Source organism: Hemiscyllium ocellatum, chromosome 15 (assembly GCF_020745735.1).
Source record: "Hemiscyllium ocellatum isolate sHemOce1 chromosome 15, sHemOce1.pat.X.cur, whole genome shotgun sequence".
NCBI lineage: Eukaryota > Metazoa > Chordata > Chondrichthyes > Orectolobiformes > Hemiscylliidae > Hemiscyllium > Hemiscyllium ocellatum.
In genome coordinates, this window is record NC_083415.1 from 9,910,620 (window position 1) to 10,043,668 (window position 133,049).

General features: G+C 42.2%; 5 protein-coding genes across 7 annotated transcripts; 3 read left to right on the top strand and 2 right to left on the bottom strand.

The window, feature by feature from the left end:
• Positions 1–6,781: 6,781 nt before the first annotated feature.
• snrpb (small nuclear ribonucleoprotein polypeptides B and B1) lies at positions 6,782–16,343 on the top strand. The gene is made up of 7 exons (XM_060836265.1): positions 6,782–6,922; positions 8,940–9,091; positions 11,205–11,316; positions 12,462–12,614; positions 14,400–14,529; positions 15,447–15,569; positions 16,090–16,343. The coding sequence occupies exons 1-7, from the start codon at positions 6,920–6,922 to the stop codon at positions 16,125–16,127; spliced, it is 711 nt and encodes a 236-aa protein (XP_060692248.1). The 5' UTR covers positions 6,782–6,919; the 3' UTR covers positions 16,128–16,343.
• Positions 16,344–18,486: 2,143 nt separating this feature from the next.
• ddx27 (DEAD (Asp-Glu-Ala-Asp) box polypeptide 27) lies at positions 18,487–65,471 on the bottom strand. The gene is made up of 21 exons (XM_060836263.1): positions 65,169–65,471; positions 59,958–60,101; positions 59,450–59,509; positions 57,914–58,118; positions 57,747–57,796; positions 56,482–56,568; positions 56,181–56,286; positions 52,290–52,463; positions 50,844–50,994; positions 49,438–49,537; positions 47,050–47,191; positions 40,440–40,593; positions 39,672–39,753; positions 38,707–38,884; positions 36,250–36,356; positions 30,925–31,021; positions 30,218–30,312; positions 27,063–27,186; positions 26,821–26,917; positions 26,110–26,184; positions 18,487–18,956 (listed from the first exon to the last, which is right to left on the bottom strand). Exons 1-21 carry the CDS (start codon positions 65,442–65,444, stop codon positions 18,941–18,943), a joined length of 2,520 nt encoding a protein of 839 aa, XP_060692246.1. The 5' UTR covers positions 65,445–65,471; the 3' UTR covers positions 18,487–18,940.
• A 4,575-nt stretch (positions 65,472–70,046) lies between these two features.
• pdrg1 (p53 and DNA-damage regulated 1) lies at positions 70,047–93,226 on the bottom strand. Its single transcript, XM_060836271.1, has 5 exons — positions 93,098–93,226; positions 82,021–82,096; positions 73,751–73,825; positions 71,996–72,076; positions 70,047–70,494 (listed from the first exon to the last, which is right to left on the bottom strand). The coding sequence occupies exons 1-5, from the start codon at positions 93,179–93,181 to the stop codon at positions 70,412–70,414; spliced, it is 399 nt and encodes a 132-aa protein (XP_060692254.1). The 5' UTR covers positions 93,182–93,226; the 3' UTR covers positions 70,047–70,411.
• Positions 93,227–95,600: 2,374 nt separating this feature from the next.
• On the top strand, positions 95,601–111,592 carry LOC132822883 (tubulin beta chain-like). The gene is made up of 4 exons (XM_060836268.1): positions 95,601–95,895; positions 97,519–97,627; positions 99,501–99,611; positions 109,638–111,592. Exons 1-4 carry the CDS (start codon positions 95,839–95,841, stop codon positions 110,699–110,701), a joined length of 1,341 nt encoding a protein of 446 aa, XP_060692251.1. The 5' UTR covers positions 95,601–95,838; the 3' UTR covers positions 110,702–111,592.
• An 8,853-nt stretch (positions 111,593–120,445) lies between these two features.
• On the top strand, positions 120,446–130,040 carry LOC132822698 (acyl-coenzyme A diphosphatase NUDT19-like). Of its 3 annotated transcripts, none has more exons than XM_060835962.1 (3): positions 120,446–120,478; positions 125,561–125,665; positions 128,838–130,040. In XM_060835962.1, the coding sequence occupies exon 3, from the start codon at positions 128,843–128,845 to the stop codon at positions 130,028–130,030; it is 1,188 nt and encodes a 395-aa protein (XP_060691945.1). In that variant the 5' UTR covers positions 120,446–120,478; positions 125,561–125,665; positions 128,838–128,842; the 3' UTR covers positions 130,031–130,040. The 3 variants fall into 3 exon arrangements, with proteins under 3 accessions (XP_060691945.1, XP_060691944.1, XP_060691943.1); XM_060835961.1 differs by lacking the exon at positions 120,446–120,478 and adding an exon at positions 120,583–120,609; XM_060835960.1 differs by lacking the exons at positions 120,446–120,478; positions 125,561–125,665 and adding an exon at positions 127,642–127,687.
• Positions 130,041–133,049: the final 3,009 nt, after the last annotated feature.

A 133,049-nucleotide genomic window follows, 5' to 3' on the forward strand; every position in this document is an offset into this window, starting at 1 on the left:
CAACCATACAAAAGCAAATCCTAAATTCCATTCAAAATAGTAAACTAGTTGTATCAAATAGCCACAATCTCTGTGCTTATATTTGATTGAGACCTATTTAAAACAAAACTGCCTGACTTGTCCACTTCAAAACTAATACAGGCTGTGCATTCCAACATTGAAGAGATTTTTTTTGGAATCAAATAGTTATCAAAACTCTATGTAGTTTCATGTTCTTGTTTTTTTTAGGTTTATTTAGGCTTCTGTCGATTGCTTCAGCATATTTTGAATGGAATTTAGGATTTGCTTTTGTATGGTTGATATGAGAAAATCACCTCAGTCAGAAAGTTGATGGGAAAAGGGCAGTGAAATTTGTAGGATGATAGCAACCTCAAATGCAACATCGAACATAGAACAGTACAGCACAGAACAGGCCCTTCAGCCCACGATGTTGTGCCAACCACTGATCCTCATGTATGCACCCTCAAATTTCTGTGACCATATGCATGTCCAGTAGTCTCTTAAATGTCCCCAATGACCTCACTTCCATAACTGCTGCTGGCAACACATTCCATGCTCTCACAACTCTCTGTGTAAAGAACCCGCCTCTGACATCCCCTCTATACTTTCCACCAAACAGCTTAAAACTATGACCCCTCGTGTTAGCCAGAGACTATTTCCGAGGGTAGAAATGACTATCGACTCTATGTCTCTCATTATCTTGCATACCTCAATTAGGTCTCCTCTCTTCCTCCTTTTCTCCAATGAAAAAAGTCCGAGCTCAGTCAATCTCTCTTCATAAGATAAGCCCTCCAGTCCAGGCAGCATCCTGGTAAACCTCCTCTGAACCCTCTCCAAAGCATCGATATCTTTTCTATAATAGGGCGACCAGAACTGGATGCAGTATTCTAAGTGCGGTCTAACCAAAGTTTTATAGAGCTGCAACAAGATCTCACGACTCTTAAATTCAATCCTCATGTTAATGAAAGCCAAAACACCATATGCTTCCTTAACAACCCTGTCCACTTGGGTGGCCATTTTAAGGGATCTATGTACCTGCACATCAAGATCCCTCTGTTCCTCCACACTGCCAAGAATCCTATCCTTAATCCTGTACTCAGCTTTCAAATTCGACCTTCCAAAATGCATCACCTCGCATTTATCCAGGTTGAACTCCCGCAACGTATTAAGACTTTCAGAAATGTTAGCTTCTGCTTGTTCTCAACTAGAATTTTGACTCTTTCAGTATAGAATATAACATTTCAATCGCACTTAATTTGAATTGATTATAAAACTTAACTCAGCCCTTGTGTGTGACAGAAGTTGATTTCAAATAAACATTTCATTGATTGCTCATGTCAGCAGGACTTCTGACTAGAGGAGTTCTGATGGTGGCAGTGTTGGCTACAATGCAGCCAACGAATCTTCACATGGACTGTTGTTTCAACTTTTTGATTTTATACTCTTGGGGATTTAGGGTTGACTTTTGTTGGCATTCTTGCTGCTTTTTTTTTGTGCGCATTTGAGTCTGATTTTGTCAAGTGCATTCCACAGGCCATAGGTGCACTTCTGTGGGAGAGACAACAAACCAGGATGTTGTGCACGCATGGCAGGATTACTAGCAGCACCAGGTAGATTGAATGAATGTGCACTGCTGTGTTCTTGCTGGTGTGGATCACTACAAGGGCAATGCCATGGTCAAGATTGGAGACATTAAAGTATAAACTGTGTTGAGCTGCATTAACTATTGTTGGGAACGACCCTAAATATCATTATTCTAGATAGCAACCGTGTGATAACCTTGTTTATATAACAATATTTAGCCTGAATAACACCTATCATTAACCATGACTCCCTTCAAAGCCATTAATTTAAATACTTAATTAGATGCATTTGATTAATTTGTTTTAACAAATTAACACAATACTGTATTATGTTAATTTGTTCTGTAATATTTTGTATTTTATTTGAACTAATTCTAGAATTTATCTCAATTCAGTGATGACGTTGATTTCAAATATACTTTTGATTGTTCATATAACAGTTCTAAATCCTGCATGTTGATAATTTCCAGGACTTAGAATTGTAAATTAGAATAAAGAATTATGAAACAAGATAGCATCAAACTATGAATGTTACCGGCAAGATTGGTATTTTTGCTACCTGTCTCTGAATATACTTGAGAATGAGGTGGTAACTACTGTCTTGAACTGCTAATGTTCAGTTGAACAAGATAAATCCACAAAACGTTTTCTAGGGAAATCCAAGGATTTGACCGTTAACTTAAGGATTGCCACTCTGAAGCAATGTTATCTCTAGTACGAGATGTTAATTGAGTCCTAGCTTCTCATCCAAGTGTTTGTCAAGGATGTAACATGGCATATATGAAAAGGGAAGTTCTCCCAGTATCTACCTCAACATTTATCTCCCATTAGAAGAATGGGAGGTGATCTCATTGAAACATATAGCATTCTCAAGGGGTTTGACAGGGCAAATGTTGAGAAGTCTAGGACCACACAGTATAGTCTCAGGATAAAGAAGCACCAATTTATAGAAACCCTAGAGTATGGACGCAGGTCATCTGGCCCCACAGAGTCCACACTGACCTTCCAAAGAGCATCCCACCAGACCAACAACTTACCCTATCCCTGTAACCCTGCATTTCCCATTGCTAACCTAGCCTGCACATCTCCTGGACACCCTGAAGGAAACCCACGCAGGCATAGGGAGAATGTGCAAACTCCACACAGACAGTTTCCTGAGGGTGGTATTGAACCCAGGTCCCTTTGCTGTGATGCAGCAGAGCTAACTGCTGAGACAATCTGCTGCCCCTTAAGACTGAGATGAAGTTTCTTATCAAAGGTTTGAGAGTCTTTGGAACTCCTTGCCACAGAGAGCTATGGTGGTACAGTCCTTGTGTACCTCAAACCCATGGATAACCTCACGATGATGCACTTCTCTAGCTTCCAACCAAAATATATTAAAACAGCAGCTCCTACAGACAAGCCCAACACATACACAGGATCTGTTCAGATGAGGAGGAACGCGAAGTACACCTGAAGGTCCAGATGGACACCCTCATTAGAACAGGATACGATGCTCAACTCATTAATCGTCAGTTCTCACGTGCCACAGCGAGAAACTGTAATGACCTCCTCAGGAGACAGACACGGGATGCAACCAATAGAGTACCCTTTGTTGTCCAGTGCTTCCTGGGAGCTGAGAAACTGGACCATGTTCTTTGCAGCCTGGAACACATTATCAATGAGGATGAGCACCTCACCAAGACTTTCCCTACACCTCCACTTCTCGCCTTTAAACAACCACCAAACTGTAAACAGACCATTGTTCGCAGCAAACTGCTCAGCCTTTAGGACAATATCAACTACAACACCATACAATCCTGTCATGGCAAGACATGTCAGAGTGTCATCATGGATACCACCATTACACGTGGCAGGTACTCATGTGACTTCGCCAAAGTTGCCTATCTCAAGGATGCCCTCAGGCACAGTACATTGGCAAGTTGAAGCAGATGCTACAATAACGGATAAATGGATACTGTGCAACAATTGCCAGACAGGGACATCCCTCCCAGTCGGGGAACACTTCAGCGGTCAGGGACATTTGGCCTCAGATCTTCAGGTGAACATCCTCCCAGGCGGACTTTGGGATACGCAACAACGCAGAGTGGCCAAGTAGAGGCTGATAGCCAAGTTTGGTACCTATGAGGATGGCCTCAGCCAGGACCCTGAGTTCATGTCACACTACGGGTGAAAGTGAGAACTGCAGATGCTGGAGATCAGAGTCAAGAGTGTGGTGAAGGGCTTATGCCTGAAACATCAACTGTCCTGCTCCTCAGATGCTGCCTGACCTGCTGTGCTCCTTCAGCATGACACTCTCCACATTACATGTGACCCCACTACACTATACACTCACACACAAACATTCTTACATATTCACACACTCACGCAGACTCTCTCACCCACACACACAAATATATGCCCCACACTCTCACCCATGCACACACCCCCTCACAAGATACTCGATCACACTCATGCAATACTCTACCAAGCACACACACACGCAAACACACACTCTGTCATGCGCACTCACACACTCTCTCTCTCACATGCATGCACTCACACACACATATAAGCCTATGGGTGAATTTGCATTTGTAGAATTGTGTTTGCAAATACATTATGCTTTGCTCAAAAAGCACACAATCTGCCAGCAGCCAATGCAGGCAGTCAATTCATGTAACATTTTATAAATTCCTACTTTGGAAATAGAACCAGTCTTACTCAAGATTGGGAAACAGATTCTAACCTCACGCCTTTAATACATTGTCTGAGCTATCACCTTTTTCTAATAAACCTTAAGTTAACTCAAGAACGTGACTTGAAAGAAGTTGTGGGATTTATTAATGAACTGAAACCTGCTACCCATTCTAAAAGATGAAAGACTTAACAGCATTCTAGGTTTGTTCAATATATAATTTCAGTTGCATGACACTGTGATCTTTTGCTAGAAGTTCTATGTCTTATGATCCTGCTCCACAACTACCCGACGAAGGAGCAGCGCTCTGAAAGCTAGTACTTCCAAATAAACCTGTTGGATTATAACCTGGTGTTGTGTGATTTTTAACTTTGTCCACCCCAGTCTAACACCAGCACCTCCTCATCGAGTATATTTATGGCTGAGTTAGATTCTTGATCAGTAGGGTTATGGGGAAAGTGTAGGGAAGTAGACATGAGCCATGTCCGATCAGCCATGATCCTACTGAATAGCAGAGAAGGCTTGAGAAGCCGAATGGCCCACTCCTGTTCCTATTTCTTATGGTCTTCAAGATAGACAACAGATAGGCAAGATAATCAAGAGATAGGCAATGAATACCCTTGCTATTGATGTCTGGATTGAATCATTTCTAGCCATTGCTTTGCCTTGTGAGAGCTCACTGTTTGTAAATTGGTTGTTCTTCGTTGGTTGTAAAGTGCATTGAGAAGTCCTGAGGATGTGAGAGTGATGCATGGAAACAAGACTTTCCTCCTTTCACTAAAAGATCTGATGGCCCTATAAGGAAGATCTTCAAGCAGTTAGTTGTGTGAAGACAGTGAAAAACCTAATTGCGAACAAATTCCATATTAAGATCCCCATCCCCTCGACCCTCATTCATTTGGCCGTACTGGTCCTCACCCTTAACAATTTCTCCTTCGAATCCTCCTACTTCCTCCAGACCAACGAGGTAGCCATGGGCACCCGTATGGGTCCCAGCAATGCCTGTCTCTTTGTTGGCTATGTAGAACAGTCCATCTTCCGTAATTACACCGGCACCACTCCCCACCTCTTCCTCCGCTACATTGATAACTGCATTGGTGCCACCTCGTGCTCCCTCAAGGAGGTTGAGCAATTCATCAACTTCACCAATACATTCCACCCTGACCTTGAATTTACCTGGACCATCTCTAACACCTCCCTCCCCTTCCTGGAGCTCTCCATCTCCATTCATGATGACTGACTTGACACCATTTTTTACAAATCCACCAACTTCCACAGCTATCTGGATTACATCTCTTCCCACCCTACCTCCTGCAAAAATGCCATCCCGTATTCCCAATTCCTCTGCCTCTGCCGTATTTGCTCCCAGGAGGACCAGTTCCACTACAGAACACACCAGAAGGCCTCCTTCTTTAGAGACCGCAATTTCCCTTCCTATGTGGTTAAAGATGCCCTCCAACACATCCCGTCCACATCACGCACCTCCGCCCTCAGACCCCATCCCTCCAACTGTAACAAGGGCAGAACACCCCTGGTCCTCCTCGCTGACCTACCACCCTACCAACCTTCGCATAAACCAAATTATCTGCTGACATTTCTGCCACCTCCAAACGGACCCCACCACCAGGGATATATTTCCCTCCCCACCCCTTTCCGCCTTCGGCAAAGACTGTTCCCTTTGTGATTACCTGGTCAGGTCTACACCCCCCTACAACCCACCCTCCCATCCTAGCACCTTCCCCTGCCACCGCAATTGCAAAACCTGTGCCCACACCTCCTCCCTCACCTCCATCCAAAGCCCTAAAGGAGCCTTCCACATCCATCAAAGTTTTACCTGCACATACACCAATATCACTTATTATATCCATTGCTCCCAGTGCGGTCTCCTCAACATTGGGGAGACTGGACGTCTCCTAGCAGAGTGCTTTAGGGAACATCTCCGGGACACCCGCACCAATCAACCGCACTGCCCTGTGGCCCAACATTTCAACTCCCCCTCCCACTCAACCGAGGGCATGGAGGTCCTGGGCCTCCTTCACCACCAGACGCCTGGAGGAAGAACGCCTCATCTTCCACCTCGGAACACCTCAACTCCAGGGCATCAATGTGGACTTCAACAGTTTCCTTGTTTCCCCTTTCCCCACCTCACCCCAGTCCCAAACTTCCAGCTCAGCACTATCACCATGACCTATCCTACCTGCCTATCTCCTTTTCCAACTATCCACTCCACCCTCCTCCCTGACCTATCACCTTCATCCCCTCCCTCACTCATTGTACTCTATGCTTCTTTCTCCCCACCCTCCTCTCATTTATCTCTCCACCCTTCAGGCTCTCTGCCTTTATTCCTGATGATGGGCTTTTGCCCGAAACGTCGATTTTAACTGCTCATCGGATGCTGCCTGAACTGCTGTGCTTTCCCAGCACCACTCTAATCCAGAATGTGGTTTAGATGACCCAGCCATCAGGTCACCTCTCTGGGTCCTCCCGGCTAGTTCCGCCAGTATCCCAGGATGCTCAGCGCGGAGTAGCCGGCGGGCGGGAGGAGGGCGCTGCGTATTTCCCAGACTGCTGCGCGCGCCTCTTCTACCTGCCGTTTCTCGCAGGAATTTTTGTTTTCTTCTACCATCCGTCGGGTTGTGCGCCCATCCCGCCCGCAATCATGGTAAGAAGGCTCGATACCCTAACTCGGGACCCCGATGAATTATGCCGTTGGTATATTGCGCCGCGAACTGGCTGAGATGGCCGTTGGGCTGAGGCTCTGACGAGCTATTCCCCACTCCAGACTGCGGCCTGGCAGTCGGGCTTCGGCAGTAACAGTGAGGGAGAGCCGCATTAAATCGTTCAGGCCCAGATTTACACTCGTAGAGCCGTAGTCTTCGTACTCGGCACTCTATGTACGAAATGGCGGTCTCAAAACCAGCATAAATCCCCAAGTGCCACCATAAATCCTTGTTCAGTGCCCCCCCCCCCAAATTCAGCCTAGGGTTAGTTTCCCATCGTTTAGACTTGGTTTAGATAACCACTTTCACAACGGTGACTAAGAGGAGGGAAAAGAAATGAATGGGGAACAGATAGTGTGAAAAAGGGAAAACCTTCCAATCCAAACTTCTCCCTTCCTCAGTCCAGTTTCTGTCTGGTGAAGGCTCTCTGTTGAGATGCTGCTCAGCCGTGTTTTGGGATCAGGTTGATCTGTTCTGTCCAGGATTTTTCCCTCCTTTGCCAGATATAAACTGCTGATTATGATCTGCGGAGCGGGGGGTGGTGTTTCTTAACGAGCTGAAAAGAGAGAGATGTTTTTGTTTTAGTACAACCATTACTAAACATAGGGCAATGCAGAGTGTATATCAACTTAAGCAGCCAATTTGTACAGCAAGTTCCCACAACTGTCAGTGTGATGATCTGGTTATCTGTTTATTTCAGTGTTGACCTTAATGCTTGCATATTGACCAAGGTATGATGTAGGAGAAAGTGAGGTCTGCAGATGCTGGAGATCAGAGCTGAAAATGTGTTGCTGGTTAAAGCACAGCAGGTCAGGCAGCATCCAAGGAGCAGGAAATTAGACGTTTCGGGCCAGAGCCTGATGAACCAGGCTTTAACCAGCAACACATTTTCAGCAAGGTATGATGTATTACAAAATAGTGTTGAGATTGTCAACTACCACCAGGGCAGGTGGATTTTAGTTTAATGTCTCATCTGAAGGTGAAAATTTTGTTATAGATGAAACATTAAATTAACAGCACTGGGTAGCAAAAACAGTTTGTCTGATGGGAGCCCGGAAGTAGAGACTAATACAGTCAAGTAATATAAGATAGTTTGTAAAATATACATTTTGAGACAAATCTTTTTTAAAATTGTCTACTGTTTTTACACTGTATTTTGAAGGTGTGCAGTCTTTCCTGTGCATGTTTCACTTTTTTTTGGAACAGTTTAGAATCTGGTGTAACTGGAATGGAAGCTGATGTTTTATTTTCCTCAATCCAGAGTCAGGATCTGGATGAGGAAATCTCACTCTGCTATGCATCATAGAGAGGGTAGATGTAAATTCCAGATTTATGCTGCATAAATCTGCATTGATTTTTGTGCAGTTTGTTTGTACCAAATTTATGATTTGACTCAGTTAATTTTAATCCTTGTACTTAGTATATGGGAATCTTTCTTTTTGCTGTGTTGATTAGACCTCAGTCTGATGAAATGTCAATATGCCAACTCACTGTTCCACTTAATCCTTCAATGTGTCCTTCCAATAGTAAGGACAGGGATTCTATTGTCAAAATGAGGAACATAAATGCTTGAAATACTACAACTTGACAGGTACCATCTTTACTGAAGTAACATGATCCATTGAACATGAGATCAGATGAATTAGCCTTCTCTATGCAATCTGTAGTGTAAAAGTTTAAGCTGAAGCCAGCTGGGAAGGCAACAGGTTTTTTTTTGACTGTTAGTTTGAGTATTTGATGGTTTCCATTTCCTTGTTTTTAGGCACCCTGATTTACATCTCTGGTTTATGTTGGTCAGCTAGGGAACTGTAGGAAATAAATCAGTATGTTAGTCTCCCAACTCTGCTAACATGCTGTTAAATAAGTAATACTTGGTGTACTTGCAAGTCAAAATGTGATGAGATTGACTGGGTTGAAGTTTAGTTGGAGCATTTGGACTCATTGCTGTGTTTTCCTCAGACGGTGGGTAAAAGCAGTAAGATGCTTCAGCACATTGACTACAGAATGAGATGTATCCTTCAAGATGGGCGCATCTTCATTGGAACCTTCAAGGCGTTTGATAAACACATGAACCTCATCCTATGTGACTGTGATGAATTCAGGAAGATCAAGTAAGATCACTCTGTAAATTGTTACTCATGACAAATCTAATTTATGTGGTCTGGTATCATCATCATTAAGTATGTTCTGTGAGGAACCCTTGTTATATAAAAATGGAAAACTACATGCTCTAAATCAGAAACAAAAACAGAAATCGCTCAAAGCTGAGCAGGTTTGGCAGCATCTTTGGAGAGAAATCAGAGTTAACATTTCTAATTGAGTGCCCTTCCTTCAGAACGAATGATGAGTCACCCGACCTGAAATGTTGACTTACTTTTCTCTCCTCAGATGTTGCTAGACCTGCTGAGCTTTTCTAGCAACTTCTGTTTTTGATTGCCATCACCAAGCTACATAAAAACCAGACAGTCTTCATTTACTGAAACCATACCTCATGAGTTTGCAGCTTTCAAGCTCTGGGCCAATCTTGAGAGCTTTGTTTACAAGAAAACAGCTGAGAACGTTACCTCAGATACTGCAGAATTCATTCTAATTTTTACTTTTTTTTTGGAAGAAAGTAATATTCTCCACCATAACTTATGTAGTATATAATTTTAGCATCTGCTACTACATTTTTGTTCCCTAATCCTTTCGTTGCATTTACCTATTTGCAGTTACTCTTTGCAGTAAACTGATGCACTGTTATTTCATTTGTACTTTAATAACTCTGATATTTTTTGTGGTTGGTTAGCCTGCCTGCAATTACTTTGCAGAGTTGGAAATAAAGAATGGGCCTTTGTGTATGAGGTACTAATGGGTACCACGCAACATAGGCCAATGAGTTTTGAAATAAAAGGACATTAGTGCCTGCTTTTTTATTACTTATCATCTGAGATAAATGTCAGTATGTCTTGCAGAGCATTTCTCAAGGCACTTAGAAAATTCCAGGTGCCTTTTGAGGATGTCTGTCAAATAGCGTCTTAATGCAGGCAATCTAGCTTGGAATGATATGTTTGTGTATAACTTCATGAATAATTGACACCTAGAACAGTGCCTTCAGTATTGGTTGTTAGCAAGTGTTTTGAACACTTAATGGAAAAGTTTATTGCCAATTTTAGTGCAGCACATGAGCAATGTTTGTTACCTGTGGACAACTCAGAATGGTCTTCAACTGCTCCTTAATTGCACCTGTGTGGAATGTGTGTTGATAACTCTGATATTTTTTGTGGTTGGTTAGCCTGCCTGCAATTACTTTGCAGAGTTGGAAATAAAGAATGGGCCTTTGTGTATGAGGTACTAATGGGTACCACGCAACATAGGCCAATGAGTCAGTAGTTTGAGTGCAATAGCAGCAACTTCACTTTGTAAACTCAATGTCTACATGTAATAAAGGACTGTCTCATTTTTGTACAGCAGGGTAGGCAGTATTCAGTATCAACATAAGCCATAAGGGGCGGCACGGTGGCACAGTGGTTAGCACTGCTGCCTCACAGCGCCAGAGACCTGGGTTCAATTCCTGACTCAGGCGACTGACTGTGTGGAGTTTGCACGTTCTCCCCGTGTCTGCGTGGGTTTCCTCCGGGAGCTCCGGTTTCCTCCCACAGTCCAAAGATGTGCGGGTCAGGCGAATTGACTATGCTAAATGTAGGGGTATGGGTGGGTTTCGCTTCAGCGGGTCGGTGTGGACTTGTTGGGCCGAAGGGCCTGTTTCCACACTGTAAGTAATCTAATCTAAGTAATCTAATCTAATAAGACCATGAGAAGTAGGAACGGGAATGGGCCATTGGGCTTCTTGAGCTTGTTCCAACATGGAATGGGATCATGGCTGATGCAACATTCCTTGCTTCCACTTTCCTGCCCTTCCACATAACTCTTGGTTATTCTACCAGTCAAGAATCCATCTATCTCAGCCTTAAATATAGACAAGTACTGTATCTCCACAGCTCCCTGGGACAAGGGCTTCCAAAAGCGCTCAGAAGAAATCCCTCCTAATCTGTTAATTGGTGCATCTTTATTCTGAGAATGTCTTCTCTGGTTCTAGGTTCTCCCATGAGGGAGCAGTCTGAAGTGATTGAATAGAATTGGATGCTTTTCTTTGATATAGCTGGTTGTAAAATGTTAAGGGTACCGTACAACGACTCAGTAGCTGGTTATGAAAATGTAACTTCTTTTTGTTTTTCCACAAAGGCCAAAGAACTCCAAGCAGCCAGAGCGGGAGGAGAAACGTGTTCTTGGATTGGTCTTGCTTCGAGGTGAAACCCTGGTTTCTATGACTGTGGAAGGACCTCCTCCCAAAGATGTGAGTATCCAGAATCCACTGAGTTCCTGGGAAATGGGTGGTTCTTATGTGAAGGGAACTTTTTGAAAGTCCCTTAGAAGAAACTGTTCAATTTAGTATCTGTAGGATTTGGTTTTCAATTTCCCTCTTTCCCCCCCCCCCCACCACCACCACCTCATTTCAGTTCAGTATTGAAGTTGAATGAATGGATTAGTCATTGAAGCAGAGATGTATTTTAAAGGAATAATGTGAAGTGGGTGGAAAAATAAAACTTGGGCAAAAATGACCCAGTGGTTGCTGGCATAGCTGAACTTGGCCAACTGTCTAAATGTGATTCTACATAAAGCTGTTTTACTTTTCGAATGTGATGGCAGCTAAACACTTGGATGATTACCTGAAAGAGAGTTCCAGTAACTTACTGATTGCAATCTTGCATTGGTTAGTCACAACAATATTTGAGCAAATATTTGGATATACTGTGGTGTGACTATTGAATGCAAACTAAACAAAGCTGAACCTATTATCTTAACAAATAGTGATTCTGTAATCTGTTGGTTTACAAGAATTGGTTTGTGGATGGTGTTTATAACTTCAAATCTTGAAGGTCTTCCCTGTGGGAGTTATTAATGTGCTAATCTGCTATAGGCTGAAATGATGGATGTCAGTCTTTGGGTGCTACTTATTAAAGCATTAATCTGGCTATTTGCATCTAAGTTAGTGATACAAATCGATTTTATTTGAGTTTAAGGTGACAAAATAAAAGCAGTGAAGTCTCCACTGCAAGTGAGATTAAAGAATTCTATTAACTCTTGTCTTGGTTATCATTAGTTCTGAGTAGTGTTGTTGTTTCAGAAAGGCAGTGGCAGTTTATGGTGAGTGCCAGGGAGATTGCAGCAGGTGATTGTGGTGGATGCTGGTGCATAGGGGGTAAATTGGGAGACAACAGTTACTGGTCAGACCATAAAGCACAAATATTTGACAGTTTGTGGTGATATATTCTTTATCCTGCCCTTTTGGCCAGAATGTCTGTGTGACCTAAGGAGATCTGGTGAGAAAAGGAGGCCATAACATTGTCATTCTGATTTGTTGGTATGTTAGTTTTGGATTTTGGTTCTTTAATTGCTGTGCAGAATTCTTGAATCACTTGCTATCCCTTTTTATTACAGACTGGAATTGCACGTGTGCCTCTTGCTGGTGCAGCTGGAGGTCCTGGTATTGGCCGGGCAGCAGGTCGTGGTGTTCCTGCTGGAGCACCGATGCCCCAGGCCCCAGCTGGGTTATCAGGTCCTGTCCGGGGAGTTGGAGGCCCATCTCAGCAGGTGAAAGTTTTCCTATTTGTTAATTGTGTTGCAAGAGTGCATTAACCCAAGCTGCTTCACTTTAAATGTGTCCAGGATTTTATCTATGATTTACATAATGCTGTTTAGAGTTATACAGCGTGGAAGCAGGCCCTTCAGCCTAACTTGTCCATGCTGATCAAGTTTCCTAAACTGAACTACTCCCATTTGTCTACGTTTGGTCCATATCCCTCTAAACCCTTTCTATCCATGTACCTGTCCAAATGTCGTCTTAAATGTTGACATTGTACCTGTTTTCACAACTTTCTCTGGCAGCTCATTCATAAATGGACCACCTTCTGTGAAATAATTACCCTCAAGTCCCTTTTTAAATCTTTTCCCTCGCACCTTAAACCTGTGCCCTCTAGTTTTGGACTCCTCTAACCTCAGGAAAAAACAAATTCATCTTAAATTCATGAGGGGCATAAACCTCTAAAGGGTCATCAATCGGCCCCCCCGTGCTCCCAGAAAAAAGGCACAGCCTCTCCTTATAATTCAAATCTTCCAGACTTCGTAACATAATTGTAAATCTTTTGTACCCTTTCCAGTTTCATAATATCTTCCCATAGCAGGATTGTATGCCAATGTCGCCTTAACAAAGAACTGTGCAGCTGTAACATGACATCCCAACTGTTGTGCTCAGTGCTCTGACCAAGGCAAGCTTGCTAAACACCACCTTCACTGTCCTGTCTATCTATGATATGACACCTTAAAGGAACTATATATCTGCACCCCACTCCGAGGGCCCTGCCATTACTGTAAGTCATGTCCTGGTTTGTCTAACCAAAATGCAACCCCTCAATTTACTACTAAACTCCAGGCAACTTGCAGTAACTGGCTGATGTTTCATTTGTAGAATTCCCTCACTCGCACATCTGCCCTGATTTCTGTCTTTTGAGAAGCTACAACCACCGTTCCCTTCCTTTCTGTTTACATTCATAGAATCCCTATAGTGTGGAAACAGGCCCTTTGGCCCAACATGTCAACACCAACCCTCTGAAGAGTAACCCACCCAGATCCATTTTTTCTACATTTGCCCCTGACTAATGCACCAAACCTACATACCATGCGCAATTTAGCATAGCTAGTTCACCCATCCAGCACATCTTTGCACTGTGAGAGGAAACCCGCGCAAACATGGAGAATGTGCAAACTCCACATGGCCGTCTGAAGCTGGAATAGAACCCTGGCCCTGATGCTGTGTGGCAGCAGTGCTAACCACTGAGCCGCCGTGCCACCCTATCCTGTGACTGTTGTATCATTTTGCAGTCCTGCACATTAAACGGGATGTTGCTTATGTAAGTGCTGTTGGTTCCCTGTGTCACACTCACAGTTGCTGCAATCTCTCATTTCCACAGTTGGTGAGAGCATTTGTTGGGACTGTGCATGTTTTCCTCTGCATTAATGGTACTGCAGTTCACCTATAGATAGAAGTTCGCAATCTCAAAATTAGTTTGAGCATGATGCTCAAATGCCACAGATTTAACACAGGCTCCCCAGGTTCCATGTTTGAGTACATGCATAAGTTGATTTGAACACAAATCCGAAAACCATGTAGGACAATATAAAATAGCTATTTTATAAGTATGAGGACATGTTCACCTGTCAGATGTTTAAAGTAGCATTGATACTCACCTGAGTGGGATCTTATTCATAAGTATGAGCATTTGTCAGTCAATGCTTGTAAATTGGGGACTGCCTGTATAAAGTACGTACTTCTGTTAAGAGCCATGTTTTACTGTTGCTGTTCATGATGTTTGTAAATAGGTGATGACACCCCAGGCACGTGGAACTGTTGCAGCAGCTGCCGTTACATCCAGTATCGCAGCAGCACCTCAACAATATGCACCAGGCCGTGGTGGACCCCCACCAATGGGGCGTGGAGCACCCCCACCAGGTGAGAACTTGATCAGTAGCATCAGTCTGCAATGGTGGACAGTGAACTGAGGTGGACTGAGGTCTGCTGGAGAGAGATACATGGAGGCTACTTGGTTATGGTTTTTAAAAAAGCATTTTTCATGACAGCCAGATGCCTCAAGTGCTTTCTAGTTAATGAGGTTTTTTATATAGAAGTATAATCACTATACTGTAGAACATGGCAACTAATGAAGGCTCAGCAAGCTCCCACAAGCATCACTAGTAGTGTTTATTGTAGAATGTACAGTTAGTCTACATGGGGGTTTGTTATCAACATTCCTGTTCCTTTAGTTCTGACTTTTTTTATTCCCATACTCTTTGATATGGCAGGGGGTATAATTGAGCAGCGAGGGAGCTGTGTTTTACAGGAGAGGCATCGAGTCTTCAGTGTGTACAGTGTCAGAACCACCTGAGTAGCAATTCAGTATGTTGATGTTTGAAGCAATAAATCTACATTTCATTGAAGGACTGTTAAAGTCTGATACTTAACAATTTATTATACATGATTAGTTCTGTTCACTTGCTTGAGGTGGACAGTGTGAAAAGTGAAACTTTGATCATGCATTTAAGAAACTGCATTTTTAGCTAAAGGTTCTTGGGCAGTCTTAAAGGGATCAAGGATGACTTGCTTCCACTGTAGTTTAATGGGTGTTCTGTCCTGAGTTGGCCATGTTTCCCAAACTATGTAATTGGTTTCAGTGCCTGATATAGGGTTGCTGCTAAATTTGCACTATCGGGCAGGGTTATGCTTTGTTACCTCTGATTGCTGATGTCAAACTGTATGTAGTCCCTGTTCATGTGGTGCAGTGATGCAGTTATTTCAGCTTAGAAAAGAGTGGCTCCTAACAATTTGCAAATTGTGCTGTAGTAATGAAAATGGTTTTAATGTGTTTGTAGGTATGATGGGTCCTCCTCCTGGTATGAGGCCACCTATGGGGCCACCAATGGGAATGCCTCCTGGAAGAGGAACACCAATGGGAATGCCGCCAGGAATGAGACCGCCACCACCAGGAATGCGAGGTGCGTTTGAGCTAAATGAGCATTGAACCAATGGTTGGAATCTTAGTTTATTTGCTTTTATCATGAGGTACAAATGTCTTCAAGGAGATAAAATTCCACGATGGTAGCAGGTGAAATTGAGCTCATATGTGGACTGATACAGAAAATGATAGCACAAACTGAGTTTTTCATTAAATAACCAAGCAGATTCAGGAAGGAGCCTGTTACTCTAACTTGGTCAGGCATGTACATGATATTTGTTCTCATCATATGTAGTTCACTGACATGCAACAATCCAGTCGGCACAAGAAAGGAGCTAGTCATCATTGAGTGGAAGAGAGATGATGAGTGGGGGAGTAAAGATGGTTGGGTAAAGCTATATTCTGTCAAATGAGAAAGGTAGGACGAACAAATCTACAACTTCCTAGATGACAAAGGTGATAGAAATTAGGAAAAAAGTGAAAGTGTCTTTACAACAGGTGTCAAACAGAGTAAAGTGGTTAATACCAAAGGTGTATCTAATGTACAGTTTCCTTTTCAGGTCCTCCTCCACCTGGCATGCGACCACCAAGACCGTGAGAATAAAACCATCAATGTTCAGGCTGATCAACTACATGGGAATATTTGACTGCTGTATTGGAGTTGTAATCCGAGCAGAGAATTTCCAAATCTTGCCATTCATAATGGCTAGTGGTTGCAATGCAACTGCTGAAACTTCTGGGACTTTCTGTAAACGTGATGTTTCCTTTTTATTGTAATATTTGACATTTTTATTAAAATGTTTTAGTAAAATGAGTTTTGATGTAATGGTCCTTGAAAACGAGTGACCGTTTCTTTGTGGAACAAATGACATCTATTTCTGAATTTTCAGAACATTTCAGAGGTTGACATTTCAAAATTGCAGTGAATAGTTTGAAGGGCCTTCAGCCTTGCCTCCTGACTGGTTCACATCTTTTTTGGAGATTTTGTTCCTCCTGCATGTTACTGTGCTTCCTTAAGAAAAAAAACTTGTTACTCTTCACTTTAGCTTGTCTCAAACGTGGAGTCTTTGGGCTGGGGAAAGAGCAGCATGGTGGCTCAGTGGTTAGCACTACTACCTCGCAGTGCCAGAGACCCAGGTTTGATTCCCACCATGGCCCAATGTCTGTGTGGAGTTTGCACATTCTCCCTGGGGGTTTCCTCCCACAATCCAAAGATGTGCAGATGTGTGAATTGGCCATGCTAAATTGCCAAGTGTTAGGTGCATTAATCAGGGGTAAATATAGGGTAGGGGAATGGGTCACGTTTTGGAGGGTCAATTGCCACACGGTAGGGAATCTCTTCTAATCTAAAGAAGTGACACTTTTCCACAAAACTGGTAAATGTTTGCAGCAAACAGGAAACAATTTGATTTGAGATCTCGTAGGTATATCATGCACAGTCTCGACTTTGTTTTGAGGAAGGAATCCCTTGCAAGTCTTTTAGACTTTACATTTTTCCTATTCCTATTCTTTCTGCACTCTTTTTAAAAAATGTTTTAAACAAGGATGACAATTCAAGACTATTAGCTGACACTAGTTGTCGTTAGTACTTGGCAGTAAGGACGTTAGAGGATTGTAGTAAAACTACGTTTCACAACTTCCTTTTAAGAACAGAGGTCAGTAATTCAGGATATTTTGAGCAGGGTTTTAGAACCATTGTGACATTCATTAGTTAAGTATAAAAGTGCCTGTTTGTAAAGTGAGTAGGTAAACAAACAAATTTAAATGTAGGTCAAAATGAGGAAGAACAGATCTTAACTTTTTTTTTGGACTGCCACAACTAATTCATCTAAATCACATATACACTTAAACTATGTCCCTGTGAACTGATTACTAAATGTGTTGGGCCACATCAAGACAGTTGTTTCCTGACTGGTGAGGGAGTTAGGAATCTCCAATACCCAAATTTTTTCATGGCAAGGCTTCTGATCAAAATTTAAAATAGAACAGATCTATTCAACTTTTTTTCTGCAAGTTAAGTTTTCAGTTTTTGAGGTGTGCATTTGTGGTCTGTAAAAAGCTGTAGTAATACACGTATAAAATGACAAACAATCGCTGTTAACTTGAGGATTCACATGTGAAGGTGACTGTAGCAAAAAACTGTCCATCTTGGGAACATCATGCAAAATTAACATTGTTACAAGTTTTGGTGCAAAAGTGAATGTTTTATTACAACTCCATATACAGCATACATGAAGACAATCCAATATTTGAGAATATACAAAATCAATCCAAGAATGATGGCCATTCTTCCGCTGTACCTGAATTATGGCAATTTTCATTCACCTGAAAATTGCCATAATGCCTAGTTTTAAAATTAACAAATGGAGATGTTTTATATAATGCAAGACATTGGTCAAGGACATTCCTGCCCAAGGAACAGTTTCACCAACTGAACCATCCCATGTAGTTTTGTTGTCATGGGTAATGGGAACTGTACTGCTGCTTGGGTGATCAGAAGTTGCTTTGAAACCAAGCCAAATCCTCTCCTCAACCATCATCTATATGCAACCCCTGGAAAGCATCACTAACAATGGAGAGGATGACTGATCAATTGCCTCTTTCCTAACCTTGGTCGAAAATTCAGTAAGCCAAACACCTGCTCTCCTATGTCTTTTGGATCAAAATTAAGATTAAGTAGCGGCCATATTTTTGTGATAATGAAAATTTGGGTAAAGTTGCAGCAGAATTCTTGTGTCAGTGAAAATGGATAATTAAAGACTAGGTCATTATTGAAGAGAACTTGAGTTAATTTGCTGAGTTTGCTTTAGATAAATCTGCAGGATACAGTGATACTGTTCGCCGAGCTGGGAATTTGTGTTGCAGATGTTTCGTCCCCTGTCCAGGTGACATCCTCAGTGCTTGGGAGCCTCCTGTGAAGTGCTTCTGTGATCTTTTCTCCAGCACTTATAGTGGTATACCAGTATAAATGCCGGAGAAAAGATTACTGAAGCGCTTCACAGGAGGATCCCAAACACTGAGGATGTCACGAGGACAGGGGATGGAACATCTGCAACACAAATTCCCAGTTTGGCAAACAGAACCACGACAACGAGCACCCAAGCTAAAAATCTTCGCACAAGCTTTGAATACAGTGATAATTATGTGAAATGGTGTTTCTCAGTTATGCATCGAGTCCAACCTACACACAGTACTGAACCCAAAGCAAACACTATTGGTATTTTAGTGAAGGGTGCAAAAATCACAATTCCAACAGGGGTTAAAGGCAAGTGCAATGATTGCTTTTGGTTTTAAAATAGCGATTCTTCCAGATGTGGTACAGACTCACTAATAAATATGGCCCATTTCTGAAAGATGTTCACTCTCGCAATGCATTTTCCAAAACCTTGTTAGTAGCTTCATTGTCATGGTTCATCTCCTCTTGTACCTGAAACACATCACATATACAATCAACATTATGCTGCTTTAACATGCTATCAGTTAACAGTTAAGACCTGAAGAGCTAGATAACAGCAAAACAGGTAATTAGGCAGAAGAATCACATTAAATGCTGGACTTCACACAAGCCAATCAATCAGTTTTGAAAAAACTGAAAATGGTATATGTAGGAGCATACATTTGTTCTTGGTAGATCAGGATAACACCATGTAACAAGACAATATTAACTATTCCACCCAAGGATGACAGGAACCAACCAGATAGGTGAAGGGTCATGTGTTGGGCCACATCAAGGGCAGTTAGTTTCCTGACAAATGAGTGAGGCAGTTAGGAATCTCCAATACTAATTTTCATGGTAAGTCTTCTGATCAAAACTTAAAATTGATGAACAGATCTATTGAATTTTTTTTCTGAAAGTTATAATGGTGGGTTTTCAGTTTTTGAGGTGTGCATTTGTGGTCTGTATACAGCTATAGTAGTGCAATTAAACAAATGGGCAAGTGGTCAGCTGTAATGGCAGCCATGAACAAATTATGAAGTCATAGACCCTTCAATCCAACTCATCCATGCTGACCAGATATTCTAAACTAGTCTCATTTGCCAGCACTTGGCCCATATTCCTCTGGACCCTTTCTATTCATATACCCATTCAGATGCCTTTTAAATATTGTAATTGCAGCAGCCTCTACCAACTCCTCTGGCAGCTCATTCCACACACATACCACCCTCTGCGTGAAACAACTGCTCTTTAGGACCTATTTAAATTTTTCCTCTTACCCTAAACCTATGTCCTCTAGTTCTAGATTCCCCCATAGCAGGAAAGAGACCTTGTCTAATTACCCTATCCCATGTCCCTCATGATTTTATAAACCTCCATAGATTACCCCTCAGCCACAGACACTCCAGTGAAAATTGCCACAGCCTCTTTGGCCTCCCTATAGCTCCAATCCTAGTAACGTCCTTGTAAATCTTTTCTGGACCCTTTCAAGTTTCACAAACATCCTTCTTATAGTAGGGAGTCCAGAATTGCACACAATATTCCAAAAGTGGCCTAATCAATGTCCTGTACAGCTGCAACATGACCTACCAACTCTGATACTCAGTGTTCTACTAAAGGAAAGCACACCAAATGCCATCTTCACTATCCTATATAACTGTGACTCCACTTTCAAGGAACTATGAACCTGCACTCCAAGGTCTCTTTGTTCAACAACACACCTCAGGACCTAACCAATAGCTAAGTACTGTCCTAAATTGCTTTTCCAAAATGCAGCACCTCCAAATTAAACTCCATCTGCCACTCCTCAGCCCATTGACTCATCTGATCAAGAATCCATTGTACTCTGAGGTAACCTGTTTTGCTGTCTACTACACCTCCAGTGTTGGTGTCATCTGCAAAAACAAATTGGGTAACATTCCCAGAGTTCCCAAGGCAAATCAGCTGAAACTGCAGGAAACAATGACTTATCCATCAGAAGACTATCAATATACCAGGAAATTCTTAAGGAAAAGTGGCCAGAAAAGAAATCTCTAATTGTTGCTTTTGACATTTCACCTGTATGCAAGGAGAGATAGGGAAAAATAAATCTAGGTCACAATAAAAATAATCTGCCTGGTCCATTTACCTAACCAGATTCCTTTAAATTGATAACAGGTCAGCTACCTTCGACTACCCCATCCCGGAAGGCGCGCTAGGTTACTTGGGTAAGGTTTTTTTTTCTCCCCTTATTTAAACGCGCAGGCGAGTCACCCGAGGCACTACACGAGTAGTGCCTCCCACCCTTCCACCTCCTCTAACCTAATAATAAGACCAATTGTGACTAGCGGGTAAGTGCTGCATTTTCCTTGTTTGTTTCTTTAGATTTAGTTGGTTTTGTTGTTTTTTTTAAGGAAAGCTTACTTTTAGAGGGATGGCAGTGCAGAGAGGGCAATGTTCCTCTTGCAACATGTATGAGGTGAGGGAAGCCATTAGCGTCCCTGCTGAGTACACTTGCAAGAAGTGCACCCATCTCCAGCTCCTCCAAACCCGTGTTAGGGAACTGGAGCTGGAGTTGGATGAACTGCGGATCATTCGGGAGGCAGAGGAGGTCATAGATCGGAGCTTTAGGCAAGTAGTTACTCCGAAAGTTCAAGATAGATGGGTGACAGTGAGGGGGAGTGGGAGGAGGAAGCCAGTGCAGGGACCCCCTGCGGTCATTCCCCTCAAGAACAAGTATACCGTTTTGGATACTTGTGGGGGGGATGACTTACCAGGGGCAAGCAACGAGGTTCAGGCCTCTGGCACGGAGCCTGGCCCCGTTGCTCAGAAGGGTAGGGTGGAGAAAGGTAGAGCAATAGTTCTTGGGGACTCGATAGTGAGGGGTACAGACAGACGGTTTTGTGGGGGCGACAGGGACTCACGTTTGGTATGTTGCCTCCCAGGTGCAAGGGTACGTGATGTCGCTGATCGTGTTTTCCGGGTCCTTAAGGGGGAGGGGGAGCAGCCCCAGATCGTGGTCCACGTTGGCACCAACGATATAGGTAGGAAGAAGGGTGAGGATGTCAGACAGGCTTTCAGGGAGCTAGGTTGGAAGCTCAGAGTTAGAACAAACAGAGTTGTAGTCTCTGGTTTGTTACCCGTGCCACGTGATAGAGAGTCGAGGAATAGGGAGAGAGAGCAGTTAAATGCGTGGCTACAGGGATGGTGCAGGAGGGAGGGATTCCGGTTTCTGGACAACTGGGGTCCTTTCTGGGGAAGGTGGGACCTCTATAAAAAGGATGGGCTACACCTGAACCTGAGGGGCACCAGTATCCTTGGGGGGAGGTTTGCTAGTGCTCTTTGGGAGGGTTTAAACTAACTCCGTGGGGGCATGGGAACCAGGACTGTAGCTTTAGGGTACAGGACCTTGAGTGTAGGGAGGTTAGGAATAATGCAGTGATCTCTAAGGAGGGTGCCTGTAACCAGAAGGGTGGATTGAAGTGTGTATACTTCAATGCCAGAAGTATAAGGAATAAGGTAGGTGAACTTGCAGCATGGGTTGGTACCTGGGACTTCGATGTTGTGGCCATTACAGAGACGTGGGTAGAACAGGGACAAGAATGGCTGTTGCACGTTCCAGGGTTCAAATGTTTTAGTAGGATCAGACATGGGGGTAAAAAAGGGGGAGGCGTGGCATTACTTGTCAAAGATAGTATCACAGCAGTGGAATGGACGATGGAAGTGGACTTGCCATCTGAGGTAGTTTGGGCTGAGGTTAGAAATAGGAAAGGTGAGGTCACCCTGTTAGGTGTTTTCTACAGGCCTCCTAATAGTCCTAGACAAGTAGAGGATAATATTGCGAGGATGATTCAGGAAAAGAGTGAAGGTAGCAGGGTGGTTGTTATGGGGGACTTTAACTTCCCAGATATTGACTGGGAGAGCTATAGCTCGAGTTCATTAGATGGGTCGGTGTTTGTACAATGTGTGCAGGAGGGTTTCCTGACACAATATGTCGACAGGCCAACAAGAGGGGAGGCTATATTGGATTTGGTTCTAGGTAATGAACCAGGTCAGGTGTTAGACTTGGAGGTAGGTGAGCACTTCGGGGACAGTGACCACAACTCGGTGACTTTTACTTTAGTAATGGAGAGGGATAATCGTGCGCCGCAGGGCAAGAGTTATAGCTGGGGGCAGGGAAATTATGATGCAGTGAGGCATGACTTAGGATGTGTGGATTGGAAAAACAGGCTTCAAGAGAAGAACACTAATGAGATGTGGGGATCGTTCAAGGAGCAGCTACTGCGTGTCCTCGATAGGTATGTACCAGTCAGGCATGGTGTAAAGGGCCTTGTGAGGCAGCCGTGGTTTAGTAAGGAATTGGAGTCCCTTGTGAAAGGGAAGAAGGCGGCATATGTAAAGATGAGGCGTGAAGGTTCAGTAGGGGCGATTGAGAGTTATAAGGTAGCCAGGAAGGAGCTAAAGAGGGAGCTAAGAGAAGCGAGAAGGGGACATGAAAAGTCTTTAGCTGGTAGGATTAGGGAAAACCCAAAGGCTTTCTATAGGTATGTCAAGAATAAAAGGATGACTAGGGTAGGTATCGGTCCAGTCAAGGATAGTAGTGGGAAGTTGTGTGTGGAGGCGGAGGAGATTGGAGAGACATTAAATCAGTACTTTTCATCAGTATTCACTCAGGAACAGGACACTGTTGCTGATGTGAATATGGAATCACAAATAATTAGAATGGATGCCCTGGAAATATGCAGGGAAGAGTTTTTGGGAATATTGGAAAGGATGAATATAGATAAGTCTCCTGGGCCTGATGGCATTTACACCAGGATCCTATGGGAAGCTCGGGAGGAGATAGCAGAGCCATTGGCCTGGATTTTTATGTCGTCATTGTCAACGGGAATAGTACCAGAGGACTGGAGGATAGCGAATGTGGTCCCATTGTTCAAGAAAGGGAGTAGGGATAGCCCTAGTAACTATAGGCCAGTGAGTCTGACTTCAGTGGTGGGCAAAGTCTTAGAGAGAATGGTAAGGGATAAGATTTATGAACATCTGGGTAGGAATAACGTGATCAGGGATAGCCAGCATGGTTTTGTGAAGGGCAGGTCGTGCCTCACAAACCTTATTGAGTTCTTTGAGAAGGTGACTAAGGAAGTGGACGAGGGTAAAGCAGTAGATGTTGTGTATATGGATTTTAGTAAGGCGTTCGATAAGGTTCCCCATGGTAGGCTAATGCTAAAACTACGGAGGTATGGCATTGAGGATACATTAGAGGTTTGGATTAGAAATTGGCTGGCTGGAAGGAGACAGAGGGTAGTAGTTGATGGATTATGTTCATCTTGGAGTGCAGTTACTAGCGGTGTACCACAAGGATCTGTTTTGGGACCATTGCTTTTCGTTATTTTTATAAATGATCTAGAGGAAGGACTTGAAAGCTGGGTAAGCAAGTTTGCGGATGACACAAAAGTCGGTGGAGTTGTGGATAGTGAGGAAGGAAGTGGTAGGTTACAGCGGGATATAGATAAGTTGCAGAGCTGGGCGGAAATGTGGCAAATGGAATTCAATGTAGCTAAGTGCGAAGTCGTTCACTTTGGTAGGAATAACAAGATGATGGATTACTGGGCTAATGGTAGGCTACTTGGTAGTGTGGATGAGCAGAGGGATCTTGGTGTCCATGTACACAGATCTCTGAAAGTTGCCACCCAGGTAAATAGTGCTGTGAGGAAGGCATATGGTGTACTGGGCTTTATTGGCAGAGGAATTGAGTTCCGGAGTCCTGAGGTCATGTTGCAGTTGTATAAGACTCTGGTGAGGCCTCATCTGGAGTATTGTGTGCAGTTTTGGTCGCCATACTATAGGAAGGATGTGGAAGCTTTAGAACGAGTGCAGAGGAGGTTTACCAGGATGTTGCCTGGAATGGTAGGAAAATCTTATGAGGAAAGGCTGAGGCACTTGGGGCTGTTCTCATTGGAGAAGAGAAGGTTTAGGGGAGATCTGATAGAAGTGTATAAGATGATTAGGGGTTTAGATAGGGTAGATACTAAGAACCTTTTACCGCTAATGGAGTCAGGTGTTACTAGGGGACATAGCTTTAAATTAAGGGGTGGTAGGTATAGGACAGATGTTAGGGGTAGATTCTTCACACAGCGGGTTGTGAGTTCATGGAATGCCCTGCCCGTATCAGTGGTGAACTCTCCTTCTTTATGGTCATTTAAGCGGGCATTGGATAGGCATTTGGAAGTTATTGGGCTAGTATAGGTGAGGTAGGATTCGGTCGGCGCAACATCGAGGGCCGAAGGGCCTGTACTGCGCTGTACCCTTCTATGTTCCATCCCATTAAAATTTGCACTGTGTGTGACTCTTTCACGCCAGTCCCTTCAGCTGAGGTACCAGAGACTGATGATTAACACTGACAAAAACATGGTCAAGAGCTGAGCAGAAAATTGCATAATTTAAGAAGAGTGATTTTGCTGTATCACAGCACCAGGGACCCAGGTTCGATTCCACCATTGGGGCGACTGCCTGTGTTGAGTTTGCACTTTCTCCCAGTGTCTGCTCGAGTTTCCTCTAGGTGTTCCAGTTTTCTCCCAAAGTCCAAAGATGTGCAGGTGAAGTGGACTAGTCATGCTAAATTGCCCATAGTGTCCAGGGATGTACAGGTGAGGTAGATTAGCCAAGGGAACTACACAGTTACAGGGAAAGTGTAGGGGGGTGGGTCTGGGTGGGATGCTTTTCGGAGGGTTGGTGTGGACTGATGGGTGAACTGGCCAGTTTCTTCACTGTAGGGATTCTATGATTCTAAACTGTCTGCATCACCCAATGCTCAATTACATCATTAATAAGTTACTATCACAAAATCAACTAGGAGAAAGTGAGGACTGCAGACGCTGGAGATCAGAGCTGAAAAATGTGTTGAAGCCTGAAGAAGGGCTTATGCCCGAAACATTGATTCTCCTGCTCCTTGGATGCTGCCTGACCTGCTGCGCTTTTCCAGCAACACATTTTTCAGCACTTACCACAAAATCAAACAGAATAAAAAGTACAGGTTTCCTTTGGGTTAATGGATCTCAGCTAGGGCACTGAAATTAGTTTTGAACACAGTGGAGCAAATGGGATGGATTAGGAGAGAATTTAAAAATCAAAGTTGCAATTACATAGCGCCTCCACAACCAAAGAATGTTCCAAAACAGTTATCAGTCAATAAAATACTTCTAAACAGTTTACACTTTTGCAATGTCGCAGAACAAATTAGCCACAGCTCTTACTCCAGATCAAAGATACAATTTTGTGGACATTGAACCACACCTGAAAGACCAACCTTGGATGATGGACCAGAGGTCTGTTTGTGCCTGTGGAACTGCATCAAAGCCAACTCGACTTGGCGCATTCAGGAGAGGACAGAAACATCGAGAATAATGCTCGCTTTTAAAATAAATCCAAACAACTCTGAGAACTTGGGGGATTTCTCAATTTGATGAGCATAATGAGAGACTGATACGTTTTCATGTTGAAGGACAAGAACAATTACAGCACATAATTCAACTTAATCATCATTCGTGATTTGGGCTGTGGAACCACTGGTTTTGTGACCATAACTATACATGCAGTGGTAGCCCTTTTCCAATCCGCTGGAGGAGTAGCCAATAAGAAATATTTGTTTTACAGCAGAACCATTTACCTGGACTTGGATTTAAAGGAACCGCCTTTTTTGTGTTGCTTTATCCCCAGCCTCTTTCGATCCTCAAAGGATGGCCTGCAGAGAAACCAATATTATATCAATAATTCTTTTGATATGCTGCAGAAAATGTTTTTTTTAAAACCATTTACACAAGAGATCCCTTTCAAAGGGTATGTAAAGGTCAGCCTGCCTTTGACTGCTCTGTCTGGTCAGATTCAACAGTTTATTTAGTTCTTTCACATGTCTCACTTTGGTAAGATACAAAGGGTGGTGGCAACAACAGTTACACCATCAGGAGAAAAGATTTGCAAAATGTAAAAACAAAGTTGTGCACATCATTCAATACAACTCAGGTAGAGTTAACTCAGCTATACATTCAAGATAGCTTTTCAGAATATCTATTCACAAGGAAACCTCCCTTTTACCCAAGAATATCCACAACAGCAGTGCTGACTTCTGCCCTTACTATATATAAAAGGCACCTCTCATCTACGCAGCACATCTTGCTATCCGATGAAGGTTCTCTACTGTCCAACTCGGCTCCATTGTCCTCTGAAGCTCTGGCCACCTGAGTGATTCCACAAAGGTGGGGAACCCTCCCCTTCCCGTCCAACTACATGCAGCTGTTCCACTCCCAAACACAATATTCATACACATTGTTCAGTGCTGGTCCCCATTCACCCATCAGATCAATAATTTAATGCTACTCACCCAGCTCTGTACTGTTTAAGGGCCTTTTGACTTGTGTTTGTTAATTCTTCATCAAACACAGATTTCTTTGATTTGTTTCTTCTGTTCTTTTTACCCTCTGAAGATAACAAAAATGTGCTCAATATATAAATACATTTTAAACTGCATCATTCAGTAGAAACAATTTCTACAGCAAAAGTGTTGTTGCATCAGAAATACACTGGACTCTGGTTTCACCCACACCAGTGAGACTGTTCATGTACCTGCTGTGGACTTTGGTTCATCCTCAGGCATCACTCTCGCTCTCTTTGGCTTACGGCCTCGCTTAGCAACACGTTCTGCGTACATCTGCGATTTCGTGATTTCAAACTGTGTCCTCTCTTCTGCCTGAAGTAAATGAGAAGACATTACCAAACCTACTGTAATAGACCACAACCTCCCACACGGCAATCACCTGAAGCCAGTGTTTTTCAGGTACCAAAGGTCACTGAGTAATGAGATAGGTTGATTGTCTCTATCTCCTAAACAGAGCATCCCTGACATCACCAATGCCATGACAGGGATGTATCAAGCTGACCTCAAGCATTTCCACAAACAAAGAGGGAGAGAAATTTTGAAAATCCACCAACGATCAGTCAAATGGCACTGTGCAGAGTTTTCTGATCTAATAGAAGACAGTGAGGTCTGCAGATACTGGAGATCAGAATGGAGTATGCGCTGCTGGAAAAGCACAGCAGGTCAGGCACCATCCGAGGAGCCGCAGAATCTATGTTTCGCGCCGGAGCCCTTCATCAGGAATGAGGCTGGGAGTCTCGGGGCTGGAGAGATAAATAGATGGGGGGTGGGGGGGGGGTGGGGGGGGGTGGGGAGGTAGCTAAGAGTGCAATAGGTGGATGGAAGTGGGGTTGTGGACCTGACCAGGTAGTCACGGAGGGAACGGTCTTTGTGGAAAGCAGATAGAATTGGGGAGGGAAATATATCCCTGATGGCGGAAATGTTGGTGGATGATGCGATTTATGTGGAGGTTTGTGGGGTGGAAGGTGAGGTTCCTTAACAACCCACCCTCCCCTTCTGGCACTTTCCCCTGCCAGTGCAGAAACTGCAAAACCTGCGCCCACACCTCCCCCCTCACCTCCATCCAAGGCCCCAAAGGAGCCTTCCACATCCATCAAAGTTTCACCTGCACATCCACCAATGTCACTTATCATATCCGTTGCTCCTGATGTGGGAGACTGGATGCCTTCCCGCAGAGCGCTTCAGGGAACATCTCTGGGACACCCGCACCAATCAACCCCACCACACTGTGGCTGAACATTTCAACTCCCCCTTCCACTCTGCAGAGGACATGCAGGTCCTGGGCCTCCTCAGGTCACCACTCCCTCCCTACCCGATGCCTGGAGGAAGAACGCTTTATCTTCCATCTCGGAACACTTCAACCCCAGGGCATCAATGTGGACTTCACTAGTTTCCTCATTTCCCTCCCCCACCCCCCCTCCCCCTTTACCCCAGTTGCAACTTTCTAGCTCAGCACCACCCTCATGATCTGTCCCACCTGTCAATCTTCCTTCCCACCTATCCGCTCTACCCTCCTCTCCGACCTCTCACCTTTACCCCTTCCACCATCCACCTATTGCACTACCAGCTACCTTCTATACCCCTCCTATTTATCTCTCCAGCCCCGAGGCTCCCAGCCTCATTCCTGATGATGGGCTCCGGCCTGAAACATCAATTTCCCTGCTCCAGATGCTGCCTGACCTGCTGTGTTTTTCCAGCAACACTGACTTGATCTAGTAGGCTACTCTTCTTCACTATCTCCAATGAGTTTCGCATTGGGAATAACCCTGAGATTAATACCCAAGCTCATTGCACTGATAGTCCTGACAAGAATCGATAGACAGTGCTCGCCACGTGCATTAATACCAGGTTCTCTTTACTAACCCGTTTTTTCATTTTTTTCCATTCCTTCATTCAACTGTAGTTCTGTATTATCCAAATACAGAACGGTGGCACAGTGGTTAGCACTGCTGCCTCACAGCACCAGAGACCCGGGTTCAATTCCCGTCTCAGGCGACTGACTGTGTGGAGTTTGCACATTCTCCCTGTGTCTGCATGGGATTCCTCCGGGTGCTCCGGTTTCCTCCCACAGTCCAAAGATGTGCAGGTTAGGTGGATTGGCCATGCTAAATTGCCCGTAGTGTTAGGTAAAGGGGTAAATGTAGGGGAATGTGTGGGTTGCGCTTCGGTGGGTCAGTGTGGACTTGTTGGGCTGAAGGGGCTTGTTTCCACACTGTAAATTTAAAAACAACCCTTTCAAACCCACATTTCCACACCTTATCAGCATACAGAACAATACAATCCCCATCAGGTTTTCACGAAACATTACCTGTTAAGTACCTTTTAACTGGGCCATTATCCCTTTAAGAAACTGACAAATCTGTGCTTGCATGAAACTGCATGAATGAACGAACGAAACTCATACTGACAAATAGTAAATAAATCTCACCACACAGCTGAAGCCATCAATTTACTATCCTTTATTCTCCTATTACAATCTCTAACTTATTTGGAGCATATAGGCCTACTTTTTTTTATACAAACACTACTAATTAAAAGACAAAAGAACTAATAGCTCTAATTATGCAAGCAGCCTGGACAGAAGGAGCAGCCAGCACATTCTTAACCCATTTCCTATCTCCCAGGATAGAAACCCTTCAAACTGCTGTTTACTATAGTAATGATATATAAGAACAGCGTATAAAGGGGCTCTTGTAAGAACTGTACTTCAGGGTTCATTTGCTGCCTCGACCTTGAGCTGTGATTGCTGAATACTGGAGGCTATTTTTGCCACTCACTGATTTCGGTCGTTATTTGAACACAAACCCACAACACTAATCAGGAACAAAAACTTGGCTTATTGTGCTTCTAACCTCCCTAACTGAAAGACATGGGAGATCAACTGTATTTTATTACACTGTCCTGGTTGAGATTAGACACCTCAGCAGAGATCTGGGGTTAAGCCTGAGATGTGCTAGATTGCCTAGTTTATTTCCACATTTACTCTCAGTCAGCCGTGAGGAAGCTGTGAACTTCCGTACTCCTTATCTGCCCGTAAGAGGCAGGAGCAGAATTAGGCCATTCAGCCCATCAAGTATGAACCATCATTCAATGGGATTGTGGCTGATCTGACCATCCTCTTTCCTGCCTTATCCTCATAACCCTCAATTTCTTTACTAATAAAAAAAACCTGTTGAGATCAGTCTCTAATACAGATATCAATCCAAGCTCATTACTCCTTTACAGTAAAGAATTTCACAGCCTAACTACCCAGAGAGACAATATTCATGAGTTATCATCAGGGATAATGCTCCAAAATAATTCAGGGGTTGATTAAATCCACAAAACACTAAATGGTACTTACAGTCATCTCTCCTCTCTTCTTAATACTTTCCATGAGCAACTTTCTCTTCTTTTTGCCTCTTAAGGCAATGTCGAATTCCTGAAGAGCCTTTGCCACTGCATTTAAAACAAAGGTTGACCATATTTATCATGTGCAATATTTCTGTCAGGTTTTACATGACTAATATCTCCGTTCACATTTAATGGGAACTGGTTGTGTAAGCACTGAAAGATGTAATTACACTTCCCTCCAGAGATAACATTCCTACACCATGCCAGAATGTTTTCAGCCTGATGAGTTCCTTTTTATGCATTCATGGGATGTGGGCATCACTGGTTAGGCCAGAATTTATTACCCACCCCTAATCGGGAAGGGAGCAGTTAAGGGTGAACCACATTGCTGCGTGCCCTGGAAATATACACAGGTCAGACCACATTTTCTCCCCTAAAGGACATTACTGAAGCTGATGGCGTCTTCCAACAATCGACAATGGTTTCATGACCATCGTTAGTTTCTCAATTCCAGATAGTTATTACGTGGGCTTTAACCAATTGAAATAGATAGGTTAAGACTTTTGTTAGAATTGTAGATTGTCAGCCAAATGAGTTTAGCATTAATCTTATGATCATTTTCCCTTTATATCATATCATAAGTAGTCACTATAAAAACTATACATTCCATGCTGTGTCATCTAATAGGGCTGCTACACTCTACAGAATGAAGCTCACTTTTCTCTTTCTTCCGTTCCTCTCTGGTTTGAAACCAGGTACGCTCTGGTCTTGTCTCGTTGCTGTCCTTCTGTAACTTGTTTTTGGCAGTGTTAATCTGCAACAACAAATACGCATCGCTTTGAGATAGAAAACACCCTACAGGCAAAGTGATCCAACGATGGCTACCAAGTTAAGGTTTGCATTCAATCAAAGGAAAAATGGGTTATGAAGTTGCTGGGAAAAAAGACATAGGCTATCATCGTCTAAAAATAGGTGGCGATCACCTTCACGGAATTGGGACTGGTTCTGGTGGATTGAAAGGCAAATGTAATCTCGCTATTTAGGAAGAGAAAGAGAGGAGACAGGAAACGAGACGTGCTAGCTCAACATCAGCAGCGAGGAAATGCTAGAATATTTTGTAAAAACTGTGATAACCCGACATTTGAAAAGTTTTGGTAAGATTAGGCAGTCAGCATAGATTTTTTCTTAAAACAGGGAAATCATATTTGATAACCCTGTTAGATTACTTGAAGGGTGCTATAGCAGACTAGATAAGGGGAGACCAGAGACTGAGGTGTTCAGAATTTGAGAAGAGCCCATACAAGAGATCAGCAAATAAAATTACAGCGCTTGGAATTGGAGATAATATACTGGTATGAATTTAGAATTGGTTAATGAACAGAAATCAAAGTACAAACGAACCTCGATTATCTGAATACCAATTATCCGAAAATTGGATTATCCGAAGGAGATCTCAAGGTCCCAATGGAAACATGACATCAAAGACATGTTTTCAACAGTGACCGCATCTTTTGTTTACAGTCTCCAAATGACTGACTGCCTGCCCTCTGATTCTCACTGCACTTTCCTTGGAGTTCTACACAGAAGTGGGTGGCACGGTAGCACAGTGGTTAGTGCTGCTGCTTCACAGCGCCAGAGACCCGGGTTCAATTCCCGCCTCAGGCAACTCTGTGTGTGGAGTTTGCACATTCTCCCTGTGTCTGTGTGGGTTTCCTTCGGGTGCTCCGGTTTCCTCCCACAGTCCAAAAATGTGCAGGTTAGGTGAATTGGCCATGCCAAATTGCCCGTAGTGTTAGGTGAAGGGTTAAATGTAGGAGAATGGGTCTGGGTGAGTTACGCTTCGGCGGGTAGGTGTGGACTTGTTGGGCCGAAAGGTCTGTTTCCACACACTAAGTAATCTAATCTAATCTAACTCAGGTGTACCCTAAACCCCACTTCCCGAGATAATCTCTCCAACATTGTCCTGCCCTGTAATGGGCAATGGTGGAACCTGTCAAAAAGATGCAGTAAAAAGTTGTGTATGTGGCTGTGCGTGTGCACTATTTGGAAACTTAACTCACAAAGGCAACTGCAACAGTCTTACTGTTAGTGTCCAGTCCCCCAGTCCCTGGGGGCTGGCGGGGGGGAATGGCGTTGCACAGGGGAAGGGGGCGGGGGGGGCGGTGTCGCACAGGGGAAGGGGGCGGGGGCGCAATGTCGCACGGGGAAGGGGGCGGTGTCACACGGGGAAGGGGATGGTGTCACACGGAGCTGGGGGGGGGCGGGGGGGAGAGAATGGTGTTGCATGGGGCTGGGGGTGTAGGCAATGTTGCACCGGGAAGGAGGCGGGATGGCGGTGTCGCACGGGGCTGGAGTGGGGGAGGGGTTGTGTTGGACGGTACCGTGGGTGAGGGAGGGTGGTGTTGTTCAGGACTGGGGGCGAGGTGGGTGGTGGTGTTGGACATTGCTGGGGACAGGAGGGTGTTGTTGTTCAGAGTTGGGGGTGGCGTTGGACAGGGTTGGGAGCGGGGTGGGGAGGTGTTGGACACAGTGGGGATGGTGTTGGACAGGGTTTGGAGGTGAGGGGGGGCTGAGGGGAGTGTTGGATGATGCCGGGGGGGGTGCGTGGTGCTGCTGTTCAGGGTTGTGGGTGCTGTTGGGGACGGAGGCGGTGTTGGGCGGGGTGGTGTGGGGTTGGTGTTGGATGGGGCTTGGATGCGAGGGGGGCTAGTGTTGGGGGCGGGGGTGTGTGGTGCTGGACCGTGTTGGGGACGTGGACAGGGGGTGGATGTGGTGTTGAACGGTGCTGGGGGGTGGGGGCAGGGCGGTGTTGGACTATGCCAGGGGCAGGGCGGGGGACGGGCAGATGGTGTTGTACAGGGTTGGGGGCGGAGGGGTGGTGTTGGACGGTTCTACAGGCAGGGGACAGTGCCGGGCGGGGGGTGGTATTGTACAGGGTTGGGGACAGGGGGATGTTGTTGGACAGTGTCAGGGGCGAGGGGTGCAGTGTTGGATGGGGTTGGGGGCAAAGGGGGATGGGCAGTGTTGGACGGTGCTAGGGGTGGGGGACAGTGTTGGACCGGATTGGGGGAGGAGAGGGGGCCTCACGCACTGTGCTGCTGCAGTCTCCTGAACAGGGAGCACATTTTAAAAACCGAGCCCCAAATGAAAGGCATTCAATCGATTAACCAAATAATCAATTATCCAAATGAAATAGTGCCTGCCCATCATGTTCGGATAATCGAGGTTCCCCTGTACAAGAACAATCCAATTGTTCTAAGAGGGGCAGGTTATGACTAGTGGAGTTACACAGGATCAGCACTTGACCCCAGCTAGTCACAATTAAAAAAATATTTCATGGGACATTAATAGAGTCATACAGCATGGAAACAGACCCCTTCATCCTGACCAGATTTCCTCAACGAATCTAGCCCCACTTGTTTGTGTTTGGTCCCTATCTGTCTAATCTCTCCTCTCCTATTTACCTGTCCAAATGTCTTTTAAATGCAGCAATTGTACTTGTATCTGCCACTTCTCTAGCACCACCCTCTGCGTGCAAAGCTGCCCCTCAGGTTCCTTTAAATATTTCCCCTCTCACCTTAAACCTATGCCTTCAGTTTTGGAATCCCCAACCTTGGGGGAAAAGACCTCAGCTATTCTAAGCATACCCCTCATGATTTAGTGAACCTCTATAAGGTCAGTCCTCAGCCTCCAATGTTCCAGGTAAAAAAAGTCCAGGCTGATCCAGCAACTCCTAACTCAAATCCTCCAGTCTCAAAGTTCCTTGTAAATCAATCTTGCATGGTTTCCAGTTTAATAACATCCTCCTATAACAGGGCAACAGGACTGTATATGCAGTCTCCAAATGTTGTCTTACAAATGTCTTGTCCAGCTGTAACATGACAGCCCAACTCCTGTACTCAGTACTCTGACCAATGAAGGTAAACATATCAAATGCCTTCTTCACCAGCCTGTCTACCTGCAACTCTTCTTTCAAGGAACTATGCACCTGCTACCCTAGGTCACTTTGTTTGACAATACTCCCCAGGGCCCTACGAATAACTCAAGTCTTTCTCTGGTTTGTCATATCAAAATGTAACACTAATCTAAATTAAACTTCATCTGCCATTCCTCGGCCTACTGGTCCAGTTGACCAAGATTCCATTGTTCTCTTACATAACCTTCTTCACTCTTCACCATACCATCAACCTTGGCATCATCTGCAAACTTACTAACCATGCTTCCTACATGCTCATCCAAATCATTTACATAAATGACAAACAACAGTGCCCCAACACAGATCCTTGCGAAGCACCGCTGGTCACAGACCTCCAGTCAGAACTACACCCTCTACCACTTACCATCAAGCCAATTTTGTATCCAATTGGCTAGCTCACAGTGGATTCCACATAATCTAACCTTGATAACCAGTCTCCCATGTGGAATTTTGTTGAAGGCCTTGATAAAGCCCACGTATACAAGTCTACCACTCTGTCTTCATCTATCTTCTTGGCCACCTCTTCAAAACTCAATCAAGTTTGTGAAACATGATCTGGTAAGGCCAGCATTCATTGCCCATCCCTAATGACCCAGAGGGCAAGTTAATAGTCAACTACATTGCTATGGGTCTGGAGTCACATGTGGGACCAGGTAAGGATGGCAGTGTCTGTCCCTGAAGCACATTAGTGAACCAGATGGGTTTTTAAATGACAGTCGACAGTGCTTTCATGGTCAGCATCAGACTAACTTTATTTGTAAATTGCAGATTTTTATTGAACTCAAATTCTATCATCTGCTATAGTTGGACTTGAACTCGACAGGGTAGACTCAGGAAACGTGTTGTCTACGGCTGGCGGTCCTAGAATCAGGGAATGTCATCTCAAAAAGAGAGACAGACTATTTAGGACTGAAGAAAGGGAGAACACAGATGCTGGAAAGTCAGAATCGAAAAAGGGTGGCGCTGGAAAAGCACAGCAGGTCGGGCAGCATCCGAGGAGCTGGGGAGTCGATGTTTCGGGCATAAGCTCTTCATCAGGAATCCTATTAGACTTCTTCATTCATGCAGTACAGACCAATATTGAATTTGTCTCCCTAATTGTTTGCTGTGCCTGCATGTTAGCTTCCAGTGACTCATGATCAAAATTACATGCGTCCTTTTTGACATCAACACTCCCAATCTCTCACTATTTAGGAAATTCCCTTAATTTCTGTTTTCCGTACCAAAGATAACTCCATTTTGTCCACACTACATAGATTGATTTGTAGGTCTTAAAGACATCGTGAGATAGCAGGACAGTGTGGGGAAATGGCATTGAGGTAGATCAGCCATGATTTCATGGAATAGTGAAAGTGGCTAGAGGGGCTGAATGGCCTACTCCTTCTAAACAGGTAGACCAGGTTCAACAAGTGCTTGCTGATTGCAGAGAAGCAGATCATTTCCTCACAGTGTAGTTTATCATAAAACATTGCAATAACTAGACTAACCTACTCCACAACAGTTCACCAGTAATGTAAGGGGAATAAAAAATCTATGACAGAAACTCTCCACCTGTTGATACATTTCTTGACATTAAATCGCAACAGGTTAAAAAAAAATCTTTTGGCAATGACCCCCTTTAGCCCAGTATATCAGATTGTGAATCAGAACCGGAGGCAGATATTAGCACACGCACAGCTTGCAGTTACTTAACATTTGTGATATACAGAACAACCTTGATTTTCCAAATGAGACGGGCGGGGAGTATTTTGTTCAGATAACTGATTATTCAGATAACGAATAATGTTTTTATGGGATCTTGCGATCTTGTTTGGATAATCCGAAATTCAGATATTTGATATTTCAGATAACTGAAGTTGTTCTGTATATAATTTTAAAAAGCTAACATTTTAATAAATTATTGTCAACTCTGGCAGAGGCCGCCACTTACTAAAAGACTGTGATGAATGTTCCCAGTATTTGATCACCTGCTGGCCCACCCTTAACACTTGGTTGGTCATGTAAACCACGTGAAAAAGGGAGGGGAGGGGGGTCAGTCTAGTCCTTAAAGTTTACATGCAACATACCTGAGCCTCCGATCGCTGAAGCATCTTCTCCTCCTTTTCTAGCTGCAGCACAGCATAGATTTCCTTTTCCAGTTTCTCAATCTTGTCCCTGAACTTCAACACCACCTCTGTGAAGAGAGTGACCAGGGAATCAGCATGAGATTACATTTACGAAAGGTCACATACATGTCACAGGGGCTCTGGTGCCACGCCCCCTGCCTGGAGGTGCCGCACTGTTGGGTTACAGTACATTCAGGGTCAATAGCCCTCCTGCATCATGCCAAGTAGCAATTTCACAGTTATGAGCCTAGACAATGAATAATAGAAGGCTTTTTAACTATGGAATGCTGCCCTCACCTAAAGCCCACATCTTTCTTCAAACGCCAGGGCATCAGACAAACTGGAGTAAACTCTATATAAAAACTATGGTCAACAGTGCCAATATTCTTTACTTGCTTCAACAACATGTAACTGACAGTGAAGATGCTCACAAGGAGTTACAGAATGCTGGGGAACTGTTGCAATATGAAAGGGCAGTCACGTGAGAGTCTGTTTCACACGTGATTCCCATTTAAACAGAAGGACATGTGGTGTAACAGTTGGATTCTTATTAAGGGTGCAGATGACAAGTCTTGTTTTTTTGCATGTTGTGCTCAAACTGCTTTCTCTCCCTCACAAATTTAATTTTAAAAAAAGGCCATTCAGCCCACTGTGGTTGATGCTGCTGGGATAGTGTCATAGAGATGTACAGCATGGAAACAGACCCTTCAGTCCAATCCATCCATGCCAACCAGATATCCCAACCCAATCTAGTCCCACCTGCCAGCATCCGGCCCATATCCCTCCAAACCCTTCCTATTCATAAACCCATCCAAATGCCTCTTAAATGTTGCAATTGTACCAGCCTCCACCACTTCGACCCATCTTCTGCTGCAGGCACAACACTTTGCAAAACAACATTGATACAAGGACCAACCACACTGCAGCACCTAGTCCTAATGATTAGACAGCGAGGGTCAGCAGGTTATTTTAAGAGAACATCAGATCCAAATCCATTTCTTATCAAACATGCCACTGCAAACACAGCTTTCCAGCAGAAGTAATTTGATGATGATCAGGAGCCATACAGCACCTAACAAATACAAGCGGGAAATCCAGAGGCTATGGGGCAGCAACCACAAGACCTGAAAGAGTTCATAAATTGTTTTAAAATCTATACTTGTTTCATATTTAAAATGGACTTTGGTGCACTAAAACATGATTGCTGTTGATCCCATGATGCAAATAGACTACAAATCTGGCAAATTCCAACTAGGAGAGGAGAGAATTTATACCATCCTCTTAGAACCTCAGGCTCTTGCATTGTATGAACACTGCAGTCAAACTAACACAAACGAATGGTAAACACTGCATCTTCCCCAGCAGAACTGGGAACAAAGAACAGCTATCAAATCTCATGACACCTAAAGTAGCAGCATTGGCAGCATCTATCTCATACAACTAACAATGGGCTTTGAATAGGGCCACACAAACTCAACCTCATTAACCTTAGGAAGCTGCTAACAATCCCATTTATGGCCAAGATGAATACTGGATCCATGGCCAGAGGGTTAGAAACCAATTGTTAAATTAAAACTGACTCCTTAATGGGCCCATCACATGTCCAAAACTCCTCTTGTCTTTGAAAAAGCTTTAATACATTTCTGAATCCTTTCCTGGTAAAAATCTAGTATTCTGCCAAAATTATAATCCAAGAATGTCACTAATGATATAGAAATATAGAAAAGGAGTAGGCTATTTAGCCATTCAAGTGTGTTGTCGTTCAATATTAGTCGCCCTGCTATAGGAAGGATAACATTAAATTGGAGAGAGGGTTCAGAAAGGATTTACAAGTATGTTGCTGGGACTGGAGGGTTAGAGTTATAAGGAGAGCCTGAGACTTTTTTCACTGGAGCATAGGAATCATAGAGTCCAACAGCACAGAAACAGTCCCTTCAGTCCAATCAGTCCATGCTGACCATAATCCTAAACTAAACTAGTTCTAACTGTCTGTACCTGGCCCACATCCCCCAAACATTTCTTATTCATGTACTTATCCAAATGTCTTTTAAATGTTGTAACTGTACCTGCACCCAGCAGTTCCTCTGACAGTTCATTCCACATACAAACCATTCTGTGGAATAAAAAAGCCCCCATGTCTTATTTAAATCTTTTCCCTCACACCTTAAAAATATGCCTCCTACTCTTGAAATCAAGATTAAATCATGCGTTTGATTTACTCTAATGAAAGATTTTGCAGGTTATTTAAAAATTGGACTCCACAAAGGGATTAGGAGAATTACACCACAGTCCATTTCAAAAAGGGGAAAAACACAAGATCATATATGCTTACAGATAGAAAAAGAGAAACAAAGAATTTAAATGATCTCTCTTGCATCTGCAACACTTTTCAAGAACAATTTCTCTATCATCTCTCACCTTGTGGGATGACCCGAGCCTTCACTTCAGATTTGGCTTTCCTCACAATCTCTTTCAACATTTTCCTTTCCGTTTCACCAGCGAGGGAAATGGATCGTCCACTGCGGCCTGCTCGCGCCGTACGGCCTACTCTGTGCACGTAGTGCTTAATAGTATTGGGCATTGTGAAGTTTATTACCTAGCTCAGAACAACAAAGACACAGTTCCCATCACCAAGCAACACATAACAGCATTCAACTTACTTAATCATTTTGACCTTATCAATCGAACTCTAGAACAATTTTTAAACCCTAAAAGTAAACACACAGAACTGCAGATGCTGGAAATCTGAAACAGAAACAGAGAGTGGTAGGGAAACACAGCAGGGCTTTAGCTACAGATGCTGCCAGACCTGATGTGTTTCTCCATCACTCTTATTTTTCAAAAACTCATTATGTGGAAAAAAAATCACAGTTACGGTGTTGTCACTATCAGAACTTCACCATCCACCCAAACAACATTGTTTTGGGTGGGTTCCAGACCATAACTGAAGTCCTGATGTGATCAGTCCTGTCACAAAGATGAGCCAACTCCTTCTGAATAGACTTTAGACCTTTTAAGATGAACTGCAGTTTTTAATGATACTCGCAATGGGTGCACAATTGTCCTCTTATCTAACATATGGTTGGTGATTCCAATACTAACCAAGGCCACAGGAGGACAGAGTGCCAATTGCTAAAAGGGACAAAATACAGAGTTGCCTGTTTAAAAGGAAAGACCTAATCGCAGCTCACTTGACTGTTAAGAATTTGACCCCGAACTGCTGAGAACAGACCCAACTATTATCAACTGTTACTATAACAGTGCTTTTAGGAAACCAATCCAAGAATAGTATGTGCACAGAATACATTAACAGTAACTATCCATTTTAGAAGCTGATAAAGCTCCCCGTCATTTAATTCCTAGACAATTATTGAGTCACTCACCGTTTTGACCCCATCAATGTCCAGCCCTCTAGCAGCAACATCAGTAGCCACAAGAATATCGATCTGCTCATCTTTAAAGCGCCTGTCACCATGGGTACAAAAGCAAGAGATCGGTCAGTAACGGCCTGACATTCAGTGTCACATTTCTGCAGTGGAACACCCTCTAGAGAGTGACCACGTTTATCAAGAGGTCAGATAAAAAAAGCTCTTTGGGAATGGAATAACAATTTATATTTACTCTCACACTCACAGATGGAAACATTCTACATGCAGAAGTATAGAAATCAAGGGTGAGAAAACTATATCACACTGAATAGCTGTATAGCTCTGTCTTCACCCATACAGGAACATTTTTCAATAAGGACCAAGAGATTACAATCAAGAATGGAAGCATAGAAGAGTCCTTCCTAGTCCCAAATCCCTGAAGTAATCTCCATTTCTGGAACTGTTGGTTTGATTAAGATCAGCAGAGATCTTAATTCACAATTCACCCAAAAGTGCATATCTCGTCACTGTGAGTTAGAAGAGTATTCTAAGCCCAGGGCGTCAAGGGAAACCCCGATCCTGTCTGCATCTAATATTCAGGCACCATATATTTCTCAAGAGGAGGGAACCCGGGCTGATTTGTGCCCACTTTCCAAGGCCCACAGAGGTCAGGCTTGCTCGGCATTTTGATTCTGCGTTGACTTCCCATAACGTTCATTGCCTTTACGGAGTGTTAAAAATTGTGTGTCTTGTATCACCTCAACAGTCAGTTGCTCCCCTTACCTAAGGGCCTCCAGTCGCTGTGTTTGAGAGAGATCCCCATGCAGCTCACCAACCTTCAGCCCCATCAGTCCCAGCAGGATGTGCATTCGATGGGCCTGCTTTTTAGTCTGTGTGAACAGCATGACGTGATCCTGAAATGTACGAGTCAGAAGAGCTAAAAGGAAAGAAAATTTATTATTCTAAGTGCAATAACCTAGTCATTTCTGTTTCATATTAAATTGAAATTCTTATTCAGAGAAAGTAAAATAGAAAGGAACAAAGGAAAAGGCTTACATATAATAAGCACTTCTCATTACCATAGGACCTCCCATTGCAAGTTTACAACCAATTTGCACTAAAGTAAAGATGGGCAGATAGGTTGTTTTGGTGTCATTGGCTGAGTAATTAACAATGCTGGACATTGCTGAATATTTGTGCTATCCCTAGAGTAATGCTGTGAGATCTCTAGCGTATCTCAGAGGGCAGGTGGGACCTGAGTTTAACTTAGAACATAGAACATAGAACAATACAGCACAGAACAGGCCCTTTGGCCCATGATGTTGTGCCGAACATCTATCCTAGATTAAGCACCCATCCATGTACCTATCCAATTGCCGCTTAAAGGTCGTCAATGATTCTGACTCTACCACTCCCACAGGCAGCGCATTCCATGCCCCCACCACTCTGGATAAAGAACCCACCCCCGACATCTCCCCTATACCTTCCACCCTTCACCTTAAATTTAATACTCTGCTGTACCCGGGGAAAAAGTTTCTGACTGTCTACTCTATCTATTCCTCTGATCATCTTCTAAACCTCTATCAAGTCACCCCTCATCCTTCGCCGTTCCAACGAGAAAAGGCAGAGAACTCTCAACCTGTCCTCGTACGACCTATTCTCCATTCCAGGCAACATCCTGGTAAATCTTCTCTGCACCCTCTCCAAAGCTTCCACATCTTTCCTAAAGTGAGGTGACCAGAACTGCACACAGTACTCCAAATGTGGCCTAACCAAAGTCCTGTACAGCTGCAACATCACTTCACAACTCTTGAATTCAATCCCTCTGCTAATGAACGCTAATACACCATAGGCCTTCTTACAAGCTCTATCCACCTGAGTGGCAACTTTCAAAGATCTATGTACATAGACCCCCAGATCCCTCTGTTCCTCCACCTGACTAAGAACTTTACCGTTAACCCTGTATTCCGCATTCTTATTTGTTCTTCCAAAATGGACAACCTCACACTTGGCAGGGTTGAACTCCATCTGCCACTCCTCAGCCCAGCTCTGCATCATATCTAAGTCCCTTTGCAGCCGACAACAGCCCTCCTCACTGTCCACAATTCCACCAATCTTCGTATCATCTGCAAACTTACTGACCCACCCTTCGACTCCCTCATCCAAGTCATTAATAGAAATTACAAACAGCAGAGGACCCAGAACTGATCCCTGCGGAACTCCACTTGTAACTGGGCTCCAGGCTGAATATTTACCATCTACCACCACTCTCTGACTTCGACCGGTTAGCCAGTTTTCAATCCAATTGGCCAAGTTTCCCTCTATCCCATGCCTCCTGACTTTCCACATAAGCCTACCATGGGGAACCTTATCAAATGCCTTACTGAAATCCATGTACACTACATCCACTGCTCTACCCTCATCCACATGCTTGGTCACCTCCTCAAAGAATTCAATAAAGACTTGTAAGGCAAGACCTACCCTTCACAAATCCGTGCTGGCTGTCCCTAATCAAGCAGTGTCTTTCCAGATACTCATAAATCCTATCCCTCAGTACCCTTTCCATTACTTTGCCTACCACAGAAGTAAGACTAACTGGCCTGTAATTCCCGGGGTTATCCCTATTCCCTTTTTTGAACAGGGGCACAACATTCGCTACTCTCCAGTCCCCTGGTACCACCCCCGTTGACAGTGAAGACGAAAAGATCATTGCCAACGGTACTGCAATTTCCTCTCTTGCTTCCCACATAATCCTAGGATATGTCCCATCAGACCCGGGGGACTTGTCTATCCTCAAGTTGTTCAAAATGTCCAACACATCTTCCTTCCTAACAAATATCTCTTCTAGCTTACCAGTCCGTTTCACACTCTCCTCTTCAACAATATGGTCCCTCTCGTTCGTAAATACTGAAGAAAAGTACTTGTTCAAGACCTCTCCTATCTCTTCCGACTCAATACACAATCTCCCACTACTGTCCTTGATCGGACCTACCCTCGTTCTCGTCATTCTCATGTTTCTCACATACGCATAAAATGCCTTGGGATTATCCTTGATCCTATCCGCCAAGGATTTTTCATGCCGTCTCTTAGCTCTCCTAATCCCTTTCTTCAGGTCCCTTCTGGCTATCCTGTATCCCTCCACTGCTCTGTCTGAACCCTGTTTTCTCAACCTTATGTAAGCCTCCTTCTTCCTCTTTACTAGACATTCAACCTCCCTCGTCAACCAAGGCTCCCTCACACGACCATTTCTTTCCTGCCTGATAGGTACATACATATCAAGGACGCGTCGTATCTGCTCCTTGAAAAAGTTCCACATTTCCACCATATCCTTCCCTGACAGCCTATGCTTCCAACTTATGCTCCTCAAATCCTGTCTTACAGCATCGTAATTTCCCTTCCCCCAATTGTAAAATCTACCCTGTTGTGCGCACCTATCTCTCTCCATAACCAAGGTGAAAGTCACAGAATTGTGGTCACCATAACCAAAATGTTCACCCACTAACAAGCCCATCACTTGTCCCAGCTCATTACAGAGTACCAAATCCAATATGGCCTCCCCTCCCCTTTGGAACTTCTCTTCCAAAGTATGCAATATCTGACAGTGCAACACAGTTTTAACTCTGCATTGAGCGTCAGGCGAGAAGAACCCCACTTCCCCATAAATAAGATATTACAATAGTGTCTACACTTCAAAAATATTTCATTATTGTAAAAACCTTATGTACAAACCTGAGCTCCTGAAAGAGTTTATGAAAATTCAAAACATTCTGCACTTTAAACTCAAAATTATCTATTCCTAACCAGTTAATCATGCAAATAATACCACTGAGGACTCCTTAACAGAACCAGAAAGTTAACTAAAAGGTATCAACAAATGCAGAAGAATGAATGGTGATCAACGTTAGTGTCTGTCACCAATAGAGTCATAGAGATGTACAGCATGGAAACAGACCCTTCGGTCCAACCTGTCCATGCCAACCAGACATCCCAACCCAATCTAGTCCCACCTGCCAGCACCCGGCCCATAACCCTCCAAACCCTTCCTATTCATATACCCATCAAAATGCCTCTTAAATGTTGCAATTGTACCAGCCTCCACCACTTCCTCTGGCAGCTCATTCCATACATGTACCACCCTCTGCATGAAAAAGTTACCCCATAGGTCTCTTAAATCTTTCCCCTATCACCCTAAACCTATGCCCTCTAGTTTGGGACTCACCGACCCCAGGGAAAAGACCATAAGACATAGGAGTGGAAGTAAGGCCATTCGGCCCATCGAGTCCACTCCGCCATTCAATCATGACTGATGGGCATTTTAACTCCACTTACCCACATTCTCCCCGTAGCCCTTAATTCCTTGTGACATCAAGAATTTATCAATCTCTGCCCTGAAGACATTTAACATCCCGGCCTCCACTGCACTCTGCGGCAATGAATTCCACGGGCCCACCACTCTCTGGCTGAAGAAATGTCTCCGCATTTCTGTTCTGAATTTACCCCCTCTAATTCTAAGGCTGTGTCCACGGGTCCTAGTCTCCTCGCCTAACGGAAACAATTTCCTACCGTCCACCCTTTCCAAGCCATGTATTATCTTGTAAGTTTCTATTAGATCTCCCCTTAATCTTCTAAACTCCAATGAATACAATCCCAGGATCCTCAGCCATTCCTCTAATGTTAGATCTACCATTCCAGGAATCATCCGTGTGAATCTCCGCTGGACGCGTTCCAGTGCCAGTATGTCCTTCCTGAGGTGTGGGGACCAAAACTGGACACAGTACTCCAAATGGGGCCTAACTAGAGCTTTATAAAGTCTCAGTAGCACAGCGGTGCTCTTATATTCCAACCCTCTTGAGATAAATGACAACATTGCATTCGCTTTCTTAATCACGGACTCAACCTGCACGTTTACCTTTAGAGAATCCTCGACTAGCACTCCCAGATCCCTTTGTACTTTGGCTTTATGAATTTTCTCACCGTTTAGAAAGTAGTCCATGCTTGTATTCTTTTTTCCAAAGTGCAAGACCTCGCATTTGCTCACGTTGAATTCCATCAGCCATTTCCTGGACCACTCTCCCAAACTGTCTAGATTCTTCTGCAGCCTCCCCCCTTGCTCAGTACTACCTGCCTGTCCACCTAACTTCGTATCATCGGCAAACTTCGCTAGAATGCCCCCAGTCCTTTCATCCAGATCATTAACATATAACGTGAACAGCTGCGGCCCCAACACTGAACCCTGTGGGACACCGCTCGTCACCGGCTGCCATTCCGAAAAAGAACCTTTTATCCCAACTCTCTGCCTTCTGTCAGACAGCCAATCCTCAATCCATACCAGTAGCTCACCTCGAACACCATGGGCCCTCACCTTGCTCAGCAGCCCCACGTGTGGCACCTTATCAAAGGCCTTTTGGAAGTCTAGGTAGACCACATCCACTGGGTTTCCCTGGTCTAATCTACTTGTCACCTCTTCAAAAGAATTCCAACAGGTTTGTCAGGCATGATCTCCCCTTACTAAATCTATGTTGACTTGTTCTAATCCGACTCTGCTCTTTCAAGAATTTAGAAACCGCATCCTTAATGATGGATTCTAGAATTTTACCAACAACCGAAGTTAGGCTAAATTGGCCTATACTTTTCCATCTTTTGTCTTGATCCTTTCTTGAACAAGGGGGTTAGAAAAGCGATCTTCCAATCATCCGGGACTTTCCCTGACTCCAGTGACTTTTGAAAGATCTCAACCAACGCCTCCGCTATTTCCTTGGCCACCTCCCTCAGAACTCTAGGATGTAGCCCTTGGGGGCCAGGGGATTTATCAATTTTAAGACCTTTTAGCTTTTCTAGCACTTTCTCTTTTGTAATGGCAACCATACTCAACTCAGCCCCCGACTCCCTTTAATTGTTGGGATATTACTCATGTCTCCCACTGTGAAGACTGACGCAAAGTACTTATTAAGTTCTCCAGCTATTTCCTTATCTCCCATCACTAGGACTTTGCCTATTTACCCTATCCATGCCCCTCATAATTTTGTTAACCTCTATAAGGTCACCCCTCAGCCTCCAACGCTCCAGGGAAAACAGTCCCTGCCTGTTCAGTCTCTCCCTGTAGCTCAAATCCGCCAAACCTGGCAACATCCTTGTAAATCTTTTCTGAACCCTTTCAAGTTTCACAACATCTTTCCGATAGGAAGGAGATCAGAACTGTGCATAATATTCCAACAGTGGCCTAACCAATGTCCTGTACAGCTGCAACATGACCTCCCAAGTCCTGTACTCAATACTCTGACCAATAAAGGAAAGCATACCAAACACCACCTTCACTATCCTATCTACCTGCGACTCCACTTTCAAGGAGCTATGAACCTGCACTCCAAGGTCTCTTTGTTCAGCAACACTCCCGAGGACCTTCCCATTAAGTGTATAAGTCTTGCTAAGATTTGTTTTCCCAAAATGCCGCACCTCGCATTTATCTGAATTAAACTATGTCTGCCACTTCTCAGCTCATTGGCCAATCTGGTCAAGATCCTGTTGTAATCTAGGTAACCCTCTTCACTATCCACTACACCTCCACTTTTGGAGTCATCTGCAAACTTACTAACTGTACCTCTTATGCTCGCATCCAAATCATTTATGTAAATGACAAAAAGTGAAGGACCCAGAATGTCCATATTACAGAGGAGGAAGTGTTGGATGTCTTGGAACAGGTAAAGGTGGATAAATCCCCAGGACCTGATCAGATGTACTCTAGAACTCTGTGGGAAGTTAGAGATGATTGGTGGGCCTCTTGCCGAGATATTTGTATCATCGATAGTCACAGGTGAGGTGCCGGAAGACTGGAGGTTGGCTAAAGTGGTGCCACTGTTTAAGAAGGGTGGTAAAGATAAGCCAGGGAACTATAGATCAGTGAGACTGACGTCAGTGGTGGGCAAGTTGTTGGAGGGAATCCCGAGGGACAGAATGTACATGTATTTGGAAAGGCAAGGACTGATTCGGGATAGTCAACATGGCTTTGTGGGTAGGAAATCATCTCACAAAAAGGATTGAATTTTTTGAGGAAGTAACAAAGAGGATTGATGAGGACAGAGCGGTAGGCGTGAACTATATGGACTTCAGTAAGGCGTTCGACAAGGCTCCCCCTGGGAGACTGATTAGCAAGGTTAGATCTCATGGAATACAGGGAGAACTAGCCATTTGGATACAGCACTGGCTCAAAGGTAGAAGACAGAGGGTGGTGGTGGAGGGTTGTTTTTCAGTCTGGAGGCCTGTGACCAGTGGAAAATAGAGTGGTATTACTTGCAAGTTACATTAATATACTGAAATGGAAGTGCAACAGTTACCTGAAGCATCCATCACGTATTGGGTCCAAAGGAACACGTCAATTCAAACATTTCAGATTTACCTGAAATAACTGCTTCTCTGTCACCCTCACGGTTTGGCCGGATCCGAATGAATTCCTGACGAAGGAACGGTGCTACATCAGTGTTACTGTTCACAAAGATTCGCACTGGATTCTTCAGTGATACGGATGCTAGGTCTTTCACCTGCAGGAAAACAGAGAAAGGAAAGTAGTACTGCTCGAGACATAGGTGCCTACAATTTGCTCTGAAAATATTACATTTTAGCCTCTGACCAATAAGTAAGTTCCCTTGGAAAAGACAGGAAAAACAGAAGGAAGGAAGAAATGGATGAATTAGGTTACTGCAGACTAGCCAAACAATCAAAAACAATGTGTAATCTTCTCAAAAGTCACAATGTGGGATAAAAACAGTATTCACTTAGAGAAAGGTGGGAAGACTGAAGATAACCAGTGCCGATTTGTGAAAGGCAAGGCAGATTTGAAAACTTTAATGAACTTTTTTGAGCAAATAATGTTGATGAAGGGGTTGCAATGGATGCTGTGTGCACATTTCAGAAATAATTTAACAAGGTGCTGGACAGCAAGTTGATAAAATTAAGTGACACAAATTAAAAGCAAGTGACAGAAGGTGGGAAAAAAAAACAAAGATATAAGTGGCTGCTTGTGGATGTTTACGTAATTCGAGGTTAGTGCTGAAACCATAATCCTCTCAATAATTAGTGACCTGGCTTAGATTTAGCTTGCAGTCAAAACATCCATGGGTGTATGGAAGCTTGCTCTGTTTGGATTGGCATTTCATATATTCCAACAGTTACTACATTACAAAAACACCTCAATGGTCATGAAGCATTTGGCATGTCCAGTGGCTGTGAAATGTTCTGTATAAATGCACATAGAACAGTACAGCACAGGAACAGGACCTTCCTTCAGGTCACCGTATCTGTGCTGACTATGATGCCATTCTAACCGTTTCTTAAATATTGCTTTTGCCTCTGCTTCTACCAGCTGCTGCAGGAAAGATCTTGTGAAAACTGAAGGTTCAGAAAAGATTAATAAAGATGTTGCCAAGGTTGGAGGGTTTGACCTACAGGCTGGGAACATTTTCCCTGCAGCATCATAGGCTGAGGGGTGACCTTTATAAAATCATGAGAGGCATGAATAATATGAATAGTCAAGGTCTTTTCCCCAAGGTAGGAGAGTCTATAATTAGACAGCATAGGTGTAAAGTGATAGGAGAAAGTTTAAAAGAAACCTAAGGGACAGCTTTTTCATGTGCATGGTGGTGTGTGTATGGAATGAGCTGCCAGACAAGGTGGTTGAAGTTTAAATTACAGCATTTAAAAGGCACCTGGATAGGTATATGAATAAGAAGGGTTTAGAGGGGTATGGGCCAAATGCTGGCAAATGGGACTAGATTAATTTAGGATATCTGGTCGGCATGGAAATTGGATGGGAGGGTCTGTTTCCGTGCTATATATTTCTATGACTATGACCTCTGGCAACATGTTCCAGGCACCTACTACCTGCTGTGTAAGAAACTCTCCCCACACATTTCCTGTAAACATCACCCCCCCCCCACCCCCTTTCACCTTTAACATATGATCCTTAGCATTTGACATTTTCACCTTGGAAAGAGACTCCGACCACTCACCCCGTCTATACCACTCATGATTTTATATATTTTTATCAGATTGCCTCTCAACCTCTGACACTCTAGTGAAAACAATCCAAAGTCCCCTTAGAACTAATATATTTGAATGCAGGCAACAATGTTGCACCCTCTCCAAAGCCTCCTCATCCTTCCTGTCGAGTGGTGACCAAACTGTACACAATACTCCAAATGTGGCTAACTAAAGTTTTGTAATGATTAGAATTTGGGTTTGGGACACTTCCAAAAAAATTTGAAGGTTAACATGAAATAAAGACTGCAAAGAAGATGGTAAGAGACATCAAGTCTCAGATTGGTATGCTGGATGTACAGATGCTTGATTAAACTGAATGCATTGGAGCAGGAAAAATGAGGAAACATACACAAAATGTAAAAACCTAAGGAACAGAGAGGATCGGTTGAGGTTCAAGATCACAAATGTACAAAAGAATATAACATATACTGCATCCTAGATTTTTAAATAAATTATAGAACAGACTAAAACAACCAAGAAGCAATACTAAACTTATGTCATTTTTTCCTTTACAACACTACTGAAATAATGTAAGTTTTGAGACCACAAGTTAAGAAGGATGTCAAGACCATGAGGGAGATATCAAAAAAGTTCAGGCAAGAGAAAAGCTGATGGGTTGCTCCCTATATCGACACTGGGAGATTACTGATAGCCTCAATTATCTGGAGATACAAGCTACTGGCACTCAGTCTGGCCTGCAACATGGCAGAAGTTCTTCAGTCACTACACCGCAAAACCTCATACATACCTCATCAGTCATGGTGGCAGAAAACAACATCGTTTGTCGCTGATGGGAGCAGAGACGAATTATCTCCTTCATCTGTTCCTCAAAGTACTCATCCAGCATTCTGCAGGGAGGAATATGGGGAATATATTGATCAGTACTGTTCTGTTATCTCACTCAGTGATTTCACCAGTTTCTTTCTATCTAAAATACTAGAATGGCAACAACAGAACAGCGCAATCAGAGGAATACAGTACAGTATCGCAAAGTAATCGTACACCTGGAGTTTGGTGGTTAACGGATTTGAAGCAGTGAACTTAAAATATTGGATGATGGAAAACTAGTGAAGATCAGCAAGAACCTGGGAAGTTAGTTAAATGAAAATCAGTAGAACAAGAAATTAGTAAAATTTTATAGCAGATTAGATACAGGGCAACAAGGTGTAATAGATCCAAATGGACTGAAAGAAGACACCATGTTTAATTTCTGTCTGTGCTGGGCCAGCTATTGGATATCAGTCAATTGTGCAATGGATTGCAACCATTGATCCTCATGCCCCTCTCAGTTCCCATTCCAAATCCTCACTGCAAGGTGTGTAGGTGGGGACATCAAGCAATGGCATGATTGAGCTCAGTTGGAATGTATCTTCAGTTCTCATTAGCCATGCTTTCAGGTAAAGAATGACCACTTTGGCAAAATGTTTAGAGCTAAAAGTGTCAGGAACTGCCAGGGCCCATGGTGCCATACCCCCATAAAAGCAATAGTCTATCTGGAAAAAGTGAAAGCTGAACAAAGAAATAATTGACCAATTCAAATGACTAAATTAAGCATCTTCATCATCTGGGAGCATCAACCCCTCTAAAGTTGAACTCTGGAATGATGAAAGAGGAGGATAACACTAGTAAGAGAACAACAGCTCTGAAGACAGACACCAATATGTGTGACTCATCCACATAGTTTTCTGACAAAGTGGATATGTGACCAGTCCCCTTGGAAAAGCTGAGGACTTTACTGAAAATCATCCAGCAGAAATCGAGTTACAAAAAATACTGTTGCTCACAAAGAGGTGACTGGCGCAACATTCCATCTAATCCTCAGCTGAATGAAGGAACCTAAGAGAGAATGACAAATGGTTGATACTATTTGCTTATTCTGCTGACTGCCTGAAATGAACAGGAACAGGATAAATGATGGGAATTGTACATCCAACATTAATCACTTCTCATTTGTTTTAGGAGTTTAGCTTTGTTCAGGCTTTTTGATTTCTAAAGTATTTTAGTGATTGGTGTACTTGAACCAAAAATCTGAATTTCACACACTCTCTGACCTTATAGACAATTCTCCCCTCAGCTCTTCCCATCTAAGAAACAATGAGGCCTTTCTCCTTTCCATTCTTTAAGCATGGACACAGCCACACTGTCCCTTCTTACCTGTCTGCTTCATCAAGAATAAGGACCTCAATGCTGCTTAGGTCAAAGGATGGACAGTTGTGAAGGTGATCAATTAACCGACCAGGAGTGGCAATGAGAACATCGGGCCCCATTCTCAAAGATACCTCTTGGGATTTTACATCCAGTCCACCTGAAATCAAATGGCACATTTCACATAGTGATTTAAAGCTTCTCTCATTCCCTAGGGATTTACTAGTTTAAATACAGAAAGGTTGCAGAACTCAGGAACACAGAGGGACCTGGATGCTTTGGTATCACAAAAACATTAGCTTGAAGGTACAGCAAGGAAGACAAAGGCAAGAAGAATAGAATATAACAACAGGGATAGCTCATTGAAGCTGGACACAACCTTGGTGAGACTACACCTTGAGTACTGAGCATAATTCCAATTAACTAATTTGGAAAAGAATTTGATTGCATTAGAAGCAATGCAGAGAAAGTGCACTTGATTCATTCTTGGGATAAAGGCCTTATGGAAAAGACTCATTGGAGTTGAGAAGATTGAGAGGTTTGCTGAGATCATATACAAGATCTGAGAGGACATGAAATTATGAATTCTGAAAGGATGCTTTCCCTGTAAGAGAGAGTAGAACTTGAAACACAGAAGAATATGATAGCTCTTTTCTAAAGCAGAGGTGAGTAGATGGTTTTTCTCTCGGGATGCCTAGTTTGTGGAATTCTCTTTCCCCATGAACAGCGGAGGCTGGATCACTCAAAACAGAGTTAGACAGATTTTTCATGAATACAAGAGTCAATGTCCAGGAGGGGCTGAGAGAAAACGGGGGGTGAGACACACCAGACCAGCCTTATTGAATGGCAGAGTAGGTTCAACAGGCTGAAGAAGGGCTTATGCCCAAAACGTCGATTCTCCTGCTCCTTGTATGCTGCCTGACCTGCTGCGCTTTTCCAGCAATACATTTTTCAACAGGCTGATTAGCCTATTCCTGCTCCCAGATTCATGAGGTCATTCCATGTTACTGACCATATGTTCTGTAAAAGTGCGGACCCTAATACTTTCCTCTAGATTCTGTAATCTCTAAAATCTTATATGTTAATGGTACTTTGTTTGAAAAAGGGTGATTACGCCATTTCTCTTCATTTTATCCTCTTTTCTTTCTCAGCTTAAGCAGACTTCAGCAGCAACGGGCCATGCCTGTAACACTCTGAAGCTAGATTCTCCACAGCAATTTGCTGAAAACTTTCTAACTCCAGCGGCTGGGAGATGTCACATTTTGTAATCAACATGTCTGACCTCAACAGGGTTCAGATGAAGATGAAGTATGACTGTAGTCTGCCCTGTTTTGCCAACAAAAAAAAAATGTACATTTTTCTTATAAAAACAGTACCCAGAAGTAGCCAAACCCATATAGTTTTTTAATTGCTGATAGATAGGCATACACATACAGTCATACAGTTCAAACTTACCGACAGCAAGACAGAGGGAGATGGATGTGAACTGCGCCAGTTGCCTGGAGACAGAGTGAACTTGAATGCCAAGCTCACGAGTTGGCACTAGAACCAACACCCTAGTAATGGGAGCCTGTCGCGGCTTATAGATCAAGCGTTCTAAGACTGGTAGCATGAAGGCAGCAGTTTTACCTATGGATCAGTAAATGGAGAAAATGAAGAAAAAGAATCAAAATCATGTAAGAGATTTTTCTCTATTCTTCAGTAATATCTATGACAATTTTTTTTTTAAATCAAGAATCTAAGTGTGACACCCTTGCTTAAAAATATACCTGATACCAAACACAAATGGACATAACCGCATTTAACACAAAAGTTATTGCACCCTCACCCAGGTTTATGATTGCGCCAATTATTTTCAATTATGATCCAAAGACTAACACCTGATGATGGAGCAGAGCTCCGAAAGCTAGTGTTTTCAAATAAACCCATTGGACTATAATCTGGTGTTGTGATTTTTGATCTTGTCCAACCCAGTGCACCTTGGTATCATGGCTCCTCATACAGTGCACAGGACCTGGTTACTTGTTTCTAACTGAAACATCATGTTAACATCACAAGGGAACATGGTGGTATTGAGGAATTTTTTAAAATATATTTATTTGTGGGACGCGGGCATTGCTGACTGGCCAGCATTTATTGCCTGTCCGTAGTTGCCCTGAAGGTGGTGGTAGTGAGCTATCTTCTTGAACTGCTGCAGTCCACGTGCTGTAGGCAGACCCACAATATTATTAAAGAGGAACTCTTGGATTTTGACCAACCGACACTGAAGGAACAACGATAAATTTCCAAGTCAGGATAGTGAGTGGTTTGGAGGGGCACTTAGAGGTGGTGTTGTTTATATGTATCTGTTACCATTGTACATTTAAATGGTTAGGGCTGAGAGTTTGAAAAGTGCTTGATAGTGGAGGATTCATTGATGGTTAGACCATTGAATACCAAGGGCAGTGGACAGATTGTCTCCTACTGGAGATGTTATTGCCTGGTATTTATGTGGCATGCATGTTACTTAACACCATGCAGCCAAAGCCTGGGTGTTGCCCAAATCAAATCATGTCCAAATGTGCATTTGGACATGAGTCACAAATAATGTTGAAAACTGTGCAATCATTGGCAAATGTGCCCACTTCTGATTTTATGATGGAGGAAAGATCATTGATGAAGCGATTGAAGATGGTGGGGCATAGGACACTACCCTGAGGAACTCCTGCAGAGGTGTCCAACTTCCAAGAACAATCATCTTTCCAGATGCCAGGTATGACTCCAACAAACATAAAATTATCCCCCTAATACCCATTGATTCCAGCTTTGCTAGGGCTCCCTGATGCCACACTTGATCAAATGCTGCCTTGATGTCAAGGGCTAGTGCTGGATGTCACTGGACTAATAATCCCGAGGCTATTAAACATGGAAACAATTTTCTGAGGACACAAGTTCAAATCCCACCACAGCAGTTGGTGGAATTTAGATTCAATGAGTAAATATGGAACATAATGAGAATTTCATGGTCACCATTACTGAAACCAGCACTTTTTATATAAACTCATGTGGCTCACCAAAGCTCTTCAGGGAATTAAATCTGAGTTCTTACCCATTCTGTTCTACAGACCCAGAGCAATATGATGACTCTTAACTATTCTCCGAAATGGCCTAGCAAGTCACTCAGTTCAAGGGTGAATAGGGATTGGCAACTAAAGTGGCCGTACTGGCAACAAACCCATGAAAGAATAAAGAAAAAAATTGTTGGAGGTGAATCAGCTCAGTCCCTGGGCAGCACAGCAGGAGATTTTTAGGATACATATTTTCTAATCAAATTCTCAGACATGTTATGACACACTTCTGGAATAGATAGGCCTGCGTTTCTGGTTCAGATTAAAGGACACTACCACTGCACCACAACACCCCATCCTCAAGGTAGTGCCCTCAGTCCAATCGTCTTCAGCTTCCTTATCATTGACATTTAGTCCATCATTTAGTTTAAGGTGGGTATGTGCATTTATGATTGAGCAATGTTTAGCACCATTCACAACTCCTCAGATACTGAAGCAGTCCATACCCGTATGCAGCAGGATCAGAGCAACATCCAAGGCTTGGATCAATATGTGGCAAATAACAATCAAACTGCACAAGTGCCAGGTAAAGATAATACCAACAAGAGAATTTACTCATCTCCCTTTGGCATTTAATATCTTTACCGTTTCTGAATGTCCCATTTGAATATCCTGGGGCTTTACTATTGACCAGAAATTGAAATGGATCAGCTATATAAATACTTTGGCTATGAAAGCATGTCAGATGCGAGGAATTCTGCAATGAATAACTCTCCACCTGCTTTCCAAAGCCTGTCCACCATTGACAAGGCACAAGTCAGGAGTGTGATGCTAAGTATAGTTCAACAACACAGAAAAAGCTCAATCTTCCAAAGCAAAACAGCTCATCACCTATGTGCCAGGTATGACTCCAACAGCAATGAATTGTTACCCTAATTCCCATGAATTCGAGGTTTGCTCAGGTTCCTGGAGGCCACACTTGGTCAAATGTAACCTTAACATCAAGGGCTAATGATCCAACATTTATTCACTCTCCACTATTACCACGTGGTGACAGCAATGTATGTCATCTACAAAATGCACTGGGTGATGAAATGTGTCTGTTTCTTAAATAAAGTCATTGAGGGACTAGTGGTAAAGCAAATCTGCAGCCTTGACATGAACCCCTTTCTATAGTCGGTTCTGCTATAATGTATATTTCTTCAACATGAATTAGCTTTAATTCGATGGAAGAACTTAGATTGTTAATTGTAGAGTGCAAACTTTCCTTACGTGATTATAACGTGATTGGATATAACGTGATTCTGACCCCATTAGTTTAAATTGCAAGGCTATTGTGATATTTTCTTATAACACAAGATCGCACAAGAATGGAACTATAGCATTATATTAGAACTGACTATATATCTTTACCCATTCAGGAGATCTGGGTTTTGTTGAATGAGCCAACATTTATTGACAATCCCTAACTGCCCTAGAGAAAATGGTGATGAACTCCTCCTTGAACCGCTGCAGTCACCACGTGTAGACACAACATTATTAGAGAGCGGGCTCCAGGATTTTCATCCAGCAGCAGTGAAGGGTCAGCAATGTACAAGATGGTGAGCACCACATAGAGGAACCTGCAGGTAGTGATGCTCCTAACTGCCCCTTAGACAGCAGCTGTTTAATAAGCCGGGCCACCACCATCTTCACAAGGGCAATTAGGGACAGACAATAAATGTTGGATCAGCCAGTGAGGCTGACATCCTATGAACATTATTTTTAATATGACTAGCAAGCCAGCCTTTGTGCTTGAAGCTTATCTGACCAATGCATTAGTACAGGTCAGCAAATGCAACAGAATTCTTTGCAGGAGAGGGGGCCAAAAATTGGAGAAGAAACCCAGTTGACCAACACAGGTTATAACACATGAACTAGCAAACTCAGAACACAGTTCTCAGTAACAAATGGTACAATTAACATAGAAGCAAGACACATTTCCTCTTTAAAAACCACATAATATCCCAACAATGTAATTACTACCTCATCTTATAGCCCATACTGCACAATTTATAACCAATTAGCAAAGACATAATACCTTAATAATAAAAGATCTGCGGATAACCCAATTGGATGAAATCTCAGAAAGGCTAAGAGTATTCAGCTACTAGTGTAGTCATAGTACAAGTAACATGGTTCAGGTACAGAACATATTAGGCTCAACAACATTTCCACAAGATCACATTTCTAGTGCAGAAATGTTACAGCTATCTCATACATTAGGCATTACCAAGTTAGGTGCTAAAGCAAAACTTACCTGTTCCCGTAGCAGCACATGCACAAAGGTCTCTGCCGAGCAGGCCTAATGGAATACATGCTTTCTGAATGGGGGTTGGTTGTTTGAAGCCCACTGCAGTAATTGCCTAAACATAATCAAAGAGCAGCAATGGAGAAAGAATCAGAGACCCAATACAGGCAGGGACTGAGTTAATGACCACTAAATTAAACAGGATAATACCTCCTTCTCCGAAATAAAACCACTTTTCATGCAAATAATAATGGTAACAATAAGCCACGGTCATGTAAATGCATTTTGTCAAGTGGCGCACAATGAATACCTTTAACAGCGGTCGAGAGAGATTCATATCCTGGAATGTCAAACTCTCTTCAAATGGAGGGGCATCCTCAAAGAACACACCCGATCCCTGCATGGGAACAACAATAACTGTGTGAAAGTGCAAAAACAGCTTCAATTATCTCACCATTGCAATGCTCTCCCAAATTTCCCATTTCCTTAAATCTGTTCTCCTCCAACCCACAACCAGCTAAAAACTTTCCTGAAACATTCTAATCCCAGTCCCTTCTCATTCACTCCCCATCCCCCCCTCACTCCACCCAGCCAAACTCCCATGCCACCACCTTCACCATGTCATGCTGTTATGCATTCCTTCCAGTTGCTCTTTCTATCCCATAGTTGTCCATCTATTCCACATCAGCTGAATGATGTCTACTCAGACGGGGGACTCCAAAAGATAAATTAATAAGTGCAAATAAAGAACGTTACTAAGATTCTTGAGCCAGTCAACTGCTGCAGGCCTCTTCCTCAGCATTCAGACCACACAGCCGTACAATACACAAGACAGGCCCTTCAGTCTACCTATCTCTATGCCAGTCATCAAGAATCTATCCATCTATTATAGACCCATTTTCCACCACTTCATCTGTAGTTTGTATACTACGGTGATCAAGTGTTTATCTAAATACTTCTTAAATCTTGTGATAGTCTTCCCCTATCAGGCAGAGTTCCAGATATTCACAACACTGAGAAAAAAATTCTTCCTTAAATCCCCTATCCTTTCTCTTAAATTATGCCTCCTGGTTATTGTACGCTCGACCAAGGGAAAAACCTCTTTCTTATCTATGCCCCTCAATTTTGTATACCTCAATTACATTCCACCTCAGCTTTTTCTGCTCTAAGGAAAACAACCCCAACCTATCTAGTCTCTTTTCATAGCTGAAGTGTTCCAGCCCAAACAATTTTCTCTGCATCCTCTCTATAGCAATCACATCCCGAGTCCTCTAGCTGTTGCCTAACTAACTTCTTATACAGCTCCATTGTAAACTCCCTGCTCTTGTATTCAATGACTTGATGAATAAAGGCAAGTATCCCATATGTCTTCTTAACCACCTGCCTTGTTGCCTTCAAGGAACTAGGGACATTTACTGCAAGGTCCTTCTGATCCTCTGTACTTCCTCGGTTCCCTCTATTCATTGTGTACTCCCTTGCCTTGTTAATCATCCCAAAATGCATCACATTTCAGCAATACAATTATCCTTACTATCCCCAGTATACACTAGGAAATAAAACACCAGGAACACTCACATCCCCGGGAACATTTTTCTTTCTCTTCTTCCCCTTCAATTTCAGGGTGTCTGTGAAACAATCAGCATTACATCAGTCTCTGATGAGTCAATAAAGCAATGGAAACAAGCCACAGTACTACCACAACAAAAACATTGCGAATAAAGTTCACCAGGCTTCAATCTTACCTGCTTTCTGTAAAATATCCTCATCTGCTGAGGAGAACTCAGAAATTGACTCATCATCTTCCTCGTTTTCTGGACTATTCTCTTCATCAGATCCCTCAGCATCTTCACTGGCCTCTGCCTGATCCAGTTCTTCCTCATCTTCCAAATCAGGTTTGGACTCAGTAGAGTCAGTCTTTAACTCCTTTGCTTCTTTTGTAGATTTCTCCTGGAAATGAGAAACATTAAAATCAAAGCCAAAGACTTATATGCATTGCTCCTTCTCACGGACTGTTTTTATCCCTTCTCAACCTCCCACTAAACGATTATTTCTCCTCCCCAATGTATATTGATTTGTGGTGCCACTGGCAAAACTCTATTATTATCTTGGTTGAGACAGTGAATCATTTTGCAGATGTTAGTAACACTGTGGGTCATTAAAACTTTAATAAAAGCAGAAAAGTGCCAGCAGGTCAGGGAGAATCAGACTTAGTGTTTTGAATCTAATAGGACTCTTCTCCAGAACCGTGAAGACCTAATTTTCCAATTCAGGAGAAAACAATTCCGAATTACACTTTCATATTTTCTGATTATAACCAAGTCACTCGACCCACTCTTCACAAACATTGGTGAAAGAATGATTAGAAATTATATAGTTAAAGAATGCAGTTGCAATAAAGATACTAATTTGATGACAAATGTTTCCCAGGCCTTGCTGAGCAATAAATGATTTGTCCCTGATATTTTGGTTCCTGTAAAAAAGCAGCCCATTAATTTAAATAAAGGCAATTTCACATTGTAAGCTATAAAATCCCTCTAAAACCTTTTTTTTTCATTAGTTTTTTTAAATGACTTTTTTCCCCTGCAAATTAGGGATTTCTAAACCTTTCCGATCTTTTACAGTTCATAACTTCTTACTATTTAGAAAACACATATCTATTAGTTTTAGCTCCTAAATAGTTGACGTTACAATTCTTACATTGTAAAGCTGGCAAATGGATTTCATAGTGATATCAGTATTTCACTTCCATTTGCAATTCTCTTTGATCTTGAAAGCTGATAAGATTAGCTAATATTTTGTTTGTAAATGGGCAGATGGTTGTGGTGAACAGCAGAGAAAACTCAGCTTCACTGCATGGTTTGTGCCCAGGTCATTTGTCTCTACCGGGCTAACAATGGTGGTCGTGGAATAGGAAGATAAGATGAAAAAAAACTAGCAATGTTCCCAGTGTTAGCCATTATCAAGTGACCCATGGATCATGCACTTACATGGAAAAGATTACCTTGCACTCCGAAAGCACCAGTCCACCTAGAACTAGGTTTTTTCATGAACAAAGTTTATTTGAACAGACACTGAAAGATTGCTAATCCAGTGTAAATACCCCCAGCAAACATCAACAGCATTAGACAGTTATTTGTTATGTATATGGAAAGGAAAGAAGGAAAAACGGAAGGAGAACGCAGCTTTTGGGAGATCACAGCTTCTATGTCCCAGTGAACGTCTCACACCTGAATGTTCAGACACTCAATTATTTGAGAAAAGTTTTGAAAACAACTGACCTCTCTTTTTCTTTTCTTTCGCACTTTTTCTATCTTTTCATCCAGGGTTGTTGGTGCCTTCTGGAAATAAGCAGAAAAATGAAGTAATGTTACATCAAACCCACTTTCTGAGCTGGGACTTAACAAGAGTTAGAGAATAAAGTGCCCACTCAATGTACTGAAAATCTGGGATCATCACCTGTCAACCAGTCAGCAAATTCTAAAGGACTTGCTAACTGTTCCCCAAGAGTCCTGTGCACACATACATCATCACAAATATTTCAAAAACATCACATTTATTTAATCGTAAATTACTCTTAAATTAGCAAAGAAGCAAACAGAAAGCAAGCTTGAAAAATGGCTTATGGACAAAGATTCCAGTAACTTATTGAACATCAGCTCTCAGTTCGATGGAAACATTTCTACAGCATTCCATCATTGCAGCAGAAATAATGAACACTGTAACAGTCTAAAAACTGAATGTTAAGGAAGCTCCAGCCTATAAACATGCAGAGTCACAGGTTCTCACATTCTTTTTCAGTTGATTCAGGACATCTGCCATCGTCCAGCTGTCATCGTATTCCCCATCTTTTTCAGTGAACAGGAAGTCATCACTGAAGTCCACACATTTCTTCCGTAACTTATTTCTCTTCAGTAAGGTGACAGGCGGCTCCTGAATAAACAAAGACAGCAGTCTTACAAATCAAAGGAAGGTAAGTGCAACAAGATCTCCCTTCTGCTGCTTATTCATGGACAATATAAAACAGCACACTGTTAAGCATAACTCAGATCAATACTGAATATGGGAAAGCTGCTAAGAAGAGGGCATTTCCCTTGAATCACCACGGCACAAAAAGCTACGCGAGGTAATGCCAGAATGGTGTAATCTATCATCAGCTTGAACAATGATATTACAATATGTGTAAAAGAGAGCAGCCATAAATTGCTTTGGAACTTAGTAGCCCAGAAGATTGGACTAGCAAATCCAAATAATAAATATTAATGGATATAACACTCTTCTAATGTTGTTGAGAAAGTGCAAAGCATCTCCCAAGTTTAAATGTATGCTTTAATTAAGCAGCAAGAACAAGGACTAAAGTTGGGAGGAAGAGTTTACAATTAATTGCAGTATACTGGAAGCTGTCCATTTCTAGCAACTATTGCTGGCAACTACCATCTCTATTTCGCTAACAATGTGGTGTGTAGATAAGTTATTCTCCCCTTCATCCCAATCCTTGTAGCTGCTGATTTCTAGTTTATTTTGTATGCAGGTCTTCCTCTGCCATCATTTTCTGCTGTCAGTCTTGATCCTAATCGGTGGTGATTTAAGATGACAATTCTCCAAACTGACTGGAAACTTAAGCAGCTGTTTACATAAAACCTGCTTTCTTTATAGCCATTGGTACCCTATAAATCTAATTCCAAGTCATAGAGATATACAGCATGGAAACAGACCCTTCAGTCCAACCCACAGGATCCTGACTGGGCAGAATTCCAACCGAACTGCATCAGCTGTAAACACCTCACAGTTGGGGTCTGTTTAAGAAAATGAATACTTAGAAAGCACTGCTAATCTTGTTGATTCTAGTCAGAAAGATTACACGAATAATCTTTCTGTTCAGAGTCAGAAACAAAGTGGCAACAGTTTTCCTCAAGTAAATACCCGATCATAACAGATTAGATTAACATTGAGGGAGCGCTACACTGTGGAAGGTACAGTCTTTCAGTAATCTGAGATTCTGCCTCATCATACTGATGGAGGCTGTGATGATACTATGGTTTTAAAATTTTGTCTTTTTTTTAAAATGAAGAGGGATTGGGACAGAGGTGGAGAATGGTCTGCTCCAAGCTGATAAAGTAAACAGATTGACAGGCCTTGGGTTTTTAAAAAAGGTGGAATAATAGAAGCAGCCTGAATGGGTGGAGGCAGGTTTCCATAGAACCAGGATTTTCATTTAACTTTCAGTAGTTGCTGGGGTCTTGAAGCTGGATGTGGAAGCTGTTATTCTTCTTTCTATTACAGCTGAACGCTAGGGTTCATTACCTGCTGCTAGATTTGCATGTGAGACTATTTTATTGAATTTGACTTTGCCAAGGGTGTATTTATAGGATGTTACTATGGTGGAACAGCTGCTGTTTAGTACTTAAATAATCCATTATTCGGTTAAGATTTCCAATAGAGTTAAGTTATTACAACTCTTGTGTGTTTATATTTTAACTGTAGTGTAAGAATTAAGTGTGTTACGCTTCAAGCCTGGTTGTTTGACCAATCAAATTGCATCCAGAACACAATGCCTTACACATGGCTTTAAAAATAAGAAACCGTTGGGGTGTAGGGCTATCTTAATATATTTTGAGGGGGTTTGGTCTGGTTCATAACAATACAAAATATCCCATGGCACTGTTCAAACAGCGAGCAGTTCTCCCTGTGTCCTGGTGAAGATTCCTCCATTAATCAATACCAGTGAACACAGATAAAGTGGACATTATTGGAGTAATTTTGTTCTGCATAAATTATCCATCATGTTGTCTAGTAACTACATTACTTACATTTAAAAGTAATTAACTACCAGTGAAGCATTTCAGATTCTAACAAAATAAAGAATCAAGCTCCTTTTTTTCTAATTGTTGCTCAACAACCTAACTTTGGGGTTATCCTTTATTTCCATTATGTTCCTTAAATCCTCTGTTTTGAAAGCCAGCCCTACTGCTCTCATTTTTGTTCAAATCAAAACACCCTAACCAAATGTGCCTTCCTGAATGAAATTTTCTGAAATCTTCCCTTTTCTCGACAAGTTAATTTGGCTGTTCGTCAAATTTAAATAAAATGCACTTTGGACATTATTATAACGATATGTGATTCTGAAGATAAAGACTCCTACATTACAAATAGAGATCTTTGTATATTATAAGCATTGTTAGATTTGGTAATAGAACTGTTTTCAATATTTGAACTGACCACAAGCAACAACAGGGAAAGTCTACCAGCAAAGGCTGTAAGCATACTTTGCTGAGTTCTGCACTCTTCTGCAACCATGTTTCACAATTCCATCTTCATTCAGGAATGCATAGTTAATCTATAACTTGTCTTCTCTGTTGCAAATAGTTTTCTTACCCCTTTTCCCTTGCTCCATCCACCTCCAACACAGAGCTTATAGGTTGCTTTGTCACTAATCTGTTGTCATCACCGTCTCTTCAAAGGAACCTTGACTTATCCATTAACGTTAACCACTGTCCCATTTTCAAAAGTACATTCCTCTGAAAAATCTTCGTCATTACAAAATTTGCCAAACTTTATTCTGTTCCTCTTCAATTAGATTATTGCCTCATCCACAAAAGGAAGTCAAGGATGGCATTCTACATCGACATTTTTAAAAATATATATTAATTTGTGGTATGAGGGTTCGCTGGCTGACCATCACTTCTTGCCTGGCCTTTGTTGCTCTTGACTGTGGTAAACTATCCTTCCTCATCTTTCTGCAGTCTGACACATTTGACCACACCATCCTCTGTTGTACAGCTGGCCCAGCCTTGTGCTCATCTGCTTCTATTCTTGTTGGAAAATTGTTTCTTTTTCCCATGCCTGCATTTTAACCTGGAGTTTTCCCAAGCATTTGTTCTTGGTGCTTTACTATTTCTCATCTACAGGCTGTCCCTCAGCAATTTCGCCTGAGAACATGCAAACTGACCACAGCCATTTATATATGAAGGCCACCTCATTCAACTTTCCACTATATCCAAACTGTCATGCTGCATGATGGTCAGAACTTCCCTTTAATTAAAAGTTTGGAAGACTGATGCCACTTCCTTCAGACCACACAAAAATCTCTACTCTCTAGGTGATTCAATCACACTCCCTAGATACTATCCAAGGTTGAAGCATACTGTTCAGAACTAAGCATCCTATTTGACCCTGAGCTGAGCTTCTCACAACACATCCTTCTACTCCCAGCAAACCCACATGCCACAAATTAATATATATTTTTAAAAATGTCAAGTTAGAATGCCATCTTTGACTTCCTTTTGTAGATGAGGCAATAATCTAATTGACAGATTCCATCCCACTCAACATATCTGAAGTGCTCAACCAAGCTTTTGTTGCCAAAAGACTTGACTAATTCAAATGCTATCCTGGCTAGACTCTCACCTTGTACACTCCATGTTAACTCAAAAGGTTTACTACCTGTGCCCTTGCTACCTCACAGTGGTTTGTCGGAAAGACAGCACAGCAGCATTCCATCAGGCTCGATTTCTGTACAGACCCTCAAGTCTTGAGGTTGGATTTGAACCCAGAATCCTGTGATTCAGAAAAATTCCAGCCCACAGCGTGCAACTGTCCCACTGCCCAGTTTAGTGGGATCTTGAGATGAAAAAGAGTAAAAAAAAAACCCAAGTGCTGAAGAAACGGGTTCAGGTCTGCTGGCCTCTGGGGTGGGGTGGGGGAGTGGGGGGCGAGGTGAAGTGGGGGAGAGGGAGAAGGGGGAGTGGGGGGGGGACAGAGAGCAGGGGAGCGGGGGGGGGGGACAGAGAGCAGGGGAGCGGGGGGGGACAGAGAGCAGGGGAGCGGGGGGGGACAGAGAGCAGGGGAGCGGGGGGGGACAGAGAGCAGGGGAGCGGGGGGGGACAGAGAGCAGGGGAGGGGGGGACAGAGAGCAGGGGAGGGGGGGGGCAGAGAGCAGGGGAGGGGGGGGAGAGAGCGAGCAGGGGAGGGGGGGGAGAGAGCGAGCAGGGGAGGGGGGGAGAGAGCGAGCAGGGGAGGGGGGGGAGAGAGCGAGCAGGGGAGGGGGGGGAGAGAGCGAGCAGGGGAGGGGGGGGAGAGAGCGAGCAGGGGAGGGGGGGGAGAGAGCGAGCAGGGGAGGGGGGGGGAGAGAGCGAGCAGGGGAGGGGGGGGGGAGAGAGCGAGCAGGGGAGGGGGGGGGAGAGAGCGAGCAGGGGAGGGGGGGGAGAGAGCGAGCAGGGGAGGGGGGGGAGAGAGCGAGCAGGGGAGGGGGGGGGGAGAGAGCGAGCAGGGGAGGGGGGGGAGAGAGCGAGCAGGGGAGGGGGGGGAGAGAGCGAGCAGGGGAGGGGGGGGAGAGAGCGAGCAGGGGAGGGGGGGGAGAGAGCGAGCAGGGGAGGGGGGGGAGAGAGCGAGCAGGGGAGGGGGGGGAGAGAGCGAGCAGGGGAGGGGGGGGAGAGAGCGAGCAGGGGAGGGGGGGGAGAGAGCGAGCAGGGGAGGGGGGGAGAGAGCGAGCAGGGGAGGGGGGGGAGAGAGCGAGCAGGGGAGGGGGGGGAGAGAGCGAGCAGGGGAGGGGGGGGAGAGAGCGAGCAGGGGAGGGGGGGGAGAGAGCGAGCAGGGGAGGGGGGGGAGAGAGCGAGCAGGGGAGGGGGGGGAGAGAGCGAGCAGGGGAGGGGGGGGAGAGAGCGAGCAGGGGAGGGGGGGGAGAGAGCGAGCAGGGGAGGGGAGAGAGAGCAGGGGGGGGGGGAGAGAGAGAGCAGGGGAGGGGGAGAGAGAGCAGGGGAGGGGGGGAGAGAGAGCAGGGGAGGGGGGGAGAGAGCAGGGGAGGGGGGAGAGAGAGCGAGCGGGGGGGGGTGGAAGTGGTGGGGGGGTGGAAGTGGGGAGGGAGGAGAGGGGAGTGGGGGGGAATGGGGGGAGGGAGTGGGGGGGAGAGCGGGGGGAGTGAAGGCGGTTGGGGGATGAGCGTGTCCACTCTGAACCCGTGCTGTGTCCCTCAGTGACCAGCGGGGCCACTGTCGGACTCACCTCTCCCTCAGAGCCCGTCTCCTCCGCCTCATCCTCCGGAACCTCCTCCTCATCCCCAATCGTCCCGATTAAATCCAGAGCAGCCATGGAGCCCCCACACAAACAATTATCAGGAACCGGCACGTGCGGGGGGAACTGCAGCCTGCGGGGAGACGCGTCCGTCACCAAAACCCGTCCACAGGAGCAGCGGTGCCAGGAACAAACAATCCGCCCAACAATCGTTCCGGGCAATGAGAGTGAAAACTCAGTTAGACAATAGGTGCAGGAGTTGGCCATTCTGCTCTTCGAGCCTGCACCACCATTCATTATGCTCATGGCTGATCATCCTCAATCAATTGAGACCCAGGGCGACTGCCAGATTCATTTCAAACCCTTAGACCACACATTTTCGATTTTTTTTGTGAGAAAATGTTCATGTTAAAAAGCAAAACACTTAGCATTTACCTCCCTCCTGCAAAAGTCATACTTTTTATTTAAAAACTCTATTCTATTCCAGAAATACGCTGACTCTTTTGTCCAGATACCATTTTATAGAAGCTCGGTCAGGCTTTACCTAGAGAACTGTACGCAGTTTTGGTCTCCTTATCTCAGGAAAGCTCATACTGCCATAGAGGGAGTGCTAGAAATATTCAGCAGACTTGTCCATGAGATGGCAGTATTGTTATACTAACAATTGTTCTAGAAAAACTGGATTTACATTCACCAGAGTTTTCAAGAGTGAGATACAATGTCATTGAAACTTGTAAAATAATTTAAAGGATAGTGTAGAAAAAATGTTTTCCTGGTTGGAGAGTCAAAACCAAGGGGAAAAATTTAGAAAATAACAGATTTCCATTTAGGACAAAGATAAGGAGAATTATTTTACTCAGAGTGTTGTGAATCTTTGGAAACTATTTCCACAGAGTGTTCTGGAGGCTCAGTAGTTAGATACGTTTAGAGGTAGATAGATTTCAGGGTGCCAATGATGTAAAGGATTATGGGGCAGAGGCACTAAAGTTTTCAATCAGCACTGATTATATTAAATTGTGCAGCAGACTTGAAGAAAGGTTGAATAGCCTACTTCTGTTCTGATGAACCTATAGTGAGTGTTGGTGGATCTGCATTCAACAGGCTAACAGGGGTGTGTCCATCATGACTTGTGCCTTGTAGAGTGTAGTTAAAAATCACATAACACCAATAATCCAACAGGTTTATTTGCAAGCACTAGCTTTCGGAGCTCTGCTCCATAATCAGATAGCTGTGGAACAGGATCATAAGATACAGAATTTATAGCAAAAGATTGCAATGTCATACAGCTGAAATGATATATTGAACAAACCTAGGTTGCTGTTAAGTCTTTCATCTTTTGGAATGGGTTGCAGGTTTTGATTCATTAATGTGCAAATCGCAGAATTTCTTTTAAGTTACATTCTCGAGATAACTTAAGGTTGTCTCTGCTCAGACAATATGTTAAAGGTGTAAGGTTAGAGTCTGTCTGTATCCCAATCTTGAGTTAGACTGGTTCTATTTCCAAAGTAGGAATTCATAAAATATTACATGGATTGACTGCAGATTGTGTGCTTTTAAGCAAAATAAAACATATCTGCAAATTCAAATTCACCCTATAGTCTTATGTGTGTGTGCATGCATGAGAGTGTGAGTGAGTGCATGTGCAAGAGTGTGTGTTTGCATGTGCATGCTTGCTAAAGTTTGTTGTGAGTGTGATGGAGTATATGCCTGTGAAAGGGTGTGTGTGGGTGAGTGTGTGGTGTGTGTATGAGAGTGGGTCTGCATACAAACCAGGTGCATAAAGGCCTGGGCAACTGCTCTGCCCAGGATCGTATGAAATTACCCAAGGTTGTATGCACAGCCCAGACCATCACGGAAGCCAACCTCCCATCCTTGGACTCCATTTGGACATCTTGTTGCTGCTGAAAGGCTGCCAACATCATTAAAGACCCATCCCATCCTGGAAATGCTCTCCTCTAACCTCTTCCATCAGGCAGAAGGTACAGAAGCTTGAACACATGGATAGGTTCAAGAGCAGCTTTTTTCCTGCTGTTATTAGACTGATGAATGGACTCTCAAACTTCAAATATTATTGATTGTTAATGTTTATCTTGCCTCTTGCACTTCCTGTGCAATGTAACCTGTATGCCTCACTCTGTGTCCAAGGCTTTTCCCACCCTATGATCTGTCTATATTGCTGATAAACAAAGCTTTTCACTATACCTAGGTACACATGACAATAAATAAATAAGCAACAGTACTGGTCTAAATGGGTATGTACAAACAACTCTTTTCCTCTTTTTTTGAAATGTTGTCCAAACATTGCAAATTGTCCAAAAACATTGGCATGTTAGGTTCTTTTCCTGAGGTTTCACACGAGAGACAATTCGCACACACTAACTTCTGCAAACAGTAAAGTTTATTAAAGCCTGTACAGGCTAGGTGACTCGCTTGGACTCTCCTTGGAGGCATGTGAAGTCAGGTCAAAAGAGGCCATGAACAAAGGAAACACATTGCCTTTATACAGGTCAGTTGGTAATGCTCACAGATACTCTAGCCACCCCGCCACCAACCAACCCCACCCCCATAATTACGTTACCCCATTTACTATAATAGGATGAGGTCACCGACAGAAATAATAGTAAATGTAGATGCCCTAATCCTGGTAAATCATTATTCAAACAATTTCCTGACTCAGTGATTCCCCCCAGATAATGCAGGTGTGACATTCATAGCCATCCCCCGAAGTTAGGTAAGTATTTCTGAATGGAAGGGTGAATGATAGTTTAATTTGAGAATAGTAGGGGAAGGATCTGAATAATAGTTTAATAGGGGAGTAGTAGCAAATGACTGTCTATGGTGTGGGAGTCATCCACATTCCTGCATTAATGTTGTCCCACCCACTTCCAGGATGTTCAGCTCGTGCAGTTTAACCCTTTAATATTAATGTCCAGGGAGACAGTGAAACTTAATCTTTTAACATTACAATGAGTGAACCCTCAGAAAATTTTCTCACTATTTCACGTGGGTCTTCCAAAGTCTCTTGCCTTATAAGTTGTCATGCTTCTATGATCTTTCAGTGATTTATTTATGAAACACTATTATAAAACATTTGTTGAAAAGCTTCACTTTTATAATGAGCTGTTATAATAACCATTATTAACTAATGAATAATTCACTAACATTAAATTTCACTCTACTTTCACACACTAATGTAATTTCAACAGCACCTTAATGAGATAACATAAGAAGTCCACAGCTTTCTAGTCTGGTTTTTTAATATCTACCAATCATATTTCCATACTTGCCAAGACCTTGTCTGACCACAGCCCCTTTCTGGTCTAGGTACACCTGTCATCACTTAGGAATTATAATTTCATTCGCTTTATTTCTAGAGAAACAAAACCTTAAGCAGTTTCCAGCAAAACAAATTTTGAAACAATCTTAATCCTTTATTCAAATGGAATAAAAACATACACACACACACACACACACACACACACACAAACAAACAAACCCAAACACTAGGCATCATGCTAAATTTTTAACAGTGCGGTCAGGGATCTTTGCTTTTGTTGTATCCAGTACACTCAGTTGTCTTTTTTTGATATAGTCAATCTCATTGGCTGAAGGCTGGTATCTATGTAGCTTGTGATCTCAAGAGGAGGCTGAAGTAGATTATTGATGTCATTTCTGGCTGTGAATGCTTTCGCCTTTTAATTTAAATTAATGGTGGGCCCTACAATCATTGAAGATGGGGGTACTCATGGAGATTCCTTTGTCCTCCACCATTGATAACTGGATGTGAAAAAACTGCAATGCTTCGATTTGATCTGTTAGGAGTAAGAACCTAGGAGTTAGAATAATGACCTCTTTGCATTGTCTATAAACATGTCATTTCCACTGTTTGATGCAGCAGCAACAGTACTGCATGTTAAGTTAGCATCTTGCTTTTAAGATATACTTGGTCCCACTTCCACATTCCTCACTGAACGATTAATCGTCTCCTGGCTTGATGGTAAAGCGATGCATTTTACAGGTGAGATTGTTGTTGAATAAATTCTGCTGCTCCCAATGACCCACATTGTCTCCTGGATATGCAGCTTAGAGCTGTTTGATCTATTTCGAACCTATCCTATTTAGGTCAATGGTATCGGATCTGAGGCTGGAACCACTTTCGAAGGAACAAGCTGGGTTCTGAGGATGGATAAGCCTGGGTTACTAAATGCTCCCAATCCTTTTAAAAAGTACAAATGCCTTGAAGCACCATCCACCAACACCATATGGAGTTAGGATTCTCAAATCACTCTCAGATGAGTCCCAGTAAATTATTCAAGTCCTAATTACCCACCAGGTACATTTTGGCAACAATAGCTAGACTTGTCAGTGATGTCCATATTTTGGGAATAAATTTAAAATCTCTGTGCTGTCAGCCAAGATTGGCTAAGATATCACAATTTAAGGAGTGAAACTGGGAATTCCAGTTTTTTTGTCAAAGACTTTACTTCTTCCAGAATGATTAGGAAAACTAAAAGACAATAACAGAAACTGCTGGAAAAGCTCAGCTGGTCTGGCAGCATCTGAATTCGGAGAGTCACTTAACCTGAAATGTTAACCTGATTTCTCTCCATCGGTACTTCTGAGCTTTTCCAGCAATTTCTACTTTTGTCTCCAATTTACAGCATCCACAGTCCTTTCCGTTTTTATTTCAGAAAACTGAAACACTGCCTTATTTTGCCATTCAGTCAGAATTGTAACTATAAGTGATCAAGCATTAATGTCACACATGGTTTATACAGTTGCAAATTATTATATAAAGCCACAAATAAGACTCCACTTTCTGTAGACCAAGTGCATGTAAAACAAAGATAGTTATGAAAAGGATCAGCATTTAATTCAGAAATCCAGCAATTTTATTCGTAAAGTACACTGGCCGAGTAGTCAGCTGTGGCAAGTTATTGTAACTGTTCAAGTCCCAGGCAAATTCTGGGAAGAAAGGAGAGGAAGTTGGCCACCAATAGACATGGATAAAATGACACTCTTCTTGAATGATTCAAGGATTAATGATTTCAAATATCATAATCCCACTGAAAGCGATCTGGTAAACCTTGGAACTTGAGCAATGTTGGAAAAAAAATCCCACATCTTTTATGGCCCAAGTTGCAAACATGCTGTCTATGGTTTCCAAAGTAGCTGTTCCTCCAATATATGGTATTCTGCCCAGTTCTCACCAATTTACAAGGCATAAGCAACTTTCAGCTCTTCAGTGTCTTCTCAATGGCACTCAATTCTTCTTGAGTTAAAGGGGAAAGATTGAATCCTTTAAGTTCAGGTTTTCCTGGAACACAAGTAGTAAGATAATCAGAATTGTCAGCAACAATTGACACAGTATCCCCATCACCACAGATATTACAGCGGTACTTAGACATACCTTTCTAGTGAGTTGAAAAGTGTGGCACTGGCAAAGCACAGCAGGTTAGGCAGTATCCGAGGAGCATGAATTCCCAAAACATCGATTCTCCTATTCCTCGGATGCTACCTGACCTGCTGTGCCTTTCCAGTGCCACACTTTTTGCGTCTGATCTCCAGGATCTGCAGTCCTCATTTTCTCCATACCTTTCTAGGACTCAGATATGCGCTATCTTTACCGAGTAAGACCTCAAGTAAGCTCCCAAGCAAGTTATTTGATGTCAGCCATATTTAAAAATATACAACAACTGTTTTAGTATAGCATCTTTACTAATATAAAGCGTTCCAAGATACTTAACAGGAGAATTATCAAACAAAATTTGACACCTTGCTATATGAAAGCTAATTGGACAAGTGACCAATACTCTGGTCAAAGACAAAAGTTTTGAAGAAACATCATGGTCATTAATGGTATGGAAGAAAATTGAGGATATATAAGAGACCAGAAATGGAGTGATAAAAATAAAATGTGTTAAAGATTTGAAGAAGATGAAGGATAAAGAGGGGTGAGCCCACACAGGGATTGAAGGCAAGGATAAAAATTCGTTTTCTCTTCCTCTCAAAAGGCTCATTGGCAGACCAGGCTGTAATGTAGGTAAGCAAGAACAGATCTCCAGACATTATACTGTGAGTTTACCACACACTTGGGACTGACCAATAGCCTATGGTTAAATAGTGGAAAGAACAGAGACAAGAAAGACTTGGAAAGACTATCCCAAGGTGTACAAATGTAAAGAGAAAAAAAAAACCCATTTATCAAGTATTCAACTACAGTTAGTAAACAGAAGAAATTGGTTTAGAGGATTTTAATCGAGGAATAAAAACTCATGACAGTTTAGATACAATAAGCTTTGGACATTCGTGCAAATTGAAGTAGGGAAGGATGTAAATTTAAAAGGAGATATCAAGAACTATTACTTTACTTCAGTAATTATTGAAATAATCTGTCTAGCAGAGTTTTAGAAACACATCTTGAAGAACAGCTACTTACAATGACATGTAGGGCACCAGAGGGGTCAGCTTCAATTGACCATCCTTATATCAAACAGTTTTATTAAATTTCAGGTATTGTCTGACCTTACAAATGTGTGAGAAATTATATAGAGATGTAGGTGAACTAAGCAACTTTGAACAAAACAGGCCATTGTGGGAAATCTGTTCCTTGCTGAACACCTTCATGCGTAAATGTTAAAAGAGGAGCAACAGAGTTCATTCCCTCTCTGCCACACAGAACAATATCAATTACAGTGCCCCATCATTCCACAAAATTAATTAGATCAGAAAACAGGGTTAAAATGATCAAAGGCCATAGGCAATTGTAGGTATACAAAACACATACACAGAGTTAAAGGAACAGGTTAAAAAGTCACCTTGAGCTTCATTCAAATGATTAACTTTCACTTTCAGCTGCTTATAAAGCTTATGTATCTCTTTATCCAATTGTTCTTGATCTGAAATATCAAAGTAATGTACATGTTAAACCAAGGTAAATATTCATTACCAAATTATCACTTATACAAGCCGATAAAACATCACTTATTGAGATCCATTATATAGTTCCCTAGTTCCATGTTATTTTTGCTTAGCTCAACCTGTTACAGCCATAAGCTATGTGTGCCAACTGATCCACGCAAAGACCTCTTCCCATTCTGTACGTACAGACTTCTCTTGGGTACTTGTGTCGAATCCCTTAAAGGCCTCTATCTGATTGTCTCAACTATTTCACTAATGACCCCAGTACTCTTTCAACAGGCAGAATTAATTTTGTTCTTTTATCCAAAAAGAGGTTAAAAATCCCAAAACATAAAAAACAATTATCGAACTAAACTGAAGCTGCTTTCAAGGGTTCTTGATCTCATCTTAGATGGTGGGGCAGAAAATAACGGAGACATAGGAAATAGGAGCTGAAGTAGGCCATTCGGTCCTTTGAGCTTGCTCTGCCTTTCAACATGATCATGATTGATCATCCAACACAATATCCTTTAGCCCCAAGTGCTATATTCAATTCTTTCTTGAAATTATATGCTTTTGCTGCAACTGCTTTTTGTGGCAATGAATTTCGCAGCCTCACTACTCATTGGGTGAAGAACTTTCTTCATATCTCAGTCCTACATGGTTTACGTGGATCCTTAGACTATAACCTCTGGTCTCCTCTGCCATCAGGAACATCCTTCCTGCATCAACCCTGTCTAGTCTGTTAGAATTTTATAGGCTTCTAGAAGATCCTCCCTCATCCTTCACAGCACCAGCAAACACAATCCTAACCAATTAAACAACTCTTCAAATGTCAGTCCCACCATCCCGGGAATTCAATCTGATAAACCTTTGCCACATTCCCTTTATAGCGAAAGCATCCTTCCTCAGATAAGGCACCAAAACTGCATGCTGTATTCCAGATGTCATCTGTTTAAAGTCTGGTTGAAGATTTGTAGCTCGGGTGTCCGTTGTTGTGGTTCTGTTCGCCGAGCTGGAAAAACTTCCAGCTCGGCGAACAGAACCACAACAGATGTCATCTGACCAAGGCCCTGCACAGTTGCAGGAAGATATATCAAACCCTCTCACTATGAAGGCCAACATTTAAGTTGCCTCGTTTGTTGCCTGCTGCACATGGATGCTTACTTTCAGCAATTGGTGCAATAAATTGAAAAAGAGTAAAATGGACATCGTAATTATCCACATTGTACTCTGTCTTGCAATTGCCCACTCTTCCAAATTGTCCAAATCACACCAACGCATCTTTGTATTCTCCTCATAGTTTACCAGCTTTATCTCATCTGCAAACTTGGAGATATTACATCATCAAGTCAGTTAGAGAAAATTAAAAAAGTGAATGTTTGAACAATGTTTTTGAGAAACATAGAAAGAAAATAAAGTACTGAATATCTGTTTCACTAAAGTTGATTATTTTCGTAGTCATCCAAACACAAAGACTAATTTAACACATTGAATTTTCTGATGTGAAACTAATTTATCCTCCAATAAGGGCTCAGCTCCTCTTTCTCCCAAAGACGAGGATTTTTTAAATAATGCTGTCAGTTGGTTTAATATTATTTGGACTCCATCATTTAGCATAGTTGCCCCACTCAAACACAAAAATGTTAAATAACTTGTACACAAACACATACCTTTCTGGATCATCTCTCTAGTTTTAGAATTGGGGAATTTGATAAACATGTTTCCAAAACAAACCATCACATTGCCTGAGGAAAAAAAAAGAGAGACAGCAGTTAGCAATCTAAGTGGTCTTGAGCTTTGATGACCTAACATGACTAAGTTTCACATGGTCAGAAAGGAGAGATCACATCTGGCGTGAGACACAGCCCGGGTGAGTACATAATTTGGGGAATTTGGAAGCAATGTGAGAATTTGAAGCAATGTGGAATTCAGTACAAATCGTAGAAGGTGCGTTTTGTTTGCTTTCTTTTGGCTCATAGTTTGTGACATTTTTATTTTAAAAATCAGGATAAATTGAAGATCAGAATCAGGGAACCATTCAAAAGAATGACAGAAGTAAACCATAGATTCCATTGGTTGAAGATAGTTACTAATTTGACTACTATAGGTTAGTTTCAGATCGAAGGTAAATACAAGAATCTTTTAAACAGGCTACAAACTAAAAGACCAAGACAAATCTTTTAAAATATAAATTCAGTTGCGTGGAGAATTATGGAAAAGGTTAAAGTGGGGGAGGGTTCAGCAGAGGTTATGAAAATTTCCACAAGTAACAGGAGAGAGTGTGGAGAAGGTCAAGAATCTAACTTCAGGCACAGCAGATCAGGAAACAACTATGAGAAGTGGGAACAGTCAACACAGTACTGAGGGTGTTGTACTTACATGTAAGCAGTATACAAAACAAATAGCAAGTAGTGATATAGAGTCAGAAAGCATAGAATCTGTGTGGGCAGAGCTGAGAACCACAAAGGAAAAGCAGCAACCATGATGGGAGTTGTGTCTAGGCCTCCTAACAGTAGTCAGGGTGTGGTAAAGAAAGTAAATCAGGAGATAGAAAAGCCATTTAAGAAAGGCACTGTTACAATAATATGGAGGATTTCAATAAGAAAGTGGACTGGAAAAGTCAGTCTACAAGAAGGTTTTCTACAGCAGCTTGTGGCATAACTCATGAGGGAACAGGCAATTCTAGATGTGGTGGTGTGTATTGAAGCAGACTTGATTAGGGAGCTTAATGTGCATGAACACTGTAGGGGGCAGTGAGCATAATATGATCATAAAATTCACCCTGCAATTTGAGGGGAAGTAGTTAGAATCAAATGTAACAGTATCCTAATTGAATCAGAGTCTTACAGCACGGAGACAGGCCCTTTGGCCCAAACCATGCTAACCAAAATGTCCATCCATGCTAATCCCATTTCCCTGCACTTGGCCCATATCTTTCTAAATCTTTCCTATCCATGTATTTGTCCAAAACTCTTTTAAAAGCTCCTAATGTACACGCTTCAAACATTTCTGCTGGCAGCTCATTCCATATACATACCACCCTCTTGTGTAAAAAAAAGATGCCCCTCAGGTTCCCTTTTATTCTTTCCCCTTTAAACTTAAACTGATGTCCTCTAGATCTTGATTCCCCAACCCTGGGAAAAGGGGGAATTGAGTAAAGGTAGCTACAAAAAGACATGAGGGAGGAGCTGGCCCAGAGTTGATTAGAAGGGGAGTCTAGCAGGGAAAATAGTGGATCAGCAATGGCAAGAGTTACTGGAGATCATTTGGGAGGCACAGCAGAAATTCCAACCAAGGCAGACAAAACTAAAGGGGAGGATGAAGCAACCGTGGCTGACAAGGGAAGTCACGGAAACATAAGAGCAAAAGAAAAAGCATACAATGTGGTGAAGATTAGCGGGAGGCCAAAGGACTGGGATGGCTTTAAAATAAAGAGAGGAGAACCAAGAAAGCAGTAGGGTAGAGAAGATGAAATAGGAAAGTAAACTAGCTAGTAATATAAAAAAAAGCATGATTTTTTTTTAAGATATTTAAAAATTGAAAGGGAAACACGAATGGACATTGGGCCATTGGAAAATGAGAAAACAGAAGTAGTGATGGGGAACAAAGAAATAGTGGAGGAACTGAATGGTACTTTGCATCAGTTTTCACAGTGAAAAGTACCAGTAGCATACCAGAAACTTCAAGAAAGTTTCGGGGCAGAGGTGAGACTAGTGGCAATCATGAAGGAGAAGGTACTGGGGAACTAAAATGTCTGAAGGAAGAAGAATAACCCACACCAGATGGACTACACATTAGGGTTATAAAGGAGAAACTTGAAGAGATTGTAGATGGATTGTTGGTGATTTTTCAGGAATCACCGGAAACAAGGAAGGTCCTGAGAACTGGAAACTGGTTAATATAAACACCCCTGCTTAAGAAGGGAGGAAGGCAGAAGACAGAAAACTACAGACCAGTTAGCCTGACATCAGTCTTTGGTATGATTTTAGAGTCCATTCTTAAGGTTGAGATTGTGGAATATTTGGAAGTGCATGGTAAAATAGTGCTGAGACAGCATGATTTCATATCCACTGGAATTCTTTGAGGTGGAAACGAGCAAGTTAGACAAAGGAGAGCCAGTGGACGTGATCTATTTGGATTTCCATAAGGCTTTTGTCAAGATACCACACAGGAGGCTGCTAAATAAGAATAGAGCCCATGGGATTAGGAGAAAGTAACTGGCAATGGATAGAGGATTGGCTGACTGGCAGAAAGCAGACAGTGGGGATAAAAGGGTCTTTTCATGATGGCAGCTGGTGATGAATGAAATTCTGCAGGGGTCAGTGTTCAGACCACAACTACTCACAATATACATTAATGATCTGAATGAAGCAAATGAGAGCATCGTTGTGAGTTTGCAAATCACACAAAAGATAGATGGAGGGACAGGTAGTGTTGAGGGAGCCACAAGGCTGTAGAAGGACACTGACAGGCTGGGAGAGTGAGCAAGGAAGTGGCAGATGGAATACAACGTGGGAAAGTGCAAGGTAGGAAGCATAGACTATTTTCTAAACGAGAAACGGCTTTGGAAATCTGATGCACAAAAAGGGATTTGGTAACCTTATTTTAGGCTTAACATGCAATTTCAATTTGTAGTTAGGAAAGCAAACGCAATGTTTGCATTCACTTCAAGAGGGCTTGAATACAAGAGCAGATAAGTACAGCGGAAGCTGTAAAAGACTCTGGTCAGAACGTATTTGGAATTTTGAGGGCAGTTTTGGCCTGTATCTAAAGAAGGATGTGCTGGCAGTGGAGAGGGTCCAAATGCGGTTTACAGGAATGATCTGGGGATGAAGGGTTTGTCATATAAGGAGAAATTGAGAACTCAATCTGTATTTGTTGGAGTTTTGATGGGTTTTGGGGGAAGTGGGGTTGACGGTTGGGGGGTGTCACATTGCAACTCACACAATACCCAGAGGCCTGGATAGAATGGACATGGAGAGGTTTCCATTAGTAGGAGGGCCTAGGATCCAAGGACACAGCCTCACAGAGTGTAGGGTCAACACTAAAACTGAAATGAGAAGGAATTTCTTCAGTTGGAGGGTAGTGAATTTGTGAAACTCATTGCTGTAGCAGGCTGTGGAGGCCAAGCTATGGAGTGTATTTAACATAAATAGTTAAATTCTTGATTGGTAAAGGGATCAAGGAGTACAGGAAGAAGGCAGCAACACAGGGTTAAGAAACATATCAGCCATGATCAAATGGTGGAGACGACTTGATGGGTCAAATTACCTAATTCTCTTTGTATATCTTATGGTCTTATGTAAAACCTGAAGGCAATATTTCTATACTAAAATGAGAAACAAAAGAAAAGGTAACAATTCCAAACTGTACATACAATATTACAAGAAGCACCTTGATAACTTTCTTGTATTTGATAAATCAGAAAATTCTATCCATGCAATATGTCTCAGAGCATTAAGTCAGTGGGGAGAAGTTACAGCCAACAGGCTGCTATAGACTATCTAGTGACATCTGCTGGAAATTGCATATTGTGAACACTGAGGTAAAAACAATGACTGCAGATGCTGGAAACCAGATTCTGGATTAGTGGTGCTGGAAGGAGCACAGCAGTTCAGGCAACACCTAAGGAGCAGCGAAATCGACATTTCGGGCATTCCTGATGAAGGATTTTGCCCGAAACGTCGATTCCGCTGCTCCTTGGATGCTGCCTGAACTGCTGTGCTCTTCCAGCGCCACTAATCCTGATTCTGAGAGGAGCTAACCGGAGTTGTAAGTCTCCTATGAGTTCAGAGTTATAGAGGGTTCCTAAACAATTATTTTAATATTAACAGCATGAAGCTAAAGTAGTAATGTGCATTTATTCTTAAGTTGAGACTGATGTCTCACAAGAAACAATCATGACGTGGAGATGTTGGAGTAGGACTGGCGTGGACAAGGTCAAAAATCAAACAACTCCAGGTTATAATTCAACAGGTTTATTTGAAATTGCAAGCTTTGAGCTCAGCTCCTTCCTCAGATATGGTCTGACAATCATATATTGTACATATGATATAATTATCTTTTCAATACTTTGTAATAAACATTGTTGTTTAATCCAGAGTCTACCTTATGCATAAAGCATTATTGGGCCATCCCTCCCCATGGTGTCAGTTGATCAGTTAATACTAGAAGATGGATTGATAGTGACAAACCAACACAAGGTATTCTAAATGTCTAGAAATTAAATTTAGACCACGCATGCACCACTGGGATACAACATGACAACATGGCCTAATTTATAAGGCATGGGGATCCTAAGCTAGGAGTTGTGGGTTCAAGTCTAATCTGGGGTGTTTTTATGGGCAGCACGATGGCTTAGTGGCTGTCACTGTTTCACCTCAGTGCCAGGGACCTGGGTGTGAGTCCAGTCTTCTGGTGACTGTGTGGAGTTTGCACATACTGTGTCCGTGTGGGTTTCCTCCCACAGTTCAAAATTGGCAGGCTAGTCGGATTGGCCATGCTAAACTATCCATAGTGTCCATGGATGTGTTGGCTAGATGGATTAGCCATGGCAAATGCAGGGATACGGGGATAGGGCAGGGTGGTGGATCAGGTTGAGATGCTCTTTGGAGGGTCACTGCAGACTTGGTAGGCCAAATGGCCTCTTTCCATACTGGGATTCTATGATTCTATTACAATAATCAGGATCGCATTTCACTGACTACACCCCTCACACTCATCACCTGGATTGACACATGAAAGAATCACCACTTGGGGAAAGCAAGGCAAGTGGAGCATACATCAACAGAAAAGCCTTAGAAAACAGTGAACACAATTAGAACAGGTAGGGAAAAAGTCAAGGAAAAATGTAATGCAAATTTCTATAAGAATTGAAGCGATCTCATTAAAGAGGTTTAGAATAAAAAAATTGTGAGTGAAACAAGAAATAAGTAATAGAAATCTTTAAAAAAAAAAGATATTTACATATTAGCTACAGTCTCAGGGGAATTGGAGAAGTATAACTTCCAAAGATAAAATTTCCCGGATGTTTGTCTCATTTGCTCATGGGATGTGAGCAACACTGGCTAAGCCAGCATTTACTACTCATCCCTAATAACTTTGGAGAATATGGCGAGGAGTCCCTGCAATCTTTGGGATATACGAACATCCACAATGCTGTTAGGAAGTAGGTTCCAGGGCAACAGTAAAGGAACTGTAATTTAGTTCTAATCAGGATGGTGCAGTGCTTAGAGTGGGATCTTGCAAGTGGTGGTTATCTGATCATGCTACCCATGTCCGTTTAGGAGGTCGAGTTCACAAGTTTGCAAATGCTATTGGAGATGACTTAGTGAACTTCAGTATATGTAGATAGTACACACAAGCTATAATTGTGCATCAATGGTGAACAGTAAATATTGAAAATGGTGGATAAAGTGCTGGGCTGCTTTATTCCATGTGGTTTTGAACATCAGTGCTTTTGGATCTGTATTCATCCAGGCAGTATTCCATCACATTCTTGACTTGTACCTTGTAGATATTCTCCATGGATGTGTGAGATTAAGATCAACAGATCTCTTTTAGGGAACAGAAGGTGAATTACTCCTCACAGAATTCAAAGCTTCTGAACTGATCTTGTAGGCAGTCTTAAGGTAGAGGTTGGAAAGCAATAGAAAAAGAGATTGCAGATGAATATGAAGATATAGTCAAACCCTGGATAAGATTAATGAGGAACCTAAAAAATGGGTTTTTACTGGAGAGCGCAGACTTAGCTGAAATACTAATTGAGAACTCTACATCCATATTCACCAAAGTTGTCACAATAGTTTGATTTGTATCATTTGTGGTACATGGTCATCAATGACTGGCCATCATTTACTGCCCATCCTGAGTTGCCCTTGAGAAGGTGGTAGTGAGCTGTTTTCTTGAACCATGCAGTCCACCTGTTGTGGGTTGACTTACAATGCTGTTAGGGAGGAAATTCCAGAACTCTGACCCAGCCACAATGAAGAAATGGCAATATATTTCCAAATCAGGATTGAGAGTGGCTTGCAGGGATACTTGCAGGTGATTTTATTCTCATGTATCTGTTGTCCTAGTCCTGCTAGATGGAAATATGTTGGCTATGGGTCCTTGGTAAATTTCTGCAGTGCATCCTGTAGATAATACACACTTGCTACTACTGAACGTTGGTGGTGGAGTGAATGGATGGTTTGTGGATGTGGTGCCCATCAAATGGGATGCTTTGTCCTGGATAGTGTCAAATTTCTTGAATGTTGTTGAAGCTGGGGATTATTTCATCACACTCCTCACTTGTGTCTTATAGATGGACAGGCTTTGGGGAGTTACTCCCATCAATATTCTTAACCTTTGTGATCTGCTCTTGTAGCCGAAGTGTTTATGTCGCAAGTCCAATTGAATTTCCAATCAATCAATGATAAATCTAAGGACATTGATAATGTTATGACACAGGGTAAACCCCTCTGCTAATTTAAACCAGCAATACAGAAGAGATTCACCTCGTGCCGTAATCTGTTAAAATTAGAGAGGCAAAGATTTATCCCAGAGGTCACTATTTAAAGTAAAAATTAACAACTTTATTATTTAAGTCCAACAGAGAATATTAAAACCAACAACTCCTTACAACTCCATTCTGTTAAACCTATCTTTTACCTCCCATTCCACAATACTGGTCCGATAAAAAAAATCCTAATTAAGATTTACAAAAAATTCAACTTTCAAAACCAGTCAGCTATCAAATCTTCTTTCTGTATCTTCCTTTGCAGATTTTCCTCTGTCATCTTTTCAATGTTCTACTGCGCAAACGTTTTATAGATAGTACCTTTCAGAGAGCTGTTCTGCTGGAAGTCTGCACTTCTTGGTGGCTTGGCAGTTCTCCCCCTAACTGTTCAAAATGTCCGATTTTATACCCCAAAACATCGGATTGTTTCATTGGTTTTAATATTATCAAAATACTAAATTCAAATTTGATTGGATTCTGGCATCTTGGGCATATTTTAAACTGATTGGCTGAATTTAAATTTGTTTTTGTGTTCCACAGCAACATACTTGTACTATTAGTTTCGACCAAGTGTTACATTGTTACCTTGTTCAGAACATTGTGCGCTATGTCAGGCAGTCCTTGCTAGCTTTTCAACTCTCAAAAGGTACAGTACCACCACACATTCAAAACAATAGTGGGAGATTCAGTGAATGTCAAGGGGTGGTGGTTAGATTATCTCTTATTGGAGATGGTCATTGCATTTGAGCAGGACTCCTTTAGTGGAAGTGGAGTAGATAAATTGGGACAGGATAATAGTCAAGGGAGAGTCAAAAAAGCACTGGCAGCCAAAATGTTTTAAAGGTCATCTGGTGCAGGTGGGATGATTCTAGGTTACTGAGGGAAGTTTAGGACTGGATATTGTGGAAGCTGTGGCCACAAGCTTCCAAACCTTTATTTGTTGTCCCTACAAGCTTTTTAAGGTCAAGGAGAAAAGCTGATTTCATGAATTTGAATGAACGAAGAGTTTGGATGGAGTAAACAAAGGGAAACTGCTTCCAGCGGAAGAAGAAAATCCACATGATATTGAAAATTTGATAAATAGTTGTAGAGACAAAATAAAATTACAGGGCTCTAGGGAGTAAAACTAACTGGATAGCTCTTCCAGAGAACCAGCAAAAGAACAATGGGTTGTATGACCTCCTTTTATGTTGGATCATTTTATGGTTTTTTGAGATGGAGTACCTCCACGTGGTCAAGAAGGTGGCTCACCAACTTCAAGAGATCAAACTAGGAATGCACAATAAATGCTAGCCTTCCCACATTCAGAAATTTAAAAATATAGTTAAATAAGGCTTTTGTCATTAAATGATGCTTTCCCACTCTCAAAGCTGACAGACAAGCCTCACTCCCACCATTCTTCCAGTCTTTAGCTTAGTGGATAGTAAAAGGTATTCATACCAGACTTCTCAGTGTTCTTACATAGGGCTCTCAGTGCTTCACGGTTCTGATTTCTCTTCAAATCAAGGTCAACGATCTGAAAACCACCAGATGAAAATACAGAGGTTCAGGTACAATTCATTTTACCCATGTCCTTTGTACCCCTTGGTACCAATTTCAGAAAGCAAACTGATTTCTTTAACTTGATTATTTAAATTGTCCAATTAAGTGTTTTAATATTGTACAAAGTTTGCTATATATGTGCACAAGAAAATATTTCACTGAACTGAAATCGGAATTGCTTAATGAACAAAAGGTCCACACTCCAAATGGTCTATCCTCTGTCATCTTCTTGGTCATACATACAATAATATTAAGTGTTCACATGTTACAGCAGTCAGTCAATCTCTATCCACAATTATAAACTAGATTTTATCATACATCAATTTGATCTAAATAATCTATTTCAGATCCAATTAGAAGATGGCTTAATACCTTAGGCGGACAGGAAGGCATGTGGCCTTCTTTAGTCAAGGTACAAGGTTATATTGAAACTGCATAAAATATTATTTATTCAACATCTTTATATTGCTTACGAGTGGTGTCAGCTTTGTTTCTGTTCTGTGTGCCACCTCAAGGTGGCATTCATAGGATACACTGTCTATGTAGGACGGGATTGGGTAGGGCAGACAAACTCACTTTGAGGGTAACAGGGTTTTAAATCGCATCTGGAGTAATGACCAAAATATGCATTCCTAATGGTGATGATAAGGGTCTGTAAGACCAGCAGGAATCCCAAAACAACAAAGAAATGCTTGAACTGGAGGAGATCATTAAGACTAGATGAATCATGAGCAAGGCATTGGAATACAAGGGTAGCTTTATAAAAAATGGAAAATAAGGAGAGGGAATAAGAAAAAAAATCAACGAGGATGGATCTCACCTGGAAATCAAATGTCTGCAATCAACGTGTGGGTCTGAATCAGCTTTAATATCATTGTTTTTTGGGGTGTGGGAATGGGGATAGAACAGCAAAAGGAGGATGATGGTTTGTTGCCTTAGGACTTAGAGGACATAGGGGAGACTAGAACAATGGTCAAAGAGAATGAAATCACAGAAAACCCTTGAAATGGGTTAATGCATCAAGGTGGAACAATTTCAGAAGGAGGAAAGGTCACAAATCAGTTCCCACTCAGAAGTCAAAAGGGGGCAGCATAAAGGAAAGTGTACATCAAAATGGCAGGTGTACTGGCTGGCCTGCCAGAAAGCTTCCTCCTACCAACAAGGAGCACCAAGCAATCTGAATCCAACTTGACAGATGGATCTCTCAGAGTTCTGCTATCTCTGCAGATTATAAATTCACAAGCTAGAAGAGCAGGATTAGGCGATTCGGCTGATAGAGTCTGCTCAGTCATTCAATCATAGCTGATATGCTCCTCACCCTATGATCCTGCCTTCTCCACATAATCTTTGAACACTTTACAATTAAAATCTGTCTAACTCCTTATCCCAGCATCCATCACACTTTGGGGGTAGTGAATTCCACAGAATCACCTTTGGAAGAAGTAGTTTCCCCTCAACTCTGTTTTAAATTTGCTACTCCTTATTCTAAGACTACGACCACTCATCCTAGCATGCCCCACAGACGTCAGCTCCACATCTATTTTATCCATGTCCATATGGATAGCACAGTGGCTCAGCGGTTAGCACTGCTGTCTCAGCACCAGGGTCTCAGGTTTGATTCCAGCCTCGGGTCACTATCTGTGTGGAGTTTGCACATTCTCCCAATGTCTGTGTGGGTTTCCTCCGGGTGCTCCGGTTTTCTTCCACAGTCCAAAGATGTGCAGGTCAGGTGAATTGGCCATGCTAAATTACCCATAATGTTAGGTGCATTAATCAGAGGGAAACAGGTCTGGGTGGGTTACTCTTTGGGGGGTCAGTGTGGACTGGTTGGGCCAAAGGCCCTGTTTCCACACTGTAGAGAATTTAATCTTTTATTATTTTGTATCTCTCAATTTGATCTCCCCTCATTGTTCTAAATTCCAGGAGAGTATAGACCTAAATCATTCAATCTCTCTTCATAAGACAAACCTCTCATCTCTGAGATTAATCTGGTGAATCTCCTCTGAATCCAAGGTGGAGGATTGGAAAAATTTCTGGTTGTAACAGCGGTTCCTTTTTTGAGGTATTTTTAGGTGTTGAAGGTGATTTCTTCAAATTCCAGGAGCAGCAATTACTGTTTCATATGCTGTTACTTCTTTTTTCCGAAGTTCCAAAACAAAGTAAAAAAAAGTCAAAACAACAGCAGTTTTAAAAGGGAGAAGAACAGACAAAAGAAGCACATGGTGAGTTCAGTGCAGGAGAGACAGAAAGGAACTGACACCACACTCAATCTGCACAGTTACTGCCTTTGCTGTTTGAATTCATGTATCGCTGGACATCGGAGTGCGTCTGGGAAAATCACAACTAATCTTGGGAGGAACTATTTGGGCCAAGTCACAGCACAGAAACAGATAAGTGAATAGTGATAACCTGGAGCAGTGTTTTGTAGTAGAATAAGATGGTGTTATTTTCTGGGTCTGTAAATTGTAAAGGAGCGAAAAAAAAAGGCCTTTAGTAGAGTGATATGCTCTTCTTGTCAGATCTGTGAGTTTAATGAGACTTTACAAGTTACTGTGGATTATATCTGCAATAATGCTGTTGGTTTTGAATCCTATCAGATCAAATGGATCGGTTGGAGAGACAGTTAGAGGCAATGAGGAATTTGCAACAGCAACGGTATGTGATGGATGGCAGTTAAGGGAAGGGGGGGGGGGGGGGGGGGGGGGAAATCGCAGATAGTCATACAGGTAGGTTAACTCCAGGAAAAGTAAGAAAGATAGGCAGCTAGTGCAGGAGCCTTCTGTGGCTATACCCATTTCAAACAAGTATGCTGTTTTGGAAAATGTAGGGGCTGATGGATTCTCAGGGGAACATGCAATTTCTGGGACTGAGACTGGCTGTAACATAATGAGAGGTATGTTGGGTTCCAAGAGATCAACTGTGTTAGGGGACTCTCTAGTCCGAGATACTGACGTTTCTGTGGCCAGCAGCGAAAAATCAGAATGGTGTGTTGCTTCCCTGGTGCCAGGATCAAGGATGTCTCAGAGAGGGTACAGAATGTTCTCACGAGGGAGAGGGGCCAGCAAGAGGTCATTGTCCACATTGGAACCAACAACAAAGGAAGGGAAAAGATTGAGATTCTGAAGAGAGATTACAGAGAGTTAGGCAGAAATTTTAAAAGGAGATCCTCGAGAGTAGTAAGATATGGATTACTCCCGGTTTTATGAGCTATTGAGGGCAGGAATAGAAGGACATAGCAGATGCATGCATGGCTAAGGAGCTGGTGTACAGGAGGAGGAGCCACATTTTTGGATCATTGGAATCTCTTTTGGGGCAGAAGTGACCTGTACAAGAAAGACGGATTGCACCTAAATTGGAAGAGGACTAATATTCTGGCAGGGAGATTTGCTAGAGCTGCTCGGGAGGATTTAAGCTACTAAGATTGGGGGTGGGGTGGGGGGTGGGGTGGGGGGTGGGTGGGACCCAGGGAGATAGTGAGGAAAGAGATCAATCTGAGACGGGTATAGTTGAGAACAGAAGCGAGTCAATCAGGGCAGGCGGGGACAAGGTAGGACTAATAAATTAAACTGCATTTATTTCAATGCAAGAGGCCTAACAGGGAAGGCAGATGAACTCAGGGCATGGTTATGAACTTGGGACTGGGATATCATAGCAATTACAGAAACATGGCTCAGGGATGGACAGGACTGACAGCGTAATGTTCCAGGATACAAATGCTACAGGAAGGATCGAAAGGGAGGCAAGAGAGGAGGGGGAGTGGCATTTTTGATAAGGGATAGCATTACAACTGTACTGGGGGAGGATATTCCCGGAAATACATCCAGGGAGGTTATTTAGGTGGAACTGAGAAATAAGAAAGGGATGATCACCTTATTGGGATTGTATTATAGACCCCCTAATAGTCAGAAGGAAATTGAGAAACAAACTTGTAAGGAGATCTCAGCTATCTGTAAGAATAATAGGGTGGTTAAGGTAAGGGATTTTAACTTTCCAAACATAAACTGGGACTGCCATAGTATTAAGGGTTTAGATGGACAGGAATTTGTTAAATGTGTACAAGAAATTTTCTGATTCAGCATGTGGATGTACCTACTAGAGAAGGTGAAAAACTTGACCTACTCTTGGGAAATAAGGCAGGGCAGGTGACTGAGATGTCAGTGCGGGAGCAGTTTCGAGCCAGCTGGGATAATTCTATTAGATTTAAAATAATGATGGAAAAGGATAGACCAGATCTAAAAGTTGAAGTTCTAAATTGGAGAAAAGCCAATTTTGACGGTATTAGGCAAAAACTTTCAAAAACTGATTGAGGGCGGATGTTCGCAGGTAAAAGGACAGCGGGAAAATGGATAACAAGAATCCAGAGAAAGTATATTCCTGTGAAAGGAAAGGCTGGTAGGGATAGGGAATGCTGGATGACTAAAGAAATTGAGCCCTTTCCTGAAGAAGGGCTCATGCCCGAAATGTCGATTCTCCTGCTCCTTGGACGCTGCCTAACCTGCTGCGCTTTTCCAGCAACACATTTCAGCTCTGATCTCCAGCATCTGCAGTCCTCACTTTTTTCTTAAAGAAATTGAGGGTTTGGTTAACAAAAAGAAGGAAGTATATGTCAGGTATAGACAGGATAGATCGAGTAAATCCTTAGAAGAGTATAAAGGCAGTAGGAGTACACTTAAGAGGGAAATCAGAAGGACAAAAAGGGGACATGAGATAGCTTTGGCAAATAGAATTAAAGGAGAATCCAAAAGGGTTTTTATAAATATATTAAAGACAAAAGGATAACTAGGAAGAGAATAGGGCCCCTCAAAGATCAGTAAGACTGCCTTTGTGAGGACCCGCAGAAAAGGAGGAGATACTGAGTATTTTTCATCAGTATTTACTGTGGAAAAGGACGTGGAAGATACAGAATATAGGGAAGTAGATGGTGACATCTTGAAAAATGTCCAGATTACAGAGGAGGAAGTGCTGGATGTCTTGAAATGCATAAAGGTGGATAAATCCCCAGAACCTGATCAGGTGTACCATAGAACTCTATGGGATGCTAGGGAAGTGATTGCTGGAGATATTTGCACCATCGATAGTCACAGGTGAGGTGCCGGAAGACTGGAGGTTGGCTAATGTGGTGCCACTGTTTAAGAAGGGTGGTAAGGACAAGTCAGGGAACTATAGACCAGTGAGCCTGAGGGACAGGATGTACATGTATTTGGAAAGGCAAGCACTAATTAGGGATAGTCAACATGGCTCTCTGTGTGGGAAATCATGTCTCACAAACTTGACTGAGTTTTTTTGAAGAAGTAGCAAAGAGGATTGATGAGGGCAGAGCGGTAGATGTGATTTATATCGACTTCAGTAAGGCGTTCGACAAGGTTCCCCATGAGAGACTGGTTAGCAAGGTTACTCACGGAATACAGGGAGAACTAGCCATTTGGATACAGAACTGGCTCAAAGGTAGAAGACAGAGGGTGGCGGTGGAGGGCTGTTTTTCAGACTGGAGGCCTGTGGCCAGTGGAGTGCCACAAGGATCAGTGCTGGGTCCACTACTTTTCATCATTTACATAAATGATTTGGATGTGAGCATAACAGTTATAGTTAGTAAGTTTGCAGATGACACCAAAGTTTTAGGTGTAGTAGACAGCAAAGAAGGTTACTTAAGATTACAACAGGATCTTGATCAGATGGGCCAATGGGTTGAGAAGTGGCAGATTGCGTTTAATTCAGATAAATAAGAGGTGCTGCATTTTGGGAAAGCAAATCTTAGCAGGACCTATACACTTAATGGTAAGATCCTAGGGAGTGTTGCTGAACAAAGAGACCTTGGAGTACAGGTTCACAGCTCTTTGGAAGTGGAGTCACAGGTAGATAGGATAGTGAAGAAGGCATTTGATATGTTTTCTTTATTGGTCAGAGTATTGAGTACAGGAATTGGGAGGTATGTTGCAGCTGTATACAACATTGGTTAGGCCACTGTTTGAATATTGTGTGCAATTCTGGTCTCCTTCCTATCTGAAAGATGTTGTGAAACTTGAAAGGGTTCAGAAAAGATTTATCAGGATGTTGCCATGGTTGGAGGATTTGAGCTATAGGGAGAGGCTGAACAGGCTGGGGCTGTTTTCCTTGGAGCATCGGAGGCTGAGGGGTGACCTTATAGAGGTTTACAAAATTATGAGGAGCATGGATAGGATAAATAGACAAAGATTTTTTCCCTGGGGTGGGGGGACTCCAGAACTAGCGGGCATAGGTTTAGGGTGAGAGGGGAAAGATGTGAGAGAGATCTAAGGGGCAACATTTTCACGCAGAGGGTGGTACGTGTATGGAATGAGCTGCCAGAGGAAGTGGTGGAGGCTGGTACAATTGCAACATTTAAAAGGCATTTGGATAGGTATATGAATAGGAAGGGTTTGGAGGGATATGGGCTGGGTGCTGGACAGTTGAACTAGATTGGGTTAGGATATCTGGTCGACATGGATGGGTTGGACCGAAGGGTCTGTTTCCGTGCTGTACACCTCTATGACTCTATGAACTACCTCCAATGCCATTACATCTTTCCTCAAATAAGGGGACCAAAACTGTAGAATACTCCAGGTGTGGATTTACCTCGTGGTCTCACCAATGCCTTGCAATGTTGCAAAAATCCTTCCTTACCTATATATTTTATTCCTTTAGCTACAAAAACAACATTCTCTTTATTATTTGCTGTACCTGCCTGCTAGTTTTCTGTGACTCATGAACGAGAACACCCCAATCCCTCTGCACCAGAGCACCCTGAAGTCTCTCCCCATTTAGATATTGGGTCACCTTCACATTTTTCCAACCAAAACGCATGACCTCACACTTACCCACGTTAAACTTCATCTACCACATTTTGGCACACTCTCCTAACCTATATATATCCATGTGTAAGGTTATTTCTTCATTGCAATTTACAAACGCGCCTATTTTATGTGTCATTGGCTGTCAGAGCAAACTTGGCTAGAAAGCCTTCTATCCCTGTATTCAAGTTGTTAATGTAGATCGTAAATGGATGGGGCCCAAAGATCGAAGCCTGTAGTATCCCACTAGTTACTTCTTGCCATCCAGAAAATAAAAGACATTTATCCTGACTGTCTTCTGTCCATCAACCAGTCACTGGTCCAAGCTCATAAATTACCCCTAATCCTATATGATCCAATACTGTGAATTTGTGTGGCACCTTATCAAATGCCTTCCAGAAGACCAGATATACTAAATCTCAGGATCCGCATTATCCACTTTGCTTGTTACATCTTCGAAGAATTCTAGCAAATTAGTCAAACATGATTTGCCCTTCATAAAACCATGTTGACTGATGGATAGCGTTTTGATTTTCCAAATGTCCTGATATTCCTATCTTGATAGTTCATTCTAACAATTTCCTAACAGATGTTAAACTAACTGGTCTGTAATTTCCCACTTGTTGTCTCCCTCCCTCTTTGAATAAGGGTGTTGCATTAACATTTTCCAATCCACTGGAACTTTTCTCGTGTCCACAGAATTTCGGAATATTGTAACCAATGGATCAACTACCTCTGCTGCCACTTCCTTTAATACCCAAGGATGAAGGTCATTAGGCCCGGGCGACTTGTCTGCTCTCAATTCCAGTAGTTTGCCAAGCACATTTTCTGAAAAGATTTCAATTAAATCAGGAAATGAAAACACACTAAAGTAAAACAGAGACCTGAAGATGCTGGAAAACTGCAAAAAAGAACTGAAATTGCTTGAGAAACTCAGCAGATCTGGCAGCAACTCTGAAGAGAAAGTAGAGTTATCATTTCAAGTCCAAATGACCCTTCTTCAAAACACCACAAATGCTGCTAGGCTGAGTTTCTCCAGTAATTTAGGTTTCTGTAATGGAAACACACTCGCAGAAGTCTAAAGGGTTACACTAAGTGCTCAATCGTCGTTTTCAGCTCTGGTGAGAAGCTGGACAACATAATCTGTAAATAATGTGTGGCTCAGAGATGTAATGTGCAAATAACTACTAACTATATTTGAAATGAAAATTAAGGCTTAGCATGAAGGAATCCATTTATAACCCCTGAAATCAAAGCTTTATTGAAGAAACATTTATCAGGTTTTTCTCCTAAAATATAACTCGAATTAAATGTTTTTGCAATTTTTTTAGATTATCTATAGTCTCCATTGTGTTTACATAACAACAAATATTAATATAATACCTTCACGGTCATAAGATGTCCCAAATCGCACCAGAGGCATTATGAAACAAATGTCACATTGGAAGATATTAGGGAAAATGACCAGATGTTTGAGAAGATTTAAAAAGAGGAAAATAAGGTAGAGAGGCATAGGAGGAAACTGAAAGCATAAATGACCAAAGTGGAACTATTAAAATTTAGAATGCTCAAGAGGTCAGAATGAGAACAATGCAGATATCTCATAGGATTGTATGGCTGGAAAAGATTCAACGTTAAGGAGGAGTGAGGCCATAGAAGGATTTATAATCAAGGATGGATTTCTTTTTGTAAAAAAAAAAGAGGAAATGCTTAACAAAGAAGCAATGCTGGTCGGTAAGCTCAGGGATGATGGGTGAATAGTGACAGTTAGATATCTACAATGGAATTTTCCGTGACCTCAAGTTTACCAGAATATGGGAGGCTGACCAGGATGAGGGTTTCAACAGCAGATGAGCTAAGATAGGAATGAAATTATTGAGATGGAAATAGACAGCCCTAATGATGAAATAGGTGTGTGGTTGAATAGTCATACCATGGCCAAATCAATTAAACAGTCCTGTTCATTTGAAGGTAACAGGGACAGCTATAGGTATCACATCAAAGGAGCAGTTTATGGAAAGAACCAAAACCAATTATTTCAGTCTTTGCAGTATTTAATTGGGAAAAAATTTCAAGCAAGCATTCTGATAATTTAGCTGCAGCGGAAGCTTGAAAGAGATTGAAATGAAGGAAAGATTGACAATATATGTACATGTGAAAGCAGATGTGTTTTTGGATGATGTCATGAGGCCAAGTATGTAAATGAATAATAGGAAAAACTTAAGGACAGATAAGCAGATTTGTCTTGGTGATGACAGATTTGAAAGACTGGACGTCAAGAGAGAAAACTGTAAACAATCTTAGCTAACATGGGTAAGGAAAAAGGTGCAACACGTCAGTTGGAATTGTTCAAGAAGAAGTTAGTCTCATGGACAAGTTGAGCTTGGAGAGGCCATGATGGGAGACAGGAGGAAAACTGGGAAGGAAGCAAATTCAGGGCTTGAGAATAGGCTGCATATGTCACAGTTTTTCCCAAAAGAGAAAAAACTGCAGAGGCAGGTAATCAAATAATCTCAATCTTAATGTTGAAAAATCCATAAATTTGTCACAGTCATTGCAGTTGAAAGCTAAGGAAACAGTTTACAGTAGAGAAAAGTAACTGAGGTGGGGGGGGTTATCTATTAGCTCCAACATTACACTGGAGTAAGCACTTTTCAGAAGACAGAAGAATGAGATATCTGGTCCAGCTCTCCAGCTCAATCTAGTGGTAAATGACTCAACAAGGTTTCTGCCATAGTACTCATGCCTCAGACCATAAGGTGCAGCAACCTACTGAGTCTGGTCCACCATTTGATCATGACTGATACGTTTCTCAACCCAATCTCCTGCTTTCTCTCTATAACTCTTGATCCCCTTACCAATCAAGAACTAATCTGTCTTAAATACACTCTGTGATTTGGCCATCACAGCTTTTTGCAGAAATGAATTCCACAGATTAATAAACCTTGGCTGCAGAAATTCCTCCTCATTTCTGTTATAAAGGGTTGTCCCTTCAATCTGAGATTGTGGCCTCAAATTGTAGTCTGTTCTTACTAGTGGAAACATCTTCTCCACATACACTCTATCCAGACTTCTCAGCATCCTCTAAGTTTCAGTGAGTTCCACCCTTCATCTTTCTAAACTCCATCAAGTTCAGAGCAGTGTCCTCAACCACACCTCATAATAACAAGCCCTTCATCCCTGGGATCACTCTCAGAAACTTCCTCTGGACACCTCCGATGTCAGCACATGCTTCCTCAGATAAGCGGCCCAAAACTGTTCACAATATTGCAAATATGGTCCGACTATGGCCTTATACAGCCTCAACAATGCATCTCTGCTCTTCTGGAAGTAGACAGACTTGCAACTACAATCATGAGTCCCTCATTTAGGGAAGAGTAGAAATTAATCAAGGCTCTTCCTGTTATCAAATGCATTACGCTTTTCTGGTGAGAAATATTTCTCAAAGTCCAGTTAATGGCCCTTTTATGCTGATACCTCCATTAGTGTAATAATCTAGAGACACGGTGCATCTTTGATTTGTCTTAATTATTTCTTTTGTGTATTTTTTATTGTTTTTTTTTTAAATTTGAAATTAAAATTGCATCAGAGTATGGCAAATTAAACACTTTTCACTATTTCCCTAAATACAAGTAATAATAAATTAGTATACACTATACTAAATGCTAGCATTGCATTAGCCTTCCTAACTGCAAACTGAACCTGTAAGACAGAGACATCCCAGCCCAGCCTGAACATCCAATTTCCTGCAGGTCAGCAGAGCAAATTGACCCTTTGATACATCATTAGGCTAGATAGAACAGCAAAGGTATTTCGACACACATTATGACAGCTGGCTTTTGAAGTAATGAATAAAAAGTGGTTCGTAGAGTTTACAGCACAAGCCACCACTCGGTCCATTACTCCAATAACTCCCAAGGCAGTTGGTGCTGAATACAGCAATGTCACGCTGGTGCAAGTCGAAGCTGCTGTCTGGAATTTGAAGACAACGATGCTGGGAGATTTCTGACCCTGGTCTATATCTATCCTGGGGAGGCTGACATTGAACACAAACACATTTGGAGATGGCCCTGTGCCCAGTAGGGACACTTGGTCCAGCACTATAGACATGGGCATCAAGGGCCTAGGATCCAAATCAGCCTAACCCGAAACGCAATCCAGCAGTGTACCTGCTGTTTATCGGCCAACAAACTCTCCGCCAGCTCTTCCACCTCAGTCAGGTAATTCATCAACAGCTCCGGCTTCCGCGCCATCTTCAGCCTGAACCAACTTCCAACCGTCTCCGCCTGGGCTGTCAATCAACATCCCTCCTCCTGTTTCATTGGCCTGTTTTGCCCGAATATCCCAGTAGTGATTGGCGAATATGTTGCCAATCAACGGTATCCCCGCCTGCAGTTGTGACGATAACTCAACCGCGTAGCATCCTGGGAGTTGTAGTCCTTTCTGAGCAGATGCCCTGACCATTCCTCCCAAATGATCCAGTCCAGCATTTATGTTCCAAAGGAGCCGTCCTGCCTGTACTTTTCTTTCTTTCTACCTTATGTGTTTCTCTGCCTTCACCTTCGTCAAGGTTATAGGCGGAGGTGTGGGAAGTGGAGAACTTCAACTACAATATATGGTGGCACGTTCCTCGTTTTTGTCACTCAATGGATGAAAGAGTTACTCCTGAAATCTTTGTTTTATTTAAACACGAGAATACTGAAAACACTGATTATCTCCGGAGATGGAAAGCGTTAACGCTTCAAGTCCGGTACTGGAGGGTTTGAATTATAAGGAGAGGATGGATATGCTGGGAATTTTTTTACCCGTGGCGTATAAGAGGCTGAGGGGTGACCTTATAGAGGTTAATAAAATTGTGAGAGGCATAGGTTAGGTGAATAGCTAAGGTTTTTTCATCAAGGTAGGGGAGTCCAAAACTAGAGATGTGGAACGGTTAAAGGTGAGAGGCAAAAGATTTAAAAAGGACCTGAGGAATAACTTTTCCTCACAGAAAATAGTGCATTTATGGAAACAGCTGCCAGAGAAAGTGGTAGAGGTATGCAGAATTACAAAATTCAAAAATTATTTGGATGGTACATAGATAATAAAGTTTCTTTCAGGGGAATATGGACCAAACGCATGCAAATTGGACTATTTCAGTTTAGGAAATCTGGTCAACATGGACGAACTCGGCCAGAGGATCTGCTTCTGTGCTGTACGACTACTCTTATTCGATTATTTACATGCTGCTGCATAACATCCGAAAAGGTGTTATCTTATACTTATCAAGGTTCAGTATGCTTTTCAAACTATACCTCTTGAAATAAAGCCTGATGTTTGAATTTCTTATTTTATTGCCTTGCTGACCTATGGCACAACTTTAGCAATTTGTGTATTTGTACCTTGAGTAACCTACCCAGACTGGCGCCTTCAAAGTCATAACTGATCTCCCAATTCATCCTACCAAGCATTGGTAGGAGTGCATCCGGATTACGTGTGACGTTTTGATTGCACTTAAGAAAAGTTATCATTATACTAGAAGCAATTCTGATAAAGTCCACTCGACTCAGACCTGGAATGAGGCTGTTATCATATGAGGAGAAGTTGAGCTGTGTAGGCAGCATCCATTGGACTTTAGAAGAATGGGAGGTAATAATATAGATATGTAAGATCCTAAGGGAATTTGACAGGGTGGATTCTGAAAATGCATTTCTGCTTGTCGAAGAGAACTAGGGGATGTAGTTTCAAAACTAAAATAGAGGTAAATAGGACTATTTTTTAAACTCTTGAGCATTGTTGGTATGTGAAAGTATGGGTAGAGGCTGGATCATTTGAACATTTTTAACGGTAAGGTGGAAACATCCTTCAGTAACAAAAGGGTCAAACAATTTTGGGAAGCAAACAGGTAAGTGGAATTAGGGCAACAATCAGATCAGCCATAATCTTATAAAATATCAAACAGAGTTAAGGCCTTGTTCTTGACTAATTTGTATGTTCTTATTTATGTTAATATTGTATCACCTCACATTTATCTGTGAGGACCCTCATTTGCCAATTACATATTCATTCTGCAAGTTTATATATTTCACTGCAGTCCCCCTTTATTTTAACTGCACTGCCTAATTTGGTGTAAATTGCAAATGTAAGGTATTATTCTTTGCCCTTTCATTCTGCAGTGTAAAGAGACCACACCTTGAGTGCTTTGAGGAGAGAGTGATTTGGTACATATTGCTTGTAATTTAGAAGAATGAGAAGTGATCTATTGAACATAATCCTAAAACTCAATTGAAATGCTAGTTGCTGGAATGATTTTACCCTGACTGGGTGAGTCTAGAGTAGTTTTAGGATAAGAGGTGGGAAATTTAAGACCGAGATTAGGAGAAGTGTATTCCTTCAATGGATTGTTAATCCTTGAAATCTTCATCTTAACAGGGCGCATGCTCAGTCCACGAAGAATCAAATCTGAGATCCATTGATTATTGAATAGTCAAGAGATATTTGGAGAGCGTCGGGAGATGGAACGTGGGCAAATAGTTCATCCATTTGATCGTAGTCAATGGCACAGTAGATTCGTGAAGCTGATTTAATCCAGGTTTAGTTCATGATACTGCGAGGCAACTACATCTCCCAGAGTGCACAGGGTTGGACACTTTATAAAAGCGGTGGCCGAAGGAGGCGCTTCCCTAATGTGAGCCGGGAGCTGTAGAGCTGTGTCTTAGCAGTAGTTGCAGAGCTCCATCCTAACGGCGAGCCCTCCGCAATATTGACACCCTTCTGCAGCAAACAAAAAAAGCGAACTTTACAGCTGTCCACAAGCGCACCATTCCCCGCAGCATATGTTAAGCGATCAAACATCTGAGTTTTTCTTGTAATTGATCGTGGGATATCTACCAAAAGAAACAAGAGTCCCCTAAAAAGAGCAAGAGCAACAATGAGGGAAATTCTACACATCCAGGCTGGACAATGCGGGAACCAGATCGGAGCCAAGGTAAGAAATCCCCCACGAACCATATTCAAATCATTTCTGTTCATAAGAAAAATGCAAATCATTTCTGTCAATTGAAATTATCTTTTAAAATGCTACTCAGCTATGTCCCATCAAGGAAATGAAACCACGCCCTTTCTACACTGCTTTAAACCGTTAGGATTTCATTCCATCTGACATAATCTGACAATTCGCATTGAGACTGCATCATATGGTGTATTTTCCTGCTGATGCGGCTGTTTTTTTTTCTGGAGAAAAGGGATTCTGCTTAAATTTCTAGGTTTGTGTCTGCAAGTGGGGCTGTGTGAGAGGAGTAGGACATGCGCACAGGCTGCTGCTGACAGGCTTGCTCGCCTCGCTCTCTATTCCTTTGTCTACTCCACAATTCGACAGAGCAGCGGCCGGTTCTCATTCCCATCTCAATCAAAGCCTCACACTCTGGGAACCAAGCCTTGGCTCAATTTGAAGCAAACACGGGAATCGATCTTGGGTTTTTTAAAAATCAAAGCTTTTGGTTTTCCAGGATACTCCCAAATTCCTTAGGTCCTGCAAAGCTTTATTTTTCTCCTCTCCCCACATAAAGCAGGAGTTTCAAGGAAAAAAGGCTCAGTAGACCAACAATATTTCTTTACAAGTCAAATTGTTCCAGCGTTCGTAATTTTTTTTGTATGTTTGCGGCATGATGTAATAATTAGCTACCCGAGGTCCCCTCCTCCCCCTTGAGCGGGTAGTTGGGTTTTGTGGGGTCATCGGTTCCATTCTTCCCCCACCCGGGTTTGAATCTATTCTGCTTGGGATCTGTTCTGCTGCTGAGTCTGCAATATGTGAGGAATCTTCTTCTGCATTCTCCGGCAGCTGGTCCTTTCCCAGTCAGTCCCAGAAAGATGAAATCTCTTGGGGTTACAAGAGGAAGCCGCTGGCTTTCCCCCGGGAAAGCTCCCATACAGACAGGAAACTGCGGGAGTGGGGAATCCAGCTGTCACATGCGAATGAGGGGGTCACTGATTCCCAATCGAATGTTATATTGAGTGCTGTATGCCTAGGGGTTTGCGTGAGTTGACAAGGAAAACACTCTTATCGTCTCCCTGCTGGTGGAGGGAATCATTCCATTGTACCCCATTCACTGTCGGCTCTATTCTGTCGATGTGCAGCTAAAAAGGGTGTGGTTTATATAGACTATCACAAACCCCTCGACTTCAATGGCCTGCGCCCTTCACCATATCTGCCTGTAATTGTTCCAGACCGCATCGCATGCGTGCAGACACGTCCAAGAATGAGGTGAGTAATAATTGTATAATTCAGACTGTTGGGCTTTCATCATAAAGCTTTATCATTTAAAACGTTGTATATTCGAACAATAATTTTTCACTTTTCGCAGAAGATCGGGGAGTTATTCCCGGTATTTTGACCAATATTTATCCCTCCATCAACTTCAGGAAAGCAGATTATTTAATCATTTCACATTACCTTTGTAGGAGCTTTCAGTGGACAACTCGATTGCACTGTTCCTACATAAGTGACCATACCTTAAAATCACTTCACTGGCCCTTTTAAATTGTGAAAGAAGCTACATAAATGCGACTATTTTCCTTACATGAACTTGTGCTTGTTAATCCATGTTCATAGTTTTGGGAGGTGATCAGCGACGAACATGGAATTGATCCTTCGGGAAGTGCCCGTGGTGAAAGTGGTATACAGCTGGATAGGATCAACGTCTATTACAATGAAGCAGCCGGTAAGGAGTCCCGCCACCCAGAGGATTTGATGTTGTCTATGCAACTGTCCATTGCACTGACTGAAAGTTTGAGGGGGAGAGAACCCAAGTACAAGCGTGTTGATCTTTTTGGAGAGAATCATTACTCCTGTAGAACCTTTGAGTAAGCTACAAATTATTAAAGATCTATGGGGTTAGTTGCTGTTCCATGCTAAGGCAGCACACCACTTTTATTTCACTTTTAACTGTTTGCTCTTAATTTCTCAATCTGACAGATGTGGTCTGCTGCACTGCTGCCTTTGATAGTCACCAGATTTCTACACTTGAAAGCTTCAGTCCCTGTTCTTTAAACTTGTAGGGTCTGAAAAATTTGGTTTTAAAAAATGCTGTCTGATTGGAGTAAAATAGCTGCTGTTTCAATGGCAAAAAATATTCCATCATTGAGATACAGCCTTTTCTAAACCTTAAGACATGAGGACTTTTCAAAAAGCTAAGGCTAAAGGCTGATAATTCAGACAAGAATGCGAAGTAGAAATGAAATATCAAGCTAAGTTTAAAAAAAAATCACAAACAGGATCTTGGATACTCTTGAGTTTTGCCATTTCTCTGCTCACCCATTCATTTTAACAGCCATGGACAGACGATTGTGGGCTGCCGAGTGCATCAGAAGATTATGATCTTGCTTAGAAATGAAAATCAGAATTTAAAAGTAGATAGCAAAAGAGGAAAGAGAAACAGCTGACTAAGAAGTAAAACAAAATGGTAACTTAACAAAGGCAATAGATAGATTAGGAAGTAAGGGAAGAAAGTAGTTAATTAAATATGACACTTGTATACCACTGCCAGATATATTCCAAGTAAAACAGAGGGATGAGAAGGATACATTTAGTTCAGTATATGATGGATCATAAAAACAAAATGCTGGGAGTACTCCAATAGATTTGGATGTGTATGAAAGAAAGTTAATATTTGAAGCTGATGGCCTTTTTCCCCAGAGTTTTCAAAAACAGCAACAGATGACCAGGAGATCCTGGATTTATGATGCCAAAGAATTAATGATATTAAGAACACATCTTGAGGAAGTAGTATCCTTAAGATGAAGGAAAGGAGTATTATAAAGGGTTCTGATTTAAACCACACCAACTTTGAAGGGACAAGGAAGTAAATGGTAAGAATAGGATAGAGGAAATTATTTAATACATCGATCAACCAATAGCTGGATCTATTAATGGTATGTGTTAATACTTCTCACTCTCTCATGAAGAATCAGACATTTATGTCACAGGAGACTATTTAGCCCATTGTTTCTGTACTGGCTCTTTACTGCATCAATCCAAAATAAATACAATTGTATGCTCTCTCCCCATCTTTCCCTGCCTTGTAATATCTCTCGTCTGTCTTAAATATTTCATGGTCTCTTCCAGTATTAATTTAACATTGTTGGAAGCTTTAGGCTGGGTTTAATGGAAGCAATATGGATCTAGTCTTCTGGCTCAAAGAGCTCTGAGTTGCCTCTGTTCGGGTAGGCCTTCCCCATTAAACAATAAGCACGTTAGTGGTCGATAAGTTATTCTGGGATCGTAGGAGAATGTCCTGACGGCAGCTAGCCACTGAGGCCAGAAACTCTTCATTGCTTGGCAGTATCCTGGGAAGTGATGGCACGATGTGTGTCGCTATGGTAAAGGATGGTGTTTGTTTGACATTAATTGCCTTATTATCGGCTTCAAATGGCAGTGTGAGGCTGTCCTTCATCAGAGCAGAGGCAGGAAGGCCGCTGGGTTTCCACCCATCTACCGGATTAAATGATCCTCACCATTAATTCACTATAGAAAACACTATTAAATTCCACTCTTCTTATTTTCTTTAATGTTGCTCTTGTATTTCTCTTTTCCAGGTGACAAGTATGTTCCTCGTGCGATTCTGGTGGATTTGGAGCCTGGGACTATGGACTCTGTCAGATCTGGACCATTTGGACAAATATTTAGACCAGATAACTTTGTATTTGGTAGGAATATAGCAGTATAACTGTTTTATTGCACAAGCAAATACTTCAATACAGCTGATTGGTATCTATAGATGAAGTAGCTCAGTGTAATTGGACCAAAGGTGGAGCCTTTTTTATTTAAGTACCATTCTCCCTTCAAAAATGAGAATTCAGTCCCAGGCTTAATGTGTGCAATCTTCTGTTACTTACCACTCAGAGGTGAATGAGGTGACTGACCCTCGAGCATGTCTCGTCCAGGGAAGGAAATTATGGAAATGGTACTTGAAAGATCATACAATGATTAGGTACAGTGAAAGGATAATTGTATTTTCTAAAGCAGGTTTTGTTTTAAAGGTTAATTACAAGGGTGGATGATCAGGAAACAGGACAAATAGTATATTTTGACTTTGGGTATTATTCACTTTGTTAAATACTGAGGCAATACATAGTTTTACTGATCATACAAGGCTAGTTGGAAAGTAGCTGTGTGGAGATCATAAAGAAGCTGAAGAGGGAGAAATGTAGCTTAAGATGGTAAATGAGGTGGTAGATGGAAGAATGCAAATGTATTCACTTTGGTAGGAAGAATAGAAAACTTTTTAAATAGTGAGAAATATTAAATATTGCAATTAAGAAGAATTTGGGTATCCTTGTTGACAAAAGACAAATAATGCGAGTAACTTGGAAGACAAGTAGTATGTTGGCCTCCTTGTAAGGGGGGATCGATATTTAAAGTAAAGAAATCGGATGGTGTCTGGGTGAGATCAAACCTGGAATACTGTGAACAACTTTGATCTCGATTAGCTAAGGGAGGATACACTTGCCTTAGTGCAATGAAGGTTTACTCATTTGATTCCTGGAAGAACTTCGCAGCTTCATTGACTTCAACCTCCATTTGAAGTTATAATGTCTCTATTCTCTAAATTCAGTGCACTATTATCCTTGCTTCATCCTTCCCTCCACAACATACTCCAACTCAAACTCACATCCTTCCCCTTGACTTTGTCATCTCACGTGGCTCTGCTATCCTCTTCATATCCATTGCAGAAAAGGGTCATCTGTGATCATTTTTATGTGCCATTCTCCATCCACATAATCCTCTGTTCAAATGCAACTTCTTCCTTCAGTGACCACCCTGGGGGGAAATAAAACCTTAATGCAGTTACAACTGTACTTTCTAAATCCCAAAATGTTTAATCTTTGCCTTCCAATCACGTTAACAGTTCTGAAACTACTGATTTGTTCAACCTCACCTTCACTATTTAATCCCCTAGTCCCCAGTAAAACCATTATTCTCTCTCAACCTGGCTTAAAAAGGCTTTCCACTCTGCTTGCCTAAGTTCAAAGAATACAGACATGAATATATACCACAGGCAACTAATTTAGCCCTTGCTGTCAGATGGCCTCCTCCTTCAAGGACCACAATTTCCCCTCCCACGTAGTCAATGATGCCCTCCAGCGCATCTCATCCATTTCCCGCACCTCTACTGTTGAACCCCACCCTTTCAATCACAACAAGGACAGAACTCCCTTGGTCCTCACCTTCCACCCCACCCCATGCAACACATCATCCTCTGCCATTTTGACTGCGTACAAACAGATCTCACCACCAAAGATATATTTCCCTCCCCACCCCTATCTGCATTCCACAGAGACCATTCTCTCTGCGACTTCCTTGCAAGGTTCATGCCTCCCATCAATCCACTTTCCACTCCTGGTACCTTTCCTTGCCACTACAAGAGGTGTAAAACCTCTACCCACATCTCCCCCTCACCTCCATCCAAGGCCCCAAAAGATCCTTCCATACCCAACAGATTTTCTTGCACCTCCACACTGTGTCCTTTCCTTGCGATGTGGTCTCCTGTATGCTGGGCAGACAGCACGCCAACTTACGGAACATTTCAGAGAACATCTCCAGGACATATACGCTAAACAATCCTACTGCCCTGTGGCCGAAGACTTCAACCCCCGCTCCCACTCTGCCAAGGTCGTGCAAATCCTAGGATGCCTCCAGCATCAAATTCTAGCCACCCAACGCCTGAAGGGAGAACAACTTATCTTCTGCCTTGGGACCCTCCAACCACATGGGATCAATGTTGATTTCACCAGTTTCCCCCATCCCACCTTATTCCAGATCCAACCCTCCAACTCAGCACCGTCCTCTTGAACTATCCGACCTGTCCATCCGCCTTCCCACCTATTCGCTCCACTATCTGCTCTAACCCATCACGGTCAGACTTCATCTAACTATTGCATTCCCAGCTCCTTCTCTTCCCCCCCCCCCCCCAACTTCCATTTGTCTCTCAGCTCCCTTGCTCTCCCCACCCCCACCCCCGCCACTGCAAACTGTCTTCTTAAACCCCTCTCCCAAATCCCCTCCATCTTTGTCTCCAACAGAAAATGTGAGGAGCTAATGGATGTCTTGTTAGTATCTTTCAGACACTTGCAATTCCCCAGTTCAACAGGCCATCTACCTCTAAGGCCCAGGCTTCATTCCTGATGTCATCTTACATCTTTCCCTAGTTTCTCTCTTCTCACACCTTCCTGATCTCATCATGTCCATAAGGCCCTCCTCTTGCTCCCTCAACCCTATTTGATCAAATCTGCTAACCCCCACAACTTCCCTTGGACTTATCCTAACCAGTAGTGTGACCAATTTTCTTCTCTGGGTATTGTTCCTCCCTCATGAAATCTGTCGTCATTGCTCATCTGATTAAATCAACCCTTGATCCCACCACCCTTTCAAACTAACTGTCCGTCTCCAAGCTCCTGTTCTTGTTCACAGTTGTTTAACATAATGTTACCTCTAAAACCCATGTTCATATATACCAGAGTTTCATGCTTGAATTCTTCCAATCAAGTTCCTGGCCCTACTGCAGTATTAAATCATCTCCTGTTATTCTTATAACTTAGGAGTTACGAAGGTTTCTGACTAATATTTAAATAGTCACTTGTACTGCCATAGAGCCCAGCACTATGAGACAAAAACTGGAGAATAGAATTAGAGCAGTGAGAGTGTGTGGACATGGTGGGCCAAATGGTTTCCCTGAGTCTATAAATGACATCTACATGATTATAAGAATGTTAATCCTTCTCTACCTATCTGCAGCTTTTTACATCTTTAACACCTATTCACTGACCTGTAACTGCATTTGCTTAGTTTTGTATTTGTCTAAATCATACAGATTTTTAGTCAGAGTCACAGTATGGAAACAGACCCTTTGATCCATGCCAAACGAAATCCTAAACAAAATTAGTTCCACCTGCTCCTGGCCCATATTCCTCCAAACCTTTCCTATTCATGTACCTATCCAAATGTCTTTTAATTGTAATTGTACCCACATCCACCACTTCAGGAGATTCATTCCACCTGTGAGCAAGCCTCTGTGTTTAAAAAAAAAAATTGCCTCTCATGTCTTTCTTCAAATCTCTCTTCTCTCTCCTTAAAAATGCGCATAGTCTTGAAATTTCCCAACCTAGGGAAAAACAACTAACATTACCTCTATCTACATCTCTCATTATTTTATAAACTTTTATACGTTGTGTCAACCTCCTATGCTTCAGTGGAAAAAGTCCAGGCTATTCAGCCTTTCTTTATAATTCAAACCTTCTGTATCCGGCAACATCCTGGTAAATCTCTTCTGAATCCTCTCCAGCTTAATAATATCCTTCCTATAACTGGGCAACCAAAACTAGACACAGTATTCCTGAAGAGGCCTCACCAATGTCCTGTACAACCTCAACGTGATTTCCCAACTCCTATACCCAAAGGACTGAGCAAGAAGGCGAACATGCCAAATACCTTTTTAACCACCCTATCTGTATGTGACGCAAACTTCCCAGAATTATGTACCTGCTATTCTACAACACTTGAAAGGTCCTACCATTAATTGTGTAGATTAGAGTGATGCTGGAAAAGCCCAGCAGGTCAGGTAGCATCCGAGGAGCACCACTCTAATCTAGACTCTGGTTTCCAGCATCTGCAGTCCGTGTTTTTAGCCATTAATTGTGTAAGCCCTACCCTTGTTTGTATCAAAATGCAATACCTCGCTTTATCCAGATTGAACTCTATCTGCCATTTTTCAGCCCATTGACTCATCTGATAAAGATCTCTTTGTAATCTTAGAAAACCTCTTCACTGTCTATTATGCTACCCATTTGGTGTCATTTGCAAACTGACTAACTATGCCTTCTATGTTCTCATCCAAATCATTTATATAAATGACAGACAAAACAAGACCCAGAACTGATCTCTGTGGAATACCGCTAGTGGCAAGTCTCCAGTCTGAAAAACAACCCTCCACAACTAGTCTCCTGTTAAGTCAATTATGTATCCAACTGGCGAGCTTACCCTGAATCCCGTATGTTACTAATTAGTCTATCATGCGGAACCTTGTTGAAGGCTTTACTAAAATCCAAATGAACGAAATCTACTGCTCTGCCATCATCAATCTTTTTGTTACCTTCCTCAAAAGACTCCGAGTATGAGAGACATGATCCTTTCCTTTTTTGCCCCTCTTAAATGCCTATAAATCCTACCTTTTATAATCACCCCCAACAATGTACCCACATCCAAAGTCAGACTCAGGTCTATAGTTACCTGGTTTCTCCTTACAACCTTTTTTAAACAAAGGTACAACACGAACAACCCTCCAGTCATCAGGCACCTCACCTGTAGTTAAAGATGAGTAAATATTTTTGCAGTTCCTGTACACCCCTGATGTTCTCCAGAGATCTCTTTTTGCCCCTGTAGTTCTCATGCTGTCCTCCGCAACATCATCTTTTGACAGAGTTTGTTTTCATATGTAAACACATGACACTACTCTCCCCCACATCCCTTTCTCAGCTGCTGCACTAGTGCTAAATTATAAGACTGCTTGTCTCAGGTGAGCACAAACTTCCACCAATCGCTCATTGGGAGGAATTAGGTGAATGCCTTTGATTTCTGTTCTCAAATCCAACCTTCTGTGTATCAACAGCTGGGGCTGAATCAGACCTTAGTGATATTAGTTTTTGATCAAAAATCTATGATCATTAAGATATTTGTACCTCTGCAACAGTGCCAAATTATACCCCTGACCCTTGCTCACCTGTTACTGAAACCCCCTCATCCATTTCCTTGATATCTTTAAACCCAACTATTCTAAGGCTTCCCATATTCTTTAAACCTGGGGTAATTCAAAATTCTGCTGTCCTTCTCCTTGCACTAAATTCCATTCACCCATCACTTCTACATTTGCATTAGCAAATTTGAAAGTTTTTTTAAAAAAACGCGAAGCGGACCCGGAAGCTGGTATAGCACAAGCTTACCTGGGTAGGTTTCTTTTTCCCCCTATAAAAGTGCGCAGCTCCAAGGCCTAGGCGCCTCTCTCTCAGCGGAGCAGGTAAGGGCTGTTTGGCAGTGGCTGCTTTTAGGCTCGGTGACGTTGTTTAACGGTTTAAATTTGAAAGCTTTTTTTTTTGAAAAAAAGCGCGGAGCGAACCCGGAAGCTGGTGTAGCGCAAGCTTACTTGGGTAGGTTTTTTCCTATAAAAGTGCGCAGGAGAGGAACCTGAGGCACGACAGAGGTAGTGTCTCCCACCCACCATCCTCCTCTAACCTAATAATAAGAGCCATTGTGGTAAGCAGGTAAGTGCTGCATTTTGCTTGTTCTATTCTTTAGACCTAGTTTTTTTTTATATAAAAGGTTACTTTTAGAGGGATGGCAGTGAAGGCAGTGCAATGTTCCTCTTGCAACATGTTTGAGGTGAGGGATGCCATGGTCATCCCTGCTGATTACACTTGCAGGAAGTGCACCCATCTCCAGCTCCTCCAAGACCGTGTTAGGGAACTGGAGCTGGAGTTGGATGAACTTAGGATCATTCGAGAGGCAGAGGGGGTCATTAATCGGAGCTTTATGGAAGTAGTAACTCCAAAGATTGCAGACAGATGGGTGACAGTGAGGGGGACTGGGAGGAAGCAGCCAGTGCAGGGACCCCCTGCGGCCGTTCCCCTCAAGAACAAGTATACCGTTTTGGATACTTGTGGGGGGACGACTTACCAGGGGTAAGCAATGGGGTTCAGGCCTCTGGCACGGAGTCTGTCCCCGTTGCTCAGAAGGGAAGGGTGGAGAAGAGCAGAGCAATAGTTATTGGGGACTCAATAGTTCGGGGCACAGATAGGCGGTTTTGTGGGGGCGAGAGAGACTCGCGTTTGGTATGTTGCCTCCCAGGTGCAAGGGTACGTGACGTCTCTGATCGTGTTTTCCAGGTCCTTAAGGGGGAAGGGGAGCAGCCCGAAGTCGTGGTCCACATTGGCACCAACGACATAGGTAGGAAGAGGGATGAGGATATTAGGCAGGCTTTCAGGGAGCTAGGTTGGAAGCTCAGAGTTAGAACAAACAGAGTTGTTGTCTCTGGTTTGTTACCCATGCCACGTGATAGAGAGTCGAGGAATAGGGAGAGAGAACAGTTAATGCGTGGCTACAGGGATGGTGCAGGAGGGAGGAATTCCCGTATCTGGATAACTGGGGTTCTTTCTGGGGAAGGTGGGACCTCTATAAACAGGATGGTCTACACCTGAACCTGAGGGGCACCAGTATCCTTGGGGGAAGTTTGCTATTGCTCTTTGGGGGGGGTTTAAACTAACTCTGCAGGGGCATGGGAACCTAGACTGTAGCTTTAGGGTGCAGGACCTGGAGTGTAGGGAGGTTAGGAACATGGCATCAATCTCGAAGGAGGGTGCCTGTTAACAGGAAAGTGGCTTGAAGTGTGTATACTTCAGTACAAGAAGTATACGAAATAAGGTAGGTGAACTTGCAGTGTGGGTTGGTACCTGGGATTTTGATGTTGTGGCTATTACAGAGACATGGGTAGAACAGGGACAGGATTGGCTGTTGCATGTTCCAGGGTTTAAATGTTTTAGTAGGGACAGAGGTAGGGGTAAAAGAGGAGGAGGTGTGGCATTGCTTGTCAAAGATAGTATTACAGCGGTGGAAAGGACGTTGGATGAAGACTCGCCATCTGAGGTAGTTTGGGCTGAGGTTAGAAATAGGAAAGGTGAGGTCACCCTGTTTGGAGTTTTCTACAGGCCTCCTAATAGTCCTAGAGACGTAGAAGAAAGGATTGCAAGGATGATTCAGGAGAAGAGTGAAAGTAATAGGGTGGTTGTTATGGGGGACTTTAACTTTCCAGATATTGACTGGGAAAGCTATAGCTCGAGTACATTAGATGGGTCGGTGTTTGTCCAATATGTGCAGGAGGGTTTCCTGACACAATATGTAGACAGGCCAACAAGAGGTGAGGCCATACTGGATTTGGTTCTGGGTAACGAACCAGGCCAGGTGTTAGAATTGGAGGTAGGTGAGCACTTTGGGGACAGTGACCACAATTCGGTGACTTTTACTCTAGTGATGGAGAGGGATAAGTGTGCACTGCAGGGCAAGAATTATAGCTGGGGACAGGGAAATTATGATGCAGTGAGGCATGACTTAGGATGCGTGGCTTGGAAAAGTAGGCTTCAAGGGAAGGGCGCAATTGATATGTGGAGCAACTATTGAGAGTCCTTGATAAGTATGTACCTGTCAGGCAGGGAGGAAAGGGTCATGTGAGGGAGCCGTGGTTTAATAAGGAATTGGAATCCCTTGTTAAAGGGAAGAGGGCGGCCTATGTAAAGATGAGACGTGAAGGTTCAATTGGGGCAATTGATAGTTATAAGGTAGCCAGGAAGGATCTAAAGAGAGAGCTAAGAGCAGCAAGGAGGGGACATGAAAAGTCCTTAGTTGGTAGGATTAGGAAAAACCCAAAGGCTTTCTATACGTATGTCAGGAATAAAAGAATGACTAGGGTAGGAATAGGTCCAGTCAAGGATAGTAGCGGGAAGTTGCGTGTGGAGTCTGAAGAGATTGGGGAGACACTGAATGAATACTTTTCGTCAGTATTCACTCAGGAACAGGACATTATTGTCGATGTGAATATTGAGTCACAATTAATTAGAATGGGTGGCTTTGAGGTATGTAGGGAAGAGGTGTTGGAAATTCTGGAAAGGGTGAAAATAGATAAGTCCCCTGGGCCTGATAGCATTTATCCTAGGATTCTCTGGGAAACAAGGGAGGAGATTGCAGAGCCATTGGCCTTGATTTTTATGTCCTCGTTGTCTACAGGAATAGTGCCAGAAGACTGGAGGATAGCAAATGTGGTTCCCTTGTTCAAGAAGGGGAGTTGGGATAACCCTAGTAACTATAGGCCGGTGAGTCTCACTTCTGTTGTGGGCAAAGTCTTAGAGACAATTGTAAGGGATAGAATTTATGAACATCTGGATAGGAATAATGTGATCAAGGATAGTCAGCATGGTTTTGTGAAGGGCAGGTCATGCCTCACAAACCTTATTGAATTCTTTGAGAAGGTGACTAAGGAGGTGGACGAGGGTAAAGCAGTAGATGTGGTGTATGTGGATTTTAGTAAGGCGTTTGGCAAGGTTCCCCATGGTAGGCTACTACAAAAAATACAGAGGTATGGCATTGAGGGTGAGTTGGAGGTTTGGATTAGGAATTGGCTGGCTGGAAGAAGACAGAGGGTAGTAGTTGATGGTAAAGGTTCACCTTGGAGTGCAGTTACTAGCGTGTTCCGCAAGGATCTGTTTTGGGACCATTGCTGTTTGTCATTTATAAAAAATGACCTGGAGGAGGGGCTAGAAGGTTGGGTGAGCAAGTTTGCGGATGATACGAAAGTCGGTGGAGTTGTTGACAGTGAGGAAGGATGTGGCAGGTTACAGCGGGATATAAATAAGTTGCAGAGCTGGGCAGAAAGGTGGCAAATGGAGTTCAATGTAGGTAAGTGTGAAGTCATTCACTTTGGTAAGAGTAACAAGAAGATGGGGTACTGGGCTAATGGTCAGATACTTGGTAGTGTGGATGAGCAGAGGGATCTTGGTGTCCATGTACACAGATCTCTGAAAGTTGCCACCCAGGTAAATAGTGCTGTGAAGAAGGCATATGGCATACTGGCTTTTATTGGTAGAGGAATTGAGTTCCGGAGTCCTGAGGTCATGTTGCAGTTGTATAAGACTCTGGTGCGGCCGCATCTGGAGTATTGTGTGCAGTTTTGGTCGCCATCCTATAGGAAGGATGTGGAGGCACTGGAACAGGTGCAGAAGAGGTTTACCAGGATGTTGCCTGGTATGGTAGGAAGCTCGTATGAGGAAAGGCTGAGGCACTTGGGGCTGTTTTCATTGGAGAAAAGAAGGTTTAGGGGTGACTTGATAGAGGTGTACAAGATGATTAGGGGTTTAGATAGGGTTGACCATGAGAACCTTTTTCCACGTATGGAGTTAGCTATTACAAGGGGACATAGCTTTAAATTGAGAGGTGGAAGGTATAGGACAGATGTTAGGGGTAGATTCTTTACTCAGCGAGTCGTGAGTTCATGGAATGCCCTGCCAGTAGCAGTGGTGGACTCTCCCTCTTTATGGGCATTTAAATGGGCATTGGATAGGCATATGGAGGATAGTGGGCTAGTGTAGGTTGGTGGGCTTGGATCGGCGCAACACCGAGGGCCAAAGGGCCTGTACTGCACTATATTTTTCTATGTTCTAGCTCCTGGTCAAGTACTGCCTCAATTTAAAAATTCTTGTTCATTTCAAAGACCTCCTTGGCTGCCTTCATTTCTGTGTAACCCCTTGAGGAACACAATTTACAATGCATCTACCTTCATCCAATTCTGACTTCCTGAGCATCCCTGATAGGAATTTCTCCTCCATCATTGGCTGTTCAACATCTATGCCTCACTTTTTTTTCCCCTCCAGATTCTCCTTAAAGCCTATCTCTTTTGCTATTTGTATTTGCTGTTCATTTCGCATATATGATAGGTAATCATTTGAGTCAGGCAAAAAGGACTGTTGGCTTCTGCGGAAATGTACTACCGTGTGCAAGGAAGACCTGAAGAAAATCAACCCTTCAAACATAGTAGTAATCAGAAATAAAAATGATTGTATAAAAATTAGTTTCGGAGCAGAAAAGCTTTGAATGGCATTGTAACACATGTGCTTTTGTATGTACTGTCTTTCTTCTAGGTCAAAGTGGTGCTGGAAATAATTGGGCCAAAGGCCACTACACTGAGGGAGCTGAACTGGTGGATGCAGTGCTTGATGCGGTGAGGAAGGAGTCTGAAAGCTGTGACTGTTTACAGGGATTCCAGCTCACTCACTCTCTGGGTGGTGGTACTGGCTCTGGGATGGGCACCCTCCTCATCAGTAAGATCCGGGAAGAATACCCTGACCGTATCATGAACACATTCAGTGTGATGCCCTCACCTAAAGTTTCGGACACTGTGGTGGAGCCATACAATGCTACCCTGTCTGTCCATCAGCTGGTGGAGAACACAGATGAGACATACTGCATTGACAATGAAGCCCTTTATGATATCTGCTTTCGTACCATGAAGCTGACCACTCCCACATATGGAGACCTTAATCACTTGGTCTCTGCAACCATGAGCGGAGTAACCACATGCCTTCGCTTTCCTGGACAACTCAATGCTGACCTTCGCAAGCTGGCAGTGAACATGGTGCCCTTCCCTCGGCTCCACTTCTTCATGCCTGGCTTTGCCCCACTAACCAGCCGTGGCAGCCAGAATTACAGAGCACTCACTGTGCCAGAGCTAACCCAGCAAATGTTTGATGCTAAAAATATGATGGCAGCTTGTGACCCACGGCATGGACGCTACTTGACCGTTGCTGCCATATTCCGAGGCCGGATGTCCATGAAAGAAGTAGATGAGCAGATGCTGAATGTCCAGAACAAGAACAGCAGTTACTTTGTGGAGTGGATTCCCAATAATGTTAAGACAGCTGTCTGTGACATTCCTCCCCGGGGCCTCAAAATGTCCTCTACCTTCATCGGCAACAGCACTGCCATTCAGGAGTTGTTCAAGCGAATCTCTGACCAGTTCACTGCCATGTTCCGTAGGAAGGCCTTCTTGCACTGGTACACTGGAGAGGGGATGGATGAGATGGAGTTCACTGAAGCTGAGAGCAACATGAATGACCTGGTATCAGAGTACCAACAGTACCAGGATGCCACTGCAGATGAACAGGAAGAGTTCGAAGAAGAAGAGGGAGATAATGATGAAGCATAGGTATGGTGGGATCATCAAGAAGCCTCTCTGTTGGAGAGAAAGTTGTTTTGAGTCAACTATTGAATTCTGCTGATTCTTCCAGCCATTTAATTAAGAAGACATTGTGATGCTCATGGAAATGGAATTCCTTTTGAAGGTTTGTGTGTGTGGTTTAATATGATCTGTAGTTTTAAAACAATAGTGCCCACAGTAGGCTATGTTCTGAAATTCAACTTTATGAACTGGCCTGAAAAGTCTTATCCTGCAGCTGCTGAACCTGTCTGAGTAGCTTGTTTCAGTTTGTTAGATTGGTAATTTGTGTGCTTCTAAATAAAGATACCTTGTCAGTTCTGGTGTTGACATACAGCCTTTTAAACTCCTTTACTGATTGTTTTACAGGCTTTCAGGCAGTAAAACAATCTCTAAAATGGGAAGCAGATTGGCAACTGCAACAAGGAGGGCAGGATGAGATTTGCCCTTCATTCTTTAAAGTACTAGTATGATCCCTTTTGACTTGCAGACTATTTTGTTTATTTTCTCTCTTCAGCTGAGAAAGTAAGAATACTTCTTAAAACTATTAAATGTAACAATCGGGCACTATAGCTTTAGATGTAGTCAGTTGTTTTAAAAAGGAAATGTAATTAATAACGAAACCTTCCCTAGAAGAGTAGCATAAAGCACTGTTCAGTAATAAGTGTTGAGATCTGATAGTGTTACGTTGATTTGAGATGCAGAGGTAGACCTTGGAACAGTGGTTTTCAACTCCATGAACTGCCAAAGAGCCCTCAACAGGTTCATACAGCTCTTTCTGGATCGGTGATTGTTCTCTATATTGCATGCATATCTAAGTTTGTCTTTCTGCGATGTTTGTACTGTGAAAATCAAATCATTCAAATAAATCAATACAACTTCTTTTCTTTGTTTTTTTTTCTTCTTCTCCAGCTGATTAAAGAGTACTTACTGTAGCTACATTTGCTTGCTTTTACCAAAATTGAGTCAGAGTGGAGAAACATGGGGAATGGCAAAAGGTTCAATCAAATCAAAACCATGATTCCTTTCTGCTGATTAAAAATCTGGATTTATACAGCACCTTGATACTGATCCAGAAATGAAATAAAAGGCCTTTTTTGAAAAGTTATTTTGAGGTGCAATTCTGTAGATAAATGCAGCAGCCATTTTGTATGCATTGAAATACAGAGAATGACAATGAATTGAATGTCTGATTTATCTCCTTTTAGACATGGGTTCATCAATCAAATCTTGCATACTCAGGAGTCCATTTGGGCCTTTGTGTCTGTGCTGGCTGTTTCAAAGAACTGTAATTTATTCACATGTCCCAATCTTTTCTCCATTTTTGTATAAATTGAGAATGTTCTTCAAGTACATGTTCAATCATCTTTTGAAAGATGGTATGAAATCTTGTTCCATCATTCTTCTAGCCAATTATTTATCATTTATGACCTCTGGTTACCAAGTCTTTTATCGCAGATGCAATGCCTGATACTCCAACAGAGGCCTAAATAGATTTATAAAGGTTTAGCATGACTTTTCTAAAAACATAGAACAGTGGAACACAGGTCTTTTGTATTCAGTGACACAAAAGTCAAGTCCCTGTGGACTTTCCTGAACACTTTATTATCTTGCTCTGCCACTGTCAAAGATTCTTCTGCTCATAAATTGCTCATGTCTTGCCATCTTGTTTTTTTCCATATACTTGCCACTGAACTGTATTAAAATGCATGGCTAAAGAGGGAAGTTGCTCTAAACACCATTAGAATCTCCTGTTCCAAAAAGTAGGCAGAATATTGGTAATTTTATGCTCAATGCACAAGAGCATTATTCATGTTAGATTATTCTGTTCATGTTGCAAAACAGGACAAACCAACAAAAACTGCATGAACACTGTAATGACCCATGCTTTTATATGTATACAGGTATCTAAGAGAAGAGACCCCTGAAAAACTAGGGTCGACTTGTTCACAAGGTACATGAAAAATAGCAGAATTTTTGGCCAAAAATAAGGGGTTTACTTATGTGAGATTGACCTACTCATGAATATATATGATAGTCTGTTTTAGAAATTGCTAAACAAAACACAAAGTAGACAGGTGACAACTAAGATGTTAAGGATGACATTTTCTTCTTTGGTCCAACCATTGAGATTTAGCTTAATGTTGTTACATTATTCATTAGACTTCAGAGATTCTGTAGTCTTATCTAGAACATTGATATTGATAGGGCAGCACGGTGGCTCAGTGGTTAGCAATGCTGTCTCACAGCACCTGGAACCCAGATTCAATTCCAGCCTTGAGCAACTGTCTGGGTGGAATTTGCACATTCTCTGTCTTCCTACATGGGTTTCCTCCCACAATCCAAAAATGTGCAGGTTCGGTGAATTGGCCATACTAAATTGCTCAGTGTTCAGGGATGTGTAGGTTAGGTGTATTAGTCGGGGGTAAACGTAGGGGAATGGATCTGGGTGGATTACTCTTCGGAGGTGTTGGGCCAAAGGGCCTGTTTCCATACTGTAGGGATTGTATGATTCTATGATATCAGAAATACCTAATTGGAATTCATACCTAGAGCCAAAATCTAACTTGCTTCTTTGCTCCCTAACATAATGGTTACTTGGGTACCTACACATTTCAGTTAGAGCAGGAGGATCCGGGTTCAAACCCATTTCTGTTATCTAATCAATTACAGTGGCAATTGATCAGACATTAGAGAGGAGGAAAGTTACCACCTCGTAGAAACTGTGGATGTTGGGGATGAGGATTGTAGCAGATTGTAATCTGACCTGCCCCCATTATTTTTGATACACTTTATAAGCTCATTTATGAAAAATGGTCAGTTGGGCAAAGAACAAAGACAGTAGCTCTAACCTAATATGTCTAATCCTTCAAGAAATGCAAAATAAAGTTAATTCAAAAACTAATTTAAAGCTTGCATTAAAGTTCTGATGAAAGGTCATTGACCTGGAACACATTTTTTTCTGTCTCCACAGGTGCTGCTGGACCTGCAGAGTATTTCCAGCATTGTGTGTTTCTATTTGATTTCCAGGATCTGCAATTTCTTGCTTTTGAATGGAAGAATTCATAATGGTCTTGGTGTTAAATTGCATTTCTTTATTGGAAGGCAATTCACATACTATAAAGTCATCAAGTAATTCTACTGAGTCTGTGATTATAAGTGAATTGCTGGTTTCATGCAGAAACTATTAGTTTCAATTTCAAAATGAAAACTTCTTTGTGGAGCTGATCTCCTTTATTGATACAGTTTGAAAGTATTTACATTGCAGTGGCTTTTCAATATTGCAATTTCCTGTTCCTGTTATTGATCCCTTCGCTGCTCACTTCCCATGGGAATGGATGAGAATAAACACCAGCTCTCCCGATCTGTCTAATTTCCTTAGATTCACCCAGCAGAAATTGGACTTATTTCATTGAATGTGCAGTGATTGTTAGTGTTAGGACTGTCAGGATGTGTATTTATTGATATATACAGTGTACACATATATAAGTACAAAGGGAGTGCAGTTTGCACAGCTAAATGGCTCTTTCAGAGTCACTATAGGTTTTATGCACCTCCTGTGGTGTGACAATTCTGATTCAATTTTATGTTGTAGTGCATCACCACCATGCCTCTGATTTTGATTTGATTATACATTAATTTGTTCTCACCTTCACAAAATGGAGCTGCAGAATTTCATTGTTCACAATTTAAATTTGTTTGTGAATGGGACAGATAGGAAAAGCTATTAATCCAGTCAGTATAGCTATATCAAATTTCAACAGGCTTAAACCAGTAATAATAGAACTTGAGAAGTAAACTGAGATTTTGAATTGTGACAGCTGTTACCCCAGCTGCCAAGTCAGTTACTGCAGTGTATAGATTTCCCAAATTATGGAAATGTCAGAAAAACATTCGACACCTCTCTACACCAATTGTAGCAACCAAAATACTGCACTTGCTAAGACTGGCCAATGGACAAGGGATGGAACCTGGACTGATCTGTAGTTTCATGGACAGCTGGCTGTTTCCACTAGCTCCAATGTTAATAGTTAGGAAACTCTCATAATTCGGAAATGTCTAATGTACTTCAGGTAAGGAAAACTGTCATTTTTACCTGCTCTGGTCTACATTTGACACCAGACCCACCCGAAATCTGTTGACTCATAATTGTTCTGTGAAATGACCTAACAAGCTATTCAATTGTGTCAACTGCTAAAATGTCTCAAAAAAAGGAATGAAACTGGACGGGCTACCTGATACTGACCAAGGTACTGAAAATGACACTAGCAGACTCCTGCCTGCGAAGTCTTGCTTACTAACCTGTGGGGTCCAGTACCAAAATTGAAATAACTACTTCATAGGTGAGTCACACAACATTCTGGCACAGTCATACTCACCATGTCATAATTCTCCCAAAAGGGGACAAAACCTTTTTTCATCTACCCTGTCAAGTCCTATGATGATCTTGTATTTTTCAATAAGGTCATCTCAGATTCTTCTATATTCCAACAAGTACAGCCCAAACTATTCAATCTCTCCTCAGAAGACAGTTCCTGGTATCAGCCTAGTGAACCTCTTCTGGGCTTGCTGCAATGCTAGCATATCTTTTCTTAAATAAGAAGCCCAAAACAGTTCACAGTATTCCAGCTGTGGTCAGACTACTACCTTTGAGCAAAACTTCTCTATCTTTGTACTTCATTCCCTTTGAAATAAAGGGCAACATTTCATTTGCCTTTCCTAATAGCCACTGAATTTTGATGTTCTCTTTTCGTGATTCATGGACAAGAACTCCCAAATCCCTCTCCTCAGTATTCAGCTTCTCTGTTCCTCCAACCAAACTGCATAATTTCACATTACTCCACATTATATTCCATTTGCAAAGCTTTTGCCCACTCAATTAACCTGTCTATAGCCCTCTGTAGACTGTGGTGGCATCCTCACTGTTTGTCTTCCCACCTATTTTTATGTCACCCGCAAACTTGATTTAGTTCATTCATTTTCTTCATCCAAGTCATTAACACATATTGTATATAATTGTGGCTCCAGCACTGATCCCTGTGGCCCACCACTAATTACAGATTGCCATCCTGAAAATGCCCCATATCCCAACTGTCCTCTCAGTTCATCAATTCTCTACACTTACTAAATAGAGTACTTATTAAATAGACTAATGTACAGAACCAGATCAAATGCCTTCTGAATATAGAATCCACTGATTCCCCTATATCTATCCTATGTGTTAACTCCTCAAAGAATTCTATGAATTTGTAAGGCACTATTTCCCCTTCATGAAGCCATACTAACAGTGCTTCATCATACTATGTATTTAAGTGTTCTGCAATTACATTCTTTATAATAGATTGTAACATTTTCCCAACAATAGATATTTACTCGTCTGTGCTGACCAGATATTCTAAATTAATCAGTCCAATTTGCCTGCATTTGGCCCATACTGGTTTAATCCCCTACTCTTCATATACCCCATCCAGATATCCTTTTAAATGTCATAATTGTACCAGCCTCCACCACTTCCTCTGGTAGCCCACTCTGTACATAAACCACCCTCTGCGTGAAAAAATTGCCTCTTAGGTCACTTTTAAATCTTTCCCCTCTCACCTCATAACTATGCCCTCTTGTTTTGGACTCCCCTTCCCTGGGAAGATGACTTTGGCAATTCACCCTATCCACGTCCCTCATGATTTTATAAACCTCTAAGGTCATCCCTCAACCTTTGACGCTCCAGGGAAAATAGCCCTAGCTTATTCAGTCTCTCCATATAACTCAAATGCTTCACATACTTGTAAATCTTTTCTGCACCCTTTCAAGTTTAACAACATCTTTCCTATTTAAATACAGGTGTTATGTTCTAGGTTTTCCAATCCTATGGCAGTTTTCTAGAATGTAAGATTACTATCAGTGCATCTACTATCTCTGGAGCTACTTACATCAAATATTCATTGATTTTTAGCCCCATGAAATTTCCTAGAATGTTTTAGCTATTGATAGTTATTATATTTATTTCCTCTCCACCTTTTTGCCCTAGAATATTTAATAATTTTGGAATGCTAATTGTGTCTTCTGCGTGAAGACTGAGCAAAATATTTGTTCAACCCTTCTGTAGTGTTCAGTCTAATTTTCCAAAACCGTAAGTCAATCCTGTGATCAGCATGCTGTTCTGTGTGGAACTTTGGAGCAGCTGCACGTGTACGCAACTTAGAGGGAACTTTGTTCACCATTATTACTTCCCTAGCCTTATTCTCGAAAGGGCCCACATTCACTTCGACTTCTCTCTTCCTTCTTTACATAAGTTCTTGGTAACCTTAACTTCCCTAGTTAACCATGATTGGCTGTCTGCTTCCTGGAACCTTCTTCCTGACTGGAATAGGTCTTTGTTGTGGCCATGCACTATTTTCTACCACTGTTCCTCAACCAACTTTTTGCTGTTTAACTCCTTTCCCAGTCCACTGTAGTCAGCTTGTAACCATGTCACTGTAATGCCTGTAAGATCATACCTGTTAACCTATATTTGTGTGGTTAATTTATTCTAAGTTTTACATGTGTTCAAGCTCCATTAATTTTGCTTTCTTGCCATTTTCCCTTTGACCCTATTTACTGCTGTTTTTGTGTTTGTATCTTCTGTCCCTTCCTGTCCTATTCTGTGTATCATTTGTTCCTTGCTCCAGTCTTACTTTTGTTGGCTACCTCATCTTTTATTCCAGTACATTTATGATTTTATCGGTGCTATTTCACATACTAATCTTAAACTGAAGACTTCATACTCTTTCTTCCAATTTCCATCCTTCTCTCGCCTTTATGATTAGATTAGATTACCTACAGCATGGAAACAGGCCCATCAGCCCAACAAGTCCACATTGACCCTCTGACGAGCAACCCACCCAGACCCATTCCCCTGAGTAATGCACCTAACACTAGGGGCAATTCAGCATGGCCAATTCACCTAACCTGCACATCTTTGGACTGCGGGAGGAAACCAGAGCACCCGGAGGAAACCTATGCAGACATGGAAAGAATGTGCAAACTCCACGCTGACAATTGTCTGAGGTGGGAATTGAACCTGGGATATTGTCCATCACTGACCCTTCCTTTCATAGAGGCAGAGTCATACAGTTCAGAAACTGGTCCAACCAGTACATGAGTTGCCCGAAACGTCGAATTTCCTGTTCCTTGGATGCTGCCTGACCTGCTGCGCTTTAACCAGCAACACATTTTCAGCTCCAACCAGTACATGCTGACCATAATCCCAAACTAAACTAGTCCCACCTTCCTGTGCTTGGCCCGTATCCCTCCAAACATTTATTATTCATGTACCTACATCGTTGTCTTTTAAGCATTGTAACTACCCACATCTACCACATCATCTGGAGCTTCATTCCACATATGAACCAGTCTGTGCAAAATAAAAAAAAAATACCCCTCCTGTCTTATTTAAACCTTTAGCCACTCACTTAAAAATATGGCCCCTTGTTTTGAAATCCCTTCCTCAACTTCTCTATTTTCATTTTTGGAAATGGATTATCAAAATATTCATTGCAAGTCCACTGGTACTAGCAACTATTTTGAATATACTTCCTCTTACCATAACCAGTGCTTGATATGTCTTTCATTATTCTTAATCAAGGTATTATCTCTCCCCACCAAAGTTGACAGGATCCTTAGCCATGTTCAATCTATTTCTTGCACTTTCAACTTTCCCTTTCCTTCCAAGAACTGATAGGAATCCCCAGTCAAAATCGAAAGAACTGCAGATGCTGTAAATTAGAGACAAAAATAGAAATTGCTGGAAAAGCTCAGCAGATCTGGTAGCATCTGTGGAGAGAATCAAGAGTTAATATCTTGGGTCAAGTGACCCTTCCTCAGAACTGAATAAGCTCTGGCAGCATTTGTGTAGAGAAATCAGAATTTATTCAATTCTAAGGAAGGGCCACTCGATCCAAAACGTTAACTCTTGATTCTCTCCACAGATGCTGCCAGAGCTGCTGAGCATTTCTAGCAATTTCTATTTTTTGTCTCGGAATCAGCTTTCACCCACTAGTCTCTGCAATCAATGCATCATCCTTCATTTCCATTACCTCTATCGTAATGTCACCGCCAAACACAAAATGCACTCACTCCCCTTTCAACATTACAAAGGCACTGTTCCCTCTGCTGCCCTATAGTCCATTCTTCAAACAGCTCCAAAACATGACATTTTCATGCAGTACTGTTCCATGCAATTGTAGATTTAATACTTGCTCTTTTGCCTTCCACCTTTCACTATTGTAAAATCTCTCTTCAGTTATTACTGTACTGAATGCTCACAATGTGGTTTGCTCTACAATCAAACAGACTAAGTGATTGCTTCAAGGAACACTTCTATTTGTCTACCATTTTAATTTTCCACCTTGTTCTTACTCTAACGTGCAACAGTGTAGTGAATTAATGCAAGTGTGAAGAACAGCATCAAATTTTTAAATAGCACTTTACTATGTTGGACTCAACTTCAAGTTTAATAATTCTAGACAAAAAGCTCTGGCCTTTTTAATTCATTTCATTTGTATATTTTGTTTTTAATCTTCTTTCCACTTTTGGACGATAGGATGGCAGAAAGATGAACAAACTATCTCCTCTAGTCACTGCTTCTGCTTTTATGGTTCACCCATTATCAGAGCTGAAAATGTGTTGCTGGAAAAATGCAGCAGGTCAGGCAGCATCCAAAGAGCAGGAGAATAGGTGTTTCGGGCATGAGCCCTCCTCCTACTCTTTGGATGCTGCCTGACCTGCTGCGCTTTTCCAGCAACACATTTTCAGTTCTAATCTCCAGCATCTGCAGTCCTCACTTTCTCCTTGACCCATTATCATTCAGAGTATTCACTCTGCCCCACCATCTCTTTTGTCGTTTAATGTGCCCTGCCATCCATTCTATTACAGGGATTCCCTATTGTACTTTTACCATATCCCAATTTTTTTTTGTTTCATATCTAGTATGGTTCTAACTTCCCACAGCTGAAAGCCCTAGCTGTTTTACTACAAATGCTGCCTGAATTTTCTCTGGGAGATTACAGTGCACAACTGGCTACTGCGTCTTCCACATTACCGCAGTTCAGAAAGTATTTCATTGTAATGCACAGAAATTGATACTGAGATTGTGAACAGCGTAAATTAAATTCTATTTTTGGATACGGTTATGCCATTGATAATAATTAAGATTTTGGATAATCGGATATTTTGGGTGTATATTGGGGAGGACAATTGGAATTGTGGGTTATTTCAGATCCCATAGATTAGAAACAAGTCATCCTACAGAAGGGACTGACTCAGACCAATGATTAAGATTGAGGCTTAGGTTTAGAGACGTAGTCAAAACCCCACTTTTAAAGTGATTGATAACAAACAATTAAACAAAGTGAAACATCAAAGATATGTAGCATTCCCCCAAACATCACAAAACATTTTCATCCTCCCTGAAGGTGACTGAACCTGCAATCCTCCGAAGTTCTTCATCCTTGAATGCGAGGTAACAGACTAAACGTTGGAAAAGTGAACATGCGCCAGTCAGCACAAGCGCAGATGATGATTTTTGGAGCGTGCATGCGCAGACGGTGATATTGGAGCGCGCGGTTGGCTTGGCGCAAGCGCAGACGATGAGATTGGTGCGCGCGGGTGGCTTGGCGCAAGCGCAGACGGTGAGATTGGTGCGCGCGGGTGGCTTGGCGCAAACGCAGACGGTGATATTGGTGCGCGCGGGTGGCCTGGCGCAAGCGCAGACGGTGAGATTGGTGCGCGCGGGTGAGTTGGCGCAAGCGCAGACGGTGATATTGGTGCGCGCGGGTGGCTTGGCGCAAGTGCAGACGGTGAGATTGGTGCGCGCGGGTGAGTTGGCGCAAGCGCAGACTGTGGAAAAGGCGAGGTGCGGGCAGGTGAGAGACGATAGTTGTAGATATGAGTTGATGCTTTTAGCAGATAGGAACATAAGAACTAGGAGCAGGACTAGGAGTACGCCACCTGGTCCCTTGAGCCTGCCTCGCCATTTAATAAAGTCATGGTTGATCTTTTTGTGGACTCGGCTCCATTTACCTGGCTCTCACCATATCTCTTAATTCCTTTATTCAAAAAAATCTATCTTAGCTTTAAAAACGTCAACTTCTTCACTGAGCAGGGAATTCCATAGGGAAGTTCCTTCTCAATTTAGTCTAAATCTGCTCCCTTTAATCTTGAGGCTATGCCCTCTTGTCTGAGTTTCACCTGCCAGTGAAAACATTCTATTTTTATCTTATCTATTCCCTTCATAATATTATATGTTTCTATAAGATCATCCTTCATTCTTCTGAATTCCAATGAATATAACTCCAGTCCACTCAGCGTCTCCTTAAAAGCCAACCCCCTCAACCCTGGAATCAACATAGTGAACCTTCTCTAGTGCTAGTACATCCTTTCTCAAATAAGGAGATCCCAAACTGCATACAGTACTCCAAATGTGGCCTCACCAGCATCTTGTACAGCTGCAACATAATCTCCCTGCTTTTAAACTCAATCCATTTAGCAATGAAGGACAAAATTCCATTTGCCCTACTAATTACTTGTAGTACCTGTAGACTAACTCTCTGTGATTCTTTATGAAATATGGTCTAAATAAACTGGTTTCGTCATGCCAAGCATAATTAATTTGTTTTTTTTAAACCTATTCCAGCATTTTTGTCATATGCTGCACCCATCAGTATTTGCTATATCAAATTCTTGAAGCGCCCACTACTGAAAACCTTCCAGTTAAATACTTGTTTGACAACAAATACCTATACTGTGTGTCTAGAAATTTCTCTAATTAAAAATTGGGATAACTAAAGCTATTGTTTTTGGCCCCTGCCACAAAATCCGTTCCCAGGCAACTAACCCCCACTCCCTCTCCCTGAAAATTCTGAGGCTCATCCAAGCCATTTTAGATTTAGTATTTTTACCTCAAATTGTTGTTGGAAGCTGAAAGGTTTATTTGGCCATTGGAAGAGTGAACCTGGTTCTGTGGTCCATTCCGAGAAGGTAGGCAAGTTTAGCTCAGATATCCATGTGTGATAAAGAACAAAGAAAATTTACAGCCCAGGAATAGGCCCTTCGGTCCTCCAAGCTTGAGCCTGTGATGTTATGGAGAAAACAGAGGCTTAACTCTTAGGTATGGGGCTGATTAATACATATTCTTAGATGCAGAGGATTTAGAAAAAAAACGAGGAAGGGAAAAAAAGAGAGGGGAAGGTAGTGGTAATAAGAAAACTGTTAGAATGCTGGAGAGAGAGGATATGCCTGAGAACCCCAAGACAAATTTATTTGGGTAGAGCTAAGAAATAGATATACCCTAATATTTTTCAATGTATTCTATAAGCTGCCAACTGTGGAAAAGATGTAGATGAACAGATATGCAAGAATATTACAGAGAAGTGCAAGATTTAGTCAGTCATTAAAATAGGGGATTTTAATTATCCTAAAGTAGACTGGATAGTAATAATGTAAGGATAGGAATGAACAAGAGATTATAGTGCCTGATCAGGAGAATTTTCTACATCTGTATGTTTGCAACTTAAGAATAAAGTAAGCAATCCTCGACTGTTCCTTGGAAATGAGGTACACCAATTAGATAAAGTGTCACAAGGAGATAATTTAGGAGACAGTGATCATTGTATCATGAGGCTGCAGAAAAGGACAAGGAGCAATCCAGAGTAAGAATAAATGGGGAAGGTCAGTATGGGAGGGGATGGATTTGGCCTAGATAAGATTTACAGTCAAAGTAATAACTCTATTTTTAAAAAAAGACCATTCAGATATAGTAAAGGTATATTCCCAAAAGGGGAGAAGGAAGAAAAAACAAACCCAAAGCTCAGTGAATGATGAAAGAGAAAGTAAGATGAAACAAAAAGAGGCTCTAATACACTAGATGGCAGTTGGATAATATATTGAGATTCAAGTTTGATATATATGGTTCAGAGGGAAATTTAAAAACAAGAGCAGCAAAGAGAGTGTATGAAGAGATTGGCAGCTAACATAACACAGAATCCAAACTCGTCTGTAGACATATAAATTGTAAAAGGGTGGTAAAAATGGGAGTAGGGCTGATTATGAACTAAGAGGATTTATGCATCAATACAGAGAGCTTAGCTGAAGTACTTAGTGAGTACTTTGCAAATATTTTTATCAAAAAAGATGTGTCTTAAGTTATGGTGAAACAGGAAATAGTAGGGAGACTTGATGAATTCAAAATTGATGAAGAGGAGATGATAGTAAGGCTGTGCAAACCGAACCAAGGAAAAACTTTCCCAAGAGATTTGATTTCAGTTCTGGTGTGCAGTTTCCCAGGAGGCTAGCCAAATGATCCTGGAACAAGAGAGAAGAAGCTGCCATTGCAGATGCTTCCACGCAGTACACTGTGTGGTTGATTAATAAAATAAATTAATAAAACAACACCAAAATGAGGTTTCAATGCCTATCATTCTCTGTCGATCCCAAATACATTGTCTCTTCCTCCTCATGGTAATCCATAACCCTGTGCATCTCATTTTATCCTTCTACGCCTCCCTATGCCAACTTATTCCCTCAATGTCACCTTGTGTTCCTGTACCCTCCCTCATAGCCCAACAAATCCTTCAGGTCACTGAATGCTCTGTACTTAACCCCCACAACATTACTGCCAACTTATGCCCCTGTACCCACCCCATGCTAACATATGCACCTTTACCATCCCCGCATTCTTCCATTTCGTAGATGCCAACCAATCTGTCCATTCATCCCCATAGCACTTTATTTTCCTTATCACAGCTTAGTGCTAACATGCCAACCCATTTGTACCACTCTCTATGGCCAAACATTAGGAACTATGCTGACATAAAATAAAATTGTGCCTGTAGATAACATCACTGTTTGAAATCAAAACTCTTGTTGAGTAAAAAAAACTCAATACATTGAAATTTCTTCAATAAATCTTTCATGAAAATAAATGTTTCACTCTTACTAAATTACTTAAGAAACAAACATTTGTATTTTACAACCACTTGTCAATCAGACTATTCACTTAATGAACATCCAACTGTGAAATTAGTCATGAAGCACTAATCCTATACTTGCAACTGTTGGGCTATGTCATCAGATAAAGGGAAAGCATCAATTTTTTAAAAAAACTATAGACTTTTCATTAACTGTAAAGCTCAGGAGTTAAATAACTTGACAGTTCTTTTGGGATTATGCACCCTTAGGCATATTCATCTACAATTTTAACAGTCCCAAAAGGGTACCTGCTCCACTCTGATCTGTGCAGTACCCAAAAGATACCTGACCCCTCTCGAAAGTACCTGCTATTCCTTGACCCTAACAGTATTTGCGACCATATCCAAAGGTGCATCCTGGTTATTCAAACAAATCCACAAACTTCAGAGCAACTCTTTAACAGATGTGAACATACCAAATTCCATGCTACTGGAATATCAAAACTCCATTTCAGTAGAGATAGCCGATGATTTAAATGGCCAGTGTCTCCTTAAAATTTGCCATACGTCAAATCAGATTTGACCCAAGTTGGATCCTGCAAAAATGGGAGTGCAGTGTTTGGTGATGGGACTTGCAATTGCAGGCCATCTCTGCTGTTTATTGTGGTGAAAATCTTGCCCTGATTCTTCATAATTTAAGATCTCACAGAATTACTAATTCACCTTGTGCTTGCTGTTTCCTACCTTCAGCTCACCTCTCCCAATTCATTGCCTCCTCTGACATTTTGCCAATTCTCCCACATGCCATTTCCCTTTATATAGTTTGTGCGCAGAAATGATTAAAGAGGATGGGGCAGTTTGGCCTCAGCTGGAGTATTCTGTCCAGTCTGGATCTCACACTTTCGAAAGAAAGTGAAGGCATTAGTTTGCAGAAAAATATCATGGAATTGTTCTAACTTCAATTATGTAGCTAGATTGGAGAAGCTGTGATTATTCTTGGAGAAGAGAAAATTGAGAGGAGATTGAATGGAGATGTTCAAGATGAAAAGTGGTTTGGACAAGTAGATATGGAGAAATTGTTCCCATTGGATGGATGGAGAAACAGTGATTGGCAAAAAAAAGGAACAACAATGTGATGAATATCTTTACAGTGAATCATTCGGATCTGGAATGCACCTGAGATTGTGATGAGGACCGATTCAATTGTGGCCTTCCAAAGAAATTAGGATCATTATCTGAAAAGGGAAAATTTGCAGGACTAAAGGAAACAGATCAGGCGAATTGCAATAGGTGCATTATTCTTCCAGAGAACTGGTGCAAATCCAGCCAGCCTAATGGCATCCTGTAACAATTCAATTAGTCTATGAATTCTGCATAGACCCTGCATCAATTCATCTACTCCAGAAACCTGCACTTGAGTCTTTGTTACCTTCGGCCTTGGCTCTTTTCCCACATTCCTGTCCTCCGTATCCTCCCCACTGTAAATTAGAAATAATCCAAAAATCTGCTGCTTGAGTCCTAACTCCTGCCAAATCCCATTCACCCACAGAGCTGTGCTGCTCATGTATAATGGCTCCAGGTGAAGTAAATCTTAAGTTTAAAGTTCTCATCCTTGTTTTCAAATTTTTTCATAGCTTCATGTCTCCCTGTTTTTGTAATTTTATTTTGACATATCTAATTCTGACCACTTGAACACCCCCTTAACTCCATCATTTCTGGCTGTACTTTTAGTTTCCTGGGAGATCTGGAAATCTCTTCCTTCCATGAAGCTCCACTTAACTTCTTTTCAGTTAGCTACCTCTTTGATCAAGCTTTGAGCGATCTGACCTATTGACTTGGTGTCTCATTTTGCTTTATAATGCTCATGTGAGATAACTTAGGGTATTTGTTTTCATTTATTCTTTCATAGGATCTGGCAAATCCAGCATTTGTTGCCCTTTCCTAATTGCCCTTGAAGTGAGTGCCTGGCTATTCCAGAAAGCAGTTGACTGGAGTCACAAGTTGGCCAGACAAGGTAGGTCAATGGATTTCCTTCTCCATAGAGAAGCAGTGAACTAGATGGGATTTTTTTCAATAATTTCATGGTGACCACTATAGGGACTAGCTTTTGAAGTCCAGATAAGATTGATTGAATTTAAATTTCATCAGCATTAGCTACTGTATGTTACTGAACAATTTGTTATTATAACCTTGTCATCAATTTAATTATACTGGCATTAGTTCAATGTCCTCAGTTCATGGCAGACTCTGCTGTCCACATCCAGTCCCAATAGAAATCCTGTGCATGCAGCTTTGCTAACCTACATTGGCTTCTGATGCCTCAACATCTAAAATTAAAAATTATCTTATTCAATTGCCTTGAACTCCCCTATCTCATTAACTCCTCTAATGCTACAACCTGCACCACACTATTGTACACCTTTACCAATCCCATCACCTGTGATTAATGGTTGTGTTTTCAGCCGTGGGATTGATTCTGCTGCTTGAGGAATCTAAAACACAGGGACACAGCCTAAGGGTAAGGAAGTGTTGATTATTTAAGATAGCGATGATGCGAAAATACTTCACTCACAATTCTCTACTCCAGAGGATTGTGGATTCGTAATTTTTTATTAGATTTAAGGCTGGAACAGGCAGATTGTTTTCTCTCAGGGAGGCATTGGAGTTAGAAAGTAGTTTGAGAAAGTTGAGAACAAGTCCAAAGTCATCAATGATCATACTGAATGGCAGCACAGACTTGATGGGTCATATTTGTCTGCTCCAGCTCCTGTTTATTGTATTTTTGGATGAATTTTGAAGCAGACATTGAACCCAGATTCCTGGTATCTTATCAGGCAAGATTTATTTGCAGATGTTCTGCCAAAGCTCCATCCCATCAGGTAAAGAAAATACTGGAAATAATATTTAGGAAGAGAGAAACAGGGTTGATATGTATCCTGATGACATGTCATCAGAAAGTTTTATATATATGAAATTTTAACTCAAATTGCTCACAGACAGCAACTGGAAAGTAGTGGTAGTGCAACTGAGTACCTCTGAAAAGGTTCTTGTTAGCTGAAAATGTGTTGCTGGAAAAGTGCAGCAGGTCAGGCAGCATCCAAGGAGCAGGGGAATCGACATTTCGAGCATGAGGCCTTCTTCAGGAATGAGGAAATTGTGTCCAGCAGGCTAAGATAAAAGGTAGGGGGGAGGGGCGTTGGAAATGTGATAGATGGAAGGAGGAAGGAGGTACCTCCTTCCACCTATAGCACTTCCAACGCCCCTCCTCCAAGTCCCTCCTCCCTACCTTTTATCTTAGCCTGCTGGACACACTGTCCTCATTCCTGAAGAAGGCCTCATGTCCAAAACGTCGATTCTCTTGCTCCTTGGATGCTGCCTGATCTGCTGCGCTTTTCCAGCAACACATTTTCAGTTCTGATCTCCAGCATCTGCAGTCCTCATTTTCTCCTCAGAGGTTCTTGATAGGCAGGGATGGGTAACTAAACCAAGTCTAGGGCAAGGAAGACCAAGGCTCCATCCTGAGACCATTTGCATTTTCTTTTCTGTTTTTTTTTAAATTAAAGACAAAGAGCTCAGTTTTCCAAGATTAAAATTCTCTACACTTTAACTGATAGTTTCACAGCTTGTGAGCAACAATTGTCAGTTTTTGATCGCTTAGAGATATAGACACCAGATCAGGAAGCATAACAAAAGCTGACAGATTTAAAAAGCTATGGCAATAAGACCTGTAAATGCTGCCCTCTTCAGCCCACAACTAAACCAATATTAATTATTTATAAACTTACCTGACTAGGTTTCTACTTTTTAACAGATTAATCCTCAGCAAAACTCGGTTACTCAGACTACTGACTAATACTGCATCAAAAAATGAGACAAGATATGGTCATGGAGAAAATGAAGCAGGATTGTACAAACTATTTTACTACACTTGTTTTAACTGCTGCATTGCCTGGTTTCACTAATCGGAGTTAACACATGAGCGACAAAAGATTCATGGCACGTAAACATGTCATCTCTAGGTTGGGATTGTACATAGGTGAGATATTGGAACTCTTGATGATTTTTCATTTTTTAAAATTGTTTTTGATTTGGAACAATGAGTTGACAGCTGAAGGTGACCTTTGCACTGTGAGCATCAGCATTGTATTTTAAAAACAAATAAACTTATATTAGTTTATAAACCCAAACCTAAAAGTTATTTGCAGGTTGTTACTTGTTCAAAGAATAGTCTAGACATTTCATTCCAGAGATGCATTCTGCCCAAACAGATATTGAATGTTAACTGCAGAGAGGGCTAACCAATCTAACAAAGGGAAACCAAAGCTTGAATTGTTCTTGAATTGTGTGTTTCAGAGGATTGTGTTAGCCAAACATATGGGAGAGAGTTTGCTTGCTCCCTGGTTATCCTTTCAATATACTGAAAGTTCAGAGAATAGTATCCCAGATATGAATATTAAGTAAATATTCCTTGGAGACCATGGGAAACTATTTGTATGCACGGGTGACTTTGTAAACTAAGCAAGATACAGTTCCATGTACCTGTTATGTTATGGATCATACAGTCTGCTTATCCAAACTGTCCAGTTACATATTATTTAATTTTTCTTTTGATTTATCCCTTAACTGTATCTCTTTGTCTATCTTTGTGTGACTGGGGCTAGAATAAAAGAAGATTGGGTTTCAATCATAGATAATAATTAGATTATCTTGTTGTTTAACTTTCAACTGGAAAGAATGTTTAATCTTTTGTTTAGCCTGAGTGCTTCATGTCTGATATTAGCTACTCATGAAGTCTGGTTCTGGTTGTTCAAAACATCTGGTTAGGAACAATTGGTGTCAATTTTGATGGTCATTGAAGGTTTTCATTTTATTGCATTGTAAATACAGGGATAAGGAGGCTGATTTGATTTGGCTGCTGTCTTTGTGTGGAATTACTATTGCTGAAGATTAAAATGTTGAATGAAAAACCTTTGGTAGGGCTAATGGGTTCCCACTTACAATGTCTACTCTCTATGTTTCCAAATTTGGTGTATTTGCAAGGTCTTAAGCACTAGATTGCTAGTTCAAGAAGAGGGTAAAAGGTTTACTAATTTGAGCAAGAGGACAGTGGTGTCGCTGATGAACTGTAAAAGCTCTACAGTTCCAGCAATAACTATTAAGGTAATAAATTGTCCTTTTTTTTGCAGCGAAGATGAATCGAGACTTGAAGTATTGGAAGGAAGCAGCTACTGTCATCTTGGCTTCAGGTGTACGAAATTGCTTTGGGAATAAAGATTCCACCAGCACACAGGCTAGTTGGCCTCCACGTTCGGTACTTAAACAAGAGAGAAATGTAATTCACTCATGGTTGGAGAAGCCTGTCTTTGATTATGCTGTACTTATGTTACAGCGGAGTGCAAAAAGCAGTTTCTTGCCTCATGCTCAGGTATTTCCTGGAGGTACGATCAGTCCGTCTGATTTTTCCAGTGAGTGGATTCAGATGTTTCAGTCCTTTTGCAAGCCACCTAACTTTAAACTTGGTACAGTCAAACAAACCTCCAAAAGACCTCCAATTTTTGCGACGGACAGGAGAAAGCTAGGATCTGAAATCCCTGGAGAGGTGGCTTTTCGCATTTGTGCTGTTAGAGAAACCTTTGAAGAATCAGGGATTCTACTTGTGAAGCCAAATACCCCTGAAACATGTTCGAGCAGCCAAGGAGCCATAAAACTCACACAGTACGACCAAAAGGAACTTGCAAATTGGAGGCTGCTTGTGCAGAAAAATGCAGCAAATTTTATAAAGCTTTGCAAAGAGCTGGACTGTATACCAAATATTTGGGCATTGAAGGAGTGGAGTAATTGGTTAACTCCCACTTACTTGGAGAGTAAGCGTTTTGATACTGCATTCTTCATCTGCTGTTTGCAAGAGATTCCTTTCACATTGCAAGATGGTTATGAAACTGTTTTCTACAACTGGATGTCCCCACCTGATTTTATTAAAGGCCACAATTCGGAGAAATTCTACATCCCTCCCCCGCAGTGGTATGAACTGAACAGACTCTGCCAAATACCCCATTACCAAGATCTGCAGCAGTTTAGCCAGCATCGGGCATTGGAAGGCTGTGAGCGATGGCTTCCAGTCCGTTTCCTTGCTTCTGATGGTTGTGCAATTTTGTACCCTGGGGATGAACTTTATCCAGAGGATCCTGATTACACAGGAGAAAAGAAGATGAACATCAGTTCCTCAAAAACTCTGGAACAATTGAGGTTAGAGGTTACCAAACTAAATCGCGCAGAGCTGAGAGGTCTGCATGGCATAACACTGTACGTGAATATTGAGCCCCCGTATAAACATATCAATCCACTAACTATGGGATCATGTCAAAACTGTCACCTGTAAATTGTCTCTAATATAGAAAAAGTTATTTTGAAATAAATATTAGTGAGTATTCTTGAAAATGATCACAATTTATGTGGTGTTTTTATATAGTACCGGTGAAGGTAGTAATTTTTTTTAACAGTTCCAAAAATTTGCACCTATTAATCCTGCCAAAAGCTGGTAAACTCTGGATAGGCACGTGAAACATGGATCATCTAGTATGTGGCAGAATGAGAAAGTAAAAAACCAGTCATGAATCATAGAGGATGCTTTTCACCATTAGAATTAGTTATAGAGCATGCTTTCACAAGACATGAGCAACCCGATGATATCCAAAGGATAGCTTGTCTGTGTCGAGATTAAATGGAAAAAAATCTGACTGATAATTCTTCACAGATCACTAATCCCATGCCAGATGTTTGACTAACTTAACCCAGCAGTTTCATCAATACCCTTTATAAGAAAGCAATACTGCTTGTCCAGTTCACGTTGACCCAGAAAGCCAAGTTGCCCGAGTTGTGGGATTGGCATCTACCACTCAGTTCCTTCATCTTCTAGGGGCTGCGTCCTGCCTGTCTGTGGTGCCCAGGGCTCTGTGGCATCATCCAGCCAGATTCCTGAACCAGGGAGGGATTTCTTTTTTTGTCCAGCTCACTTATGATCAGAAGCAGCAATTCCTGGAGATGTGTACCCGATATCCAGGAAATATTATGGCATTTACATTCTGCACAACTCTCAAGTTCCTCAAAAGTTCATTATCTTCAGAACAGGCTATTGGGTGACAAGGCATACTACAGAAGGCATGGCTAATTACCATGGTAGAAAACCCTCAGAATTGCATCACGATAGTGCTGTTCATGCATATACTAGGCCATTATTGTACAAAAAATTTATCTTTTGAAGATGTGCTTCCATTGTCTAAACTGGTTGGGAGGACCATTGTTTGCTGCTCCCCATGCAACCCTACTCTTTGATGGGGTAAAATATTAAAGGGGGAGATGGCTGGCTGTGGGACGGTCACAGTTGTGCTTGGAGATGTTCTGCAAAGCGGTCACCTAGTCTGTGTTTGGTTTCTCCAGTGTAGAGTAAGCTACATTTGGTGCAGTGAATACAATACACAAGATTGAAGGAGGTACAGGTTAAATCCTGCTTCAACTGGAAAGACTGTTTAGGCCCTTGGATAGTGAGCAGGGAGAAGATGAAAGGGCAGGTGTTGCACCGTCTTCATTTATGTGGAAAGGCGTCATGGGAAAAGGGGTGGTGCTGGTAGTCATGGAATGATTTGGGGTTCAGATTACTTACAGTGTGGAAAGGGGCCCTTCAGCCCAACAAGTCCACATCGACCCTCCAAAGAACAACCCACCCAGACCAATTCCCCTACATTAACCCCTTCACCTAACATTACGGGCAATTTAGCATGGCCAATTCACCTATCCTGCACATTTCTAGACTCTGGAGGAAACTGGAGCACGCAGGGAGAATGTGCAAACTCCACATAGACAGTTGCCTGAGGGAAGAAATTGAACCCGGGTCTCTGGCACTGTGAGGCAGCAGTGCTAGCCAACGTGCCACCAACAAAATCTTTAGATAGGTTTACAAACAAGCGATCGGGTTGGAGGCTGGGTTTAATTCTAGCTGATGTTTTATTCAGCTATTTATACAATCCTTGTAGGGTGGAAGCAAGCTGTTCAGCTTTTACCCATACTCACCTCATCCCAGAGAGGATGATCCATGCGAAATGCAGAAGGGGATGTGAGGAGAAGGTGTGTTTAGTGGTGGCATTCTGTTGGAATTGTCTGAAATGGCTGAGAATGGCCCTTTGAATGTGGAGACTGGTGGGATGAAAAGTGAGGGCAAGGAGGACCTGATCACACTGTTGTGAGTGATGGAAAGGAGCAAGTCAGAAGCACAGGTGATAGATCGGATGTGGTTGAAGGCCGTGTCAATCACATTGAGTGGGAAACCATGGTCATGGAAGAAGCAAGCCATGTCAACAGCACTGTTTTGGAAGGTGTCATCATCGGAACAGATGTGACGTAGGTGAAGGAACTGGGAGAATGGGATGGAGTTCTTGCAGGACGTGGGGTGTGAGGAGCTGTAGTGAAGGTATCTGTGGGAGTCAGTGGTTTTATAGTGGATGGCAGTGGACAGTTTATTCCCTGAAACGGAGACAGAGAAATCAAGGAAAGGAAGGGGAGCGTCAAAAATGGATAATGCACAAGTTATAGAGGCGTGAAAATTTGAGGCAAAATGAACAAATTCTTCAGGGTCCTGGCGGGAGCATGAAGCATCACTGAAGCAGTCGTAGATGGAGCAAAAGAAGAGCTGTGGGAGGGGACTAGTATAGAACTGGAACAAGGAGACAGGCATAACTGGGACCCATGTGGGTGCCCAAAGCCACTCCTTTAAATTGGCAGAAGTGAGATGAGTTAAAGGAGAAATTGTTCAGTGAGAAAACAAGTTCAGCCAGGCAGAGGAGATTGGCAATAGATGGGGAGTGTCCAGGCCTCTTGTCGAAGAAGAAGCACAGACTGTCCTAGTAGGGGATGGAGTGTAAACCCTGTGGTGAACAGGAGGCAGTTAGGGCCAGGGAAATATTCATGCAGAGGATGGTGCGTGTATGGAATTAGCTGCCAGAAGATGTGGTGGAGGTTGGTACAATTACAACATTTAAATGGTATCTGGATGGGTTTAGAAGGATATGAGCCAAATGAGACTAGATTTATGTAGGATATCTTGTCAGCATGGATGAGGCAGACCGAAGGGTCTGTTCTGTGCTATATATCTCTATAACTCTATGACTCTAACTGGAAATTGTCAATATGGCGGAGGACATCAGAGGAATTGCGGAACTAGGTGGGCAGGGTTTGGACAAGCGGAGAGAGGAAATGGGCTTGGTGGGGCAGGAACAGACTGTTACGATGGGCCTACGGGGGCAGTCTGGCTTGTCGATTTTAGGAAGGGGGAGAAGTGAACTGACTGGAATTGAGCGACTACAAAGTTGGAGGAAGATCTCGGAAAGTAAGGAGAGTGGTGACAG

Coding starts and splice junctions, on each gene's coding strand:
- snrpb (XM_060836265.1), top strand. Junction 12,615..14,399: donor TTGGAGGCCCATCTCAGCAG/GTGAAAGTTTTC, acceptor GTTTGTAAATAG/GTGATGACACCCCAGGCACG. Junction 15,570..16,089: donor GCCACCACCAGGAATGCGAG/GTGCGTTTGAGC, acceptor TTTCCTTTTCAG/GTCCTCCTCCACCTGGCATG.
- ddx27 (XM_060836263.1), bottom strand. CDS start 65,444: ATGGCCAACTCCTGCACCTATTGTCTAACTGAGTTTTCACTCTCATTG. Junction 56,287..56,481: donor TCTCTCGACCGCTGTTAAAG/GTATTCATTGTG, acceptor GATTATGTTTAG/GCAATTACTGCAGTGGGCTT. Junction 31,022..36,249: donor TTCAGCGATCGGAGGCTCAG/GTATGTTGCATG, acceptor TTGTTGTTGCAG/ATTAACACTGCCAAAAACAA.
- pdrg1 (XM_060836271.1), bottom strand. CDS start 93,181: ATGGCGCGGAAGCCGGAGCTGTTGATGAATTACCTGACTGAGGTGGAA. Junction 82,097..93,097: donor TGTTGGCCGATAAACAGCAG/GTACACTGCTGG, acceptor GGTGGTTTTCAG/ATCGTTGACCTTGATTTGAA. Junction 72,077..73,750: donor TAGAGAGATGATCCAGAAAG/GTATGTGTTTGT, acceptor TTGATATTTCAG/ATCAAGAACAATTGGATAAA.
- LOC132822883 (XM_060836268.1), top strand. CDS start 95,839: ATGAGGGAAATTCTACACATCCAGGCTGGACAATGCGGGAACCAGATC. Junction 97,628..99,500: donor CTATTACAATGAAGCAGCCG/GTAAGGAGTCCC, acceptor TCTCTTTTCCAG/GTGACAAGTATGTTCCTCGT. Junction 99,612..109,637: donor ACCAGATAACTTTGTATTTG/GTAGGAATATAG, acceptor TCTTTCTTCTAG/GTCAAAGTGGTGCTGGAAAT.
- LOC132822698 (XM_060835960.1), top strand. CDS start 127,645: ATGGCACGTAAACATGTCATCTCTAGGTTGGGATTGTACATAG. Junction 127,688..128,837: donor TAGGTTGGGATTGTACATAG/GTGAGATATTGG, acceptor TTTTTTTTGCAG/CGAAGATGAATCGAGACTTG.